Genomic DNA, 136,732 nt, shown 5'->3' with positions numbered 1-136,732 from the left:
TTATTGCAAGAATTTGCGTGCGTAAAAGAGAGACGACTGGGGACGAGTCAACTACAACAGTCCCACAATGCACTGCAATACGAACTCCACCCATGTTCGTTTCTTTATTTTTTCTTTGTTATTGTTTGCTTTTTGTTGTTGTTTTTTTGTTTTGTTTACTTTTTGTTTTGTTTGTCGTTTGTTTTTTTAACTGTTTCTTTATACATGTATCTTGTTTTTTGTCAGTGTTATTGTTGTTTCTAAGCTGCAAGTTTTCTCGTGGTTAACTGCGCCATTTTCGATTTTATTCTTCATATTGATTACCTGGCATTTCGTTGCAAGTATGTTGACAGGCAGCACAGATACATTGATTGGGCTGCCTGTGGTGCTTCAGATTTTCTGACAATGCCTCTATAATTAATTGTTTGAAATTCTCATTCCGTGAATCGGAAATGACCAATATTTTTGATGTTTTACTGGCGGATTTATGAGGCATACCACGTAAAACTTTCAAATGGACATTCGTATTGAAAGCAGGGTAAACTCAAAGAAGATTCATTATATGTGGCTGTGATTTACAGGAAAAGAGAGATCATAGAATGGATTACTTCAACGAAACGCGGGCGGACATTTTGAATCGCAAGGCATTATGGATCGACCAGGGGGTAACACAAAACAAAGACGGCGAATATATAATGTATAATGTAGAGTTTCGTTGTTTGACTTTCTTTCAAAGTGCTGATCGATGTGTCGTCTTTGGGTGTAATGATGACACGCGGTACATCAAGCCCCACATTTCTCCCTGGACGCCCCTCATGCATAATTGCAATCCAAGATGGCCGCCGCCATTATTATCGAACGGTGGTTCGGGATTTTTAAGCGTATCTTAAACTGAATTTTAAACATTAGTGCATTAATTGTTGTTTTTCAACCATTCCCAAGAGAATTAAATAACCGAAAGACACGGCGGCCATGTTGGAGGATATAACAAAAGAATTCATTGACAATTTTTTTGTTAAGTTCCTCCAACATGGCCGCCGTGAAAACCATCAATAGAACTGTTAAATCAAAAATAACAATGGTGAAATGAGTGGATTTTCTTCCACTGTTTCTACTCCCATACGACACCGAGTCTGGGAATCCAACTCGGATCGCATTGGTTAGAAGCATTAGCGCTATTTACTTAGTGTACATACTATATCCGTAAATAAGTTAAGTAACAATACTGTACAAATTAGCGCAAAGTTTTGCTTAAGTAATGAATGAAGCATTATACATTGTGAAATACTAATGCGTACTAATAACACGAGCCCAAACTCTATACCGTTTAATACTGAACTTACTAATATGCCATTAATTCTTACAAAGTTTATCGCTGATAGAGTGCATACTAGTATGGCCGTGAAAAACTTAGTATGAAATTGCACACATTTGCACAAAGTAAGTTCAGTTACCCATAGATCTACAAAACGTCGCACTGATTTTTAATTTTGTAAGTTAACTTTTTGATGGATATATGGTATGCAATCTACCGCTAAGCCACACGTCCTTCCCAAAACCAATACAGCATAATTATTGATGCTCTATCTTTTGCAAAAACTGAATACCGCTAAATCCGAACATCCTTTCCACGATCGCACGACATCTAGTATTTGCGCAACGCGGTGCGTGAAAGATCGATATCACTTTGCAAACGTCCAGTTCCTTGCAAAGTCGACCGCCATATTACATGATGAACAGATGGAAAGATTGGACTAAGTAGATTAACATAGCAGAAGTTAGAATAACAAAGTCGCCTCCATCCAGGCGACAGACTTCAAAATGCAACCAGAGTGAAGGCATTTAACCCGTGAAATAAAAATTATTAGTCAATGTGTAATAGTCAAATAGACACAAAAGAAAACAATGGAATTAGGGTCTACTAAAGTTTATTAGTCTAATATCTATTCGGGTTTAATGACTTCGTACCATTTAGTGAAAAACAAACTAGTACGGCAGTAAAAATCTGGCTGTTCCTGCATGCTCATTTCGAATCAGACCGGTTCCTGACCCGAACCATCAGGGATGCATGTGATGATGGATATCAGAAATCTTCGTATTAGATCATTTTAAAACGCCTAAACTGGACCCGCCCTACATAATTATCATCTGAATAGCGTTCTCCTATTTGACCTCTACACATTAAATTCAAAACTAGAGCGCATTGTTTCGGGGCGGATATGATATCACCAGGGAAGGGCTTGTTGTTCACTAGCGTGTAAGGGTTCAATGCTCGCGGCTATAAAGTTGTACATTATCATATCTCTCTCACGGTTTAATTTAAAAGCAACCGAATCCGGATCCGAAAATCATTATCGTGGTAGGTTGTCAATAGTACGTCCCTGAAGCTATAGACTAGCTTTGAAATTATCGTGAATAAATGTAGGAAGATGGAGAAAATGGCACGACTTTCTTGCATGCTCATACTTGGATGTCTAGTTGTGTTTTCGGAATTTTAGCACCGTTATCCAATAAATTATCTAAGATAAGCGAGTAAACTTCTAGCTTTATCTTTTTCTTTGTTTCGCTAGCAAACTATAAGCAAAACGTGATCCGGTTTTTTTAGTTTTATAGTGACGCTTTTTTTTGCACGTTCATTGCTAAACTCATGAATTTTTTCATCAGCTCACATAGAACTGTTCCTCACCATCTCTTTTCTAGTCATCTTTTGACAAGGGAATTACGTGCAAAAACTGGCTCGTGAAATCCTGGAAGCTATAGGGCATTTTCCTTGTAATAATTCAATACTTATAAAATTCCAATTTTCACCGTTGTCTCGTTTTTAGCAAAATGGGAATAAATCTCGGAATAAACCAGTGTTCACAGAAGTCACTTGCGAGCCATTCTTGATGATAATACACCGAGCACGCGCAAATTGTCATCCACATACAGTTTTGATCTCAAATTTGCCTTCAATTATTTGGTCAGTAAAGCGTTTATCCTTGATAATGCTTAAACAAAGATATGAGGATTTTCGGGTATTAACATAGCTCGGACTAGTTTTTTCTGTTTCCAAATTACTCAAAAGGAAATGGTCTTCATATTTTGACATCTTCGGAAGACATTCTAGCAAACCTTCTCTATGAAAACCACAATTTTTAGATATTTTAAAAGCGCTTAATTTTAAACATTAGTGTTTAAGCCATATCTTGGTGTCATTTGGAAGCTTTTACGATTAATCAAATGAAAGTTAAAAACGATTTTTAGCTTAAAAGTCTGGCATTTTTTACTGATCCAATAATCCGGCTTTCAAAGGTGCCCGGCATGTTGCGGATAGCCGATTGCGAAATGAAAGGCAGTCTGCCTAAAATGTCCACTGAAGATGAAGTTCAAATTAAAAATCCCAAGATAAAAATCAAATAAAATAGAAAAACGACATAAGAATTGTAGTGTCACAATCAGGTTGAGCTACGGATAAATCTATTTTGAGAGCAAGGATAGAAAAACACGTAATTTTTGCGAGTTTTGAAGCAGTTATTTTATGCCCGCGAGGTGATGGCGGTGTACCGAGACTTCTCCAAAGCACACCGCGAAACTTGATGAAAAAATAATGATTTATAAATGCCTTAACCTTAATCTTAATCAGCACTCACTAAACGGTAACGTCTCTTTACGTAATATATATATATATAAAAGAAAAAGAAATATGAATGAGTCTCATTCTTCAAATACGTGACAGCTCGACATTTTCGATTCCCGGAAGCGATTTCAAATCTGTCACGATTTTTTTTTCTGATTTGATGTACTTCCCAATTATCACTTTGCCTCAGTTTATGATAAAGTCTTTTCCTCGCAAATTGTCATATTCAAGTTCCGTAAAATATAAAACGCACGCGTTTTTGCTTTTGAATAATATAATTTTGAGGGATATTTTGAACGTCATATAAAACTCTGAGGAGGTCCAGTTTTACAGCCTCACACCTTCCCACTCTTCTGCACTTGAATAACTACTCTCTCGTCATGAAACAGGTATTTTCCTACACTTCAATTCTGTTATCTTTACCCTTTAAAAAAATGTGTGAAGTTACTTGGTTGGGCTTTATCTTTAGCCATTAAATATTAAAATCACTCGTTTAATTTGAAACAAATTTTTTATCCTTTTAATTTTGAAAAATCAGTCTCTCCTGATCCGATAAAAGTGAACTTAATCTACGAGGATTACAGGTTGTATATTTGATGAGTAATTACTATAAAACGCTAACCATTTACATATTTGAGGTTATTTCTTGGCTTTATAAAAAAATGCATACTTTTCCCAGGGGAAAGTTTTCTTTTCTGAAAAGCTACTGAAGTCGTTAACTGTTGAGCCTTTTTTACGCAAAACAATCAGATACTGAGGCCATAAATATTGCTTCTGTGTGGACTCGAAAGTGGTTGAAGTCTTAAGACGATTTCTAATGAAGATAGGAGGAGTTTTTGGCGTGAAATTTTAAGCTTGAAAAGTAAATATTTGAAAAGAAGAAGGTGAAAATGAGAAAATCGGTCAAGAAAAGCCATTTCAAGGGCCCGTGGGAGGACAATATCTCGCTGTGATTGGCTGAATGTCGTTGATTGACATGTGACGTCGGGGCCATAACATACATCTTTGCTGCTTTCAGGCATTTGATTTATGAAGCGTTGGACAACTACAAAGTATGGAAGGGATTTAGAGGACGTTTTTACTCACTTTAACCGTAATTTAAGCCTCAATTCTTGGCAAGTAAAGAGACGAAGGATGTCGTATACTTTTAGCAAGCTGGTGGTGTGTATAATTTTCGGAGGGACACTTTTATTGGTCTCAAAAGGTAAGCGTTTTTCTCTGCTTGAAAATCTGCCAAAGTTAACCTCAGAATGGTATCAAATGATCGCGTAAAGGATTTCAAGCTTTGCTTCAAATATCTTTGTTAATTTGAAAGGCTTTATAACTTATGTTTAATAGCGTAAGACGTGTTTTGAGTTTGTTAATAATCGGAATCATTAACAACATGGATTGAGGTTGTTTTGGTTAAAACTTGGAGGAAGATTTCGAACGTTTTCAAAGCCTTGAAAGTCAACTTTTACTATAAAGAATGTGGCTTTATTATAACCGCATTATAATTTAGTAAGATTTAAAACTTTTAGCCTTGATTTAGTTAAAGAAAGACACTTCTTAATGCTTTTATTCATTAGCAAAAGGTGACAAAATTGTCGTACGGTCCTTTCTTTGACGGGCTTTGGTTGGATTCATTTCATAAATAACATTGCTTCCCAGACCGAAATTATTTAACTTCTTGTTTTGAAATATCCTATATTCTTGTTTTTCGTTGGGATGAAGTGGTTTTCTTTTATTCCTCGTTTGTATTATTTATTTACTTACTTCTGATGCAATCGGAAGGTGTTTGAACGTGGGGTCCTTTTTGATGTTCATTGACTACAACCAGTGTTTACACTATTCAATGCCAGCGACTCGTGACTCTAACACAATCAGAAAACTAATCCTCAAATGCTTCAACTTTATCTGTTGCTCGATTACGACCTAATCTTCACGGTAGCGGCTTTACCCCGGGCCAATAAGCCGAATATTAATACTACAGACGCTATATTTATTCATATTCGGGGTTTCCAAAATTTAGCGTTTGTTTTTTCGCACGTTCGGGACTCGTGGAACCTACGAACTTCCCATTACTACGAGATATCGAACCTTAATCAGATATTGATTTCACTTGATTTAAGTGCAGAAAGGGTGTCGAAAGAGAGCTTTTTTGAGCCCAAAACTCAGCTGATTTTTTGTACTACTCATCAGCTTCCTCTACGTATATGCGTTGAGAAAATCGACAGCAATTTGTTAGTAAGAAATCATTTGCGTAACTCAATTGTAAGACCATGATTTAAAGGCATTAATCAATACTGTATTCATTTCCAAAATTCCTGTCAATGGTTTAGTAGTAAGCCAGTTTTATATTTCACCGGCGAGGTATACATAACGCCGTATGTAAAGCTACTAATAACCTCGTAATATAACAATAATAATAATGACCACGTCAATATTGAAAAATAAGTCTATGAACCAATATACCAAGAACTTACTAATAATATAACATTGTTTTTTGTTAATTTTTTACTAGCAAAAAAAGTATTACCTTTATTCGTTTTGTTTTTCAAGTTACTACCGTTAATAAACAAGTAATATGCTCGGCTGAATTCTCAGTAGCCCTGAGGCAATTTCCAAGTCTATCTTCCTACATTAACTCAATAGCTTTATTTTTTATCTTTTGCATCGTTATTTTTTCGCCATTAATTATTTCCTAAGTACTGTGTTTTTATGAAAAAAGCTTTTCCCCTAGAGCTGCTTTGATCTTTGTATTATTATTGCTAGAAATCCATCCCGTCGTCTTAACGACGTCCCTCATAATTTATTTATTTTCTAAACATTTGAGACTAAATGCACTAAAATATATGTATCGTATTTTATCCTTTGCTTCATAACTCCGTCCAACCTGTTGAAAGATGAAAAATATATTCCGGAAAAAAGAAATTGTATGTTCCTTTATTACACCACTTACAAAAGAACCCTTTATTATTTCTATTATTAGTACTGTTATAATTTTATTATTTACTACACAGCCAGCATTTAATTATATTTTCATCCATTGTACAAATTTAAACAGCGTATGGTTTATATCTTTTGATTCAATCATGCAAATAGCTGGGTCTCTGCTGGTAGTAAAACTTTAGCTCAAAAGCATCACAAGCTTCCTTCCTGTTTCTAGATTATTTGATTTTTAAACCTTGAAGTATTGTGTTCGTTATTCATAGAGTCGTTCATGCGTGAATCTATTTAGAACTTTCTTTTTCATAATCTGTGAAGCATAACTTAAATTGACTTCAATACTTCATAAGAAATAATTTCCAGGGCTTAAAATAATGGCTGATGGTCATCAGACAATAGCTGCAGTTCCGTTTGGAGTTTACATGGTTGTAACTTTGATTGAAATTCCATAGTGTTTACACTAGTGTTTCACTAAGTTCACTGAGAGTTGTGTTATTCACTACTGTTGATGTAACACCCTAGCTAGCTGTCATATTTCATTAGTTTTTTTAAGACAAACCAAGTAAAGCATGCCAGGCCATCTGGTGTAGTTTATGCTATGGTAAAATGCTTTGAAGTACGTAACCACATTACCAAGATAAAGATAATGCCTACAATGAAAGGTTCACTAAAAATTGAGAGTAAAAACCAGTAACCACACCTAAAATTTAACAACATTGAGTGTAACCGCAGCCAATGTTTGGCCAGGATTGAAGCTTGTCCAGTCACCCTTTGCTGGTCATCAGTAATATTGTGCCAGAAATTAAACGAGGTATGACAGAGCTAAAACTATTGTAGCGAGTCATCATCAGCATCCTTTATATCATATTATCTTTATACCCTTAATTATTTTTTATGTATTAGTCAAGACCCTGTCAGACATTGAATCTCTTACCTGAAACTTGTGTGCAACATGGTTACAGGGCAAGTTTCACACGGGCGTGAGACCAGGGCTCGAAATAGGAAAAAATTGCAGCTTGCCATAGTAAAGGAGCATGCTAAAAGGAGGTCATTCCTGTAAATTTTGCATGCCATTTTATTATTCATTTGGCAGTAGTGTATGGTTATTTCCACCTGCAAATCTTGAAATTTGGCCTGTCATTTGGCCATTTGCAGGCCACTATTTCAAACCCTGGACACAGAACACCTTTGTTTGGAAACTTGCTTGAGACACAAGTTTCAGGTGCTCTAGCAAATAGCAGATCTGGAACCTCCCATATCAAGGTCCTAGTGACAGGCCTGAATTGTTAGATGCCAAAATTTTCTTGCCCCCTTTTTTTTGTGCAATCTTATATTTTTATCTACTTTTAATTGGATTTTACATATACTATACTTCACGTTTTGCAATGGTGGTTGTCATTGTGGCTCTTCAAACCCATATAGAAATAAGGATATCAGTAGGCCATGTTTAATCTCACTTATATCTAATGGTGCCATATCTTTATCTTCCCTTTTATTTCTTTCATGTAACATATCTCACATATACATCTCTAAGACCACTCACTTTTGTTCTAATTTTTCCCCATTTTCATCCTCTAGCTAAAAAACTGTTAGCATCGAAATAAAATTCATAGTTAACTCTAATCCTTTTACTCCTCATGCCTCCTTTCCTTTTTCTTTTTTTCATGTAATGTTTGTTGCATATATATATAAGACCATGAACTGTTGTTTGCAAACTTAAATTTCAAAATTCTGACTTTGTATTGAGAGGATTTATCCAATTAATATAAAATTTACAATGAACTCTAATATATCTCGTTATTGTACATATCTCGCATACATCTATTTAAAAAATTGTTGAAGGGGCAAATGGCAAATGATGATCGGTGATTGGCGATTGCACAAAGGCACAGTGAGCATGCATCTAAACGCAAATAATCCAGGTGTTTTAAATGGTTTCATCGACTAAGTGAACGCTAAATATCTCAACAACCACATCTGTGTTATTGACAAGAAATAGAATAGTGATAAAGAAATACCAGTCAGTCCAGCTATCCTTGCATCTTGGGATGACCTATCTCCTATCACTTATCAGCTATAGCTTATTACCTATCATGGTTCAACCATTCAGCCTTTTTTGAAATAGCTGTATACATCTTTTAGACCACACACTGTTTTTCTAACTTTATTCCTAAATTTTCATCTTTGTATTAAAAAAAAAGCTGATATAATTGGAATATGTTTTTAAATGCTTTTATTTCCATATTTTTATCTCTTGCATATACATCTCTTATACCACACATTATTGTTCTAACTTATTTTTTTATTGCCCTTTTTGTTTACAATAAATATATAGGTTGCTATCAATAGACGTCACTTCTGGTAATAGCTCTTTTTTGATGGCTTGTAGAATCCTGGAGGTTGTTTTGATCTCTTGTTTTCTGGTTTGATGTTGTGAAAATAGTCAAATACAATAGTTTGAGGACTTATTTTGATATGTTTTGACTTACTGTAGCATCTGCTAGTTGCCCCCCAGTCAACCACTTGTTTGCCCCCCAGTCAACTCCAAAAAGTCACATGATTGATAGTAAGCAATTTTCTACAGTTTTTAAGTCAATTCTTATTTTGATATTTTTTAACTCAACGAGGTTATATAAATGTCACAATTAACATTAATACTTTGTTTTGCTAAAATTATGCCTTCATTATTTAAGATGTCTCAAGTTCTTCATAGCGATTTATTATGCTCTGTCGACAAAACATGACCCCAGGGTATAGGGCTTTTTTTTTGATTATTCACAGTTTATTTGGGGAATGTCTTTAGCAAAATAGAAGATAATTTGTAAGTAATTACATTTTTATTCTCATCACCTGCATTCAACTTGACTGAAATTTTCTTCAATAAAATTTAATCATTTATAAATCTTGTTGATAATTTACCAGGCCTAATTATTTTATACTTAAATAACAAATTTATCCTTAATTAATATTTAATGTTGTCAGTAAAATTTTTTATTTGGCCAAATTTTCTCATCCATTTTTCACTGGGTAGAACTTGTTAACCAAGTGTAGTTAAATCAAATTTTGATTTTAAAATTTTATGTTCAAAGATCAATACACTGACATTGCAGTTGATCAAACACATCAGTTTTTACTATATTTTTACAATACAACGCAAAGTATGACCACATTTTATGCATTCGCAAAGTCCTATGCAGAGGCTTTAATATTCAAAATGACACATTTTGATGTGAAGCTGGCTGGTTTTACCAAACAAGGCGCACAAACGTTTGTTTGACAGCAAAAAGCCTCTACATAGAATGTGGATACATTAAATGTGGTCATACTTTTGCGTGTTGCGCTGTAACTTTATTAGATAAATTTTATTGAATTCTGAAAGTCAATGCTACAAGGTCATCTTTTTCACTTTCAAATTATTTCTAAAGAACAATAGCATCCTGTTTTTACCACACCCTAAACATCTGCATTGAAAACTGAAACAAAGTCGAGTCACCAGGGGCTTAAAATAATGGCCAATGAATCAATAGCTATATGTACAGTGTACATTCAACATAGACACTTTTGTTCCAGGGCATGTCAGTGCTGACCAGCATGTGTTACGAAAAATCTATGATGTTGATATCAATTATAAAATTAAATGTCAAAAATATATCATCATACATCCTCTGCCTACAGAGTCAGCCAATTCATGAGTTACACATCTGGACCCCCCAGTCCTCACAGGCGAAATTTAGCTTAGCCATACCTTACTTCTAGATAACTGTTACTGGTTAGAATTGCTGGCAAGGCAAAGATTTGACAGGAGAAGTTGCAGTGCTGGTTGGACATTGTCTGATGTCTGACCATTATTTTAAGCCCTGGTCACTGCTAAGATCTATAACATTAGTTAATTAAGTTTTGTTTTGGATTTAATATTCTTTGACGACAATAGTTTGTTTTTACCTAACTTTCAAAGCTTTATTTATTAATTAAATTGGTAAAATGTTATCTTTGTAGTTTCTAGACTAAATAATGATATAAAAGAGTGGTTTTTATTAAAAGTAAGAAACCTAAATATATACTACTAAATCAGATAATCAAAATATTTTTTAATATCTAGGCCTCTTCCTAGCTTTAAGCTCACAAAAAAATTATTGTTCCACAAAATTCAGAGTTGCACGAAAAAAATTTCCCAAATTCAATGAGGATTGCAGTTTCCCATTTTTAGCTAAATCCCGATCCAAGTCACTGAGTCTCAGTTTTTTGAATAGTTCAAGGAATTTAAGGCTTTGTAAATTAATTAAGATCTTGGGTTGTAAATATTTAAGTTCACTGGCCTCAAAAATTCTGCCGTCCGTCATTATTTTTCATAACCAAAAAGTTATTTTTACATTTTTTTTGTTAATTTTTGTTCTGAAATCTCTATTCTGTAATTATGATAACTTTTGAAAGACTAGAAAGAAAAAATATTGTATTTTCATTTACTATTTCTCAATTCATTTTTCAACATTTCATTGTTCAACACAAGTTTTTCTTTTGCCTTAATCAATTCCATAGCTCCAATTTCCAAAGTTGTCCAAAACTCACAGAGCAGAAGAATGATTACTATAACTGGAAAGAGCATGTTAAGATTAGAAAAACTATGAAAGTTTGAAGGAAGTAAGTTCAAAACTCAAGAAGATATAAATTTTCAAAAATTGAAATTTTGTATCAAAATATCCATCATTAGATAGTAAAGGTTTTATTACAGAATTCAAACTTTGAACTTATTTTATTCAAACTTCATCTTTTTTTTCTAACTTAAACATGCTGTTTCCATGGCTAGCTATTGGCAATTATTTTTCCTTTTTACTGATATGAAAACACCTTGATAAAAACTCATTCCTTACTTACAGAATACAAATATAGTTTGAATGCCACTGGCAGAAATAGACTGACAGTATGACAGGCTCTTTTCCTAAGATAGAACAGTTTTTATTAAACATTTCCAAACTTGTCAGTTTGCTTTAAAATACCTGAATTCCAAGTCAAATTGGCTCCATAATATGACAGTTTTTTTGAAATTATGAGAGAACAAAATGTCAATATCACCTGTTGTCAAGACAATAAGAAGCACATTTTCCTCCCTCGTGACAACCAGTTACACCTCTGACATATTATTAGCTTTTTGAGAGAGTTTGTTTATTCAAAACTTGTGTTATTTTTGCATAGCAACATGTACTTCTTTGTCTTCTTTCTTGAAACAACTTCTGGGCTGATCTAAGTCAGGGCACAGCTAACTCACAGATTGAACCCTGGAACAACCTCTGGGCTGATCTAAGTCAGGGCATGGCTAACTCACAGATCAAACCCTGAAACAACCTCTGGGCTGATCTATAAGTCAGGGTATGGCTAACTCACAGATAGAGCCCTGAAACAACCTCTGGGCTGATCTAAGTCAGGGCACGGCTAACTCACAGATCAAACCCTGAAACAACCTCTGGGCTGGTCTAAGTCAGGGCATGGCTAACTCACAGATCAAACCCTGAAACAACCTCAAGGCTGGTCTAAGTCAGGCATGGCTAACTCACAGATAGAACCCTGAAACAACCTCAAGGCTGTCCTATAAGTCAGGCCACAGCTTACTTACAGATTAAATTGGAATTTAGCTTGTTAGGTTTTGTAGAGAAGGAAAAACTGAAGAACTTGGAAAAGAACCCTAGAATCAAGGGAGAATCCTAATGAACTCTATCATATGTGATGTTTAGTCCAGGAATAGAAGGTTGTGGAGGCCCCACAGTACTACTTAAGACACCTCTGTCATCATTGCATGCTTATTGAAAATTTTTCATTAATGAATTTTGTTGGAATCAGAGCTAGCAGACAAATATTTAAACTTGGAAGTGGAATAAAGTGACTGGTGATGACAGACAACCTATTTTCTTTATTATTTTTGGATATCATTATCCACAGAGCACTTAGTTTTTTAATGAAAGATAAACAAAGAGATACATTCATTGCGTCATGGATATTTTTATCATAAAAAAATGATTTGTGAGGAAAAAAAACGAAAGAAAAGTTGTTAAAAAATAATAAATGAAATAGAAAGAAAGACAAAAGCAAACATGATTTCAGGATATGAGATATTAATTAAAAAACAGAAAATGGGAATTTATTTTTTGAAGATCAGAAATATCAATAAAAAGAAGAAAAAAATAAGAAAGAAAGTTGACTTGGTAAATATTATGAACAGTTTTTGATTTTGAAATGAAAACTTAGACATTCAGAAAAAGAGATATTGAATTATATTAATATTAAAAGAAAAAATAGTCAATTTAAAATCAAAAAGATAAGATAAAGCACTCATATTTTTATCGAAACTTAGGAATAGGATTTATAATATAATAATTTAAGATTTGGGAGAAGAAATTGTTTTTTTTTGTGGAAACACTTTTCGGTGGGTTTCACAGAGTTTCTAAGTATGACAAAGTGGATAATATTTTCTAACTACACAATGATAATATTTTAAAAGATTTTTAATTCAGGTTTTGACTTTTTTTATGTTTGATAAGTTACTTCTCAACTAGTTTTGACAGAAAGTGTGAATATGATGTCATAGACCAGTCTTTCTGACGTCAATTGTTGAATATTTTATTATGTGATGTTGACAGCTCATTTTTTCACTTCATGCTGAATATCTTAATTCATTTCTTCTTTTATTTTGACTTAATGCGATATGTCAATTAGGCCACTTTTTCTGACGTCATTCTTGAATAATTCATCATGATATTGACATCTCATTTTTCACATCAACTCATATGATGTCATAGGCCTGTTTTTCTGACTTCATTCTTGACTATTTCATCATGATATTGCATTGACATCTCATTTTTCACATCATAAAGTACTGTATACCTTAATTGATGTCTTTATTGCTTCGGGTGCAACGTAGTCACAAGAAAAAACCCGGATTTGTTGGGAATTTCCTTGAATTCCCAACGAATTCCCATCGAATTCCCAGAGAGAACGAAATAATTGGGAATGTGGCACTGATTCCCAATGTTAGTTTGTTGGGAATTTTGTTTTTCTATTGGATATTAGAAGGAAATTCCCAACAATAAATCCCAATGTTGGTGTTCGAATTGGGAATTCAAGGAAATTCTCAACGATTCCCAATTTGAGAATCCGTTTTTTTCCTGTGGTAGGATGTCATAGGCCTGTTTTTCTGCCTTCATACTTCGATAAATTTAATATTTCATTATATACATGATATTGATGGGTCAATTTTCATAGCACATTTACTAAAGCTTGAGTGCATTAACCAAAGCCACCTGAACAAATTTTGAATCTAATTTACAAGTCATGTTTTTCATTTTGAATAACAGAATGGTGACGAATTCTGGAGTTTACACTGTTTGTTGTTCACTTCTGATAAAACACAGATCTATACGGAAAAAAGTATGCTTTTCAAGAGGAAAATGTAAAACTTTAAGCTCATTTTGTTGTTTAAATACTTCATTGCTATTGGTTAATTTGTATGAAAATCTGTCTCGGTGGCCTTGTTTGGGGTAGGCACACAGTAATGTACTTTGATCAATTTCTATAATGGTTCATTTTTGTATATCACATCCTAACTTAATTTACTCCTCTACATGTACTTTTGATATACGATGTGGGATGAGACGTAGTATGATGTCATCATCATAAATTCATTAGATAACGACTTAATATTTCATCAGAATATTGATAGCTCATTTTTAAAAGCATATTTCTTGAAGTTGGGGACATGATTGATATAACATGGCCTAGTCCTAAGATTTTTGATATCATTCTTGGAAACAATCATTACAGATAAAAACATATTAATGTTAATAATGTTATTGATAACTTGGGTTTTGCATCATACTTTATCTTATCTTAAATTACTTCTTGACTACGATGTGTGGGCTTGCATGACCACTTAGTTTGATGTCATAGTCATTTTGGACATCATTCTAGCATGTCCTAAGGCGTTCAACAATGCCTTACCAGATTTAAGACCTTTTATATTTCATAAGATTAATGATAGCTCAATAATCCTTTTTATCTTGGGTGTAGGTAGATGTTTTCCCGGGATTTTAGATAAATGATAGCTCAATAGACTTTTTTATCTTGGGTGAAAGTGGATGTTTTCCCATGATTTTAGGCCACATGTCATTCCCTTTCATTTAATATATTTTCTTTGTTTTCCTGGTTGTGCATGAGAAGACATATTGAAATATGTATACAACTCAAACCAAGATCTTATTCTCAAGAGAATGACACATGGTCTGAAATGGGAAAACATTGTTATATACAGTTCTATAATATTATCCTTAACTCATGCTGTTATTTTGCAAAAGGTGCTTCATCTCTTTATGCCCACCCACACTTTTACTTCATCTGTTGCTGTCAGAAAAATCTAATATATATATAGGCTGATTATTTTGAATCCTTATCAAAACAAAAATGTAATATTTTTCAATGGAACATACAGGGAGTAAATTGAAGCAAGACAAACGGTGAGCTTGCAATGATAGAGACATGTGAATAATGTCCAAGGTGTTAAAAAAGGTCTCTATCATTGCAAGCTCAATGTTCGTCTCTCTTCAATGCAAAGGTGCAGGGAACTGTGAAGGGGTCTATATTCCGGTACATGACCATTAGATAATTCCCTGATAAGACCCATTAAAGTAATTATACCTTAAGCAGTAGACAAAAACCATCTCTTAAGGCAATCCCTTTCATCAGATAAGTAACCAGTCATGACGCATTCAGTAATGGTGTCTTATACTTATAATATAGCATGGATCAGCAGAGATAACAGTCACACTATAATATTATACTTAAAATGTTTTATAATTATAATGATGAGAATTTATCTTTATATATAAGGACCATTGTAGAAGCTTTTAGGATTATATTGAGAACTGTCAAGCTTTTGTCCTGGGGGAGGGGACGGTGCTTGTGTGTATTTTAAAGACTGGTAGACACTCCAAATTTCTTCCATTGAGAAAGTTATAATATGGATATTTTCTGAAATTACACAATATACCCTCCTCAGACCCTCCCCAACTTTTGGAAATTCCAATCCCCCTCCATGGGGGAGGTATGAATATTTTCTGGAACTACACAATATATACCCTCCTCAGATCCTCCCCACCCCTTGGAAATTCTGATTCGCCTCCAGGGGGAGGTAAGTACTGTATGGATATGTCTAACAACTACATAATGCACCCTCCTCACACCCTCCCCACCCCTTAGAACTTTCAATCCCCTTCCATAAAGAGGCAAAGATAGTTTCTTGAAATGCATATTGACACTTTAACTGTCATTTCCTTTAGCTTTTATTAGCTTTTTAACTAATTTTTCTACTGGAAATTCAAAAAGCATAAAACAACAACCTTTTAACCTTTCCTAAGTGTGGTTATAACCATTAATGCATTCCACGTATTCATGGTTATAACTTTTCATCAGCTTAATCCGATCCCTTATGCTCAATTGTGTGCTTTTTTATCTGTGTCAAAGGTTAATCCACCTAAATATCCAAATAAACCACTATTTCCTCTCAGCTGGATATATAACAATATACCTTTTTGGAATTGTTCAAATACCATCATAGGGACGTGCCAAATTGCAATTTTTGGCAGGGGAAAACACTTTTAGAATCCATTGACATAGGTTGCTATCAATAGACCTCACTTCTGGTAATAGCTGTGTTTTTAATGGCTTGTAGAATCTTTGAGGTTGTTTGATCTCTTGTTTTCTGGTTTGATGTTGTAGAAATAGTCAAATACAATACTTTTAGGACTTATTTTGACATGTTGCCCCCCAGTCAACTCCAAAAAGTCACATGATTGATAGTAAGCAATTCACTAGAACACATGAGTATTCTACACAAGACTGAGGAATATTACCTTGAGCAACAAAGAAACTGAAAACTGGATGTACATGTAGTTGCTAATATTATAATACATTGTTGCCGCATACATTGTTCTTTCTCCCTACAGTAGTTACTTGCTATGTCAGACAAGCTAAAATGCGTTTTTAATATATAGCATGGAACAGACACCAATTGCTTAAAATTGTAATGTCGGTTCTAGGCTAGGATTAATGTATTCTAAGGCTACATTGAGAAAAATATTACAGTAATCACTACTAAAAAATCTTATAAATTTTGAGTTTGTTGGTGGGTCATTCTGTATTCCATTGGGAAAACTACCCATTGTTTGGGTTGACACTCAAGTGTAGCTGGGATTATTCGATACTGTAGAGTTGGGCGAATAGGCTTTGTGATAAGATATGAAGAAGCTGATAGCTTTGACCTCTTGATCTTTAAATAAAACTCACACATGCTATACTACTTGATCTTATCACTGCTATACAGATTTGATGATTTGTGTTTTTATCCTATCAGTAGAATCAAAATATAGTCATCACACTCTAAATTTAGTTTGTTTCAGGGTTCTATCTGTGGGTTAGCAGTGTCCTGACTTAGATCAGCCCAGAGGTTGTTTCAGGGTTCTATCTGTGAGTTAGCCATTCCCTGACTTAGATCAGCCCAGAGGTTGTTTCAGGGTTCTATCTGTGAGTTAGCCATTCCCTGACTTAGATCAGCCCAGTGGTTGTTTCAGGGTTCAATCTGTGAGTTAGCCATGCCCTGACTTAGATCAGCCCAGAGGTTGTTTCAGGGTTTGATCTGTGAGTAAGCCATGCCTTGACTTAGATCAGCCCAGAGGGTATTTCAGGGTTCTATCTGTGGGTTAGCAGTGTCCTGACTTTAATCAGCCCAGAGGTTGTTTCAGGGTTCTATCTGTGGGTTAGCAGTGTCCTGACTTTAATCAGCCCATTATAGTTGTTTGATCTTATCTCTGCCATACAGATAATTTGATGATTTGTGATTTATCCCATCAGTACAATCAAAATACATTCATCAAATTCTCAATTTATTATATCTCTTTCATGATCATGTAATACAATATACACCTAATTGAAAAAAGGTACTGTAGTCAGGTTCGAGAAGGTCATATCATCGAAGCTAAGACCGAAAAAGATTTTTTTTCATGTACTCCGAAATGTGTGTTATATTTGCATATAGACATGTAAAAATGCATAGTAGAGCAAAGTCAGTCGACCTAGATTAACAACATGCCAAAGCCATGATGCATAAAATGTGCACAGGAAGGGAAAACTACAATACGCATGAAATTAGCATAATTGTTAGTCTTCCTATATGCTCCCCTTTGGTCTTAGCTTTGATATAACCTTTTTTTGAACCAGACAAGGTTTTTGAATTAGGTGTGTATGATGAAAGTTCCCGAAAACATTCTTACCCCGCCCATGGAGGAAATCGGGAATTCCTAGGGGGTGGGGGTCAGTGGAAGAACAATATTACAGAGTTTGTATGGAAGAAATTTGGAAGTTGCAGAGTAGGGGATCCTTTTACAAATTCCCTCCATGGGGGGGGGGGATATATATGGATATTTTCTGGAACTATACAATCTGTATTGGTATTGGTCTATAAAATCTAAAATCTACAAAGCTTTTCGCTGTTGTATCACAGCGTGGGACATTCACAACAGAGCAAGGCTCCAAACTAAGTGAAATCCCAAAGATCGAATTAGAATTTAGAAGTTGATTTTTGAGGAGGGAGGAAAACTGGAGAACCCGGAGAAAAACCCTTGAAGCACAGGAGAGAATCAACAAACAACTCTATTCACATACGACATCGAGATCGGCAGGACTCGAACTCGGGCCCCATTGGTGAGAGGCGGCGCATTAGCAGCGCATGCCACCAGTGCTTCTTGGTATTAGTTCCTCTAAAGCCAATACAGATTAGACACGAATATTATATATTGCTTACCAAATATGCAGGAGTCTAATTTTGTGTTATGTACTACCTACAAATGCATTGTTTTCATTCCACATTTTAATTGGTTCTCTTGTCTAACTGTCTAAGTGTCCCTGGTTACAGTTGTTGGACTGTAATCTAATAATTCCTTATTATTTCCACAGGAGCATCTGGTAATATAGCTCCATATTTCACTCAAGAACCATCAGATATTATAGTAATAAAGAAGAGATCAGCAGTTCTGAACTGTTCTGTTGAAGGAATTCCACGACCCACGATATCGTGGTTTCATGATGGTACAGAGATGTTGTTGGGTGACAAGAGAAGAAGAATCCTTCCAGATGGTTCTTTATACTTTAGTAGTATTACACATACTAAAAGTAGTCGGCCGGACGAAGGCCGATACCAGTGCCGTGCGTCGTCACGCATTAGAAATCAAGATTATATAGTTTTAAGTAGAAGTGCTCATCTAAGAGTTGCTGGTAAGTTTTTGAACTACATAATGTACTGTTATTTTCTGTAAACCATCTGTAAACCATCCCCACTCCATGGAGAGATAAACATTCCCACTTCAACCCTCTCCATTTGGAAGTATGGATATTTTCTGGAGCTGCACAACATAACCTTCTAAGACCCTCCCCACCCCTTGGATATTCCAATCCCCTTCCATGGGGGAGTTATGAATATTTTCTGGAACTACACAATATACCATCCTCAGACCCTCCCCACCGTTTGGATATTCCAATCCCCTTCCATGGGGGAGTTATGAATATTTTCTGGAACTACACAATATACCATCCTCAGACCCTCCCCACCGTTTGGATATTCCAATCCCCTTCCATGGGGGAGATATGAATATTTTCTGAGGCTACACAATATACCATCCTCAGACCCTCCCCACCATTTGGATATTCCAATCCCCTTCCATGGGGGAGGTATGGATATTTTCTGGAACTACACAATATACCCTCCTCAGACCCTCCCCACCCTTTGGAAATTCCAGTCCCCTTCCATGGGGGAGGTATGGATATTTTTGGAACTACACTATAGACCCTCCTAAGATCCTCTCCTCCCCTTGGAAACTCCAACCCCCTTACATGTGGAATTTTGAATATTTGTGGAACTACAGGGGAATAGGATATCTGAAGTTACCATATTTTTGCAACAATATTGTTACGTCTTAATAATATTTGATAAGCATGACACCTATGTACGACATACTCAATGTAATTTAATAATAATGACATTTCTCCTTTTCGATCTTCTTACAGGTATGTCTTCAAAAGTCACATTAGAACCAGCATCACAACAAGTCATTTTCGGTGATGTAGCAAGATTACTTTGTAGGGTTCGGCATTCAATGCCAAAAGCAAAAATTACCTGGAAATTCAAGCAAAAAGATGGAACATACATATCATTAACAACATCAAATAATAAACATACTTTATTAGACAATGGCGTATTACAAATTAGAAATGTACAGTGGTCAGACGCTGGGGAATATGTGTGTACTGCGACGAATAAACTAGCTATGAGGACGTCTTCAAGTAATGCTGCCAATCTAACTGTCGATGCCGGTGAGTAAGACATACATCTGGTTATGGTATGATAATGATAGTGATAGTGATGATGATGATGATGACTATGATGATGGTGATGATGATGATGATGGTGATGATAATGATGGTGATGGTGATAATTATGATAGTGATGATGGTGGTGATGATGATGATGATAGTAGTGATGGTGATGGTAAATGGGTGGCGTAATGGTTTACTGCTCACTTCTCACTGCTGTGGTCCAGATTCGAGCCCCAGCTGAGACTGGATCATATGTGAGTTGAGTTTGTTTAATGTGTTGTTCTCTCCCTTGCCACAAGGGCTTTCTCCGGGACCTCTGGTTTCCTCCCTCTGTAAAAATCAATGTGAGTTGAGTGTTGTATGCTGTAAATATAGAGTGTAGTGGTAGTGCGTGTGGAGGGAACCTTACGGAAGAGGCCCTTATGGGGATTGGTAGTCGTAAAAAAAAAAAATGTATATATATATATATATGATGGTGATGATGATGATGATGATGATAATTATACATAATGATGAAGGTAATGATTCATGATGCTGGAAATTTGGGGGAGGGGTAATGAGATTTAAAGATGATGGTAGTAGTACTGATGTTGATGATGATGATGAGGATACTAACGATTTCCTTATTTGAATAATTATATACTATCTTAAAGTAATTCAACGCCTAAAAACAGAAAACAATACAAATAGTATGGAACATCTCATCACCTTTCACCACCATTTCATTCATAACTACGGCCTACTATATCTCAATCTTAGCAGCTACTCAGCTCGATTAGTCTAGCTATTCTGAGTACCTATTACCTATACCTGTTCTAATACTATCTTGTATATAAACTTTGAAAAATCATGATAATAAAGCTCAATCAATCAATCAACCTTAACGTTTTCTTTCAGATAAAGGAAATACAAGAAGACTAGATTTAGTAGCTTCTCCTACAAATACAAACACCACAAAAGGCAGTAGGGTTGTGCTGGAGTGTGCTCTCCGCGGCAATCCAAAACCATCTATAGAGTGGTATAAGAATGCACAGCTTATAGCATATGACAATAGAGTCAAAATCTTGGGAGAAGGCAATCTTGAAATCACTAGTGCGGTGTCCGATGATGATGGGGAATACAAATGTCAAGGATCGGCAGGCAGTCTAAGCGTGTACAAGTCTGTGACGCTGCAAGTTCACTGTAAGTAAAAACGATCTTTAGGAGATATTCTTGATAGGGTTAACCTCTTTTAAGAAAAATACACAGGTGATTATTGAAAATCTCGCACGCTGATGGGCCGAGAAACTCACACTATCAAACGATAATCACCTCCAGCGATAATCCAAAATGGCGGCCAGCCGCTTCGTTGCTGTTACTGGAAAAAATGTCTTTTATCTCCTTTTTTTTCTTTTTTTTTTGAAAGAATCACCTGTGTATTTATACTAAAACGATTATTCTCAGTGAATATCGGAGAATATTTACCTCGCCGCTAGTGTCTCGGTAAACATTCCTCGATATTCACTTCGCCTTCGGCAAATAATCGTAAAATATCTTTTTGCATATAATGCAAATGAATCCCAGGAGCAGGAGCACATTACCAATTAATTTTTTTTCCCTTCAGATCCTCCGACATTTACTTCCAAACCTTCAAACAAGAAAGCACATGTAGATGACACTGTAAAATTCAAGTGTGCCGTTGACGGCAGGCCAACGCCCAGCGTGAGTTGGTATAAAAATGGTTACAAGCTCCCACCCAGCACAGATTATATGCACTTCGCCCCTGGATCAATGACTGTAGAGATGGTGTTACCGTCCGATACTGGCATTTACCAGTGTGTCGCTAGTAATTATCTTGGGGAAGAGCAAGCATCCGCTGAGCTTTCTGTTTTTGAGAAAGGTTTGTTCGAGCTCAACTTTATTTATTTATTTACAATGTAAAACCAATGATGTAACAAAAGTGGGTTATGAAAATAGTGATGAGATGAAAAATGAATAATGATAAACGCATAAAATTACATGTTTTGAAAATTTTTAAAGAAATTCGATTTAAACTGAAAAATCTTAAGAGCATCGTTTGATATCATTACTTAGTTTGTTCCGTTCTTTCATGGATTAATAAGATGTCTTTTGGTTCCCCCAATTTGTTTTAACACTTGGCAAACGAAAAGTTATTTCACACGCTTAATACAATAACGATCAAAATAACAAAATTATACATTTAACAATAACTTACAAATTTCTCGCGCGCTGATTGGTTAATTTTTATCATCAATGAGAGGACAGACAGATAAAGCTGACGTCAACGAGCGCGCGCTCTTTCCGTTGGTTGTTTTGATCGCTAAAAATGAGATGTTTTTCTCGTTTTTGTTATTTTAAAAAACAAATAGACATCAGTTTTTAATGTGTCTGTCCTCTTATTGACGATAAATTTCGTCATCACATTGTCAAAGTAGGGTGGATCCACGAGGCGTAGCCGAGCAATTTATCGTCAATAAGAGGACAGACACAAAAAACTGATATCTATTTGTTAAATACATAACACACAATAATAGCAACAATCAAAAAATAAATCTCTTGTCGAGTCCAGTGTCCTGTCATTCTAACCCTTTCACTCTTTTGTCTTCTGATTGTTCCTTTTGTTTCCTTGCCTACCTTGTTCTCATTGGTTTCTTTTGTCTTGTTCTCAGTATATAAACACTCCTTTCTACCACCTCTTTCTCTTTTACTCCAACGAAGGACTAGCGTCCGAAACGTCAGTAAGTTTTTTCATCTTTTCACGGTGTATAATTTACCCTTTCACAGTAAACATTTTTCGTTCACACACATTCAATATATTAAATAAAATAAATGAATGAATGAATAAATGAATGAATGAATAAATAAATAAATGAATAAATAAATGAAATACAATAAATGGGATTTAGCAGTGGCATTTCTACAGAGTAGCTATTCATCCACTGTAATTCCAATTGGAATTTAGGAGTTGATTTTTGCGGAGGGAGGAAAGCCGGAGAACCCGGAAATCCCTTGAAGCACAGGAGAGAACCAACAAACAACTCTACTCACATACCACACCGAGCTCAGTGGGACTGGAACCCGGGTCGCATTGTTGACAGCGCGCACTCACCGTTACGCCACCCGTGCTTCCATATATTATGGACACAACACTCAACTCACATGTGGCTAGACATTGACCAGTGACCAGCTGTTATTTAAAGCGCTGCAATTTTCCTCGCAAATTTAATAGACTTCAATTTTTTCCCAATTGAAATTATTTGTTCAATTTGATCCAGGTATCCTCATTCCCACTGTTGCCCCAACAACAACAACACCGCCACCAACAACCACCATCCAACCAACCACTCTGCCAAAAACTATGACTCCACCATCCAGGCTACCTGGTAAGCCACAAAATGTGCGTGCAAAGACGCTTTCTTCTACAGAAATTGAAGTGTCCTGGGATCCACCACTCCAAACCAATGGGAAGATTCTATTTTACCACATCTTCTTTACCTATGCCGAGGGAGGTGGAGGTAGGTTCAAGTGTATTTTTATCAAGGGAAATTTGTTATTTTCAAAATCACTTGTATTTGAACATTGTAGTAGTATGGTTGAAGTATTTTTGTATGTGGACTTCTATTTTCAGAGATATAAACATTTGAAATATCAATATGCAAATGAGATGACGTAAATTCAAGAATGTGTTAAAGTTAAATATAATGTTTTGGTTTTCAAAGCCGGCACTCTTTGCTACTAGAAGATCAGAGCGCAGCAATGATGATAGACCACTCGCTAAATCCTCGAAAAGTCCTTTAATTGAAAACACGTTTTTAAGGGCGCTTGAAAAGCCCTTGAAAAAAGGGGAAAACGCCAAAGCTCCTGGAATACTCCTTGAATTTAATGCAAACTTAATGTTATTTCTAACTTACCTTTGAAAATAAATAACGATTAAAAATGATTGAAGCGTTTCTGGTTGCTTGTTTACTGGTTGGTTGCGTGTCATGATCGTATTTTATCTAGGCTTGTGGCCCCTGCTGAATTAGCTGCACTTTAACAATGAAACAATGTTTAAAACCACGTTCTAATACAAAAAAACGTTGTCCTTGAAACTCGAATTTTTGTGCTTGAAAAGTGCTTAAAACGTCCTTGAATTTTGTAACGAGAAAGTAGCACGAACCCTGTAGATTTGACTAATTATTCCGAATATTTGACGTGATGATGCAAACGATGATGTTTTAAATTAAAGTTAAATGTAATGTTTTGGTTTTCATATACAACTTAAAACCTAGTAGTGGCTCATTCAATCAGAACGCAGCATTGACGATAGACCACAAGCTAGATTCGACTAATTCCTAATATTTGATGTGATTTCCACAGGAAGCCCAATCGCAATTGTATACTGTTTGTCTTTCAGGAGTGGCAAGACTAGAAAACACAACAAAAACAAGCAAGATATTCAGAAATCTAAAACCCAACACAAAATTCAGGTTCCGGGTCTATGCTCAAAATTCTTATGGAACTGGGCCAATATCGTTTGACGCTATTGGACAAACAGCCCCAGCTGGGAAACCACCTGCAATGCCTACATCTTTGGTTGCCGTGCCATTGTCATCCTCACAGATCAAAGTCCAGTGGGCGGAGCAACCGTCAGAGTAAGATAAATCATTTTGTACCCCAATCTCTTCCCTTTTTTATGGTTGTTTGTCATTACTTATATATTGATCCTTGATTAGAAAAGAGATCACAGAGTACTTTGTCGAATATCAAGAGGTTAGTCAAGCCAGTGGAGCAAAAACCAGCACCTTCACTCCTAACAGACAGCTCACACTCAAAGCTCTCAAGACATACACCCAGTACAAAATATGGGTGTATGCTGTAAATAAGGATGATGTCAAGAGCCAGCCTGCTGTTACTACTGCTACCACCTATGGAGGAGGTATGGTATTGTATGGGGAGGAAGGGGAATGGGTGGGGAAGAAGGTTGATGGGTGGGGTGGAAAGGGAATGTTTGGGTAGAAAAGGGAATGTATGGGTAGAAAAGGGAATGTATGGGTAGAAAAGGGAATGTATGGGTAGAAAAGGGAATGTATGGGTAGAAAAGGGAATGTATGGGTAGAAAAGGAAATGTATGGGTGGAAAAGGGAATGTATGGGTGGAAAAGGGAATGTATGGGTAGAAAAGGGAATGTATGGGTGGAAAAGGGAATGTATGGGTAGAAAAGGGAATGTTTGGGTAGAAAAGGGAATGTATGGGTAGAAAAAGAAATGAATGCTGTTAAGAAAAGTATCTTTTGGATGGAAAGGAAATAGAGTGAAATTAATGAAGGGCTATGTATAAAAAGAAGTGTTTAAGCTAAAAAGAGATATGGGGTGCTTACCATTTAACCCAAATCCATCCGGTTGGAAATTCGATTGCTAATGGTAAGAAAAGAGCGGTAAACTTCCGAAAAATGGTACACGCGTCTACCGGAAGTACCAAAAAGAGCGAGAAAAGTGGATTACCTCAATCGGAAGATCGAGCTTTCCGGAACTTTCCCATTTCCAACCGGAATTTCCAGTTTTTGCGGATAAACACGAAAAGCGCCCCTGTAACCCATACTAGGACCTGTAACTTACTCTTGCCTGATTATCTTCCAGTTCCCAAAGGAAAGCCACGAGGCCTCGTTGTCAAGGGTGACGGCACAGGGACAGGACTGCTCGTCACGTGGAAACCAGTCCATCACAGTCTGGTGAACGGGCGAATCACAAAGTATTTACTGGAATACAAAAGGAAGAACAGAAGGAAGATCAAACGGGTAGACTTGCCGGTATGTGTGGAACAAATGACTCTTATCACGTTAGCATGACATTGTAAGATATTCGATTACAGCGATTTTCATGAACATGCTATCTCTGTGTCTCAGTGGTACACGCTGAAATTTGGTTTTTCGCTGCCGCCAGTCAAAAATATGAAAGGTACTGACTGATTAGGTTTGACACAGGCAAACACTGCCCGTCATGTTCTATCAGTCAAAGAGTATTCTATTGCTTGGTATCAATCAGCTGAATGAATCTCATTACCAACCATCCTACAATGACAGGCAAACACTGCCCGTCATGTTCTATCAGTCAAAGAGTATTCTATTGTTTGGTATCAATCAGCTGAATGAATCTCATTACCAGCTATCCTACAATGACAGGCTAACACTGCCCGTCATGTGCTATCAACCTGAGAGTATTCTATTGCTTGGTGTCAATCAGCTGAATGAATCTCATGAATCTCATTACCAGTCTACAATGACATGCAAACACTGCCCGTCATGTGCTATCAACCAGAGAGTATTCTATTGCTTGGTATCAATCAGTTGAATAAATCTCATTACCAGTCTACAATGACATGCAAACACTGCCCGTCATTGACATGCAAACACTGCCCGTCATGTGCTATCAACCAGAGAGTATTCTATTGCTTGGTATCAATCAGTTGAATGAATCTCATTACCAGCCTAAAATGACAGGCTAACACTGCCCGTCATGTGCTATCAACCAGAGAGTATTCTATTGCTTGGTATCAATCAGTTGAATGAATCTCATTACCAGTCTACAATGACATGCAAACACTGCCCGTCATGTGCTATCAACCAGAGAGTATTCTATTGCTTGGTATCAATCAGCTGAATGAATCTCATTACCATCTTACAATGACATGCAAACACTGCCCGTCATGTGCTATCAACCTGAGAGTATTCTATTGCTTGGTATCAATCAGCTGAATGAATCTCATGAATCTCATTACCATCTTACAATGACAGGCAAACACTGCCTATCACCTGATATCAACCAGAGAGTACTCTATTGCTTTCATGACGTCTATTGATAGCAACTTAATAGTTAAAGTCACATAACCTCTTTTTCAGGCTTCTCCGTTGCATTACACTCTGATGAGATTAAACCGTAATACTGTGTATGAAGTGCGCATGACTGCTGGTACAGATTCTGGTCATGGGGATGCCACTCACTGGGTGCAAGCTAACACAAGCGTTACAAAGTGCTCAGGTAACAAGCAATAGCTACCTCACAGTTTGAAACTGGTTTTTAAAATAATTGGTATAGTACGCGCGCTAGGATTGGTCGAAAACCATGTTTGATGAGAGTATCAAAACACGCTATCGTCATTTTTAATCTATCGCGCGCGCTCATTGGTCAGTTTGAATAAGACGGCACGTAGGGAGAATTTACTTAGACTTTGCTTTTTTTCGATCTTTTCGCGCGTTTGTTATTTTATAAAGCAAATCAAAAACAGTTTTCTGTGTTTGATACTCTACGCGTCGTGGTTTCCTACGCTCCTCTCGTGTTCTCCCAACATCCCGCGTGTTTTGATCAGAGTATCAAACACGGAAAACTGTTTTTGATCTGTTAATTATAAAATGAGGAAGGACGGAGTTTTCAATCCGAATGGTTTACATAATACATGATGTGTATGGGAATGCATATGAAATATATATTTGTAATGCTGTTGTAATGTATCGAATAGACCTTTTCGGCTCTGACGTAATGTTTTCCCATTTCAGACCACGTGTCATTCCCTAGAGTATCATTTCTTTGTTTAAGGTTTGCGCTCGGTTGCACATTAGAAAACACATGAATGTGGATACAACTCAAACAAAGAATATTATTCTCAAGGGAATGACACGTGGTCTGAAATGGGACAACATTACGCCGAGCCGAGGAGGTTTATTGAGCTGATCCTCGCAGTATACCAAGCAACTTATGCAGCTGTAAATTGAAAGACTCGGAACAAATTCCGTGGTTTATATAATGTTGATTACTTTTACTATATGTTGGTAATAAGAATAATAATAATGATAAAATAATAATGGTGATAATGATAATGATAGAGTGAAGGCATATAGCCCGTGAAATAAAGAATACTAGTCAACGTGTAATAGTCAAATATAGACACAAAAGAAAACAATGGAATTAAGGTCTACTAAAGTGTATTAGTCTAATATCTATTTCACGGGTTTAGTGACTCCACTCTAGTCAAATAGACACGAAAGAAAACAATGGAATTAGGGTCTACTAAGGTGTATTAGTCTAATATCTATTTCACGGGTTTACTGACTTCACTTTAATAATAATAATAATTAAATAATAATAATGATTACAATTATAAATATTGTAATAATTCGTAAATATATGCAGGAAGGCCTACCAACTACGACTGTCTTGTTTTTAGAATCAAGAAACCCAGGCCGGCCCACTGATCTTCAGCTGTCAATCATCGCCTTGAAATCCCGCAGTATGATCAAGATTGAATGGCAGGCCCCTGTAGACGTCAGTCAATTCTGTGTTACGGGTTACATCGTAGAGTATGGTGAAGGGACTCCGTTTCACCAGAAGAATCCTGTCAACGCTAGTACTACGCAGTATCTTGCTAAGGAAGGAATAAGTAAGTAAAGAAAGGAAGAAAGGGAGGGAGGAAGGTTGGTGGAGAGGGAGGAGGAAGGATGGAAGGAAAGAAGGAAGGAAAGAAGGTAGGGAGGGAGGAAGGAAAGAAGGAAGGAAAGAAGGGAGGAAGGTTGGAAAGAGGGGAGGAAGGTTGGTGGAGAGGGAGGGAGGAGGGAAGGAAGGAAGGAAGGTGAGTGGGTGGGTCGATAGGGAGATAGGAAGGTTGGTAGGAAGGAAGGGAGGAAACAAGGTTTGGAAGGTAGGGAAAAAGGTTAGTAGGAATGAAGGGAGGGAGATAGCAAGGAGAAAGGGAAAGAGGATGGTAGGAAGGTTGGGAAGACGGTGTTGACCTGTGCAAGGTAGCTGCCATTTGCACTTAGAGGTCACGTGACCCTACCCACTTAAACACAGCAGCTGTGTCACGAACACCTGACACGAAAAGAACATTGTAAGTTTTGATGCTTCACTTCAGGTCCTGGGCGAACATACGTTGTCAAGGTGGTGGCTATAAACAGCAACAAAGACAACGGACCAAACATTCAAGAAGAGATCGTGATCCCTCCAAGTCCAGGTATCGTTGCCTAGCAACAGTTGTACAGGGGCGTAACCAGGAATCTTGCAGGGTGGATGCACGGGGAATTGAAATGAAACTAACAGCCGTCTTGAGAAGTAGTATTCCAAACAAAACAAAAACAAAACGAAAAACAAAAAACAAAAAACAAAATACAATAATGTTGAGCGTTAGTTAAAAATGCTACATATGCAGATGGAAAGTGGGTCTAAAAAATATGAATGAGTCAGCGGACCTTCAGCTTTTGCGCGGGGGGTGGGAGGTGCACATGCACTCACTGCACCCCCCTTGGTTACGCCCCTGTTGTAAGAAACGATATCATACTACTCTCTTTTTTCTTTCTTTCTTTTCATACTACTCTTGTCACTATACAAGACACGAGAAAGTTTAGAAACGAAAGTTTTGATGTCTAAAGAACAATGAAAAGTATTTTTAATTCACCACTTCGGCGCCATCTGTCACGTGGTATAAATCGTGTTGGATTGTGTTACGGTCACCAAAAAGGTCGGACATTGTTTTTGGATTCCTGTACAAATGTACTGGCTTTTGGACAAATTATATACTTGGTTGGTTTATCTGTTTCTCTAAATAGCAATAAGGAAAGCTTCAAACAAGTTAGAAAAATGATATTTGGCTTGTATTTAGGAAGCTAACTCAGCAAATCAAGTAAATAATTTGTTTAAAAGTCAGTACATTAATTTGTACCGAAGAACAATGTGCGATCTTTTTGGTGATCGTAACACAATACAATAAAATGTATACCAAGTGATGGCTAGCGCCGAAGTGGTGTATTAAGGTGGCTCGACCCCCTCACGCTTGACCGCTACCCTACACTTTTGGAACGCTGGTGCATAAACGTGTTTTATCCGATTGCAAATCTTTTTTGCACATAAGTCACATAAAGATTGAATTAGTGTTTGATGCAGTTTTTAATGAGATCGGACGTCATAACACGTAATTATGATGAAATATTTGTTTTCGTTTAGAAAATAATTTTAGCCTTTCAGAGCGTTCAACACTAAAATGCTTCGTATCACATAATTATATACTAGATGCCTCCATTTGTAGGGATTTTTTTATTCAAACGTGGGACGTTTGTCACAACTGTGTATTACCATTCTTCGGGAGTAAATCGGAAAGCGGCCAAGCGAGATCAGACCGTGCATGGTGCGAAAGAATTTGATGATATGGGGTGGGGCTCAGGGTGGCGGAGAGCTTGTCTCTCCTTTATTTAGTACATATTCATATACTTATACTTCATTTATAGAGCATTTTTTGCTAATTACGCTGCTTAGGGTCTTTCTTTATAATGCATTTTTGTCATGTTTTGTTGTTTTTCTTGGGAGTTTTCACATAGGGATAACCTCATAACTTCCTTTCAAGTCGCCTATTATTGTGCTTTGTTGTCTTATTTGTATCGCTTTTTGCTAGCCTCTGCTCTTACTTGTATTTTACTATTTATCAATAATTTATTTGCGATTTGAATAAACTATGTATGTATGTATTAACAAACAATAGAATTCCCAGAACATCAAATCGCTGGGAAACGATCAATGTTTTCTGTATCTCCCGTTCGCTTTAGATCGCTTTAAATGAGTTCAATAGTCTTGCAATTTTGTGCAATATTAGTTTAAGTACTAATTTGTATCCTGACGTAGTTTTGAGAGAAATCATCAGCGAATTTTAGAATAATGGAAGATCTAGTAAGATTGCCTAGAAAACTGCAATGAAAAGTGCGCATCGAATGTTTACCCCGTCTTATGCATTATACGTTTTCACAAAATCGCATAAGTCGATTACCTTCAAAATGTTCCTTTTGAAACTAGATACAGAGTAAAACTAAATGAGCAATGACTTTTGTGAATATATAGCTCTGAAATATTAATTTCGGTCGTATCAAATCCATTGTTTAGTTTTGAAGTAGATTATGAACTATATTTAAATAATCTCAAATATCTCATAATTAGGTAGATAGATTTTTTCAAAAATCCCTACAAATGGAGGCATCTAGTATATAATTATGTGGTACGAAGCATTTTAGTGTTGAACGCTCTTCAAGACTAAAATTGCACTCTAAACGAAAACAAATGTTTCATCATAATCACGTGTTATGACGTCCGATCTCATAAAAAACTGCATCAAACATTAATTCAATCTTTATGTGACTTATGTGCAAAAAAGATTTGCAATCGGATAAAACACGTCTATGCACCAGCGTTCCAAAAGTGTAGGGTAGCGGTCAAGCGTGAGGGGGTCCAGCCACCTTAAATCCTATTCTCGACTTTCACACCCCCATAATACTTTGCGTCTTTGGGGGGTAACCAGAGGGTAAAAACCCACTTATTTTGCTGAAGACTGATCAGACAATGTTGACTGTACCTTGTTGGGAATCCAAAAATAAAATGAAGAAGTAAAAAAAAGAAAAAGATAGAAGCTTGAAAACGTTTAAGGTAAATTTTAAACATTTTTTCGTAAGTCAATACATTTTCTGTAAGACCAAAACTCTTCATGATCTGTACACGCAAAAATAACTTGGAATAAACTGATAATCAGTATTGTACAGATAAAAGCAGGTATAGTATAGATTCAATTAAGAAACCTTTCAATTTGGGACAGTTTTTTGATTGGTTGCCCACCAAAGACGCAAGGCATTATGGGGATGTGAAAGTCGAGAATTTGGTTTCATTATCATTTATGTGTTGACAACTCAGACTGAGACTGTATCGACAACATTCCTGTATTTCCTGTTTTCAGATCAAGAGAAACCCGTCAAACAAGTCCGAGTGACGCCATTGACATCCCGTGCTCTCAAGGTGGACTGGGTCGAGACGAGCGATCGTATTTCCGTTGTTTATCACGTGTACCACAGCTTTAAGAAGGCCGTGGTGTATTGTGGGAACACCACCTCCAAGACTATTGATTGTTCTGGGCTGAAGCCTTATACGTTTTACACTGTGTATGTACGAAGGCACGGTGAGAACGTCAATAGTACTGGGATGAACCGAACGAAGGAAGAGAGTAAGTCCTCTCAGATCATTTGTCATTCCTTTGAGTATTATTTCTTTCTTTACTAGGAATACTTTTCAGCTATGGTGCAATGTTTTCCCATTTCAGACCATGTGTCATTCCCTTGAGTATTATTTCTTTCTTTACTAGGAATGATTTTCAGCTATGGTGCAATGTTTTCCCATTTCAGACCATGTGTCATTCCCTTGAGTACCGTATTATTTCTTTCTTTACTAGGAATGTTTTTCAGCTATGGTGCAATGTTTTCCCATTTCAGACCATGTGTCATTCCCTTAAGTATCATTTCTTTCTTTACTAGGAATGCCAGCTTTTCAACTTTTTAAGTATTATTCTTGTGTTTCCCAGTAAAGCTTGAAAATATATTTAATGTAGATATAACTAAGAGAAATTTTAACTTTCTTAACCATTTCGTTGACCTAACAAATAAGATTTGTTTCTTTTTCCTTTTAGAGCCGAGTCCTCCCACGGACATCACAGGAAGTCAAGCAGAAGACAACACCACAGATCTTTTCCTACACTGGCAAATCCCAGAGCAAATCAATGGAAAGATCCTACAGTACCGAATACACTACTCTACTAATCTGAGCCTTTCGTTAGACCAATGGGAGAAAGTGGACAGCAATGGCAGCGCAATGATGACTCGAGTCAAAAATCTGGTCTCTGGGAAGAAGTATTATTTTAAGATTCAAGTGAGGAATGGTGCAGGGTGGAGTGATGCTTCTAAAGCTAAGATGATCATGATTAAAGGTACGTCTGACCCTTGGGCGTAGGTGAGAGCATACATTGAGTCTCCTGGGGGGTAGGTTAAGTCTGTCGGGAATGATGAGATGATGATTAAGGGTGTCAAGATGAATATGATATAAGGTACGTCTGACCCTTGGGGGTAGGTGAGAGTATACATTGAGTCCCCTGGGGGGTAGGTTAAGTCTGTCGGGGATTAAAGATGTTGATGATTAAGGGTGTCAAGAAGATTATGATTTAAGGTACGTCTTACCCTTGGGGGTAGGTGAGAGCAAACAATGAATCCCCTGGGGGGTAGGTCAAGTCTGTCGGGGATTACGAGGTGTTGATGATTAGGGGTGTCAAGATGTTTATCATTAAAGGTGCGTCTAACCCTTGGGGGTAGGTGAGAGTATACTACATTAAGTCCCCGAGGGGGAGGATGACATTACGCTGCATCAGAGTTCACACGGTCATAGTAAAGTCATTGAAAGTCATGGAGTTTTAAAATATCTAGTGAAGGCCTGTAAAAACTTGCGTAGGTTACGGAAAAGTGATGGAATTCCCCCCCCCCCCCCCCCCCCAATACACACACATTTAACTGTGATTGTGCTTTTACTAATAATCTCTAATATATATATATTTTTCAGATAAAGGTTCTACCACTGAAGGTAAGCATTGATTCCAATCTCGTACCCAGAGCCTGCGTTTCTTCTGGCCTGCGGCGAAGAACGAGGGCTCTTGCATAATCCAGTTTTTGAGACCATGATTTCTTGGACTTCCGGTATAACAGCGCATGCGTTCAAAGACTTGCAAAAATTTTTTTTAAAATATGTTCCCGATTTCTAATTTTGATTTGGATTGAGTAAACTTAGAACTATGTTTGAAAGCATGATTTTCATCGATTATATTTCATTAACGGAAAATTGCGCATGCGCCAAAAAATGGATTATACCAGAGCCCTCGCTCTTCGCCGCAGGCCAGAAGAAACGCAGGATCAGGGTACGAGATTGCGTTGGTTCCTGTTACTACTCAGTTAACTGTTAACTTTCCGTTTTCTTTCTGTGCTTTGGTTGTTTTTGCTATATCTTTCAAACAAACCAAGTCACAGGGAAGCGAGGCATGTTGACAAATACAACGTTACTACGCATGAGCAGACTCATTTGTAGCAAAACCGCTTTGCACCGTAATGCGCATGAGCAGAATATTATTTTTAGGCAGTTATCTCGGCCAATCAAAATGACGAAAAATTTATTTAAATGATAATATGATTAATATGTGTCCTGTGAATTTTAATAGCAGGCCCTACTGGGAACATCAATGCACAAGCTGCAGGCAGTGGCGAACTCAAAGACAAGACATTATGGATTGTTATTGCTGCGGTAGCCGGCGTGACCCTCATCGCCATTATCGTCATCAGTGTTGTTTTGTGCAAGAAGCGATCAGGCGAGGACCAAAGGTGAGCCGATGAAGGACGACTCTCAATTCTTCGAACAAAACTTTGTAGAACTTTGTCGCTCTGTCTTCTTGGGAGTATGCCATCATCTTGTTTTTCTACTCCGAGGCTTGCATGCTTGTGTTCTCAAATTGTACAAATTATTGTTACCGGTTTTACCGGCTTTAACATGTTTAGCACGTTGTCTTGGAAACAAGGAAGACAGTTATTATTTGTTTGACAAGTTTATTTGAGAAACAGAGCCCTTGCTACAACGTCCTTGGTTTAAGAACCTGTTTTACAAGTTTATTTGAGAAAAAGACAATTCACTGTAACCTGTTTGTCAGGTAACGACACGTGTATTCGAGGTAATCGAACCTATAACCTGTTTTTCAGGTTATTTAAACCGGTTTTAACAGGTTAAAAACAAGTTATTCGGCTCTGTTTCTTGAAGATATTTTTGCTTTACATGAAAACTTGCATGCTTGTACATATTTATAGCCAGTGAAGTAACTCATTCGAGAAAAGTAGAGCTTGGTGATTAACTGTTTTCTAAGTTCGTTTAGTTTATAGGAACGATATTTAACAATTTATTTGGAACCTGTCTATAAAACTAATTTTAGTTTTTCTAACTTTCTTTTAAAAAGAGAAACATATAAACAAGGTTTTTTTGAAACAATGTGTAGTACGTTATAACGGTTTTTTTCTTTTATTTTATAGTATAAAAATTATATTATTCACTGCTCGCAAGAAAACAAATTGCTTTATTTGATTGGGTGGAGAACCCGGTAGCAATATCTTTAAGAAAACTGTCAAAAGAAATATGAGATGTTGGTTCTTCGGTAACCTTCGGCAGAAAAAAAAATGGATTCATTTACTTACCAAAAGAACACATTCTAAAGCAAATCAAATAAAAAATTCCTGCCGGTGCTTTATTAGTAGTGGTCTACGGTTTCAATTTTCATGAAATAGAAAGCCTTCGGGGAAAAAAAGTTTATTTACCCTTCAAATTTTATAGTTGCTCCTTTTTAAAGTTGAAAGTTGGAAGCCATTCCGAGGTTGAGAAAAAACTGGGTCGAGTTGGCGTTGCAGTGCATTGTGGGGCTAATTTCCAAGATGGCGTCTAATTCGTCCTCTAAAACAGTCCCACATTACACCGCAGTGCCAACTCGACCCAGTTTTTTCTCAACCTTGGAATAGCAAATATAGAACTGTGTTCAGTGAAAGAAAAAAATTCAGTCATCCCGCAATTCATTATTCATGAATTCACTCTACGTCATTAAAAAGTCTAAAATGGCGGGAAAGTGTAGCTGTTATGAATAAGCACTTAAAAGGGAAGTTCTCTTGGATACTTTTTAACTCGTAAAGAAACCTTTTGAGGGAAATTAGATTAACCCAGTTTAATATATATATATATCATTGGTGGATAACCCTTTCGGTTTTCTCCACCTTCAATGAGATCCAACTGCGCGCATAGACGCTTGGGATTGATTCTTTTTTCAAACAAAAATTCGCAATTTGATTGGCTGATCGTTTTACTTCAGATTACCTGGTTGTGGTTTCAAAATCATTATATGATAGATGATTTTGAAGAAAAAATCTTTAAGAGCAAACTATTATGATTATTATTATAAGCATTAACAATAAAAATAAAAACGCCATTAAAATTCACTTAAAAGGATAGCAAAACTTATAGCAAAACTTGTATGAAATCTTAAATCTAACTAAAACATAAATACTTCACATTTTTTTAGGAAACAATATTTTGATTTATAATAGATTTTTTTAATATATATTACGAACTATTTACAGATATTTGCGTCAAGGTGCGGTGAAACGGGTAACGCAAACGCGCCATGCGAAGAGAACGAACTATTTCAAGTATTACCACTCAGCGCGCAACAAATTTTCATGGCTGCGTGAAATAGAAACACAATCTACTCATTGTGACGATGCAATTTTGTTGCGCGCGGAGTCGTAATACGAGCAACATTTGCTCTGCAACTTCGAACGAAACAGTAGTGACCTTTAGATCCGACGACGAGTACGAGAACGAGTACGAGTTTAAAACTGGTCCTTTGCATGTGGTTGACACTGAATCGGAGTGGATTTCCGAATTTTTACAACCTAAAGTTTCAATATACGTACACGATCACGACTACGAAATGAATATCTTTATGACTGAGTTTGGACATTACTAGGTTATTTTTTGCTTTATTATTATTAGTAGTAGTATTAGTTTAATTGTAAAGCGCTTTTGAGCTATAAGTGAAACGCGCTATATTAATTAAATATTATTATTATTATTATTATTATTATTATTATTATCTTTTAAAATTACAAAAACCTCGTTTCGTACTCGTCGTCGGATTGAAAGGTCGCTCAGGTGCAAGACGAGTTGCGCGATTTCGTTGCCCGTATTACCGCTCCTTCAGTGGATAGTTAATTCTAGTTAGGCATTGTATTTGATTTTGTCGTGTTATCGTTCTTTAACCATTGTATCTCGGTAGATTTTGGTTTCTCGAGCTCTTGGTGGACGTCACCGACCAGTGTGAAAAAAAATTGTAATACTTATGTTAAGAAATCAGAAATAAAAGCCTTCAACAAACAAAGGAATTTGAATTTTTTGTGGAAAACGGACTACTTATCGTCCATTTATTCATTCGAGAGCATCCCATTCATTCTTTTATTCATTCGAAAATATTTCATTCATTTATTCATTCGTAATATTACGTATTTTTTTCATGTTATTTAATATTGCGTAACATTGTAATATTAAGTAATATTAAGTAATTTTTCCTATTATTGCGTAATATTGCGTAATTTTAACTATTATTGTGTAATATTGCATAACTTTAACTATTATTGTGTAATTTTACCTATTATTGCGTAATTTTAACTATTACTTCGTAATATTGTGTAATTTTACATTTTTTCGTGATGTACTAAAGATTGGCGCGCAAACCAAGCAGAAGAAGCCTTGTTGCTATGGTAACGTTTTCACTTCTTACTCTTCTTATGCACTTGCTATTGACAAAAATCCTATTTCCTACTCAATGTTCCTTCTCTAGACCACACCATACCTTTAACCTCATTTTCCTCGCTTAAATCTCTCTTCTTCTGTGTCTGTCATGTTCAGTTATAAAATTTTAATTGCATAACCATTGCGGGTTTTTGTGGTAAAATCAAGGTCATGTTGTACTAATTGATCTTGCCGTTAAGGACGCTAGTCGTACCGCTGTCTCTCAAGCTAGACGCGCTGACTTCCCGCGTCGAGACCACGCGCATAAAGAACTTTTTATTTGATTACCCTTCCAAATAAAACAGTATTGTGTTGTTCTTGCAGCCCTAGGAAGGCACGAAAACCGCCTCCTTCGTACAAGTCGGCTGTCATAGCGAATGGGTCGGTGAAGAAAAAGAAAGAAGAAAAACCGCCTGACTTGTGGATCAATCACACGGAGAATATGGAAATGAAACCGCTCAACTCTGCTAACCCACCACCGGACGTGACAAACATACCAAGGTACGTTCGGCAAAGAAAGATCATTGTTGGGGACGCATATGACGTCATATTATGTTTAATTATTGTTCGGGTAGATGCTTCCTCTGTAGGCATCTACTCTCGCGTTCCATTTGCAAAGGAAGCCCGCTAGAGAGTTATGCGCGCTAAAGAACGGAGTTAGGAGTTGCCTGCAGAGCTGAGGCTAGGTGCGTGTGACGTTATAGACGCCATGTTGGTTGAATTGAACTGAAAGATTTCTTGTTTTCTTTCGTTATGTCATGCAGCATGGCAGCCCGGCTTTTGTTCCCTTTTTGTTGGCTTTTGAATACACATAGCTTTCCATTCCTTTTGCGGGAGAGTCAAATTATTGTCGCCATGTTGTTTGAATTTAAAGATTTTGTCTAGTCTTGTGCTCGTGGTCAGTATGGCTAACCAAATGTGGTTGTAGTGGCGGTCGTGGTTGAAATATTTTTGAACTATATTGAACTATTTTGCCCATAGTTATTGACATGAATACCACGAAAACGCTGGTATCTGGATTGTAGATTATTTCCAGCTGTTATCGAGGTCAAAATTTCTTGATTTTCCAGATGTTAATATTTATGTTAAGGATTTTTTCGAGAGCCTTGTCCAGCTTGTTAAATAGTTAGTGTGGCCCCCTAGATGAGCAGGGGCGTAGCCAGGAATTTTCCGAAGGGGGGAGGGGATGGGGATGAAATTCAAAAATCCGCCATTCTGTTTGGGCCCCCGAAACAAAAAAAAAAAAAAAAAACGCCCGCAATGTGTTGCTTTACGTTTTGATTTTGTAACACTTTGTAACACTTAGAAAAGCAAATGAAAACTACCGTATAAATTCCAAAAAGTCGCCATTTTGTTGCCACAAAGGGGGGATCATTTATCATTGCGCTTGATGATGAACTTCTCAGCTCTTGTGGCAAACTAAAGATCATATCATGAGTCTAAATGAAAACAATAAAAAAATCAAAGTACTATTTATTTATTCATTTTCAGGAGCTCCAGAGAAATGAGACCACTAGACGACCACCCAATAGATCAGATCAAACTAGACCACGAAAGATGCTCTTTCCGCAAAGACAGTCAGGAAATGGAACCCGATGAATTACCCCCTCCACCTCTGCACCTATTGGACGAGGATGATGATGATGTGCCCTCCCCTATAGCTATACCCAACCGTGCCCCGTACCGTCCGGTAGTCAATTACCCTAGACCTTCGACTCCTGATAATGGTAAGTCCTTTTGTTATTGGTTGTTTACTATTATCATTGTGCGCAGTCATCGCTTTTGGCCCCGTCCACACGTATCCGGAAATTTTTGTATTCGCAAAAAAATTTTTGCGGATACGAAAATGTTTGCGTCCACACGCAGCGTATTCGAATCGTTTTCACCGTCCACACGTGTCCGTTTTCGTAGAATTTGCGGATACGGCCACAAAAATTTCCGGACACGTGTGGACGCAACCCGTATCCGCAAAAAAAAAAAAAAAATTGCGGATACAAAAATTTGCGGGTACGTATTGACGGGGCCTTTGTTTCCCTGTACCTTCCTACGATTTCAAAGTAACTCTCCGTACTCTCACAATTTATTTAATTAAAAATGAATGGATGAATGGATGGGTGGATGAATGAAAAATATAAATAAATGAATGAATAAATAAATAAAAAATAAATGAATGAATGAATGAAAAATATAAGTGAATGAATGAATGAAAGAAAAATACCCAAAAGTTTGGTTAAAGTAGCCTGGGAATAAGTGTGCCGGTGCAAAAAAAGCTAAACGATGAAACAAAATTCACTGCTCAACTGGATGGTTATTCATAAAGTTATTTCTGCTTTTCAGGACCCAGGTACCCAGCGTACCCATTAACGAGCACCCCACGGCATCTCAACACAGTACCTCGCAGCGAGTCATTTGATAACTCAAGAGAACCTGATGTAAACACTCCATTATTGAGGTCCCACTCAGATGACTTCGACCGTGCCCCCAAAGATAAGCCTGCACCCATTTATGCAGTACCCAAACCAAAGCCGAAACCAAAGCCTTTGAATGAGCCAACCCAGAAGGTACCGCCACCGACCAAGCCTAAACCGACCGGACCAAATGATGATATACAGCTACCATCTGTTGGATACAGCACACCTACAGGGGTATATCGAGTTCCTAATGGTACACAGAATGCGCCGCCAAAGTATGATGAGAATTATATTCCCCAGAGAAAAGACACAGTAAGTTGATAATGCTGCAGCAATTTCAATTTTGGGCTCATTTGATAATAAAAATTTAATAACTTATTACTTATATGGCGCAAATTTGTGCAAATTTGATTAGCTTATCTCTCATATTTTGATATTTTGGAAATTATTTTCAAAATTAGGAAATTCAATGATACCAACAAAACACGACGTTTTGGAGCCATCATGGCCCCTTTATCAAACTTTTTTTCAAAATTCTTTTCAAAATAAGTTGTTTATTTAGGAAATTATTTTCTTTGGCAGAGCTTTCCACCCAAACACTGATTACCTTTTCTACCCATGTGCTACCCTTCCTATACATGCATAATCCTTTTCTATACATGTACCTGTACCTACACTTCCCTTGCACTTCAAGCTTACAATACCTTTCTACCTGTGCATTTAACGTTGCTACCCATATATTGCTACCCAAATGTTACAAATTCTACCCATACACTGCCCTTGCTACCCATACACTGCTCTTGCTACCCATACATTACCCTTGCTATTCATACATTACCCTTGCTATTCATACATTACCCTTGCTACCCATACATTACCCTTGCTACCCATGCATTGCTGTTTACCATATACTTCGTACTCGTACACCCATTCATATATTCTTACTTCGTTCTCTTTAGAGGGCTGTTGCAGCCGAATTGGACCACGAGTTAGCAGGCCTTGAAGGGCTAATGAAAGACTTGAATGCAATAACAAGCAATGATTATCTAACATAACATCAACCATAAAATTATTATCACTGAGGTGAGGTGCGCACCTGACCAAATTAGTGTGCAAGTACTTCCATTGCATGCTAGTATGATAACCTATTGTATTGTATGACCTAACATGGCTATAACTCATGAGAGCGGCATGCTTTTTATCCTGTTTAAAACGACCTGTGCTCGCTATCGAATCTGTTTGCAATGACTGCCTCTATCTATAGTCCCTTTCACAGTTCCCTGTGCCATCTTGTAAGGTAGCTGTGCCGTTGCATTGAAACGAGATGGTAAGCTTGCAATGATAGATACCTTTTTTAACATCTTGGACAATTATTCATGTCTCTATCATGGCTAGATTACTGTCCGTCTCGCTTTGATACAAAGGCACAGCTACCTTTCAAGATGGCGCAGTTGTGCTCTCTATTGTACCTGTTTACAATGGCCGTCCTATCTATCGAGCACCTACTGTATAGGTCCTAGACGTTGTACTCTCTATTGAACCCCTTCACAATGACTACCTCTATCTATCGAACACCTACTGAACTAGAGGTCCTAGACATTGGTCTCTCTATCGAACCTGTTTACAACGACCACCTCTATCTATTGACCACCTACTGAACTAGAGGTTCTAGACATTGTGGTCTCTATTGAGCCTGTTCACAACGACCGCCTCTATCTATCGACCACCTACTGAACTAGATTTCCTAGACATTGTGGTCTCTATCGAACCTGTTTACAACGACCAGACCATTTTATAGTAGGCATTTTCTGGGTTCTATAAACATGAGGCATTCAAGTTTTGCTTGGGGGAAAATGAGGCAAATATGTTTGTACCTGAGCTAGACCACGATGCACTTTGTCATAAACATTTGATCTGGTCTTTTATTTGTTTCAAGGGTTTCTCTACAGTTTTACTCCCTTTTCAAAAACCATCACCCTCTTAGCCGTGTGGTGACTTAGATCAGCCCAGTGGTTGTTCCAGGGTTCTATCTGTGAGTTAGCCATACCCTGACTTAGATCAGCCCAGAAGGTTGTTTCAGGGTTCAATCTGTGAGTGAGCCGTGCCCTGACTTAGATCTGGTTGTCTCAGGTTTCAGTTGTATTAATATTTTATCTTTATTTTTTCCCCAGGATATCAATCACCCTGAGGGTATATCTTGGGAAGAACGTACAGGGCCAAACAATGAGGTGGTACAGCACACAAAAATGTGAATAATTTAGCAACGGTGAGCTATCAAAACCCCCTTCAAGATCATATGCGGATGGAGAAAAATCTCAAATAGTTTTATAATCCCACATAATTTCTTAGCAAATAAGTAAAAAGCCTATGTAGCGGTGCAGAATGAGGGTTCGAGCGGGGAAAGGGGAGGGGGACTGGGGATAGGTGAGGGGTGGCTATTGATTCTCGTCCCCAGTCCCTGCGCCTTTCTTTTTCTTCCACTCTCCCCTCGAGCAGCTCCATAGGCTAACGAAAAAGATATATTAGTTTTATAGCCAGGTTTACATGTAGCATTATCCAAGACCGGAAGAAAAGTATCACTTCCGGGTGCTATTTAAAAGTTTTTATGGCCAGATTAATTTACCAAATTTTTATCCACTCAGTATTAACACTTGGTTCTTAATTACAAACCTAAACCGAAATTAAAATAGTAAAATATTGACGCCATTTCTGGTTTTTTACGAAGAAAATTCCGGATGTGACGCAAGCTAAGTTCCCTGCGCCATCTTTAAAGGTAGCCGTGCCTATGCGTCGAAGCGAAGCGAACGGTGAGCTTGCAATGATACAGACCTTTCTTAACACTTTGGACAATTATTCAAGTGTCTCAATCATTGCAAGCTCATCGTTCGTCTCACTGCGATGCAAAAGAACCTAAATTGCGCAGGGAACTGTGCAAGGGACTATTTGACTTTTTGTGCGTTAAATCTTTTAAGGCACATTTTGCCTTTAGATTTTTTGGCTCAGAATGACTAACGCTCTCAAAATCGTGGCAGTGCTCGCAAACTAATTGCCAGGCGCCCTTAAAGAGTTAATTCTTCAATATAAAATTCATAATATTCTAATATTTTTAAATATTTCCATAATCATCAAAAGATATATATATTTGTAGTCACGTGGGTTTATGATGGTTTTGATATTTCTATTTCCCTGTTTTGGCCTTGTACATTTTTTTAAAAGATTTTACGGAGATTTTAGTCCGACAAAATTAGGACTTCTAGCTTACAAAGTCATGTGCGATAAAAGTAGACAAAAATTACAGGCAAATGTTAGACTCCCAAAGGGACTAGTTACAACATTCAGTTAATTCAACTGGGCCTGGTTGTACGAAGCTTGGATAGCGCTATAAAGTCGATACTGCTTTCCAATAAGTTTATCCACTGGATAAGATTTATCCGTCGAGTAGCGCTATCCACCCTTCGTACAACCGGGCCTGGTGGCGTCATCACCGCCCTATCTTCTCTTGTTATAGATACACCAACATGGCGACTGTTATTTTGTCATTTAAATAATTCAGTTTGTTTCCAGTGACGTCATCACCGCCATGTTGATGTACGTTAACAAAAGATTTTTTCGTTAGCTTCTCTTGTTATGTACACCAACATGGCCGTCATGTCTTTGTCATTTGAATCTGGTTCTGTTTGTTTCAATGTGACGTCATGACCGCCATGTTGGCGTACGTTAACGAAAGATTTCTCGTTAGCTTCTCTTGTTATGTACACCAACATGGCCGCCATGTCTTTGTCATTTGAATCATTCACTTTCTTACGTTAACGCCGCCATCTTGTTTACGCATACCAAAATGGCTGCTTTGGTTTGTCTTTAGTTCTTCGCTTATTGTAGTCATCATCGCCGCCACATTGGATTGTTTTTATACGCCAACATGGCTGCTTCGCATTGATTTTGTAGTTCAAGGCCTCTTAATAATATAAAGTAAATCCTTAATATATAATTGCTTTAGAAGAGCTGGATGAAACTTTATTATTGGATCCTAAAATATCTAGGGATTAATATTTTAGATAAAAAATAATATAAGCAATAAAAAAAAGAAAGAAGAAGAAGAAGAAAATAATCTATTTTTAGATATTTAAGCATAGGGTGCCTCTACGCATGCCCAAGCTTCATACCCTTAGTCACAGGCCAGAAGAAAGGCAGGCTCTGGGTACGAGATTGATTTAACATCCAATAGTACAGCGGAAAAGGCACGTCCTATTACTCTATCATTTAGCTTTTCCTATAAGTTGTACAAAGTCTGGGATAACATGGGGATTCTTACCTTTGGTAAATTGGTAAAGTTTGGTATTGAAGTCTTAAATGACATTGTGAAATTATTGAATAAATCCTTGTTAACAAAAAGTATTTACTTTTAATTTACTTTTATTTTTTTATTTTTTTATCAAGTATGAACTCGATTTCCAAGTGATTTTCGTAGCGAAATACGAAGTTCATAGCATACTACGAACAAGGGGTGTGTTCAAAATGACGATCCAAAACAGGAGCCAGGAGCATACGGCTCACGTATGAGATATGAATAACAATGAAACAGCCGCTATCGTGGTTGATCTAACAAGAGAAGCTAATGAGGAATGCTTTGTTACCGTCAACCAAGATGGCGGCAAAAATAAAATAAAAAACAAGCAACTCCTGGATTCGAGGCTAAGCCCGCATACAGTTCTAGATTTAGGTGGTGGGTAATGGCAAATACCCCCTCGCGACTCAGATCTGTTGAAAATGTTCGGTATAGACCCCTTGCAGCATCTTGGAATGCAGCTCAATCTGGGGGACCAAAGAGTAGGATCCCAATAGTCCCCTTCACAGTTCCCTGTTCACGTCAAGCTTGCAATGGTAGAGCCCTTTTTTAACACCTTGGACAATTATTCACGCGTCTCTATCATTGCAAGCTCACCGTTTGTCTCCCTTCGATGCAAAGGCACGACTTCCTTTCAAGATGGCGCCGGGAAATGTGAAAGGGACTATTCTCAGCAGATTGGAATTATTTTGTTTTGTCCTCTAAGTGAGCTGCTTTGACGTCACATGCAAGAGGTCTATTGGGTGTCTGTAATGACTATTAGTTCCGTAAACAGTTCCGTTAGTTCCGTTGTTTAGCTACATGCAAACAGACAACACTTTAATTTTTGCGATTTGATTTTAGTTTTGAACATTGGAGATCAAACTTCAGAAATTCAGGCTCGTTTCTTGGACTCGATATCACATTTGAGGCGTCTCCTTTGATTCGAGGGTTTTTCTCCCGCAAAATCCAATAGTTACATTCCAGTATGATATGTGATTTATAACGAGAAATCTATACAGGTACGGCCAAGGTCACAGTCATCTATACCGGGAATTTCAACGCTGGACCGGAAGTCAGCATTGCTTGGTTTTGAGGACTGGAAACGGAAAATCAGTTAAAATAACTATATAAAACATTTTAATAAGAACAATATGATAGTAAAACTCACTGAAAAGCCGAAATTAAGTCCACACGCACATATAGACCAAGAGAAGTATCAAGACACTTTAGAGGTTTTGTTGTTATTTCTTGAAGATATTTTGAGAAGTTCGAAAATTAGAAATCCGCCTGTACATTTACAGAGCTTGGGCTACCTGTGGTCTATGCACTCTAGCATTGCATTGCTGTGATTGATGACGACTGATCGGTGGTCACGTCATGTTGGAGCACATTCCTTAAACGATCTCATCCAGACTTAAGTCTGGATATTATCTATGGTTGATAGATCATACTTCATTACGACACATTCCAACGCCATCATGCAAATCCACAAACAGTGAAAACATGCACTAAATCCTTGAAACAGTACTATGTGAAACACTTTCAATTTTATATCCGTTTGTTCTTCTTTTTTCTCTTTTCTTTCTTCTTTTCATTCCTTTCCTTTCTTTTCTTTGCTTTGATTTGCATCGTTTCCTTTTCATTTCCTTTCGTTTCGTTTTTCGTTTCGTTTTTTGCTTTGCTTTACTCTCCTTTTTTCTTTCCTTTTCTTTTTTTCTCGTTTTTCTATCGTTTTTTCCCCGCTTTCATCTAGAAACTGGTAAAAAAAACCCACAAGATTTTTCGAAAAAGATTGAAAGCAGAAAGCATCTTGAGAGGAAACTAAGTGAATAGTTGAACACAAAATGTAGATTACCGTTTGATTTAAATTAATTGATATCAACAAATGATGTATAAATAATGATGATGTCACTTGCATAAATAGGTATCAAACTGTGCCTTTAACACTTTCTGCGGGGGAGGGGATGATGGGATATGCAATAAGGGGTCGGTGAAATTTGCATAATAAATTAGTCACCTCTTACATCATCTATTACATCATCTGTTATATCATCGACTATTTCTGAATTTTATAAAAAGAATAAATAAATTGATCAATTGAATCCAATATAAAATTAAATTTAAAACGATAAAACATAAAAATACCATCGTTTTTAGTTAGATATTAGAAACTTGTAGGCCAGGTTATTTGGAGTTCCTCACGGCTTTATCTTTGGGCCTCTAGATCTTCCAAGTCCATCAGATAATAAGACAATTCATAGTAGAATAATCTATTCAATATAAAATAGTTAGCCAATATTATATTTTAAACATACAAAAATTAATTATTAATATTAGATTAAAAACTTAGAAGTAGTTTGGAGTGCCTCAGTTCTACCTTGGGACCACTAAGAAACTTCTATATTTAATATGAGAACGTGTGCAATTCCCTTTTTGTTTAGTTATAATTATATAATATTTTAGAGATGAAACAAAATAATAATTAGTTAATTAAAATATATGTTAAACATCCCGGTCCATAAGAATAAAAGCGTAAAAGTTGTTTGGAGTGCCTCAGTTTTGTTTTGGGAGCACTAGAACTTCCAAATTATTGGTTGTAAATTGGTTCAGTATCAAAGTTTTGAATGAAACTATTCGTGTGTGATTTCACACTCTTGACGAGTTTGAAAGTTTATCCAAACTGACAAGCCTGACAAGGTCAATCTTGACATGAACCACGCTTGACTACTATCATTCAAAAATCGCAATTTTTATCGGTGTATAGTATGGCTTTCATTTCTGGTATCTAAGCAGTAGATGGAGGCGGCAGGGCACTAGGAAACAAAGTGTGAAACAAAACCACAAACGTATAGCACAGAATAAAAAAACAAACATGAGATTAACACGGTAATGATTTATTCTATGACGAAATATTTAGCACAAGAACGAGAAAGTGAAGTGAGAGTGAAAGAATTTGTTAATTGAGAAGCTAATGAGAAAGAAATACTATAAGGAGTCGAGAAAGATCTCAAAATTGTTATAATGAAGAGCACTTAGGCACAAATTGGATTTGGTATAAAAAGAGTTGAAATTTTCAAAAGTTTTGGATCGTTTTATGTAAATAATATTTCTGAAAGACGACAAAATCTATCAAATTCAAACGAAATTTTGTGCTAAAAGTGGACAAAGAATACGAAGATTTTTTCGTGCCTAGCTCAAGAATAGTTTATTATTGGAAGATGATGAAAGAAAATTTTAGTAATTTGATTTGGGAGTCCAAGGATGCGTTTGCGTTTATTTAATATGTCATGTAAAAGGTTTTTATGACTTCAAGACCTAGACAACCTGTTTTATTTATGAAGTCCAAATTTATCCCCAAATTTTAACGGAAAAAATCCTAGCGTCTTTGATTTAAATCTGTCAGTTAATACTCTCATAAAGAAACTATTCAAAAGCAATCATAAATACAAAAGAATTGATTCATAAAGGTATAGAAATTTCGTGATTCATGTATACGATTTGCATGACCAAACTTCAGGCATTTTTGCCAAAGCTACAGTTGATTGAAAATTTGTCAAAAAAGTTTAGGATTTTAGCTGTAAGGAATAAACCTAGAGGTTCTGCAAGAATAAGGGAGCTCAGAAAATCAGACCCTTATTATTTTTAGCGCATTTTTACGAATTAAACACAGTAAGAAAGATTTTATCAAGAAAGCCATTTCCCTGCTATGTTGTTTGTCGATTGCATTGTCGATCAATTCGACGTGCTGTGATTGGTTAATATATCGGTCCTAAATAAATTGATTGACAGGTAAGCCATTTCTGAACTGACGCCGTTTAGAACTTGGAGAAAGATGGCCGCAGTCCAACCATATCAAAGAGTTCTGCTAGAAAATCGCGATATTTTACTCAATGATTTAAACACAGACGATATCATCCCTCTGCTTTTCCTAGCCAAGGTTCTCAGTAATAAAGAGATCGATGATATTGAGATAGGACGAACGAGGAGAGAAAAGACTGAGAGTCTCTTGGATGTTCTGCATTACAAGGGAGAAAGAGGTTTTGATGAGTTCTGCAAAGCTTTGGAAGAAACGTTTCCACATTTAGCCTCAAGGATGAGTAGAAGAGAATCCCAGACAGAGCGCTCAGGTAAATTTTTAATTGCAAATTCACTCTATCATTAGTTTTGTTTGTCCTAGATTTAAAATTCTGTAAAGTTCTGTCTGTAAAAATCGACCACCTACTGAACTAGAGGTCCTAGACATTGTGTTCTCTATTGAACCTGTTTACAATGACTAGACCATTTTATAGTAGGCATTTTCTGGGTTCTATAAACATGAGGCATTCTGGTTTTGCTTGGGGGAAAATGAGACAAATATGTTTGTACCTGAGCTCGACCACAATGCACTTTGTCATAAGCATTTGATCTGGTCTTTTATTTGTTTCAAGGGTTTCTCTGCAGTTTTACTCCCTTTTCAAAAACCATCACCCTCTTAGCCGTGTGGTGACTTAGATCAGCCCAGTGGTTGTTCCAGGGTTCTATCTGTGAGTTAGCCATACCCTGACTTAGATCAGCCCAGAGGTTGTTTCGGGGTTCAATCTGTGAGTGAGCCATGCCCTGACTTAGATCTGGTTGTCTCAGGTTTCAGTTGTATTAATATTTTATCTTCATTTTTTCCCCAGGATATCAATCACCCTGAGGGTATATCTTGGGAAGAACGTACAGGGCCAAACAATGAGGTGGTACAGCACACAAAAATGTGAATGATTTAGCAACGGTGAGCTATCAAAACCCCCTTCAAGATCATATGCGGATGGAGAAAAATCTCAAATAGTTTTATAATCCCACATAATTTCTTAGCAAATAAGTAAAAAGCCTATGTAGCGGTGCAGAATGAGGGTTCGAGCGGGGAAAGGGGAGGGGGACTGGGGATAGGTGAGGGGTGGCTCTTGATTCTCGTCCCCAGTCCCTGTGCCTTTCTTTTTCTTCCACTCTCCCCTCGAGCAGCTCCATAGGCTAACGAAAAAGATATATTAGTTTTATAGCCAATTTAAAATATTTTTATTCATTTCCGGTTTACATGTAGCATTATCCAAGACCGGAAGAAAAGTATCACTTCCGGGTGCTATTTAAAAGTTTTTATGGCCAGATTAATTTACCAAATTTTTATCCACTCAGTATTAACACTTGGTTCTTAATTACAAACCTAAACCGAAATTAAAATAGTAAAATATTGACGCCATTTCTGGTTTTTTACGAAGAAAATTCCGGATGTGACGCAAGCTAAGTTCCCTGCGCCATCTTGAAAGGTAGCCGTGCCTTTGCGTCGAAGCGAGACAAACGGTGAGCTTGCAATGATACAGACCTTTCTTAACACTTTGGACAATTATTCAAGTGTCTCAATCATTGCAAGCTCATCGTTCGTCTCACTGCGATGCAAAAGAACCTAAATTGCGCAGGGAACTGTGCAAGGGACTATTTGACTTTTTGTGCGTTAAATCTTTTAAGGCACATTTTGCCTTTAGATTTTTTGGCTCAGAATGCCTAACGCTCTCAAAATCGTGGCAGTGCTCGCAAACTAATTGCCAGGCGCCCTTAAAGAGTTAATTCTTCAATATAAAATTCATAATATTCTAATATTTTTAAATATTTCCATAATCATCAAAAGATATATATATTTGTAGTCACGTGGGTTTATGATGGTTTTGATATTTCTATTTCCCTGTTTTGGCCTTGTACATTTTTTTAAAAGATTTTACGGAGATTTTAGTCCGACAAAATTAGGACTTCTAGCTTACAAAGTCATGTGCGATAAAAGTAGACAAAAATTACAGGCAAATGTTAGACTCCCAAAGGGACTAGTTACAACATTCAGTTAATTTAACTGGGCCCGGTTGTACGTAGCCTGGATAGTGCCACAAAGTGGATAAGTCGATGCTGCTTTCCAATAAGTTTATCCACTGGATAAGATTTATCAGTTGAATAGCGCTATCCAGGCTTCGTACAACCGGGCCCTGGTGGCGTCATCACCGCCCTATCTTCTCTTGTTATAGATACACCAACATGGCGACTGTTATTTTGTCATTTGAATAATTCAGTTTGTTTCCAAGTGACGTCATCACCGCCATGTTGATGTACGTTAGCAAAAGATTTCTCGTTAGCTTCTCTTGTTATGTGCACCAACATGGCCGCCATGTCTTTTTCATTTGAATCTGGTTCTGTTTGTTTCAATGTGACGTCATGACCGCCATATTGGTGTACGTTAACGAAAGATTTCTCGTTAGCTTCTCTTGTTATGTACACCAACATGGCCGCCATGTCTTTGTCATTTGAATCTGGTTCTGTTTGTTTCAATGTGACGTCATCACCGCCATGTTGGTGTACGTTAACAAAAGATTTTTTCGTTAGCTTCTCTTGTTATGTACACCAACATGGCCGCCATGTCTTTGTCATTTGAATCATTCACTTTCTTACGTTAACGCCGCCATCTTGTTTACGCATACCAAAATGGCTGCTTTGGTTTTTCTTTAGTTCTTCGCCTATTGTAGTCATCATCGCCGCCATATTGGATTGTTTTTATACGCCAACATGGCTGCTTTGCATAGATTTTGTAGTTCAAGGCCTCTTAATAATATAAAGTAAATCCTTAAAGTGTACATGACACGAAAAAAAATTAATGTTAAGAATGTGTAGTTTATTGGCATTAATAAGAATATCACGGTTAAATTTGTTCCAAAAACGTATTTCTCTAGAAATTCAAAACATTTTAGCACGAGTTGTGACGTCATTTTGTTTACAAGTCTCCAGATTTAGTTGCAAATACATGAAATATGTTTGAATGTAGAATCTTAATTTCAGGTAGTACACTTTTCAATTTCCCAACATTGGAAGAGTACTACGTAAGCTATCAAATGAAGCTGACTGAAATATGTTTTTTGTTGTTAATTTATATGAATTACAATTTATATTTAGTACATTACTACTGAATCTAGAGTACGTGTCAACAAAATGACGTCACAAATTGGGATTAACTTTCGCAAATATCTCAAGAAATAAGCTTTTGAAACAAATTTTGTTACGATATATTTATTATTACTAACAAACTATACATTTTAAATGATGGAATGTTTTCGTGTCATATACACTTTAATATATGATTGCTTTAGAAGAGCTGGATGAAACTTTATTATTGGATCCTAAAATATCTAGGGATTAATATTTTAGATAAAAAATAATATAAGCAATAAAAAATAAAAATAAAAGAAGAAGAAGAAGAAAATAATCTATTTTTAGATATTTAAGCATAGGGTGCCTCTACGCATGCCCAAGCTTCATACCCTTAGTCACAGGCCAGAAGAAAGGCAGGCTCTGGGTACGAGATTGATTTAACATCCAATCAGTACAGCGGAAAAGGCACGTCCTATTACTCTATCATTTAGCTTTTCCTATAAGTTGTACAGAGTCTGGGATAACATGGGGATTCTTACCTTTTGTAAATTGGTAAAGTTTGGTATTGAAGTCTGAAATGACATTGTAAAATTATTGAATAAATCCTTGTTAGCAAAAAGTATTTACTTTTAATTTAATTTAATTGATTAATTCATTTTTTATTAAATATAAACTTGATTTCTAAGTGATTTTCGTAGCGGAAATACGAAGTTCATAGCATACTGCGAACAAGGGTTGTGTTCAAAATGACGATCCAAAACAGGAGCATACGGCTCACGTATGAGATATGAATAACAATGAAACAGCCGCCATCTTGGTTGATCTAGCAATAGAAACTTATGGAGAATGCTTTGTTACCGTCAACCAAGATGGCTGCAAAAAAAAAAAAAAAAAAAAGCAACTCCTGATTCGAGCCTAAGCCATACAGTTATAGATTTAGGTGGTGGGTATTGGCAAATACCCCATCGCGACTCAGATCTGTTCGGTATAGACCCCTTGTACCACTTTGGAACGCAGCTCAATCTGGGGGACCAAAGAGTAGGATCCCAATATTCCCCTTCACAGTTCCTTGCGCCATTTTGAAACGTAGCCGTGCCTTTGCATCGAAGCGAGACGAACGGTGAGCTTACAATGATAGAGACATGTGAATGATTGTCCAAGGTGTTAAAAAAGGTCTATCATTTCAAGATGGCGCCGGGAACTGTGAAAGGGACTATACTCAGGAGATTGAAATTCTTTTGTTTTGTCCTCCGAGTGAGCTGCTTTGACGTCACATGCAAGAGGTCTATTGGGTGTCTGTAATGACTATTAGTTCTGTAAACAAATACGTTGTTTACCTACATGCAAACAGACAACACTTTAATTTTTGAGATTTGATTTTAATTTTGAACATTGGAGATCAAACTTCAGGATTTCAGGCTCGCTTCTTGGACTCGATATCACATTTGAGGCGTCTCCTTTGATTTGAGGGTTAATTTCTCCCTCCGCAAAATCCAACAACTAAATTCCAGTATGATATGTGATTTAGAACAAGAAAAACATACAGGAACGGCCAAGGTCACAGTCATCTATACCGGGAATTTCAACGCTGGACCGGAAGTCAGCATTGCTTAGTTTTGAGGACTGGAAACTGAAAATCAGTTAAAATAACTATATAAAACATTTTAATAAGAACAATATAATAGTGAAACTCACTGAAAAGCCGAAATTAAGTCCACACGCACATATAGGCCAAGAGAAGTATCAAGACACTTTAGAGGTTTTGTTGTTATTTCTTGAAGATATTTTGAGAAGTTCGAAAATTAGAAATCCGCCTGTACATTTACAGAGCTTGGGCTACCTGTGGTCTATGCACTCTAGCATTGCATTGCTGTGATTGATGACGACTGATCGGTGGTCACGTCATGTTGGAGCACATTCCTTAAACGATCTCATCCAGACTTAAGTTTGGATATTATCTATGGTTGATAGATTATACTTCATTACGACACATTCCAACGCCATCATGCAAATCCACAAACAGTGAAAACAGTGCACTAAATCCTTGAAACAGTACTATGTGAAGCACTTTCAATTGAATATCCGTTTTTTCTCTCTTTTCTTTCTTCTTTTCATTCCGTTATTTTCTTTGCTTTGCTTTGCATTCTTTCCTTTTCATTTCCTTTCGTTTCGTTTTGTCGTTTCGTTTTTTGCTTTGCTTTCCTCTCCTTCTTTCTTTTCTTTTAGTTTTTTCTCGTTTTTCTATCATTCTTACTTTCTTTCTTTTTTCTTTTCTTTTCTTTTTTTTTTCGTTTGCTTTTCGAGTTAGTCTTTACGATTTCTTTTTCCCAACTTTTTCTAAGAAAAAAATTAAATTATTTAATAGTTAAAAACATAAGAATAAGAAAAATTTAAATTTAATCATTTACGAACCAGTTTAAAAAAAAAAAGAAAGAAAGAAAGAAAGAAAAAAACACAAGACTCTTCGAAAAAGAATGAAAGCAGAAAGCATCTTGAGAGGAAACTAATTGAATTGTTGAACACAAAATGTAGATTACCATTAGATGTAAATTTATTCATATCAACAAATGATGTATAAGTAATGATGATGTCACTTGCATAAATAGGTATCAAACTGTGCCTTTAACACTTTCTGCGGGGGAGGGGATGATGGGATATGCAATTAGGGGTCGGTGAAATTTGCATAATAAATTAGTCACCTCTTACATCATCTATTACATCATCTGTTATATCATCGACTATTTCTGAATTTTATAAAAAAAAAATTGATCAATTGAATCCAATATAAAATTAAATTTAAACGATAAAACATAAGAATAGCATCGTTTTTAGTTAGATATTAGAAACTTGCATGCCAGATTATTTGGAGTTCCTCACCGGCTTTATCTTTGGGCCTCTAGATCTTCCAAGTCCATCAGATAATAAGACAATTCATAGTAGAATAATCTATTCAATATAAAATAGTTAGCCAATATTATATTTTAAACATACAAAAGTTAATTATTAATATTAGATTAAAAACTTAGAAGTAGTTTGGAGTGCCTCAGTTCTATCTTGGGACCACTAAGGAACTTCTACATTTAATATGAGTACGTGTGCAATTCCCTTTTTGTTTAGTTATAATTATATAATATTTTAGAGATGAAACAAAATAATAATTAGTTAATTAAAATATATGTTAAACATCCCGGTCCATAAGAATAAAAGCGTAAAAGTTGTTTGGAGTGCCTCAGTTTTGTTTTGGGACCACTAGAACTTCCAAATTATTGGTTGTAAATTGGTTCAGTATCAAAGTTTTGAATGAAACTATTCGTGTGTGATTTCACACTCTCTTGACGAGTTTGAAAGTCATCCAGACTGACAAGCCTGACAAGGTCAATCTTGACATGAACCACGCTTGACTACTATCATTCAAAAATCGCAATTTTTATCGGTGTATAGTATGGCTTTCATTTCTGGTATCTAAGCTGTAAATGGAGGCGGCAGGGCACTAGGAAACAAAGTGTGAAACAAAACCACAAACTTATAGCACAGAATAAAAACAAACATGAGATTAACACGGTAATGATTTATTCTATGACGAAATATTTAGCACAAGAACGAGAAAGTGAAGTAAGAGTGAAAGAATTTGTTAATTGAGAAGCTAATGAGAAAGAAATACTATAAAGAGTCGAGAAAGATCTCAAAATTGTTATAATGAAGAGCACTTAGGCACAAATTGGATTTGATATAAAAAGAGTTGAAATTTTCAAAAGTTTTGGATCGTTTTATGTAAATAATATTTCTGAAAGACGACAAAATCTATCAAATTCAAACGAAATTTTGTGCTAAAAGTGGACAAAGAATACGAAGATCTTTTCGTGCCCAGCTCAAGAATAGTTTATTATTGGAAGATGATGAAAAAAAATTTTAGTAATTTGATTTGGGAATCCAAGGATGCGTTTATTTAATATGTCATGTTAAAGGTTTTTATGACTTCAAGACCTAGACAACCTGTTTTATTTATGAAGTCCAAATTTATTCCCAAATTTTAACGGAAAAAATCCTAGCGTCTTTGATTTAAATCTGTCAGTTAATACTCTCATAAAGAAACTATTCAAAAGCAATCATAAATACAAAAGAATTGATTCATAAAGGTATAGAAATTTCGTGATTCATGTATACGATTTGCATGACTAAACTTCAGGCATTTTTGCCAAAGCTACAGTTGATTGAAAATTTGTCAAAAAAGTTTAGGATTTTAGCTGTAAGGAATAAACCTAGAGGTTCTGCAAGAATAAGGGAGCTCAGAAAGTCAGTCCTTTATTATTTTTGGCGCATTTTTACGAATAAAACACAGTAAGAAAGATTTTATCAAGAAAGCCATTTCCCTGCTATGTTGTTTGTCGATTGCATTGTCGATCAATTCGACGTGCTGTGATTGGTTAATATATCGGTCCTAAATAAATTGATTGACAGGTAAGCCATTTCTGAACTGACGCCGTTTAGAACTTGGAGAAAGATGGCCGCAGTCCAACCATATCAAAGAGTTCTGCTAGAAAATCGCGATATTTTACTCAATGATTTAAACACAGACGATATCATCCCTCTGCTTTTCCTAGCCAAGGTTCTCAGTAATAAGGAGATCGATGATATTGAGATAGGACGAACGAGGAGAGAAAAGACTGAGAGTCTCTTGGATGTTCTGCATTACAAGGGAGAAAGAGGTTTTGATGAGTTCTGCAAAGCTTTGGAAGAAACGTTTCCACATTTAGCCTCAAGGATGAGTAGAAGAGAATCCCAGACAGAGCGCTCAGGTAAATTTTTAATTGCAAATTCACTCTAGTCATTAGTTTTGTTTGTGATAGATTTAAAATTCTGTTTCAATGACAAAGTTTTCAAAGTGAAAGTTCTCAATCGTGACGATCGATTTGTGGCGTTTGGAATGAGGCAAATTTTTACGGATCCAAAATCGGAATCTTATTCTATGTCCTAGTGTTTATTCAATTCAATAAGCCCTTAGAAAATTACCATTGTTTTCGTATGCAGAACTGGTGGAGAATATATTAGTAATCGTAAACTAAATTCGTTTTTTTATTGGTTTAAAAGTGACGTTTGTAAAGGAGTTTGCAAATGAGTCGCTAAGCAAAGCAAAGCTGACGCTACGCCCACCCCTACTCTCTTCGAAACCACAATATTAAACCCGTCTCGTACTCCACAGAAAAATACCACAACGAGCAAAACTTGAGCTCAAGGTATTCCACTTCGTACTCGGAACACGAGAGAAGCCATCGAGAAATAAACGGAGACGATTTTCATCGTATATCTGAGCATTCTTCAGAGAGAGTTATCGGTTCAGAAAGACCTACCGATATGAGAGGCGATCCGGAACCTCAGTACGCACAGGTTACTAAAAGACCTAAAGATTCCTCACTAATGGATAGCAGTAGAAGAGGAGAAGATAACAGGTCTGTAAGCTCCTACCACAGCCAGAGACATGACCGAGATAGAGATACACGGTCTCTTGATGGAGACCGAAGAAGAACTCCTCGAAGAACTATGGACGAAGTGAACGTAAGTCGTACTACAATCTACTTTAATGACATATAATACACAACCACCAGTGCTTTTAAGACCCTTTATTCGCATTATTCATCACCCTAACAAACTATTTCATCCATGGTATTTAGAGTTGAGGTCCGTGGGGTTAGAAAGTTTGTTTTTTATGTGTTTTCCGTTTGTAATTTGAGCGCGAATTTATTTCTTGCTGCGCGTAACAAAATCGCTTATTTTTTTGCATGGAATGTTAGCTATGTAGTGAGTATAAAAACAGATAAAATCATCGCTTGAATTAACTCTCTTACCCTAACCCAACACGTAGCAGTCTAGTAATTATTCCTTAAACTATAAAACTACATACCTTCGAAATTACTCACTATGATTTGTTAAAAAGTTTGGAAATTTTCTTTCGCAAATTCAAGTTGGAAGGCTCGATCAATTTTTCCTTTTCGATTTAAATTGGCTCGCGCTTCTGATTTTCGCATAATTAACAATGCTTTTCCTTCTTTTTCCCCTTAGAAAAACCTAAATAAACTATGGATTATACTTAAAGTTCATTTACGGGTAAAATTTAACTCAAAAGCATAATAAAAAAGAATTCGTGACTCACTATTACGATTTTATATCAGTAACGATTTTCTTCTAAATATTGAAGATTATATTGTGCGTTCGTTTGTGAATAAAATACTCTTCAACTATAATTTTTAGACATTCTTCATTTTCCTATTACCTTTCAACCTTTTCCCGCTCAATTTTGTTCATCAGTTGAATTCTTTATATATTTTTGGCCTCAAGAATGAAAGCTGTCGTAATTTTATCTCTTATCGTTGGTCCTTTAGCGCGCTTGTTAACGTCTTGTCTTTCAGCTGTTTTTTCCCAAAAATTCTTATTTTTTCATGGAACTTATTTTATTTTCTTTTTTTTTCTGACAAAAAATTTATTGAGCTTTTGGAAGCAAAAAATAATAATTTAAGTTAAAAAATTCAACAATTTATGTCGATGTCATTTAAACATTTTGGGCATTTTTAAAAATTTGTTTCAAAATGATGCAAAAATAATGTTTATGAAAAGGTTTTTTTGCTCAGTATTAAGCCGTATTTCACATCTGTAAATGCAAAATACTTTCTCATGATAAAAATCCATAATAATCTTCAAATTATAGCTAAATTTTACTAAATCGTTTTGTTTTTTTGTGACAACGTTTCCTACTAATTTTGCCATTTCTTATGGAAAACGGAAAAGAATTACTGCGAAAGGTGTGAAAATGTATTCACTCTTTTCCTTAATTTCATGAAAAATTAAGTTAAGTTTTGTTACAGTCTTGCATGCAATATTTTTATTATTTTAAAATAGACTTTATTTACTCTCTACTCAATGATGTTACAAATTCTATATTTGTTCAAAATATAAGATTTTCTGTATTCCTATAAATGTATCTATCTTCATAGTGAAAAATGCTTTTTCAATCCGTTCACTTTCATCACATAATAAAATCTAAAACTTGACAAAAAATGAAAATTATGTATTGAAATCCTTTTAAAAAGTATTGTAGAATTTCATCTAGCTGATCCGCTATTTGTAAGCAGTGTTTTGGAGGAGAAAAGCTTAATAATGCTGTACTGACTTGAAAATGCTTTTTAGTGGCAAGAGAAAATATTGGCAAAGTTTCCAAAGTGGACAATGTTTCCTTTAAAACCAAGCAAAGTTACCAGAATTATTGTTCAAAATTGATATTTTTTAGTACTAATTCCTTTAGTTCATGTGTTAGTGTGATTTTAATGCAAGTTCATTTTGTTAAAAACTTTATTCAAAGTTGTTTAACTTCAATTCGTAGTATGTGTTTGTGTTCTCTTATCTTAACCGACTTTAGATCTCCCGTCAGGGTACAATCCATTTCTTAATGTCCTTAACAAGTCTTTTCATGTTTGATACCTTGACCCTAAACGAAAGCACTATTTTACAATCAACTCAATAACACAAAACTTCAGTACATAGATTACATTTTTATTCAGATATTTTGAATCAACTAAAAACAAAGACGTCCTGCAAAGAGGAGTTAGCTGTAACCGGTGGATCTCTGGTATTTATTATGGTTATAGAAGAAATATAATTTATTCCATCAAGGGTAGTTCATTGACTACTCATGCAGTAAGAAAAATTTCAAGCATTTTAAAGGTTGACCTTTAGAAACTTGTGACTGATATTGGACTTCGGTGTATCATTAGTGCTTGTGCTTATTGTAGTTCTATAGTTAACATCCATGTCTAGCACTATTATTGATTTCCATCCAGACAGATAGTGCGCTTCTGTGTTTATCATGGCGTATATATATATATACATGTATATATATACACCTACTTGCAAGAACGTTGTCATAACATTAGCGATTTAGTGGGATAGGAATTATATTAAAAAACAAGAAAAGATCACTGAAAGCTGAACTTTTTTTTTGTCTTTTAATGTGTTCCTTTCTCACTAAATTACTAATGTTCCCTTCTTGTATGACAACCTTCTTGCAAGTATGTGTACTTATTTTATAATCAATTTATTAAGCAAAAAGCTACAAAGCTGAGCTTGATAAGAAACCTTTTTTATGTGCAACCATAATTAAAGTCTATACTGGTCATAAAAATGTAAAGTGCAAAAAGATGTATAAATGTGCTATATAAGAACCTTTTATTCAATATTATCATTATTGATCCTAGAAACTAAGCATTTCTAAGAAGTAACTCGAACCTCGTTCGCATTGGTGAGATGCTTAATAGCACTAGCAGCGCACACCAGTCATATTTTTAATATTTGACGATTTCGTTGCATCTCAGATTGGATAGGAACTCTTATGCATTATATTTGTGCAATTTAATTCTTTATACTGTGTTACAATTGTACATATTGTCACTTTAACCCCTATGATTATAAATATATAAAAATGAATAAACTCTGTATTTACTGAGGGTAGCACTAAATACAGCAATATGCTAACAAACCTGTGGCCCTCTAAATTCCTATGTCACACTTATCTAGAGTGGACTACACCTCTGATGTGTTTCAACTTGTTTTCCAAAATATCCTCTACCTCAGATTACGACCTATAGTATATGCTATGTGACCTTTTATATCATATGTGTTACTCCCCTAGAATGTCTGCTATGCCAGACTGCACGTTTAACAGTCTTGTCTGGATTGCTCCATTATTTTCATGTCTAACAAATGTTTCCTATTTAAATTAATTTAAGTGTCTTTGCAGCAATGTTGAAACCTGTCAAAGATATAGATTTCATTTATTTGGCTTAAGAAAAGTAGCCCATTGATTAGCAAGTAAATTTGTTTATTTTTACATTTAGATTTGATTTGATTTTATATATGCATTGGACCCACAGCTCTGCACAGATTTTCCTTGAGGGAAGAAATGCTATAGAACCCAGGAAAAATAACCGTTTAAATTTTAGCCCACTTTCCTGCAGACTCACTCCCACTACACTGTTTATTTACAACACACGACAATCAAGTAGATTCACATGTTGATTTTTATGGAGGAAAACTGGAGAACCTGCAGAAAAACCCTCGTGGCACAGGAGAAAACAACACATTGAACAAATTGAACAAATTTAAGTCATTTGTGTTGTTCAGTTGAGATTAAAGCACTATAACCCAAGGCTATAACTACTTACAGCTGTACAAGTATGCAGCAGAGTGGGTGGCATAGACAGGGAGGCAGCAAGAGAGCACAATAGCAGCTATTGAGCATAGCGCTAATGCTACAAATAATATATACTTATGCAAATTATAATAGTTTTGAATATTTAAAGTAAAGATCAGTTAAGTAGAGAGGTTGGATCTTCAGGGAGTTAAGCTAAATTAAGAATTTCATTTGTCATGCAAAACTTAAATAGAAATTTAAATACTTATAGAATTTTCCCTATTTATTCACAACATAACTTGTCTTAAAACTGAAAAAAAGTTGACCAAAAATTTTGTTTTGAAGCAGATTAATTTTTTGGTCTTACAAAAAAAAAACTATAAGAAAATAATTGTTCTGGTGTTGAAATATGAAGAATAGAGTTGTTTTTATGTTTATGGTAATTTTTCAATTGCTTTTAATTTGTTTTTAACTCATTATTCTAGTCCAATAGTGTTTATAAGTTCATTTCTAAATAGTCCTCTAATTGATTTTTAAGACTTAGAAAAACATTTTTCTAAGAGTAGAGTTTGTTTAGTGATAAATATACAAGCAATGCTCAAAAGTTCAATGTCCCCTGCTAGCAGAGTCTCCTTCGTTGGCAATTTTTGGCAGAGAAAATTTCTCATCTTCTTTGCCAAGAATCACCAACGAGGGAGACTCGGCTAGCAGGGAAAGTTCAATGTTCATTGTCCTTACCTCTACAATAAATAAATCAAAATGTGGCAGATCTAAGATTATGTTACTGTGTGCATAGAATATTGAATGTACTGGTAGTGTTAGTAATAAGTGAATGTAGGCTTAATTGGAAAATAATATTCATGCTGAATTTGATCTTATCCACTAAAAGAAAAGAGTAAATACTAAAAATTAATTTTATCTATTTCATTTTTATTCAGGAATGAAAACACTAGAGATATAACTTTATAAACATTTATCTATTCAAAAAGTATCAAGTTCCTCAAAAAAAAGGAGAAACGGCTGAATTTTTTTAGAGCTTCATAGTTGCTTAGCAGCAGTTTCCCTGCTGGTCTCATAACATTGTTTTTATTGTTTAAGGACGAATAAAATAATAATAATAATTATGGTTTGAAGCACCATTGTTCAAATAATCCCGAAAAGACCTTTCTCGAATTCACTTGAGTATTCATGTATTCATACATTTACAGTATTTTATCAAGTCCATCCTTAGCTTCATGTCCAGTTCAAAAAGGTGTATTGTAAGTCCCAGCTGTTAATTTTGAGTCAGGAATGGATTTAAGGTTGAGACAAAATGGTCAAAACACAATGTTAAATTCTCAAATTTTCAGTTTTAATTTTTTTAAACATGGTGCCTGTGACTCTAAAAGTCTTCATTATTGAAAAATAGGATCCATCATTGAAATATCTCTTTATTTGTTAGCATTGCAGTATAAGACTATTATTAGTTTAACATATCATATATTAATAATTATGCATTTATAGACAGTGTTTCAGTAGCTAAAATTTAATTTGGAAGTTATCATTTTTGGCCAATTTCAAACCATGTCATTCTCTTGAGCAGCACTCCTTTCTTTGCTTAAAAATTGAACTGAAGTAGCTGAAAAATATATGGATAGAATGCATGCAATTTACCAGCCAACCATAGGCTAGAAATCAATACCCCACCCCCCTCAATTAAGCCCCCTCTCTCCAATAATCCCCCTCTCTCCAATAATCCCCCTCTCTCCAATAAGCCCTCTCTCTCAATCGATCGTGCCTGAAATAAATAAGCCCTAAATAGAGGATTTACGGTAATCAACATTACTAGGGGGAGGGAGACATCATTTCTAGGTTTGAAGCAAGAAACATGATACCAAAACAAAAGACTTTTACAGTATAGTAGAAGAAGTATAGTTTAACGACAGCCTTTACATTTACAACAGTGTTGTTGCATTATTTATGATAATATTTAAGGTTCAAAGGTCTAAGTACGACAGAGTAGCTTTTAGTTTTCATAAATACTAGTAATGTCAGCATCTTTAACATTCACTTGATATCCATTCAGTGAAGACAAGAAAAAACATGTCTTTTGGAAAGTTCATATCAACAAAGAAAACCATGCCAATCTGCATGATGATGAGTAAAGCTTTAAAGGAATATTAGATAATTGTTTATCATACCCCGATTTTATTATATTTAGTGCTTGTGTGTGCCTAAATAAATCGTAAGTACTAATAATGACACATTAAGTGAGTTTAACCTCTCTTTTTGTCAATTAATTATAGCAAGAAAAATTAAAACATTGTGAAGATAAGTGAAAATTGTTAACAAAAATGTATATAAATTTGAGACCTTCAACATTTATCTCAGCCAACCCTTTTCATGTTCTATACTCCAATTAATATTTTATCGTGTATTTGCATAACAAGTAAATGACTGATACATGTATCTTCAAACCAATCCATTATCAGATCTATTTTAGCAGTGTAGAGTTACACGATACCCTGTAGACTGGATGACCCCATACAGCTGCATAAGTCTGTCGTTTTCTTTGATATTGATTCAAGGAAGAACTAATTAATGGGTCCAGTGCAAAAACCAGACATTCTGGCAACTTTTAATAATATATATCGATTCATCTTCTGAACAGGACGACATATTTACAACTTCCTTTGAGTTATAATCATCGTCTGCGATAGGATTTTGGGTTTTATGTCTTCACACAGCTAATTTCTGTTCATCGAAAGTCAAACTTCTCAATGCTATAAACTATATTTTTAGTACCTAATACAACAGTTGATTGCCTTAGATTAATTTTCTTCAATGGTGATTCTTGGTGTTGCATCAATAGTAAGTTACAAATCATTGGCAATTCGTTAATTCTATAACTTCAATTACATTAGATTACGTATTACGTTAGATAAGGAATATTAAAGCTATTATTCTGGTTTAATTTCAAATTTTTGTACAATTGTTTGACTTATATATTATAGTTTCCTCAATTGTAGTAAGTTAAAGAGTTATTTCATTCTACTGTACGTATATGAACTGAAATTATGTTAGATTGCATGGCCTACCATTTAGTTAATTCCTGTTCAATGTTAACTTCTTAATGCATGGAGCATGATTTTTTTGCAGTTACAAAAAATGAGACATGGTTAAGAAATGAAAAACCAAGCTATGTAAAAATTAATTTCCAGTTTCAAGCAATTCTTTTCTAGGAAATATAGACTTCATGATATTTTCTGCTAATAAATGAAGTCCTGTCTATTCAATTTTTCCTAATGATCATTGATAATTAGGCGACAATTTTAACAAATTATTTTTTATCTAATTTAAGCGCTGCAATTTCGGTGTTCTTTAATTCTTGGAATCTATTTTGTACTATATTCTATTAAATTAAGAATTGTTAGTTATCGTTTTGCTTGTTTGTCCTACAGCCTTCAGAAAGCTACATCTATGAGAAAAACACAGTCGTTGTTGAAAAGGTAAGAAAAACGTTCTAGTCTGTGTTTGCTTTTTTTTCTTTATAGAGAGGTTTGTGCTGAGGTCACCTATTGGTATTAATATGCCAAGAGATCTTTTGTTTTAATGGTTGGAAAATTTGAATGAGAAAAAGTTCCTGAGTTCAATGTTTATAAACAACGAATATTGCTATTAGATGGAAATTTACACCGTTGGACCTTAAGGATGCAAATGAGCAAAAACCATGTACAATGTATCAATAACCTGTATTGTCAAATTATAAATTGTGTGCCTGTGACCAAAATATTGTTTTCATTCTTTGTTGCTTACTCTGCATTTCTTCAGTTGTACCTTATGTGCAATACATGTACATACAGTAGAACCAATATTTCAATTACATCAATGCAGATGTATACGATGTTTATAGGAGCAGGCGTAGCTCAGTTAGTGCGTGACCTTCAGAGCTTGAGGTCCACGGTTTGATCCTTAGGATCTCCACGTCTGTTTCGACTTCCTCTATAATTGTGTAGCTTTAGCTTTAAATACTCTTATAACAGAGCATTGATAGAGAGAGGGGGTAAATTGCGCACAGTTGGCCTCCATTGATAGCAGTTGAATTTCAACTGAAGGAACTATCAAAGTTAAATATAGGTACTTTACCTTTATGTGCGAAGGTTTTGCTCAGTTGCATCCCTAAGGTTCAATGATGTACATTTCAGTCTCTTACTGTGCGCTGTTGTGTGGAATAACTCCATTGATTCATGTATATTGTAGGCCAACACCAGTCAAGGGTTTGGTATTGCTGTATCTGGTGGCCGTGACAACCCTCATTACAAAACAGGAGACACCTCTATAGTCGTATCTGATATTGTCAAGGGAAGCCCAGCTGATGGACTGCTAAGGTACTTTTATGATGACGTTTTACCAACAGAATGCTTATACAGAAAATAGCTTGTAACATTATCATTTTTGCCTTTTCTCTTTCCAGAGTCAATGATGTAATAGTCCAGGTAAATGATGTCAATGTAGAAAATGTCTATCACAGAGATGCTGTACAGGCCTTGAAGGACAGTGGAGTCAGTGCAAGACTGGTAAGACTTTAATAATAATAATGATAATAATAATAATGGGAGGTTCTTATATAGTGCATTTATATGACTTCTCGATGTGCTTTACATTTATGACCAGTGGAGGACTTTATGGGCTGCATATCAAGGCGCTATAAGCAGCCATGCAGCTTACAATCATGAGTAATGGTAAATTTACAATCACCACTGAATAAGAACCAACAAAAAACTGGGAAATTTCAAAAATGCATAGATATTTTTCACCGGTCTACCGCCATTGTCATTAATACGCAGCCACCCCAGACACAAATCGCGTCATGTCGTTTGCAATAGACTGCCATCAATCACACACCTCATTCTACTTGAATGTACTTAAACTCTTTGCAATCGCTTTCGGAACTTTCCTTCATGAAATCTGACTGAGAAAGTTTGATAGAAAAGCCAACTCACTGATCCAAACATGTATAAATGGCATCAACATGAATGATTGAAAGTAGTCTATTGCAAACTACATGACTCGATTTGTGTCTGGGGTGGCCGCATATTAATGACAACGATAAATCCAGTAGTGGAGCCTTCGTTAAGCAACGCTCCATCCTAATAAACCTCAAATATATCTTAAGTAACATCACAAAATAATATCTTCAACAGATAATCAAGAGACGAAAGGCAATGCCAGCTCTTCCCAAGAAAAACGGTTCACTTCCAACCACAGTCCATCTTAGTCGTGAACCGGGCAGGGGCTTTGGTTTCTCTCTCGCGATGCGTCTTTACATCAAGGATATTGATCCTAAAGGCTTGGCCTTCCATGAAGGAGAGTTGGACCCAGGTGATGTCATTCTCAAGGTAAGACAGAGTTTCCAATGAAGGAATTTGAAAAATATATGTGGGCAGCAAGAATTGTAAATTACACCTACATAGGAATAAAAATCTTCATCTCTCATTTGTAGAAAGTTTGCATGCTGCTAGAGTTGCTAGAGTGCAAACATATATCCGTGAAATAGTACTAACTCTTAGTACGAAATAGCACCAATGAAACAATATTGTTACACCTACTTGCAAGAAGGTTGAATACAAGAATAGAACATTTCTTAATTGAGAAAGGAATTCATTAAAAGACAAAAGAAAAAATTCAGCTTCAGTGATCTTCTTTTGTTTTTTAATATAATTCCTATCCCACTAAATCACTGTTCTATTTTCGTATGACAATGTTCTTGCAAATAGGTGTATATGGTTTGCAGTATATTGAAAATTAGGTCTTACAGTCTAGCTACTTTGCACCAAGATACTTGGGATTGTCAACCTTAGTTGCAAGATTGTAGTTTAGTAGATCTAAATAGAATACCTAGAAAAAATGTGTAAAGACTTCAAGTCTAACTTGAACCTGGAGCAGTTGTTTTGTGGTCACGCAAGCGAATTTGAAAAAGGTATATTTCTAGGCACTACTGAACCCTGAATTATTATTTAATACCTGCGTATTAATACATATGCTATGTGTACATATCTACAGATAAATGACAGGAAAGCAGAAGAGCTAAAGCTTAGAGAAGCAATTGAACTTGTGCGCAAATCAGACCACCTTGAGCTTGTTGTTGCCAAACACAAAATGGACAACTTAAACCTGAGCACTCGTTCGCTGCCGTCAGCATTGCACAAGAAAGGTTTCAATTCCAAACCAGTTGAGAATGGAGTTGATGACTCGCGCAAGTAAGTGGACAATATATTTCTATAAAGGCTTAGCACCATCACATGATGGCAGCCATGACAGGAGGCATAACAATAGTCTTTTTCCCCTGGGAAACTGAATTCTTTCTCATGTAAATCAGATTAGACCAGATTCAAATGTTCCTGCCTCCTGTCATGGCTGCCATCACATGATGGTGAAAGCCTCTATTATTTTAAGAGCAGGTTAGTTTATTCTCTGAAGAAGTGAGCAAGAAAGCAATTCATTATCAATCTATATTCAGTGCCTTCATTAATTCATTATTTCACTCATTCACTCACTTATGAGGAGCAATCGTCCATGCCACCTCAGCTCTCCTTTTTGTGAGAGATCCTCTTCTTGAAGGCTGTTGTGTCTGGTAAACTATTTTGCCAGGACTGTCTTGGCTCCACTTTTGAAAATTCCTAGATCGACCTCTGCTCGACAGCCTGTGCTCCACCAACATTAATTGAGTCTAACCTTCTGCAGTTTAATAATAATAAACCTTTTTAACTTAGGCCGCAACCTGTGCAATGCTTTATTTCAGACCATGTGTCATTCCCTTGAGAATAAAATTCTTTGCTTGAGTTGTATTCATATTCATGAATGCGTCTTTCTCATGTACAACTGTTGAATAAAGAAATGATACTCAAGGGAATGATGACGTGGTCTGAAATGAGAAAGAAATATGCCCATGAAGCTGTAGCGTAATTCTGGCATTGCATTTGAGAATAATATAGCTAATTATAATGCTGACTAAGAGACTTTTGCCCTTTCATTCTTGATAAAATTTATCTGTAAAAATCATTAATCTGCAAAATGTGTACATCTCCTAGTTTAGTGCAGTTCTTTAATCAGTATTTATAAAGCATAAAATTTTTAATTATTAATGAAGATTCTAGTTTACCATAACAACTGTTATTGACCAGGAGTAAAATATTAGTGATAGTTTAAGTTCTTGAGGCTCAAAAATAAGATAATTGTAAAGTGGTAATTGCAGCTTTGATTTCTTATGCATCTTTAATCTACATGTAGAATTCGTAAGATATCTTTATGTGAAAAAGCATAATATACTACTTTATTATATAATTACCAATGAAATATCTATTTTCCTCTATTTCGAAAAATTGATATCTTCACACGTGAAAATAACATGTTATTTTCACGTGTGAAAATAACACCATTGCGATGGCTATTCAAAAATACACGGAAAGAATTGTTTGAAAAAGCCAAAACATACTTCATTGATAATTATATAATAAACAGAATATTACATGGGCGCTTGGAGATACGAAATTTATCTTCTCGTGTTGAAAATCTCTCACTCGTTCGCTGTGCTCACTTGTGAGAGATCTTTTCAACACTCGAAGATAAATTTCGTATCTCCGCGCGCCCATGTAATATCCTCTATTTAATCTTTAAGCTTAAATAAGCCGTTAAGTGATGTATTGTTCCAAAAATGTTTTATCTGGAACTACAAAAGAAGCTGTTAAGTTTTGTGTTGTTCCAAAAATTTATAAATCTGGGACTACAATAGTTAAGCGTTAAAATATATTAAGCTGATGGATAAAATTAAGTTAATCTTTTTTTTTTTTTGAATTATTCTCTTAATTAATCCTTGATTTTAAATAAGCTGTTAAGTAATGTGTTGTTCCAAAAATTTATTATCTGGGACTGCAGTACTTTAGCATTAAAAAATATAACGTGATGGATGAAATACGTTAACCAATTTTTTTACGAACTAGCATGCAATTTTCCTTTAAAAGCATTCCTATCTAGTTAAAAATGAAATAATACTCAAGGGAATGAGTCATAGCCTGAATAGGCCATTTCACGGATCCCATTACTCAACCTCAGCATCATCAGCGTGTAATAATTATTATTCTTTAGAATTTGACTACAGTCCGCAGTAATGAAAGGAATTTAAACATCAACGAACAATATTGAAACACTTAAAAATTTCACAGGTTGTTGGCAACTTCTAAAGAATATATTACACGCTGACGAGGCTGAGGTTGAGCAACAGGATGTGAAATGGTCTATTGAGAAACTAGTGATTTAAGTCCATTTAACTCCCTTTGGGTGCAGAGCCACTAACAGTCACTATAATCAATTGCCAATAACATAACTATTAACTCTGCTGTTTCCATTAAGTGACAAAGATGATGTAGTCGTTGAAAGACGGCGTGCCAAGTCCATGGACAGGGCATATATAAAGAATCAAAGACGTTTGAGAACCCCAAGGTATACATGTGTGAGGACCAATACTGGTCTACTGTTAGTATCGCTATTAATTACTAATAGCAAGTGTCTGTTATTGCATGTTGCTGCTATGTACTGCTTTTGATAGAGTAATCTAAGTAAACTACTAACCATCATATACTGCTATTACGAAAAAAGGTTGGCATAGGTTTTGTTGCATTGCATACCAAGCCCAGTTGTACCTATGCGCGAGGTGAATCCAATAAGTGAAAGGTCGCAAGGAGAGAATTTTTTAAGGTAGCATGGGTGGCGTTCACTGCTAACGCGTTGTCTTTCATGCTGTGAGTCCAACGGGTCGGGTCGCTGGTTCGAGCCCTGCGGTCACCACATGTGAATTTAGTTTGTTTGATGTGTTGTTCTCTCCTATGCTACGAGGGTTTTCTCTGGGTTCTCCAGTTTCCTCCCTCCGTAAAAATCAACATGTGAGTTGAGCCGTTGTGTGCATAGAATATTGAATGTATAGTGGTAGTGCGTGTGTCCCCAATTAGTGCGAAAGCGCTAGAACAACTAGACACTTCACTGACCTTTTTTCGAAATAGCTGTATTTAAAGATGGTCATTGTTAAGTTAAGAGAATAATATGATAAGTACTATGATTTAGATTACATATGCATGTTGTTAATGCCGAATAAGAAGTGGGTGAGTGTATTTACAGTTTGTCCTACATGTATTTTGTATTAAGGTGTTTTTACTTGCTATAAGCAACTAGAAATTTCATGTTTGTTGCATTTAGAGGATAAAAAATGCAATAGCGGCTTTGCACCATCATGCCATGACAGTAGGCATAACAATAGAGTCGTTCTATCCTGGGAAGAGGGGAATTTCTCATGTTAATCAGGCTATTGTTCCTGCCTCCTGTCATGGCTGGCATCATGTGATGGTGCAAAGCCTCTATAGACACCTTGCAGCACATCAGAATGCAGCTCAATTTTGGGGACATAAAAATAGGTTTCCAATTCTCAGGAGATTGAAACTCTTTTGTTTTGTCCTTCAAATTGAGCTGCTTTGCGTTCAAATGCAAGGGGTCTATTGCTAGATTTCAACCAGCTGATAAACGACTTTGAATCTCATTATCTGCTCCAAATGGTGGTCAAACATTGACCACCATGTGCTGTCAGCCAAAAAGTGTTTTGTTAAAACTTGTGATTCAGCTGATGAACATTCCCACCCAGCGATTTTATCATTAGTTTGCATGCTTTCTCATTACATTTTATTTATTTTACAACACAATTCCTAGGACTCTAACAATTTGATGTTTGCACTCAAAATACTAATGTTTAGATTGTATCTAACACTAATGATTTTTTCTCAAGTGACAATGAAGATGTAGGCAGAGGACGCTCTAGGTCTGTGGACAGAAATGGACATGAAGTCCAAAGGTATTAACATCTAAGCAACATTGCTCTTTAGACCCTCTCTTACCTATCTCCTATTATGTTCTTCCATCAAACCTTCCTTCCACCTATTTGTTATTCAGCCCCTTTCCTTTCCTTCTTACAAGCAAACCCCTTGCTTGCTTGCTTGCTTGCTTGCTTGCTTGCTTGCTTGCTTGCTTGCTTGCTTGCTTGCTTGCTTGCTTGCTTGCTTGCTTGCTTGCTTGCTTGCTTGCTTGCTTGCTTGCTTGCTTGCTTGCTTGCTTGCTTTTTTCATTCTCCATTTCTCTCACCTTCCTTCTCTCCTTTCTTTCATCCACATCTTCTGACTTTCCTCTTTTCTTTCCTTTCCGGTTTTTTTATTCATATGATTCACAGCTAGACTAAATCAATCACAAAATAACCCTGAAATAACAAGCAAACAATGCTAAAAACTAAAGCTCTTTGTATCTTGTATGCTACCATTAATTATGCTAACTTCAACAAGCAAACAAAAAAATTAAAGTAGTTATGCAGTCAATGACCATAGTATATTTAATGAAGGCCAAAGACCTCATGGTCTATTGACTCATATACTATGAGGGCGAGAGGTCTAATCTAATTTTAGTATAAACCAACTAATCAGTCAAATAAATAGATACAAAAAATTTTGAAATGAAGTTAAAAATGCAAGTTAGCCACCATTGTTTTGATATTCAAAACTGGCTTTCTTCACTACCAGTGGTATATCGCCAATAGACCACTAGTAGCTCATCCAATCAGTGACCAGGATTTGAGATAGACCATTAGAGTTTTAGACTAAAAGATAATAATGTCTGGAAGTTTATTTCACCTTCTGTAGCCTTTTTCGAAAGACTAATGGAAGTAAATAGAAATGATAAATAATCCAATATGCATAAAACAGGGCTGTCAACCCCCGAGATATTCAAATCTGGAGAATTGATAGGGAAGGGACATGACATCACAGCGCGTCAAAAAGCGGCAAAAAGACTTCTTTCGCTTTGTAACATTTGATGTGATTGGTTTATTTCTGACCAATCAGATTATCGCTTATATTACAATGGCCTGCTTGCAAGAACAGTTTATGAGGAATGTTTTGATTTTGTTAGCGATTTAAAATAACACAAACAACACAAAATAATTGGAATTTTATGGTTGTGAAAGTCGAGTCTCACAAGAAATGGTCAGCTTCGGCGATTATCCGGGAGATTTGAAACTCTAATCTGGAGAGCTGGAGATACGGTCCAAAATCTGGAGACTCCTGGTTTATCCGGGAGAGTTGACAGCCCTGTAAAATTTAAAAATATTTTTTTCACGAAAGTCTATTTTAGCATTTATGATTTTTAACTTAAAGAAATACATATATAGGAAATTTAAATCTGTTGCTTCATATTAATTTTCATTGAAATAGTTTTTGTAGGATTAACTCATAGAAGAGTAATTATATTATATAAATATGATCTTATAATGTATGAATTTCATATGAATTTGGTATATAACACTTATTACAATAAAGTTAGTCACCTGAAAAGCTATAAAGCTGAGGCCGACAAGGATTATGGGTAGATTCATTTTACGCGTTCAACCTCTTGATAACTGTTCATGGACTTGCGAATCATTTACCGGTTACAGTCTCACCTCTTCTGAGCATCATCGAGCTGCAGTTTGTATTAAAAAAGCTTTGTATGTATATGCTTTTTTGATATGAAAAGTTTCCCATGATGCTCAGTGATCTCAGCTTTCTAGGTTTTTGGTGTCTAACTTTATTGAAATAAGTGTATTAAGTTTAGGGTTTTAAGACCACAATTAAAGTTCTGACCATGTAATAGTAACATCAATGTAATTACTAGTTTAATCAAAATAAGTTTCGTTGCTATTTTTATTATACTTAAATAGATCTATAAAAATCTAAAGTCAAAGTCTAAGCTTATTCATGCAGGCAATTTATTTTGGAAGTTTTAAGGACATAAAATATGCACAATCTAAATTTTAAAAAGTAATTTTAGTACCATAATTTTCGAAAACATTTAAGTTCTTTAAATATGAATTAAGATTAAAATCGTTAATTTTGAATCATGATAAAAAAGTTTTGACATTTTTACTAGGATTTTTTTTTTTTTTCATCTTCACTCCTATTTTTGATTTTCCATCATGATTCCTTTTTATATTTTTATTATTTGAATGTAAAAAGCAGTTTTGAAATACCCAAGGAAGCAGATAAAAAACTCAACGAATTTCCTGTCAAGGAGCCTGAAGGGATCCAGAGGTATTACTAATACTATTTAATATTATTAATATATTACTAATACAATATTGATATACTGATGATTAATACCACTTATGGACCCTGATGGCTCAAAAAAATACTAATATATTTTTATAGATTTTGATAATATATTCATATCATTAATAATCTATTATTAATCTGTTAATGACTAATATATTAATGGGACCCAAAAATGTCATCAATTAGTATTTCATCTTCATAACAGATGGCATATTACATGTTATGTTAGATTTCATTTTTTGGGATGCAGAAAATATACCTTTTCTCAGAAAAAAACAAGGTGCATTCTGGTATAGCTTGGGTACAAACAACACAGCTAGCAATTTCGAATTACAAAAATAATGAAAACTTTGAATGGGGAGAGGGAAATTGGTGAGATTGACATGAGCTGATAGCGCTATCTCTTGCAGCTGTGTAGTTCATGCCTGGCAAGGCAGGTTCAATTACGACTGAGCCCTGTGTGTGAGTTGAATTTGTTTGTTGTGTTGTTCTCTCCCTTGCCTAGAGGTTCTCCAGTCTTCCTCCCTTCGTAAAAATCAACATGTGAGTTGAGGGCTGTATGTCGTAAACAGTGAATGTGGAGTGAACCTCATGGAAGACCGCAGTACGGGGAGTGATGGTCGTGAAATATATGTTTATAAGTATAAGATTATGAGCATTCCAAGGAGAGAGACATTTCCTTGGTGAGGTTGTGTGTTATAGATTTTACATATTTTTGCTCATTTTTTTCAAGTGAGAAACCAGTCATTGAGCAGGCTGTCGTCAAACAAGAAGTTAAAACAGAGGAATCTGTGCCAGATTTGCCACCCAGGTAAACAGTGTGGCCATGGCAACAAAAAATGATTGACAGTTTAAATTATTCACTCATCATTCTTTGCATGTTCTATGAGATTTCTCTGTAGAAGTTTGTCCTTCCTTAACTGTAGAAGGTTATGTGTGTAGTTAACTGGGGTTGCATGAGATTATCTCTTTTTAAGCACAGTTAAATATTGATTTCATAATGCGATAATATTATTGTAGTTTACGAATCATCATAATCATTAAATCATATATGTAACAGTAATGTTTGGGTAAATAACTAAGTTTAAAAAAATTTATACTATTCTTGAGAGTGCAAATAATATAACCGTGAAACTTTAGTAATACTAAATAGCACAATTTTATGCAAATTCCATTGTTTTCTATTGTTTAATTAGCACTATTTTGTACTATTTAGTAATTAGTGTTTCACGGATTAATTGTTTGCACTTTAATATACATCTCTAATAACTAGTGTTAAACTTACCTGCAAAACTTTTTTTGCTCTTTCTTGGTGTTGCAAGGCAACTGATACACAAAGACAATACAACAACAGCCAAGGATAGTGAATTTGGAGTTTAACAGTACCCTGTAACTTGCTCTTACGACACCAAGAAAGACACATTGTATTTATTTTTGCTAGAAAAAGTTTCTTGTCTCGTAAAAATTTTTCCTTAGGATTAATTAAATTTCTTGGAGCACCTTAGTTATGTGGCTATCCATCTTGCATGACTCTTGCATGACTCTTGCACGAATCTTTTGCATGAATCTTTTGCATGATGTTATTAGACTACGAAGTTATCATTATTATTATGAAAATTTATATTTCAAATGTTTCATCCCAATGGCATCCCAATGAGGTAACCATGACTCTGGTATCTGTGGCTGTTGTTGCCAGTGGTAACCAAACAATTCAAGTTGCTAATAGCGACAGAATTGCTGTCACATGACCTAAATTCACTGTTGATAGCTACTTCATGTAACACTAAAAGCGTTTTCCTCGGTTGAAGTCACAATTGGCCATCATGGAATTGAAATGCCGACAAGCCAAGCCCAGCGCATATGCAAACATGCTGCAACAATGTTTTGTATTCTTGTTGTATCCAATTCATAAAAGAAACTATGGTTTTTCGACTGATATTCTTCTTTTTTACCATGTAATCGAAGCCTTTATTTGCAATATTTCATTTCATTTTTATTTATTAAACTTCCAACAATTAAACTGTTGCGGAGAACTAGACAGGTGACATTTCACCTATAGGATAGTCTCCAACAATGTCCGCATTTCAATCCCACAAGGCTAAACCCAGGATATGATGCTCTATGAAGTAGTTACCTTAATTTCAAAGGGTAAACTCCAAAAATCTTACTTCAGTTTTCGATATTTCTGCGAACTCCGACATTTAAACAGCTTGCTCCAAAATTTTTTCTTCTTTCACTACCGCCAGTCAAGAACATAAGAGGTACCTGACTGATTATTTCTGATTGACATTAGCGAAGAATCAAAATTCAGGGTGCAGCTTACAACAACCGAGTTAACAGAATATCGAAAACCATAGTACAGATTTTTCTTTAAAATCTTTGAAAATTGTTTTTCAGACGTTACAGTGATGCAGAAGCGCCAAAACGACCTCTGCCACCAGATGAAGAAGACCGAGGAGGTGCTCCATTTTCTTCATCTTCATGGAAACGACTGGATAATGAACGTCCTAAGGAGGAAGAACACAGAGCAAGAGAGCCTGAGAGACGAGATTATGTCCCACAGCCAGCTGATGGTAATATCTTAATTCCTACATTTTGTCTCATGCTCTGATTGGACGAGAGGGTATCACGTGATCATAAAAGAGTTTCGACGTTTCCCCGGTAACGGCTCTCAACAATATGTTGTTGACCGGTAATAACGATACAGGAAGTAATTTCACCGGAAAACATCGCCTTCTCGGGCCCACAAAACACACTGTTGTTTTCTCGGTCTCAGTCAATAAATGTTTATTTTTAATCTTACAGTGACTCGAACCGAGGCAACAATGGACCTCAGCATGAAGACATGGGATTCTCTTTCACCCGGCAGGACTCCCGCTCGTGAGTCTCCCGGCAGCACACCACAAAGTCAAAGAAGAGAAAAACCACGAGATTACTTAGCGTATGTATTAGTATATGTAATAGGACTCCATGCTGTCCAATTAAGAAATAATTGGACGAAGAAAATTCCGAGGACTGACAAAATTGGATGTGGCCGTAGGCCGAGTCCAATTTGGCAGTCAGAGGAATTTTTCGAGTATAATTATTTCTTGATTGGGGAGCATGAAATCCCATTACCTATTAATTATATAGCTGCCTAATCAATCCCGTATCAACAAGACCTGTCCAATTAAGAAAATAATTGGACAGTTACCTATATGGGATTAATGAGAAGCTGTATAATTAGATAAAATAACAGTGCGCTATTCCTATCAATTTGTCATGATTGATAATAAGAAAAACAAGAAAAAGCACCAAATCCTTATCTTTTTTTGTTTTCATATATTGTTCAGTGAGAAAGACACAAAGGTAATTTCATTCCGTAAAGAAGGCAGCCTGGGAATTCAAATCCAGGGAGGTAACAAGACCGGGATCTTTGTTGCTGCAGTACGTGAAAGTAACCCAGCACATCGACAGGGATTGAGGCGAGGCGATCAGGTTCTAATGGTGAGTAATGACAAGCATGGGGTATATATATATCTTCTCGTAGAGGATACGATAGAGGCACAGTGTACTTAATTCAATACCTACTGTATTCTTTGTTAGATTCGTTCTATTGTATAACTTGGAATCTTTTGTTGTGGCTATTGAATTACATAGACTGTGTCCTCTACACGAAGTAAGAATCAAATTCTTACCTCTGGAGTCTCGGGATTGACTCTTGAACATGGCATTACTTGAGACTAGAGTTTGTCAGGTCTGCCCCTTGATTTGAGGGATTCGTATGGTTTCTCTGGTTTGTTAGTATTCTTTTCATTGTTATTGTTATTGTGTCGTTTATTTGTTTGTAAGTTTGTTTTTCTGCCAGTTTTGTTTGTTGTATTTTTGCCTTTTTTTGAGTCATTAAATATGCAGTAAAACTAAAAACTGAAAAAAGACCTTTTCCTATCAGGCAAATGACATTGACTTCAAAGACATTACACGCGAAGAAGCAGTTCTGTTGCTTCTGTCTCTTGGAGATGATGTCCGCCTTCTTGCGCAGCCAAAGATTTCAAGTAAGTGAACACATGGTCTCACCTTTTTCATCCCCCATTTTAGGGGCAACCTATTTAAACAAGCCGTCACCAGACAATTTTTCAATAACAGACCGTTTTCTCAAGGTTGCGTGCATATCCAACTTGACGGGCCACAAAACTGAAAAACGCAAAGTCGATAAAATCGAGAAGATAGTTTTATATTTAAGGAGGAGAATAATCGATTTTATGAAATCTTATAGACCAAATTCAAAACTCGCACCGATGTGAGGCTTAAGTTGTGAACAAAGGGATCTGGCGTGACTCAAAGTAATCTGGCGTGATTCAAAAGTCACGAATCACGCCAGATTACTTTGAGTCACGCCAGATTCTTTTGTTCACAACTTAAGCCTCACATCGGTGCGAGTTTTGAATTTGGTCTATCAAAAAAAATAAATTTAGAGCAATGCATGATAATACTCGTGTCCCTGTATCGTGGCCCGTCGAGTTCCTTAAATTTGGATGCGCACACAACCTTCACCTTCGTTTATTTATTTTCGATTGAATTTCTTTTTTGTAGCTTTTGAAAGAATTAAAAACAGCCCAGGAGACTCCTTTTACATCAAGTAAGCTAAACTTTTTTTCTGTGTTGTTTTATATATAATTATCAGGTGTAACTCTTTGGAATAGAAAGCACACTTTTGCTTGGGCATAACGTTTTCTTAATTCAGAGAATGTGTCATTTTATTGAGAATATGATTCTTTGTTTGAGTCATATCCATGTTCATGTCTCTTCTCGTGCACAACTTTTAAACGAAGGAATGATGCTCTAAGGAATGACACACGGTTTGAAATAATACTCAAGGAAATGTGAAAACATTGCGCCATAGCTGAAAAGCATCCCTAGTAGAGAAAGAAATAATACTCAAGGGAATGACACATGGTATGAAATGGGAAAACGTTGCACTAAAGTTGAAAAGCATCCCTAGTAGAGAAAGTAATAATACTCAAGGGAATGACACATGGTATGAAATGGGAAAACGTTGCACTAAAGTTGAAAAGCATCCCTAGTAGAGAAAGTAATAATACTCAAGGGAATGACACATGGTATGAAATGGGAAAACGTTGCACTAAAGTTGAAAAGCATCCCTAGTAGAGAAAGTAATAATACTCAAGGGAATGACATATGGTCTGAAACGGGAAAACATGCCTAGGCTGGAAATATCTATGAGTGATCACCTAGAACTCAAGAATACTGGCAGTGAAAGACACACTCCCCAAGGGATAACTTTGTTGTTGGAAAGCTTTAGATGTAGTTCTAACATACATTTGTTTGTTTTTTAGGGCTCATTTCGACTATGCCAAGATGAAAGAAGATGAGCTTGATATCAACAGGGAGGATGTTTTTCACGTGTGGGATACGATGTATGGTGGTATGATTGGTTCTTGGCATGCGCAGAGAGTAACATTGAACAATGAAGAAACCGAGACAGGTATCATCCCTAACAAGTGCAGGTAATGAACCTTTTTCTAGTTCCTAAATTACCGCTGTGTTCCTTCACTGCAGGCTGTTTTACTCAGGGCTAGCCTCATTTCAGTGTCAAAATATTTCACAAATACCAACTGTTAACTACAGAAAGTACAACTTTACACATTGCAAACACCTTGAAATTCCACGGACCTTCACTGGAACACATGAATATTATACACAAAATTAAGGCCAACACTGAGAGAATTTTAAACTAGAGTATTCCTTTGACCTTCACTTTCTTTAATGGCTCCAGCGCAAATAACACCATGATTTTTCTCTTTCACACTCATACAATTTCTTTCCTTCAGAGCTGAACAGCTCGGACAAGTCCGTCAAGTTGAAGAAGATAAAACGTCTTCCAAGAAAGCAAGCCGTACCAACTCACTCAAGAGAAAAGATTCTCGCGGAGGGACATTGAAAAAAAACTACTTGTTCGTGTCTACTGACAGACTAGATAAAGAGTCATTCAGTAAGTACTTCTGCGATACATATTTTTGGCTCCTGACGAAAATTTGTATGATCCCGAAGGACAATTTAACGAAATTTAACCAGTATATCTTAATAAAACGTTATCGGCCGGAGATCTGAAATCTTAGGCTGAGTAGCCGAACAACGTACCTGTAGTTTCTTTTAAGATTACAATGCAAAGTGTGACCTTTGAGTCAGAAATATGATTTTTCATATTTTAGCCACACAAAATAATAAAAGCACAAAAAATCTGTTAACTCTCCAATCGACCACTTCAGATCTCGGACGGGTGACGTTTTTTGAAATAAATGTAGTATGTGTTACAGTAATGATAAAAAGGTAAAATATCGAAAAGATGAAAAAACTTACTGACGTTTCGGACGCCAGTCCTTCGTCGGAGTAAAAGAGGAGTATGTGTTAAACAAGTGGAAGTAACAAGAAAAAAAGAAAGACACTGACATTTCAGAACTTAAACCTTTTGTCCAAGTAAAAGCAAAGAGTTTAAACTTTCCAATGTTTGCTTTCTCGGCACCCCATAATCTCTTACTGAAAACAATAGAATTCAAGATGGCCACCGTATCAGTTAAAAGGTATATTAAGTTTTCAAAAAAAAACACATGGTCAAGTTAACTTGGATATCTTTTTCACAGTAAACACTGCAAGAGAGTTCAAACTACCAGCCTATGAACGTGTCTCGCTAAGACATCCTGGGTTCGTTAGACCTGTGGTTCTTCTGGGTCCTATTGCTGACATCACTAGAGACAAGCTCCTACAGGACCTGCCTCAGTACTTTGCCATTCCAAGTAAGTAACGCAATTTTAACGTAACGCAATTTTAACGTAACAGAATCTAAATGTAACGCAGTCAATAAATGTCATATAAAAAGGCACCAATACACGACTTTTATAACTGGCTGCTGCTAATTTGCATAAACATTAAAAATCAATGTTTTTGGAGTGAAAACCCTTTTAAATCATTGATCTTGTTGATTTAGATAAGGCGTGTGAGTTTCTACTTAAATTAATAAATCCTTTACAAGATGTGAGCATTTGAAGTTTTGAAAATGCACCAAAACGAGGCCACCAAGGCTTCCAGCGATAAATACATACAAAACTCTCTATTTTCGTTCTTTCATAACTTCTTTGGTATGCAGTCAAATTCTACAAAATTTTCTGGAAATAGTTTTCGTGAAGTATTTTCTCAGATAGCATTAATAGTTTCTGGTAAAAAGGCTTCATTTTCTCTATCTGAAAAAACTGAGTTATGAAAGTTACGAAACTAAATGTAACACAATACGAATGTAACGCAATTGAGAAGTGGGGAGCATGGGTGGTGTATGCTGCTATTGGGCTGCCTCTCACCGATGTGACCCGGGTTTGTAATGCAGGTTTAATCTAACACAGTCTAAAGAGATATGCAAGCTTTAGAAAATATTCTGATAAGGCGGAACAGAAAATTACAGTGGGCCCAATACTGAGCCTGAGGTACTCCATAAGTAAAAACATTACTAACTCTAATAAATATTGTTTCAGCTGCATATGGAGGAATTACTCCAGCTGGTCACGACAGTCCTACCAAGTCTTCTCGAAGAACCCTCAGTTATTCTACCATCAAGACTGTCATTGATAGCGTAAGAACATAATTCTAGTACCTTGACATCTATTTCTTGCATGCCTATGGTACTACCCTTCCCAGTAGACCGAGGTAATTCAGTCAAGTTTTAATCACGTGGTGCAAGTACATTTCAAATCGACCACGTGGTGCCAATGTTGTACCACGAGGACAAGTTTTTTACACCACGTGATTAAAACTTGACTGAATAACAGACGCTACGAAGGCGATTGAAAAATCACAACTACCTCGGTCTACTGGGAAGAGTAGTAATGGCGAGCGAGAGTGGACTAGGGTCACTCACTTAACATCACCACAACAACCCCAATTCTAGTTTTCAAGTATTTTTTTCAGGTTTTTTTAGTAACTGTTTTGTATGGTCTTTCCTCTTAGAGCAAGCATTGTCTGCTGGATATAGCACCAGATGAGGTGGAAAGACTCAACTATTCTCAGCTTTATCCCATTGTACTCTTCCTCAAGCCAACAAACAAGAATGTAGTCAAGTAAGTGACGTCACACCACAGGAAGCCCGCGCTTTTATAATCGATTAACTTTGACTCCCCTCAAATTTTAAAATGCAGCTTGTATCACATTAAATGTGGTCATACTTTTGCACGTTGCGCTGTAACTTTCTAAATCTTGTCCTTCTTGCCCGTCTTTCCATTTTTCTGACCGGTCGAACACTCAAGGGTCTTGAAATAACTGATGAGAAAGTGCTGCCTTCGCAATGACATCTACAAATGGTTAGATTTCCGACTTCAAACTATCTATCTCTCATGATCGTAATTTGACTAAAAGAGCGATCTGATATTCACAACTCAGTGTAAAGCGCCTTTGATTACATCTATATAGCAAGGGCCCTATTGATGGTTTTCACGGCGGCCATTTTGGAGGAACTTGACAAAAGAATTGTCAGTGAATTCTCCTGTTATATCATCCAACATGCCCGCCGTGTCTTTTGTTATTTAATTCTCTTGGGAATGGTTGAAAACCATTAATATAAATCATTCATTCATCTGTTTTTTCAGGGAGATGAGAGCTCAACACGGGTCAGGAAAAGAATCGGCCAAACACATCAACAAACTGTATGATAATTCAGTCAAACTTGAGCAGTTCTACTTCAACATGATCTCAGGTAAACACTGTTTGTAATGTTTAGAGGCTCTGCACCATCACGTGTCGGCGCACATAATATTTCTTGGGCCTCCTGTAGTTAAATGGCATAATAGTAAATTCCCTTTGCTCTTGGGAATATTCAATCCTTTCTCACTGTAAAACGGTTGTATTGTTCCTGGCATCTAACATGGCCGCCATCATGTGATCGAAAACTCCAGTTTCGAGTTCTCTTTTGCTCAGCCTTAGTCTCAGTTGTGCGTTAAAATATTCTGCTTTTCAACCAAAACCCGTGGAATCTTAATGAACTTGTCTTGTTCCATAGTACGTACATTCCTTATTTTACAATAACTTACAAATTTCTCGCGCGCTGATTGATTGGTTATTTTTTATCATCAATAAGAAGACAGACAGATAAAGCTGACGTCAACGAGCGCGCGCTCTTTCCGTTGGTTGTTTTGATCGCTAAAAATGAGAAGTTTTTATCGTTTTTGTTATTGTAAAAAACAAATAGGCATCTCGTAGATCCACACTACTTTGGCAATGTGACGACGCAATTTATCGTCAATAAGAGGACAGGCACGTAAAAAACTGATGTCTATTTGTTAACTATACAATGGACCTTAATAAAAGATAATAACACATTTGTACACAATCGAGGCTAAGACTGAGCAGAACTGGGCAAACTCAAACTGGGAGTATTATGGCAGGTTTGCCATCTCTGCTGATGTTGCCATAGTAACCTTTGTGTTGTCATGGTAACTGAATACATTGTTATTTTATTCCTGTAGCTACAATTCCCGCGGGACCTAGTGATGATTGGTATGGCCGCGTCAAGGATGAGATCAAGAAACAACAAGACAGACGAGTTTGGATGTCGGAAGATAAGGTTAGTCTGACCACAGGAATGGACCCCCTTGCTTGTACTGCACAGCTGGCAGGATGTCTTTTTATATAACTTTGCACTTTTCAATAAGAAGCACATCTAAAAAGCAATTTAATTTGCTGGTAGTTGGAACAATATGGGAAACGCCAAGACTTGATTTTTTTTTTTGAAAATGTAACTCTGTGCTTTATAAATTTTCTACGTGTTTGCATTTATAGTTTGAACACGACGAACACGACGTTGAATTCCGCGTCCACAACCGCTACTCGACGGGATACGAGTATGATTCCCATGCCGACTCGCCTACAGCCCGATCAAGTGTGTCCCACCCACCAGAAGAAGAAATCCGTCCAAGTGCAGAACTAGGAGTAGAAAGTACCCCAAGACACTACAATGGACCGGAAGTGGAATACCGGGATGATCGTGGTCGCTATGACGACGATCGTGACCGTAGTCGCTATGACGACGACCGTGATCGTGACCGTAGTCGCTATGACGACGACCGTGATCGTGACCGCAGTCGCTATGACGACGAGCGTGGTCGCTATGACGACAGGCCTGATCGCTATGACGACGACCGAGATCGTAGGCCATACGATGATGACCAGCGGTATGACAGCGACATCGACCGTCCAAGTAAACCTGGCTACAAGCCACATGGGAATATAGTCAAGTGAGTATTTGACAAACACGCTACTACCTTTTGAGTCTTAAATGTGTCGTGGATGCAAGGCTAACTTGAAAACACAAAAGAAATAACACTGTTCTCGATGGATTTTGTAGCATTTCTTTTGTATTTCCATGTTAGCCCTGTATCCAAGATAATTCTAAGAAGGGCCTATCGAAATGGAGAAAATAAATCGGTTCTAGTTTCTTTATTTCTCTGTAAATAAATTCATGTTAATGGTTATTTTGTCAGAGTTCTTCCATCTTCACAAGAACCTGTAGAACTGCGCGCGTCACTCAGAAAAACCCGTCCTCTCTCAGACGATTTCACCAACAACCCACCAGACAGTCAAGATGGCGAGGAGCTGAGACCACGTGACAGCCTGAGAAGGGCTGAGCCCGAGTCGCGCCCTCAAGACGCTGTGAACCCCACAGAACTGGAGCTTAGGTACAAAGCTGAATCCCTGCGTAAGGTGGAGCCGGAGTCTGACCTTTTGAAGAAGTAAGTGACTTAAGCCCTGGCTGTAGAACCAACTGATCTGAGAGACAAGGTTGGCCAATCAGAATCGAGAAAATTCGTAAAACTGAGATTATGTGATTGGCGTGACCTTTGCGTGACGGTGTTCAGGCCGTGTTACGGGTATTTGATTGGATGGAGAGTAAATTCTCGCGCAATCTGTGATTGCACGATAATTGCACGGATTAAGAAAACATCACGGCCACTCAACTAATCAGAAACAAGTATTTTATGTAGATGTGGTATTATAAGCGTAACATCTTCTTTTTCTGTCACAGGTATGACGAGAGAGTCGGAGTAAAAGTATCTGATCTGTGGGCCATCGACAACGAGGTGCAGCGTGAGCGTATCCAACCTCAAGAGGTCAGCAAAGTCGAAAGCAAACCCGATGACCTCGAACGAAAGCTAGAGGAACTCGAACGTGCCATTCCTCCTCCCCAGCCAAAAGAAGAACCAAAAAAAGTCATCCCAGCTCCTTACAGATTTGAGCCCAAGCCTCGTAATGTGGTCGTCGACTACCGCTCGAAGGACCGCCCGGAATCTGTCGTACGTACTTCGTACTACCCGGCGCGCTCATACGCTACAGTCACTCATGTCGAGAGTAAATCCGAGCCTGAGGTGCGCGCGCACGTCATTGACCGTGTCGAGAGTGCGCCTGTTGTGGAGAACGGTTATCGCAGTCTACCACGTGACTACGGAAGAGGCGCCGCTGAACCGGAACGAAAAGAAATCTACCGCGCCGAAGTTACAATCCCAAGGAAGGAAACCAAACCTGAAAGACCAAAATCAGCCTATGGGTACTCCTCACAGGCATATGCCCCCAGGCCCTACGGTAGTGATCGTTCTTCAGAACCTCCACCGCGACCTGCGCAGCCGACGAATTATGATTTCAAGCTCTCCTCTAGACCTCAGCCTGAAATACGACGTGAACCCGAACCACGTCCGGGGACTTATCGATCAGAGTATCGACCAAAGGTTGCGGATTTTGAAGCGCACAGAGATGATTCGCAGGTCATAACAAGGTGAGTATTAGATGGCTTCAATAGAGGGCGTATCTCTTTCCTGAGCTACCTGTATGTGAAGGCTATCAAATTTGCTAATGATGCCTCCTAGTGAACGTGATGGTAGTGGTATTGGTAATGGTGGTGGTAGTGGTAGTGGTAGTGATAGTAATGGTGGGTAGAGGAATGATGTACTGATGGTGAATAGTGGTACTGGTGGTGGGTAGTGGTAGTGGTAGTGGGTTGGTAGTGGTAGTGATGGTTGGTATTGGTAGTAGTAATGCTACTAGTTAATGGTGACGGTGAAGAGGGTGATGGTTTACTGTATATTTTATGTATTTTTCTTCCAGTGACTTCGAGTCCTTGGATGACGACACCCAAGTGGTGGCCACAGCACGAGGTACCTTCACCTCTAAGGGCGGCATCCTCTCTTCACCAGAATCAGGAGTCAGCATCCACATCCCTGAAGGAGCAATCCCTTATGGTATTGAACAAGAAATCTACTTCAAAGTCTGTAAGGATAACAATATTATGCCTCCACTGGACACAGATAAAGGTAAGACTAGGTCATGTGCATTATATTTATTTAGTGGTACATCTATAGAGACTTGAAAACTTGGACTAGAAAACTTGGACTGGAGTTTGAGGATCTATTAGAGGTTTTGCGCCATCCCGTGCCACGCCCATAATACAGCTTGGGCTGCGCGTGATTAAATGGGAGAACAATAAAATCTCTTTGCTCTTGGAAATAGCCCACTTCCGAAACAGGCTTCGCTTGTCACGCACAAAGGATTCAACGTGAGGCTTCGTGCTAAACGCTCAGTGACTCGTTACAGGAGAAAAGAATTAATTTAATTAGCACATAGCCTCGTACTGAAGCCTTTGTACGGGACAAGCGAAGCATATCTCTTTTTCATGTAAAACGTTTGTATTGTTCCTTCCATCTAATATCGCTGTCGTCACGTTATGGTGCTATAGACCTCTTTAGCTTAAAAAAAAAACAGAGCCTTTACAAGGTGCTTTCAAAATAGTAATTAATAATCAATAATAATATCGTGTTTTAGGCGAAACCCTTCTGAGTCCATTGGTCATGTGTGGGCCCCACGGAACGCAATTCCTCAAACCTGTTGAGCTCAGACTACCACACTGTGCGTCTATGACCCCAGATGGTTGGTCATTCGCCCTCAAATCAAGTGAGACACCGACAGGTAGGTGAAACACTTATTTTTTGGGCAGTAGTAGCCTGTGTGATAGATGTATTATTATGGGAAGCATGGGTGGCGTAGCGGTGAGAGCGCTCGCCTCTCACCAATGCAACCCAGGTTTGAGTCCCCACGAGCTCGGTGTCGTATGTGAGTTGAATTGTTTGTTGGTTCTCTCCTGTGCTTCGAGGGTTTTTCTCCGGGTTCTCCTGTTTTTCTCCCTCCGCAAAAATCAACTTCTATATTCCAATTGGAATCCAGTGGAAGAAGAGCCACTCTGTGGAATCCACTATTAACCCCATCATTATTTATTATTATTATGCTCTCTCTTCCTCGCTGGACTCAGTACACAAAGATCAGATTCAGCGACAGAATGTTTTGACCAATAAGGACGTGAGGTGACGGAGGCAGGGGTTTGGAAGTATTTTCAAAAATAATTGGTGTGAGAGGGAGGGGGGAGGGGGGTAGATCTTCTCTCTTTCTTGCTCGCCCCATTACACAAAGATCAGATTTCTTTCGCCTTTGGATTTCAAATTTTCTTTTCTCGAACTTTCTTTACCACGCCTTTTATTCTTGTTATGAAATTGATTATATTATATTATATTATAAAAATGATACCTTTTCCATCTCCACAGGAATGCCAACGCAATGGCAGAACGTCTCTATCCCTGGCCAAGAAAAGAAAGGCGACCCCAACAGCGTATCCGTATTGGTTGATCACTTCTAAATTCTCATTACATACCGCTAATTATCTAACCAAGCAATCTCTACACAGTCACAGGAACCACTCGGACATTTTCGACAGAGTGTGTTACATATGACCTGGTAACTAGTTTCTACAAGACTGTCATGTAGAACATGTCAATCAATCAATCAATCATAGTGTATATTTTTATAATCTCGACGTTCCTAAGACATAGCAACCCCAAGCCAGTGTTTTCTTTATTTTGGCCATTTGTCACGTGACATCCATGGTAAAGTTTACTTGCGAGCAAATTGTGTATCATCTACACTGGTTTGGCTACCTGGGTTGCGTGAACAATAGATTTTTAGACATTTTCAATTTTCCGATCAGATTTTATATAAGTTGAACTAAAACGGAGTGGATGATCCCGTGACCTCGGTTGAGTCCCTAAGAAAAGACATCAGTAACGCTACATGGGTCACGCAATCTTGGTGACTATACTTGCGCTTTCGTTCATAAGGCTTTCCTTAAATCCGACAAAATCGTACGAAGCAAACGAGTACCCCAAAAAAACGTTAAATATTCACACAAAAATTCAGTTAAGGATATAAGTAATGTAATTCTTCGATTGTACGTTACGTCATCGCGGCCATGTTGGTGCCATTTAACAAAAGATTTCTCATTAGCACCCATTGTTAACGGTACCACAATGGCCGCCATGCTTTTGTCTTTTGACTCTCTTGGGAATGCTTGCAATCCATCAATACTTTTGTTCAAGAATAATTTTGTTTTGGAAGCTAGGTACGCCTTTTGCGGCTCTAAGATTTTTTTTTTTTTTTTTTTTTTTTGAATTTTTGCATTTAAACGACACCAATATTTTCATTAGAAAATAAGAAATTTCTTTCTCGATATTTTAGTTTGCAAATTTTCTTTTGATGATCAAGTGAATAATATTTAGGGATACAATATAAAAAAAAGGGCATTGAAGAAAATAGTAAAGGCTTTTTAGTTTAAATTTTTCGCATCAAATTATCAAGTTATGTAGACACAAAGCAGGCACTTTATCCAAAGCACTTATCTTAAAGGAAAATCATATCCATTAACAATGGATTGAATATACACTATAAAGAATGCCTCGTAATCTTATAACACTTAAAAATGCTTGATTTTAATCGTAATCATTAAAAACTAACAATTGTATAAAAGTGATGTGGTGAGTTTTGGCGCCATTTTGTTGGAGCCTCGCTTTGAAGCGCGCGCGCGCGTCTCTGATGACCACGTGACTTGCAAACAAAAGTAGCGGGACTACAGTCTTTTAGCAAACTCTCTGTAATTGCCCTATTTCATAATGACGTCATGGTTTGTTTACATCGGCTAAAGTGATAGAAATTTAGGCTAAATTTAAGCTTAATTCTCTTCTTTGGAGATATTTAGCGTATTATTTAGTTGTTCTTGCCTTCACCAGCTCATAAACCAAATTTCATTGTGATTTAAGATGTGTTGTTGTCATTCCATCCCCCTCCAGCGACCAAGCATTAACGTAATAGTTTGTTTTGATGTGACGTCATTATGAAATGGGACAATTCATTCTTTGTCTTGATTCACCATTTTTCATAAATTGGTTCACTAGTCAAACACAAAGCGCTCAAGCGAGGCGCCAAGGTACTTTCAAAGGATTATTCAAATTTGACCATTGCAACCTCGACTGAATGCTTTGTGTTTGACCAGTGAACCGATGAATGGAAAATGGTGAATACTTGTGCTTATTTTTGCCATTGTCGCTATACTAGGAAATGGTGAAATATTAGGAAGGTCGATTCTAGCGCAAGACAAATCTATATATCAAAATGTCGATGTTAAAGCTGCCGATAGACGATGCAATTTTTTCTCGCGCTGGCAATGGCAAGTTGATTTCGTCTAAATCTTCGTAAACGTTAATATCGCGAGTCTCCGTGTTTTCGGCTCAGAACCTCGCGATAGGAAATATCCAATACGGGATATATTTTCTCTCAACTAGCAGCTAATATGAAACCCCCTATTGGCGGTTCAAAATTGCAATTACTTATAAAAGTCTTCCTTACGTAAAACAACTTTTTTGTACCTTCTAAAGAGGTACCTTGGATAGAGTGCATAACATGTATCTGTGAAAACCTTGTAACAAATTGAGCAAATTTGCACAAATTAGTAAGTTTAGTAGACCTCAGTAGACCGTAGACCTACAAAACTTTCCACTAATTTGTACATGGTTATCTAATATTGTGACGGACATAGGTATGCACTCGACCTAGAAAAACGTACCAAACTACTACCAAAAAATCAAATTCAACTGTAACAATCTTGTTTTGCAATCGAAGTTATTCCCTATATCTACCTAGTCTGAAAATGCCATAGTTCTCATGGAACACAGCTTTGTTCTTATGTGGACGATGTCTGGAATACCTAGGCTACCAAGGACTACAAAAAATATACACTCGATGATCAAGGTCAATGTTTTCATGGAACACAGCTTTGTTCCTGTATGGGCGATGTCTTGATTACCTAGGCTACCAAGGACTACAAAAAATATACACTCGATGATCAAGGTCAATGTTTTCATGGAACACAGCTTTGTTCCTGTATGGACGATGTCTGGAATACCTAGGCTACCAAGGACTACAAAAAATATACACTCGATGATCAAGGTCAATGTTTTCATGGAACACAGCTTTGTTCCTGTATGGGCGATGTCTTGATTACCTAGGCTACCAAGGACTACAAAAAATATACACTCAATGATCAAGGTCAATGTTTTCATGGAACACAACTTTGTTCCTGTATGGACGATGTCTGAAATACCTAGGCTACCAAGGACTACAAAAAATATACTCTCAATGATCGAAGTCGATGTTTTCATGGACAATGTCTGGAATACCTAGGCTATTTTAGCGGGCCCAACTTCTTTCTTTCATATAACATGTTTGCAATACGAGTTAGGTTTTAGTTTCAATAGTGTTAGAAGGCGCAACTCTTCTCTTTCGTACCATGGATGAGGCGAAGGGGTTCGACAACCGCGATTGCCTGGCTGGGCGTCTGCGTTCAGAAAAGACGAAGAAAAACAAGTAGATCCAAGGATTTATCGCTGCGTTGCTGTACGCCATAAATAAGGATACAAAATGAAACGCAGCATATGAACAGGTATCAGTAGGAAATCTAAACACATGAAAAGTGTACAACCAAACGGTGACACCAAGCGGACCCCAGCAAACTGCAAAGACAAAAATCATAAGGACTACCATTATTTGGTTTCGCTTTTGCTTCTGGCTAAGGCTGCGACGCCATTGTGGAAACGATGAGGCAGAGGTCTTCAGTTGTTTACGAACCTTGTACGCCACGAAGGTGTTAAGAATAGTTATCAAGACACAAGGAAAAGCAAAGAAGATACTAAACGTAGCTATAAGATAGGAACGGTGGGTTTCTTGCTTCTCAAAGAAGGGACCATCGCAGTAATACTTATCTCTAATCCGATAAAGTTTATACGTGTGGAAGATGTGAGCGTTGAAGGCGATCACTACGAGCCAGATAAATCCAATAACAACACAAGTGACGATCCTTTCCCCGTGTTGGGTGTGTTTCATCGCGTTATGCTTCGTAATAGAAAAGGTTACCAATATATACTGATACACAGTGATGCAGCACAAACTCAGAATGGAAATCATTGGTGAAATCTCTGTCATGAAGGAACAAATCTTGCATAAGACATCACCAGTGGTCCCTTGAACTTGCCATGCATATGATTGCAGGACCAAGCCATTCAGCTCACGGACCCCGGCAAAAAAAGGGATGAGAAGATCAGACACAGCGATGCTGATGATAAAAGGATCTAGTGTTTTCTGCTGTCTCCCTCTCGCGAAAAGAGCGACAATAGTGGTATTGCCAGCCAATGACAGCGTTATAATAACAACGTAGCCAATAATTTTAAAGACTTCTGCAGCATCGGTATAAATAGAGCAATTTTGGTCGCCTTGTGGGGTTGTCGAGTTGAGAGTTGTCATATTTACCATCGTTGCATTACTTGTCATGTTTTCAAATTCTCCCTTCATTTTAGTGCAAGAAATCTAGACGTTCACAGGCAAAAGAACTCTAACTCCTCGTTTCTCTGCGGCATGTAAACGATACAGCACAATACAGCACAAAAAGTTTTTCTTTGTTTTTTATACAGCACATTTTTTTTTTGTTTTGTTTAAAGGTTATTTCATTCAAGAGTGAAAGACAGTTTGCCAGAGTCACAGATAACCTACTGAGCACCAACTTGAGAGTCGAGTAATCCATGTACTTTTGTTTTGTCGTGACTTGTTTTACCCCCCGCTGATAAGTGCTCTCAGGAAGCAAAGTTTAACGTAAAGCAAAAACGACCCTCGGGGCATTGTACACTGTTTCCCCCCACGGGACACTGTTATACCTAAATGGAACAGTTTACCCTGACTCTCTAAGAACCAAAGGCACAGTGTAAACAAACTGCAAAGTTTCTTAAGACAGTGATAGCTAGTTTTTAATGTAGACGGTGGAATCCGTTTGGAGTAAAACGTTTATGGCATATAGATGTTTTGCGCCATCACGTGACGGCAGCCATGTTAGATGGCAGGAACAATGCTATCGTTTTACATGAGAAAGAATTCAATTCAATTCCCAAGAGCAAAGAGACTAGTTTTATTGTTCTGTCATTTAACCACAGGCAGTCCAAACTGTATTATTGACGCGGCACGATGGTGCAAACTACAGTCCAAGTTTTCGCATTTCGTATTGTGTCGTGGGTGGCCGGCGTGCGCTGCTAACGCGTCGTCTTTCACCACTGTGGTTATAAAGGTTCGGGTCACTGGTTCGATCCCCACGGAAACCATATATGAATTGAGTTTGTCTGATTTGTTTTTCTCTCCCATGCTAATCGAGGACTTTTCCGGGTTCTCCGGTTTCCTCCCTCCGTAAAAATCATCATGTGAGTCTAGTATTGTGTGCATAGGACATTGAATGTAGCGGTAGTGTGTGTGCAAGTGAAAAATGTCTCAAATTAGTGCGAAATCTCTAGAACGACTAGTTACTTAGATATTACTTAAATCTTTATTTCTTTATTTCATGAATAATACGTATAATACGCTGGGAGGCTTAAAGCACGAGAGAAGCAAGCTCCTACACGAAGCCTAGCCGAGCTTTTCGAGTGCTCTACGGATCTCAGAGTTTTAATATCACAACACAGGGACATAAGCAGCCTTAATTTATTACTGGTAAAAAAATCTTTTGGCCATTTTGCGCGAACGAATCTCTAGCTGTCCTACCTCTGATGTAAACACGGTACCACAGTATGCGTAGTAATTGTTTAGTCTCAGTACTGTCTAGGAGCATAATTTCATGTCGTAGTAAATTTTTGAGGTTGGAATGCGGAGTTTGGCTATCTTAAAATTTAATCCAAATGATATGAGGACGATTCTGTATCCAATTTACAGCCTGATTTCTATTGTGTTTTAAACAGGATTGACCTTTCAAATCTTAAATAATCTAAGACAGTTTGCAAATGTGTTTTTAAAACAACTGATAAGACTAGAAGTCTTAGTAGTTTATAATAACAAGCTACCAGACATAAATCGATAACGTTCATAAACAAGTTATTTTCTTAAAAAAATCCAAGATCAAGAGACGATAGCAAGTTGGGAGATTTTTTCTCCCGCTACGGTCTGTTTTTTACTAGGAATGCTTTTCAGCTATGGCGCAATGTTTTCCCATTTCAGACCATGGGTCATTCCCTTGAGTATTGTTTCTTTCTTTACTAGGAATACTTTTCAGCTATGGTGTAATGTTTTCCCATTTCAGACCGTGTGTCATTCCCTTGAGTATCATTTCTTTCTTTACTAGGAATGCTTTTCAGCTATGGTGCAATGCTTTCCCATCCAGTTCGAGTTTTTTTGACGCTATTTCTTTAAATAAAGTCATGATTTTTTATATGATAATAACATAATTGCTTGTTCTGTAAGAATATAATGATAACGATTTATGATTTATATAGCGCCCTTTCTATATGGATATACTCAAAGGCGCTTTACATTGAGTTGTGTGTAAATGACAGATCGGTTTTATGCAATTTACAAGCATGAGAGATGGTTAGTATGAAGTGTAGGCACTGAGGGTGGTCACTGCCAAGGTTTCTTTACGTCCTCAGTGGTTCTTTTACGTCCCTCCTTTGTTGGTTAGTAATGATGAGTGTGGAGAGACGGGACCGCCATTTAAAGTGGTCATCCGAGCCACTTGAAAGTCTAACCATTTGCAGATGTAATTACAAAGGCAGCACTTTCCCCTCAGTTATTTTCAGACGTACTTCAACATGGCGCCTAGAGATAAGACAGCGGAAGCGGAAGCATTTCATTTATCCCTGATACGATGTTTACGTTAAATTGAAGTCATTTTGGAAGAGCTATTGTTTCAGTCGGCCACGTTTCATTTATCTTTCCAATTCTTGCTCAACAACGGAAAACCTACTTGGAAAATTATCAACTATTATCTGAAACACAAGAAGTTATAAAAGCATCAAGTTAACATATCGCTCTCCATTTTCTGTCCTCTTATTGATCACAGATGTCTTCTCAAAACTCAAGTGGAACCATGAGCGCAGCAAGTGGTTTCACTGTAACGTTTTGGACATTTTAAGACGTCATCTATGTGAATAAAAGGAAAGACAATGGAAATCTATGAACGATTTTTTTATTTTTTATTTTTTATTTTTATTTTTTACAATAAAATGAATTCAGAAAAACACAAGGAAAAAGTTTGAAGGAAAAACGGTTTCAAGCACGCTGCCCTGTGCGCTTGAAATGCTATTTTCTACGTAATGCAATAAAATTTGATGTGTATTTGATGTACAAAAATACATCCCAAACATGGATCCCAAACTAAAGATAAAGGGGGGAAGGGTGGGGGGACATTTCTATATATCTAGCTTCGCTTTTCCATTCTTTTGAGTCCAATAGGCCCTTGGCAACGGTCACGTGTCTGTACTGGACTGCAAAATTTTTTTATATTATTCTAAATTGGTGATTCTTTTTAGCTACTTGTAAAGAACTGAATGAAACGATGTGTAACCAGTGTGTTACGAAATGCAGTTTCATTACGATCTCTCGAAACAGGTTGTAGAAAGTTTGTTTGCTCACCAGTATATTTCACCCATGGGAATCAAGATGTTCATTCATTTGCTCTCAGTGAATTAATCAGCACGTGATTCAACTGCAAAGGGCCTATTCTTTTAAAAAACGACTGTCTTTGTATGTAATTCTTTTGGCTTTTCCGAACAACTTGACTTGCTTTTTAACTTTTATTAAGATCAAAACAAATACGTCTATCTTACTGGAAAAATGTAATTCAGCCGGTTTTATTGTGACAATTTGAGAAACAAATAGTAATTGAAAAGTTTAAATTTTGTCTTTCTTTCTCTTGAAAATAAAGCCTCAATTGCCCACAAAATAAGCTTTTTATCGCTTTGTATAAAGAAAATCATGACTTCATTCCAAACTTAATTTTCTACAATACTTCACGTAATTTGTCTCGAATATAATCCTCCAGACACTTCGATATCGTTAGGAAATGTTCATATATTTAATGATTTGTCAAAAATTTTAAATTTAGTCAATTTAGCTGTCGTGTTTTGAGCATTATTTGTCATTGTTGTTGTTATTTCTGCTACCTGTAAGATTACAATGCAATTGCAGGTAAAGTTCATTTATATTAGCATTAAATGCGTAAAAGTTTAGGCGAATTTTTTATCGAATTTTTTCCTTGTTTATCGTCGAATCGCAAATTTTCATGAAGTTATATTAATAATAGGTTTAAACTTAATTTTTAGCTCTTTATTGCCAAGTGGTTTCAGCTCTTTAGATAGTTAAAAATTAAACATGATGATGAATCTACTCGCTGGTCGCCAAAAAGCGGCTTGTGAAAGAACAACAGAGATAATAATTTATTGCGGTTTAGTTCGTTTTTTTCTCATAAAACTTTTATTAGTACTTAATGAATGAAAGTCAAATTAATCTTCCACATACTACAAAATCTTCGTTTGTCTTTATTACGCTTTTTACTTCGGTAAGCGATGAAAAGCATGAGGATTTCTCTCATCTTTGCTACGTTATTCACTCTTGGAGTTTTCAATTCAGGTAAGAAGTAAAACTTGATAAAATAATTATATAATTATTTTGCTTTTAGATACAGATATTTCTCACTTAAAATAACAACTTAAAAGTCACTTTATATTCTTACACTTTTATAACAATAAAAAAGGCAAACATGGCTACCAAAAAGGATGTTTCTTTTTAGTTGTACAAATTTATTTTTCTGTGTCTTTTTGGCCTAGAAAGACGAAGAATTAAAAAGAAACTTAAACAGAATTGAATGCAAAAATCTTTCGCTACGAAAGCTTTGGCGTGGTTGACAACTGAAGACTAAAGCTTTATTTTATTCATCTTTCTTTAAAGTATACAAATTTAGACCTTTGAATGCTGGTTTTCATTTGTGACATTTTTTTAAATGAGAGAATCTGGTAAAAATATACCATGTTTTTGCAACTGAAAAATCATTATCCCCAGTGTTTAGATTCCATCTCAAAATATAAAACATTTCGCAAATCGTTTAAAAATTTGTATCAATATTTTTTATGTAAAATCTTACATAAATGACAAGGAATATATCATCTACAGTTTTTTTTTCGTGACAAGAAAGAAAAAATGTTTTTAAAGAATATTTTTTTATCTGATTCTGGTATGTGTGATTTTAAAGTCCTTGTTTTTAAAACAGGAAAAAAAAAAAAACTACCAACGTATAATCAATTTTTCCCCAGTTTTTCATATATTTTACTACAATATAAAGGCACTTATTTATAAGGGTGTTGAAAGACAATATTTTATTTAAGTTTGTAGGATTATTCTTTAAATTAAAGAGTAATAGAGATGGAACGAAGTGGAATTTAGACGAGGAAATTATCAGGAAACCTGAATGTCCTAGTGGAATAATTGCTATCTTTCCTTTTTTCAATCAGTAAATCTTTAGGGCCGAACGTAATATGATTTTAATCTTAATCTTAGCTTGAGCGATTAATATTTTTTTATAATTTTTTTTTAAATCCGAGTTTTTTTTAATTTAATTTTTTATTTTTAAGTTTAAATTCCTAAGCCCACGAGAAGGTACGTCTCAAAAATTTGAATGAGTTATGCTTGCGGTCAGTTGATCGTATTATTTATCTTTTCCTAGGAATAAAATATGATTAAATGTACTTATCTTTATCAATTATTGTTAATAATTAATGACTTCTGGTTTCCTTACGTAAGCTTTGAATTCTTCCAAGTGAGACTTGTCACATTTCCTTTCGGCCAAGTATGTCCGCCATTTTGAACCGCCAAGATGGCTGCGTTATGTAAAAAATATAATTAGGAAAGAAATCATATTGAAAATAGGATGAAAGGGAATAGAATGGGAAAAATATCTAACTTTTTATCATAAAATAATAATTACAATGAATAAATAGCTGATTTACACATGAATATTGTTGCGCCGTGTGAACAGAACGGCCATTTTTACTGATCGTTAAACTTAAATACGTAATATAGCAAAGGGCTAATGTCTGTTTTCATGTCTGTCTCAGTGTCTGTCTCAGTGTCTGTCTCAGTGTCTGTCTCAGTGTCTGTCTCAGTGTCTGTCTCAGTGTCTGTCTCAGTGTCTGTCTCAGTGTCTGTCTCAGTGTCTGTCTCAGTGTCTATCTCAGTGTCTATCTCAGTGTCTGTCTCAGTGTCTGTCTCAGTGTCTATCTCAGTGTCTGTCTCAGCGTCTGTCTCAGTATCTGTCTCAGTATCTATCTCAGTGTCTGTCAGTCTGTCTGTCTGTCTTATAGACCTACTTTTATTGTATTTTCGTTAAAAGTATTAGCCTTGAAGTGCTACCAGTGGACTGAGGATGAAGACCCAACCAAGGGCAAGGCAAGGACGTGTAAGCCTGAGGCTAGTGAATACCAAAGCTGTGTTCTCATTGGTCTAGCAGGATTTAACCGAATAACAAGGCAAAAACTAACACTGACTCAAGGAATGTGTGACAATGGCGTTTGTAACGCAACACGACTCTGTAATATAGCCTTGAAAACTATTAGAAATTTCGATACGACAAAATGTAACGCAAAGTGCTGTGACAGTGACATGTGTAACGCAATACCCTTCTCAACAACTCCTACGGAAGGAATGCAGACTATTCCTATCCCGAGAGTCGCCCGAAGCACGAGGAGAGTCTACCGAACAATCGGCGATCCTATGACAACCGATGACGAAGTTGAGGAGTACGACTTTACGCCGGCGACGGGTATCAACTGTTTCTACTGCCAAGAGGGAAGTGATCTCGATAGTTGTCACCTTCTACCGTCAGTTGCACGATGTGGGATGGAATACGACTCTTGTGTGACCATCACAGGTACTCTTGCGGACAACAAAAGCATTGAAGTGGCGTATCGAGGCTGCGGATTGGCTGAAATTAACTGCAACATCAAACAACACTGTATAGACGTCGAAAATAAGCTCTTCGTGAACGAAGGAAAACAAATGGCAACTTGCAATGGGTATTGCTGTAGAAGTAACTTCTGTAACAACTTTAATCCAACTCGTCCTGTAGAAGTCAGCAGTCGGTTAAAAACTACAAAGACTCGAAGGACTGCACCTGCAAAGAAGACGACTCCGTCAGAGTCAACCCCGATAAAGTGCTATGAGTGTAGACCGGAAGTGTTTGGTGCTATGTGCAGGAAGAACGCAACCGCGAGGACCTGTGAGACTGGGTACGATGAATATGACAGTTGCTTGACCATGACGGCATCTATTACCAATGCTACGACCAACAAGGTATTTAAAAGGTTTCTTTTTAAACAAATGTTACATACCTTTCTTTATAGCCCATTGGAAAAAAAATCCCGTAAATGTAAGAACAAAGTTAGTCAACTACTTTTTTTTTTCTTTTTTCTTCCAAAACTGTCAATTTAACAAAAAATGGATTTCCAGGCAATCAAATAAAACAAAATAATCGATTTTGGGCCATTTTCTCACCTTTTGGGAAGATATGCATTATTTATGAGGGATGCAAAATAGGTTATTCTTGGACAAAAAGCATGGACTATAGCCCATGGTTTTGATCGATTTTGGACCATTTTCACACCTTTTGTAAAAATATGCATTATTTATGAGGGATGAAAAGTAGGTCATTTTTGGTCATTTTTTGGCAAAAAGCATGGACTATAGCCCATGGTTTTGATCGATTTTGGACCATTTTTACACCTTTTATAAAAATATGCATTATTTATGAGGGATGAAAAGTAGGTCATTTTTGGTCATTTTTTGGCAAAAAGCATGGACTATAGCCCATGGTTTTGATCGATTTTGGCCCATTTTCACACCTTTTGTAAAAATATGCATTATTTATGAGGGATGAAAAGTAGTTCATTTTTGTTCATTCTTGGGCAAAAAGCATGGACTATAGCCCATGGTTTTGATCGATTTTGGCCCATTTTCACACCTTTTTTAAAGATATGCATTATTTATGAGGGATGCAAAATAGTTCATTTTTGGTCATTTTTGAGCAAAAAGCATGGACTATAGCCCATGGTTTTGATCGATTTTGGCCCATTTTCACACCTTTTTTAAAGATATGCATTATTTATGAGGGATGCAAAATAGTTCATTTTTGGTCATTTTTGAGCAAAAAGCATGGACTATAGCCCATGGTTTTGATCGATTTTGGCCCATTTTCACACCTTTTCTAAAAATATGCATTAATTATGAGGGATGCTAAATTGGTCATTTTTGGTCATTTTTGGGCAAAAAGCATGGACTATAGCCCATGGTTTTGATCGATTTTGGACCATTTTCACACCTTTTGGGAAGATATGCATTATTTATGAGATATGCAAAATAGGTCATTTTTGGGCAAAAAGCATGGACTATAGCCCATGGTTTTGATCGATTTTGGCCCATTTTTACACCTTTTTTAAAGATATGCATTATTTATGAGGCTTGAAAAGTAGGTCATTTTTGGTTATTTTTGGGCAAAAAGCATGGACTATAATCCATGGTTTTGATCGATTTTGGCCCATTTTCACACCTTTTTTAAAGATATGCATTATTTATGAGGGATGCAAAATAGGTCATTTTTGGTCATTTTTGAGCAAAAAGCATGGACTATAGCCCATGGTTTTGATCGATTTTGGACCATTTTCACAACTTTTGTAAAAATATGCATTATTTATGAGGGATGAAAAGTAGGTCATTTTCGTGCAAAAAGCATGGACTATAGCCCATGGTTTTCATCGATTTTGGCCCATTTTCACACCTTTTTTAAAGATATGCATTATTTATGAGGGATGCAAAATAGGTCATTTTTGGTCATTTTTGAGAAAAAGCATGGACTATAGCCCATGGTTTTGATCGATTTTGGTCCATTTTCACACCTTTTTTAAAGATATGCATTATTTATGAGGGATGCAAAATAGGTCATTTTTGGTCGTTCTTGGGCAAAAAGCATGGACTATAGCCCATGGCTTTGATTGATTTTGGGCCATTTTCTCACGTTTTGTAAAGATATGCATTATTTATGAGATATGCAAAATAGGTCATTTTTGAGCAAAAAGCATGGACTATAGGCCATGGTTTTGATCGATTTTTGCCCATTTTCACACCTTTTTTAAAGATATGCATTGTTTATGACACATGAAAAGTAGGTCATTTTTGGTCATTTTTGGGCAAAAAGCATGGACTATAATCCATGGTTTTGATCGATTTTGGCCCATTTTCACACCTTTTGTAAACATATGCATTATTTATGAGGGATGCAAAATAGGTCATTTTTGGTCATTTTTGGCCAAAATGCATGGACTATAGCCCATGGTTTTGATCGATTTTGGACCATTTTCACACCTTTTGTAAACATATGCATTATTTATGAGGGATGCAAAATAGGTCATTTTTGGTCATTTTTGGGCAAAAAGCATGGACTATAGCCCATGGTTTTGATTGATTTTGGGCCATTTTCTAACCTTTTGGGAAGATATGCGTTATTTATGAGATATGCAAAATAGGTCATTTTTGGGCAAAAAGGATGGACTATAGCCCATGGTTTTGATCGATTTTGGCCCATTTTCACACCTTTTGTAAAGATATGCATTATTTATGAGGGATGCAAAATAGGTCATTTTTGGTCGTTTTTGGGCAAAAAGCATGGACTATAGCCCATGGGTTTGATTGATTTTGGCCCATTTTCACACCTTTTGTAAACGTATGCATTATTTATGAGGGATGCAAAATAGGTCATTTTTGGGCAAAAAGCATGGACTATAGCCCATGGTTTTGATCGATTTTGGCCCATTTTCACACCTTTTTTAAAGATATGCATTATTTATGAGGCTTGAAAAGTAGGTCATTTTTGGTTATTTTAGGACAAAAAGCATGGACTATAATCCATGGTTTTGATCGATTTTTGCCCATTTTCACACCTTTTTTAAAGATATGCATTATTTATGAGGGATGCTAAATAGGTCATTTTTGGTCATTTTTGAGCAAAAAGCATGGACTATAGCCCATGGTTTTGATCGATTTTGGCCCATTTTCACACCTTTTTTAAAGATATGCATTATTTATGAGGGATGCAAAATAGTTCATTTTTGGTCATTTTTGGGCAAAAAGCATGGACTATAGCCCATGGTTTTGATCGATTTTGGCCCATTTTCACACCTTTTTTAAAAATATGCATTAATTATGAGGGATGCAAAATTGGTCATTTTTGGGCAAAAAGCATGGACTATAGCCCATGGTTTTGATGGATTTTGGCCCATTTTCACACCTTTTTTAAAGATATGCATTATTTATGAGGGATGCAAAATAGGTCATTTTTGGTCATTTTTTGGCAAAAAGCATGGACTATAGCCCATGGTTTTGATCGATTTTGGCCCATTTTCACACCTTTTGTAAAAATATGCATTATTTATGAGGGATGAAAAGTAGTTCATTTTTGTTCATTTTTGGGCAAAAAGCATGGACTATAGCCCATGGTTTTGATCGATTTTGGCCCATTTTCACACCTTTTTTAAAGATATGCATTATTTATGAGGGATGCAAAATAGTTCATTTTTGGTCATTTTTGGGCAAAAAGCATGGACTATAGCCCATGGTTTTGATCGATTTTGGCCCATTTTCACACCTTTTTTAAAGATATGCATTATTTATGAGGGATGCAAAATAGGTCATTTTTGTGCAAAAAGCATGGACTATAGCCCATGGGTTTGATCGATTTTGGCCCATTTTCACACCTTTTGTAAACATATGCATTAATTATGAGGGATGCAAAATTGGTCATTTTTGGTCATTTTTGGGCAAAAAGCATGGACTATAGCCCATGGTTTTGATCGATTTTGGACCATTTTCACACCTTTTGGGAAGATATGCATTATTTATGAGATATGCAAAATAGGTCATTTTTGGGCAAAAAGCATGGACTATAGCCCATGGTTTTGATTGATTTTGGGCCATTTTCTCACCTTTTTTAAAGATATGCATTATTTATGAGGCTTGAAAAGTAGGTCATTTTTGGTTATTTTTGGGCAAAAAGCATGGACTATAATCCATGGTTTTGATCGATTTTGGCCCATTTTCACACCTTTTTTAAAGATATGCATTATTTATGAGGGATGCAAAATAGGTCATTTTTGGTCATTCTTGCGCAAAAAGCATGGACTATAGCCCATGGTTTTGATCGATTTTGGACCATTTTCACAACTTTTGTAAAAATATGCATTATTTATGAGGGATGAAAAGTAGGTCATTTTCGTGCAAAAAGCATGGACTATAGCCCATGGTTTTGATCGATTTTGGCCCATTTTCACACCTTTTTTAAAGATATGCATTATTTATGAGGGATGCAAAAGAGGTCATTTTTGGTCATTTTTGAGAAAAAGCATGGACTATAGCCTATGGTTTTGATCGATTTTGGTCCATTTTCACACCTTTTTTAAAGATATGCATTATTTATGAGGGATGCAAAATAGGTCATTTTTGGTCGTTCTTGGGCAAAAAGCATGGACTATAGCCCATGGCTTTGATTGATTTTGGGCCATTTTCTCACGTTTTGTAAAGATATGCATTATTTATGAGATATGCAAAATAGGTCATTTTTGAGCAAAAAGCATGGACTATAGGCCATGGTTTTGATCGATTTTTGCCCATTTTCACACCTTTTTTAAAGATATGCATTTTTTATGACTCATGAAAAGTAGGTCATTTTTGGTCATTTTTGGGCAAAAAGCATGGACTATAATCCATGGTTTTGATCGATTTTGGCCCATTTTCACACCTTTTGTAAACATATGCATTATTTATGAGGGATGCAAAATAGGTCATTTTTGGTCATTTTTGGCCAAAATGCATGGACTATAGCCCATGGTTTTGATCGATTTTGGACCATTTTCACACCTTTTGTAAACATATGCATTATTTATGAGGGATGCAAAATAGGTCATTTTTGGTCATTTTTGGGCAAAAAGCATGGACTATAGCCCATGGTTTTGATTGATTTTGGGCCATTTTCTAACCTTTTGGGAAGATATGCGTTATTTATGAGATATGCAAAATAGGTCATTCTTGGGCAAAAAGAATGGACTATAGCCCATGGTTTTGATCGATTTTGGCCCATTTTCACACCTTTTGTAAACATATGCATTATTTATGAGGGATGCAAAATAGGTCATTTTTGGTCGTTTTTGGGCAAAAAGCATGGACTATAGCCCATGGGTTTGATCGATTTTGGCCCATTTTCACACCTTTTGTAAACGTATGCATTATTTATGAGGGATGCAAAATAGGTCATTTTTGGGCAAAAAGCATGGACTATAGCCCATGGTTTTGATCGATTTTGGCCCATTTTCACACCTTTTTTAAAGATATGCATTATTTATGAGGCTTGAAAAGTAGGTCATTTTTGGTTATTTTTGAGCAAAAAGCATGGACTATAATCCATGGTTTTGATGGATTTTGGCCCATTTTCACACCTTTTTTAAAGATATGCATTATTTATGAGGGATGCAAAATAGGTCATTTTTGGTCATTTTTGGGCAAAAAGCATGGACTATAATCCATGGTTTTGATCGATTTTGGCCCATTTTCACACCTTTTGTAAACATATGCATTATTTATGAGGGATGCAAAATAGGTCATTTTTGGTCATTTTTGGCCAAAATGCATGGACTATAGCCCATGGTTTTGATCGATTTTGGACCATTTTCACACCTTTTGTAAACATATGCATTATTTATGAGGGATGCAAAATAGGTCATTTTTGGTCATTTTTGGGCAAAAAGCATGGACTATAGCCCATGGTTTTGATCGATTTTGGCCCATTTTCTAACCTTTTGGGAAGATATGCATTATTTATGAGATATGCAAAATAGGTCATTTTTGGGCAAAAAGCATGGACTATAGCCCATGGTTTTGATCGATTTTGGCCCATTTTCACACCTTTTGTAAACATATGCATTATTTATGAGGGATGCAAAATAGGTCATTTTTGGTCGTTTTTGGGCAAAAAGCATGGACTATAGCCCATGGGTTTGATCGATTTTGGCCCATTTTCACACCTTTTGTAAACGTATGCATTATTTATGAGGGATGCAAAATAGGTCATTTTTGGGCAAAAAGCATGGACTATAGCCCATGGTTTTGATCGATTTTGGCCCATTTTCACACCTTTTTTAAAGATATGCATTATTTATGAGGCTTGAAAAGTAGGTCATTTTTGGTTATTTTTGAGCAAAAAGCATGGACTATAATCCATGGTTTTGATTGATTTTGGCCCATTTTCACACCTTTTTTAAAGATATGCATTATTTATGAGGGATGCTAAATAGGTCATTTTTGGTCATTTTTGAGCAAAAAGCATGGACTATAGCCCATGGTTTTGATCGATTTTGGCCCATTTTCACACCTTTTTTAAAGATATGCATTATTTATGAGGGATGCAAAATAGTTCATTTTTGGTCATTTTTGGGCAAAAAGCATGGACTATAGCCCATGGTTTTGATCGATTTTGGCCCATTTTCACACCTTTTCTAAAAATATGCATTAATTATGAGGGATGCAAAATTGGTCATTTTTGGGCAAAAAGCATGGACTATAGCCCATGGTTTTGATTGATTTTGGCCCATTTTCACACCTTTTTTAAAGATATGCATTATTTATGAGGGATGCAAAATAGGTCATTTTTGTTCATTTTTGGGCAAAAAGCATGGACTATAGCCCATGGTTTTGATCGATTTTGGCCCATTTTCACACCTTTTTTAAAGATATGCATTATTCATGAACGATGAAAAATAAGTCATTTTGGTCAAAAAGCATGAACTATAGCCCATGGTTTTGGTCGATTTTGGTCCATTTTCACACCTTTTGGGAAGATATGCATTATTCATGAAGGATGCAAAATAGGTCATTTTGGGCAAAAAGCAGACTATAGCCCATGGTTTTGTTCGATTTTGGTCCATTTTCACACCTTTTAGGAAGATATGCATTTTTCATGAAGGATGCAAAATAGGTCATTTTGGGCAAAAAGCATAGACTATAGCCCATGGTTTTGATCGATTTTGGCCCATTTTCACACCTTTTTTAAAGACATGCATTATTTATGAGGGATGCAAAATAGATCATTTTTGGTTATTTTTGGGCAAAAAGCATGGACTATAGCCCATGGCTTTGATCGATTTTGGACTATTTTCACACCTTTTTTAAAAACATGCATTATTTATGAGGGATGCAAAATAGGTCATTTTTGGTCGTTTTTGGGAAAAAGCATGGACTATAATCCATGGTTTGATCGATTTTGGCCCATTTTCACACCTTTTCTAAAGATATGCATTATTTATGAGGGATGCAAAATAGGTTATTCTTGGACAAAAAGCATGGACTATAGCCCATGGTTTTGATTGACTTTGTGCCATTTTCACACTTTTTGGGAAGATATGCATTATTTATGAGATATGCAAAATAGGTCATTTTTGGGCAAAAAGCATGGACTATAGCCCATGGTTTTGATCGATTTTGGACCATTTTCACCCCTTTTGTAAAAATATGCATTATTTATGAGGCATGAAAAATAGGTCATTTTTGGTAATTTTTGGGCAAAAAGCATGGACTATAGGCCATGGGTTTGAGCGATTTTGGGCCATTTTCACACCTTTTTTAAAGAAATGCATTATTTATGAGGGATGCAAAATAGATCATTTTTGGTTATTTTTGGGCAAAAAGCATGGACTATAGCCCATGGCTTTGATCGATTTTGGACAATTTTCACACCTTTTTTAAAAATATGCATTATTTATGAGGGATGCAAAATAGGTCATTTTTGGTCGTTTTTGGGAAAAAGCATGGACTATAATCCATGGTTTGATCGATTTTGGCCCATTTTCACACCTTTTTTAAAGATGTGCATTATTTATGAGGGATGCAAAATAGGTCATTTTGGGGCTAAAAGCATGGACTAAAGCCCATGGTTTTGATCGATTTTGGCCCATTTTCACAACTTTTTTAAAGATATGCATTATTTATGAGGGATGCAAAATAGGTCATTTTTGGTCATTCTTGCGCAAAAAGCATGGACTATAGCCCATGGTTTTGATCGATTTTGGACCATTTTCACAACTTTTGTAAAAATATGCATTATTTATGAGGGATGAAAAGCAGGTCATTTTCGTGCAAAAAGCATGGACTATAGCCCATGGTTTTCATCGATTTTGGCCCATTTTCACACCTTTTTTAAAGATATGCATTATTTATGAGGGATGCAAAATAGGTCATTTTTGGTCATTTTTGAGAAAAAGCATGGACTATAGCCTATGGTTTTGATCGATTTTGGTCCATTTTCACACCTTTTTTAAAGATATGCATTATTTATGAGGGATGCAAAATAGGTCATTTTTGGTCGTTCTTGGGCAAAAAGCATGGACTATAGCACATGGCTTTGATTGATTTTGGGCCATTTTCTCACGTTTTGTAAAGATATGCATTATTTATGAGATATGCAAAATAGGTCATTTTTGAGCAAAAAGCATGGACTATAGGCCATGGTTTTGATCGATTTTTTGCCCATTTTCACACCTTTTTTAAAGATATGCATTGTTTATGACACATGAAAAGTAGGTCATTTTTGGTCATTTTTGGGCAAAAAGCATGGACTATAATCCATGGTTTTGATCGATTTTGGCCCATTTTCACACCTTTTGTAAACATATGCATTATTTATGAGGGATGCAAAATAGGTCATTTTTGGTCATTTTTGGCCAAAATGCATGGACTATAGCCCATGGTTTTGATCGATTTTGGACCATTTTTACACCTTTTGTAAACATATGCATTATTTATGAGGGATGCAAAATAGGTCATTTTTGGTCATTTTTGGGCAAAAAGCATGGACTATAGCCCATGGTTTTGATTGATTTTGGGCCATTTTCTAACCTTTTGGGAAGATATGCGTTATTTATGAGATATGCAAAATAGGTCATTCTTGGGCAAAAAGAATGGACTATAGCCCATGGTTTTGATCGATTTTGGCCCATTTTCACACCTTTTTTAAAGATATGCATTATTTATGAGGGATGCAAAATAGTTCATTTTTGGTCATTTTTGGGCAAAAAGCATGGACTATAGCCCTTGGTTTTGATCGATTTTGGCCCATTTTCACACCTTTTCTAAAAATATGCATTAATTATGAGGGATGCAAAATTGGTCATTTTTGGGCAAAAAGCATGGACTATAGCCCATGGTTTTGATTGATTTTGGCCCATTTTCACACCTTTTTTAAAGATATGCATTATTTATGAGGGATGCAAAATAGGTCATTTTTGGTCATTTTTGGCCAAAAAGCATGGACTATAGCCCATGGTTTTGATCGATTTTGGCCCATTTTCACACCTTTTTTAAAGATATGCATTATTTATGAGGGATGCAAAATAGTTCATTTTTGTTCATTTTTGGGCAAAAAGCATGGACTATAGCCCATGGTTTTGATCGATTTTGGCCCATTTTCACACCTTTTTTAAAGATATGCATTATTCATGAAGGATGAAAAATAAGTCATTTTGGTCAAAAAGCATGAACTATAGCCCATGGTTTTGGTCGATTTTGGTCCATTTTCACACCTTTTGGGAAGATATGCATTATTAATGAAGGATGCAAAATAGGTCATTTTGGGCAAAAAGCAGACTATAGCCCATGGTTTTGGTCGATTTTGGTCCATTTTCACACCTTTTGGGAAGATATGCATTATTCATGAAGGATGCAAAATACGTCATTTTTGGCAAAAAGCATGGACTATAGCCCATGGTTTTGATCGATTTTGGCCCATTTTCACACCTTTTTTAAAGACATGCATTATTTATGAGGGATGCAAAATAGATCATTTTTGGTTATTTTTGGGCAAAAAGCATGGACTATAGCCCATGGCTTTGATCGATTTTGGACTATTTTCACACCTTTTTTAAATATATGCATTATTTATGAGGGATGCAAAATAGGTCATTTTTGGTCGTTTTTGGGAAAAAGCATGGACTATAATCCATGGTTTGATCGATTTTGGCCCATTTTCACACCTTTTCTAAAGATATGCATTATTTATGAGGGATGCAAAATAGGTTATTCTTGGACAAAAAGCATGGACTATAGCCCATGGTTTTGATTGACTTTGTGCCATTTTCACACTTTTTGGGAAGATATGCATTATTTATGAGATATGCAAAATAGGTCATTTTTGGGCAAAAAGCATGGACTATAGCCCATGGTTTTGATCGATTTTGGACCATTTTCACCCCTTTTGTAAAAATATGCATTATTTATGAGGCATGAAAAGTAGGTCATTTTTGGTTATTTTTGGGCAAAAAGCATGGACTATAATCCATGGTTTTGATCGATTTTGGGCCATTTTCACACCTTTTTTAAAGACATGCATTATTTATGAGGGATGCAAAATAGATCATTTTTGGTTATTTTTGGGCAAAAAGCATGGACTATAGCCCATGGCTTTGATCGATTTTGGACTATTTTCACACCTTTTTTAAAAATATGCATTATTTATGAGGGATGCAAAATAGGTCATTTTTGGTCATTTTTGGGCAAAAAGCATGGACTATAGCCCATGGTTTTGATCGATTTTGGCCCATTTTCACACCTTTTTTAAAAATATGCATTAATTATGAGGGATGCAAAATTGGTCATTTTTGGGCAAAAAGCATGGACTATAGCCCATGGTTTTGATGGATTTTGGCCCATTTTCACACCTTTTTTAAAGATATGCATTATTTATGAGGGATGCAAAATAGGTCATTTTTGGTCATTTTTGGCCAAAAAGCATGGGCTATAGCCCATGGTTTTGATCGATTTTGGCCCATTTTCACACCTTTTTTAAAGATATGCATTATTTATGAGGGATGCAAAATAGTTCATTTTTGTTCATTTTTGGGCAAAAAGCATGGACTATAGCCCATGGTTTTGATCGATTTTGGCCCATTTTCACACCTTTTTTAAAGATATGCATTATTCATTAAGGATGAAAAATATGTAATTTTGGTCAAAAAGCATGAACTATAGCCCATGGTTTTGGTCGATTTTGGTCCATTTTCACACCTTTTGTGAAGATATGCATTATTCATGAAGGATGCAAAATAGGTCATTTTGGGCAAAAAGCAGACTATAGCCCATGGTTTTGGTCGATTTTGGTCCATTTTCACACCTTTTAGGAAGATATGCATTTTTCATGAAGGATGCAAAATAGGTCATTTTGGGCAAAAAGCATAGACTATAGCCCATGGTTTTGATCGATTTTGGCCCATTTTCACACCTTTTTTAAAGACATGCATTATTTATGAGGGATGCAAAATAGATCATTTTTGGTTATTTTTGGGCAAAAAGCATGGACTATAGCCCATGGCTTTGATCGATTTTGGACTATTTTCACACCTTTTTTAAAAACATGCATTATTTATGAGGGATGCAAAATAGGTCATTTTTGGTCGTTTTTGGGAAAAAGCATGGACTATAATCCATGGTTTGATCGATTTTGGCCCATTTTCACACCTTTTCTAAAGATATGCATTATTTATGAGGGATGCAAAATAGGTTATTCTTGGACAAAAAGCATGGACTATAGCCCATGGTTTTGATTGACTTTGTGCCATTTTCACACTTTTTGGGAAGATATGCATTATTTATGAGATATGCAAAATAGGTCATTTTTGGGCAAAAAGCATGGACTATAGCCCATGGTTTTGATCGATTTTGGACCATTTTCACAACTTTTGTAAAAATATGCATTATTTATGAGGGATGAAAAGTAGGTCATTTTTGGTTATTTTTGGGCAAAAAGCATGGACTATAATCCATGGTTTTGATCGATTTTGGGCCATTTTCACACCTTTTTTAAAGACATGCATTATTTATGAGGGATGCAAAATAGATCATTTTTGGTTATTTTTGGGCAAAAAGCATGGACTATAGCCCATGGCTTTGATCGATTTTGGACTATTTTCACACCTTTTTTAAAAATATGCATTATTTATGAGGGATGCAAAATAGGTCATTTTTGGTCGTTTTTGGGAAAAAGCATGGACTATAATCCATGGTTTGATCGATTTTGGCCCATTTTCACACCTTTTTTAAAGATGTGCATTATTTATGAGGGATGCAAAATAGGTCATTTTGGGGCTAAAAGCATGGACTAAAGCCCATGGTTTTGATCGATTTTGGCCCATTTTCACAACTTTTTTAAAGATATGCATTATTTATGAGGGATGCAAAATAGGTCATTTTTGGTCATTATTGCGCAAAAAGCATGGACTATAGCCCATGGTTTTGATCGATTTTGGACCATTTTCACAACTTTTGTAAAAATATGCATTATTTATGAGGGATGAAAAGTAGGTCATTTTCGTGCAAAAAGCATGGACTATAGCCCATGGTTTTCATCGATTTTGGCCCATTTTCACACCTTTTTTAAAGATATGCATTATTTATGAGGGATGCAAAATAGGTCATTTTTGGTCATTTTTGAGAAAAAGCATGGACTATAGCCTATGGTTTTGATCGATTTTGGTCCATTTTCACACCTTTTTTAAAGATATGCATTATTTATGAGGGATGCAAAATAGGTCATTTTTGGTCGTTCTTGGGCAAAAAGCATGGACTATAGCCCATGGCTTTGATTGATTTTGGGCCATTTTCTCACGTTTTGTAAAGATATGCATTATTTATGAGATATGCAAAATAGGTCATTTTTGAGCAAAAAGCATGGACTATAGGCCATGGTTTTGATCGATTTTTGCCCATTTTCACACCTTTTTTAAAGATATGCATTCTTTATGACACATGAAAAATAGGTCATTTTTGGTCATTTTTGGGCAAAAAGCATGGACTATAATCCATGGTTTTGATCGATTTTGGCCCATTTTCACACCTTTTGTAAACATATGCATTATTTATGAGGGATGCAAAATAGGTCATTTTTGGTCATTTTTGGCCAAAATGCATGGACTATAGCCCATGGTTTTGATCGATTTTGGACCATTTTCACACCTTTTGTAAACATATGCATTATTTATGAGGGATGCAAAATAGGTCATTTTTGGTCATTTTTGGGCAAAAAGCATGGACTATAGCCCATGGTTTTGATTGATTTTGGGCCATTTTCTCACCTTTTGGGAAGATATGCATTATTTATGAGATATGCAAAATAGGTCATTCTTGGGCAAAAAGAATGGACTATAGCCCATGGTTTTGATCGATTTTGGCCCATTTTCACACCTTTTGTAAACATATGCATTATTTATGAGGGATGCAAAATAGGTCATTTTTGGTCGTTTTTGGGCAAAAAGCATGGACTATAGCCCATGGGTTTAATCGATTTTGGCCCATTTTCACACCTTTTGTAAACGTATGCATTATTTATGAGGGATGCAAAATAGGTCATTTTTGGGCAAAAAGCATGGACTATAGCCCATGGTTTTGATCGATTTTGGCCCATTTTCACACCTTTTTTAAAGATATGCATTATTTATGAGGCTTGAAAAGTAGGTCATTTTTGGTTATTTTTGAGCAAAAAGCATGGACTATAATCCATGGTTTTGATTGATTTTGGCCCATTTTCACACCTTTTTTAAAGATATGCATTATTTATGAGGGATGCTAAATAGGTCATTTTTGGTCATTTTTGAGCAAAAAGCATGGACTATAGCCCATGGTTTTGATCGATTTTGGCCCATTTTCACACCTTTTTTAAAGATATGCATTATTTATGAGGGATGCAAAATAGTTCATTTTTGGTCATTTTTGGGCAAAAAGCATGGACTATAGCCCATGGTTTTGATCGATTTTGGCCCATTTTCACACCTTTTCTAAAAATATGCATTATTTATGAGGGATGAAAAGTAGTTCATTTTTGTTCATTCTTGGGCAAAAAGCATGGACTATAGCCCATGGTTTTGATCGATTTTGGACCATTTTCACACCTTTTTTAAAGATATGCATTATTTATGAGGGATGCAAAATAGTTCATTTTTGGTCATTTTTGAGCAAAAAGCATGGACTATAGCCCATGGTTTTGATCGATTTTGGCCCATTTTCACACCTTTTCTAAAAATATGCATTAATTATGAGGGATGCAAAATTGGTCATTTTTGGTCATTTTTGGGCAAAAAGCATGGACTATAGCCCATGGTTTTGATCGATTTTGGACCATTTTCACACCTTTTGTGAAGATATGCATTATTTATGAGATATGCAAAATAGGTCATTTTTGGGCAAAAAGCATGGACTATAGCCCATGGTTTTGATTGATTTTGGGCCATTTTCTCACCTTTTTTAAAGATATGCATTATTTATGAGGCTTGAAAAGTAGGTCATTTTTGGTTATTTTTGGGCAAAAAGCATGGACTATAATCCATGGTTTTGATCGATTTTGGCCCATTTTCACACCTTTTTTAAAGATATGCATTATTTATGAGGGATGCAAAATAGGTCATTTTTGGTCATTCTTGCGCAAAAAGCATGGACTATAGCCCATGGTTTTGATCGATTTTGGACCATTTTCATACCTTTTGTAAAAATATGCATTATTTATGAGGGATGAAAAGTAGGTCATTTTCGTGCAAAAAGCATGGACTATAGCCCATGGTTTTCATCGATTTTGGCCCATTTTCACACCTTTTTTAAAGATATGCATTATTTATGAGGGATGCAAAATAGGTCATTTTTGGTCATTTTTGAGAAAAAGCATGGACTATAGCCTATGGTTTTGATCGATTTTGGTCCATTTTCACACCTTTTTTAAAGATATGCATTATTTATGAGGGATGCAAAATAGGTCATTTTTGTGCAAAAAGCATGGACTATAGGCCATGGTTTTGATCGATTTTTGCCCATTTTCACACCTTTTTTAAAGATATGCATTGTTTATGACACATGAAAAGTAGGTCATTTTTGGTCATTTTTGGGCAAAAAGCATGGACTATAATCCATGGTTTTGATCGATTTTGGCCCATTTTCACACCTTTTGTAAACATATGCATTATTTATGAGGGATGCAAAATAGGTCATTTTTGGTCATTTTTGGCCAAAATGCATGGACTATAGCCCATGGTTTTGATCGATTTTGGACCATTTTCACACCTTTTGTAAACATATGCATTATTTATGAGGGATGCAAAATAGGTCATTTTTGGTCATTTTTGGGCAAAAAGCATGGACTATAGCCCATGGTTTTGATTGATTTTGGGCCATTTTCTCACCTTTTGGGAAGATATGCATTATTTATGAGATATGCAAAATAGGTCATTCTTGGGCAAAAAGAATGGACTATAGCCCATGGTTTTGATCGATTTTGGCCCATTTTCACACCTTTTGTAAACATATGCATTATTTATGAGGGATGCAAAATAGGTCATTTTTGGTCGTTTTTGGGCAAAAAGCATGGACTATAGCCCATGGGTTTGATCGATTTTGGCCCATTTTCACACCTTTTGTAAACGTATGCATTATTTATGAGGGATGCAAAATAGGTCATTTTTGGGCAAAAAGCATGGACTATAGCCCATGGTTTTGATCGATTTTGGCCCATTTTCACACCTTTTTTAAAGATATGCATTATTTATGAGGCTTGAAAAGTAGGTCATTTTTGGTTATTTTTGAGCAAAAAGCATGGACTATAATCCATGGTTTTGATTGATTTTGGCCCATTTTCACACCTTTTTTAAAGATATGCATTATTTATGAGGGATGCTAAATAGGTCATTTTTGGTCATTTTTGGGCAAAAAGCATGGACTATAGCCCATGGTTTTGATCGATTTTGGCCCATTTTCTAACCTTTTGGTAAGATATGCATTATTTATGAGATATGCAAAATAGATCATTCTTGGGCAAAAAGAATGGACTATAGCCCATGGTTTTGATCGATTTTGGCCCATTTTCACACCTTTTGTAAACATATGCATTATTTATGAGGGATGCAAAATAGGTCATTTTTGGTCGTTTTTGGGCAAAAAGCATGGACTATAGCCCATGGGTTTGATCGATTTTGGCCCATTTTCACACCTTTTGTAAACGTATGCATTATTTATGAGGGATGCAAAATAGGTCATTTTTGGGCAAAAAGCATGGACTATAGCCCATGGTTTTGATCGATTTTGGCCCATTTTCACACCTTTTTTAAAGATATGCATTATTTATGAGGCTTGAAAAGTAGGTCATTTTTGGTTATTTTTGAGCAAAAAGCATGGACTATAATCCATGGTTTTGATTGATTTTGGCCCATTTTCACACCTTTTTTAAAGATATGCATTATTTATGAGGGATGCAAAATAGGTCATTTTTGGTCATTTTTGGGCAAAAAGCATGGACTATAGCCCATGGTTTTGATCGATTTTGGCCCATTTTCACACCTTTTTTAAAGATATGCATTATTTATGAGGGATGCAAAATAGGTCATTTTTGGTCATTTTTGGGCAAAAAGCATGGACTATAGCCCATGGTTTTGATCGATTTTGGCCCATTTTCACACCTTTTCTAAAAATATGCATTAATTATGAGGGATGCAAAATTGGTCATTTTTGGGCAAAAAGCATGGACTATAGCTCATGGTTTTGATGGATTTTGGCCCATTTTCACACTTTTTTTAAAGATATGCATTATTTATGAGGGATGCAAAATAGGTCATTTTTGGTCATTTTTGGCCAAAAAGCATGGACTATAGCCCATGGTTTTGATCGATTTTGGCCCATTTTCACACCTTTTTTAAAGATATGCATTATTTATGAGGGATGCAAAATAGTTCATTTTTGTTCATTTTTGGGCAAAAAGCATGGACTATAGCCCATGGTTTTGATCGATTTTGGCCCATTTTCACACCTTTTTTAAAGATATGCATTATTCATGAAGGATGAAAAATAAGTCATTTTGGTCAAAAAGCATGAACTATAGCCCATGGTTTTGATGGATTTTGGCCCATTTTCACACCTTTTTTAAAGATATGCATTATTTATGAGGGATGCAAAATAGTTCATTTTTGTTCATTTTTGGGCAAAAAGCATGGACTATAGCCCATGGTTTTGATCGATTTTGGACCATTTTCACACCTTTTGTAAACATATGCATTATTTATGAGGGATGCAAAATAGGTCATTTTTGGTCATTTTTGGGCAAAAAGCATGGACTATAGCCCATGGTTTTGATCGATTTTGGCCCATTTTCTAACCTTTTGGGAAGATATGCATTATTTATGAGATATGCAAAATAGATCATTCTTGGGCAAAAAGAATGGACTATAGCCCATGGTTTTGATCGATTTTGGCCCATTTTCACACCTTTTTTAAACATATGCATTATTTATGAGGGATGCAAAATAGGTCATTTTTGTGCAAAAAGCATGGACTATAGCCCATGGGTTTGATCGATTTTGGCCCATTTTCACACCTTTTGTAAACGTATGCATTATTTATGAGGGATGCAAAATAGGTCATTTTTGGGCAAAAAGCATGGACTATAGCCCATGGTTTTGATCGATTTTGGCCCATTTTCACACCTTTTTTAAAGATATGCATTATTTATGAGGCTTGAAAAGTAGGTCATTTTTGGTTATTTTTGGGCAAAAAGCATGGACTATAATCCATGGTTTTGATTGATTTTGGCCCATTTTCACACCTTTTTTAAAGATATGCATTATTTATGAGGGATGCTAAATAGGTCATTTTTGGTCATTTTTGAGCAAAAAGCATGGACTATAGCCCATGGTTTTGATCGATTTTGGCCCATTTTCACACCTTTTTTAAAGATATGCATTATTTATGAGGGATGCAAAATAGTTCATTTTTGGTCATTTTTGGGCAAAAAGCATGGACTATAGCCCATGGTTTTGATCGATTTTGGCCCATTTTCACACCTTTTCTAAAAATATGCATTAATTATGAGGGATGCAAAATTGGTCATTTTTGGGCAAAAAGCATGGACTATAGCTCATGGTTTTGATGGATTTTGGCCCATTTTCACACATTTTTTAAAGATATGCATTATTTATGAGGGATGCAAAATAGGTCATTTTTGGTCATTTTTGGCCAAAAAGCATGGGCTATAGCCCATGGTTTTGATCGATTTTGGCCCATTTTCACACCTTTTTTAAAGATATGCATTATTTATGAGGGATGCAAAATAGTTCATTTTTGTTCATTTTTGGGCAAAAAGCATGGACTATAGCCCATGGTTTTGATCGATTTTGGCCCATTTTCACACCTTTTTTAAAGATATGCATTATTCATGAAGGATGAAAAATAAGTCATTTTGGTCAAAAAGCATGAACTATAGCCCATGGTTTTGATGGATTTTGGCCCATTTTCACACCTTTTTTAAAGATATGCATTATTTATGAGGGATGCAAAATAGTTCATTTTTGTTCATTTTTGGGCAAAAAGCATGGACTATAGCCCATGGTTTTGATCGATTTTGGCCCATTTTCACACCTTTTTTAAAGATATGCATTATTCATGAAGGATGAAAAATAAGTCATTTTGGTCAAAAAGCATGAACTATAGCCCATGGTTTTGGTCGATTTTGGTCCATTTTCACACCTTTTGGGAAGATATGCATTATTCATGAAGGATGCAAAATAGGTCATTTTGGGCAAAAAGCATGGACTATAGCCCATGGTTTTGGTCGATTTTGGTCCATTTTCACACCTTTTGGGAAGATATGCATTTTTCATGAAGGATGAAAAATAAGTCATTTTGGGCAAAAAGCATAGACTATAGCCCATGGTTTTGATCGATTTTGGCCCATTTTCACACCTTTTTTAAAGATATGCATTATTTATGAGGCTTGAAAAGTAGGTCATTTTTGGTTATTTTTGGACAAAAAGCATGGACTATAGCCCATGGTTTTGATCGATTTTGGCCCATTTTCACACCTTTTGTAAACGTATGCATTATTTATGAGGGATGCAAAATAGGTCATTTTTGGGCAAAAAGCATGGACTATAGCCCATGGTTTTGATCAATTTTGGCCCATTTTCACACCTTTTTTAAAGACATGCATTATTTATGAGGGATGCAAAATAGATCATTTTTGGTTATTTTTGGGCAAAAAGCATGGACTATAGCCCATGGCTTTGATCGATTTTGGACTATTTTCACACCTTTTTTAAAAACATGCATTATTTATGAGGGATGCAAAATAGGTCATTTTTGGTATTTTTTGGGAAAAAGCATGGACTATAATCCATGGTTTGATCGATTTTGGCCCATTTTCACACCTTTTCTAAAGATATGCATTATTTATGAGGGATGCAAAATAGGTTATTCTTGGACAAAAAGCATGGACTATAGCCCATGGTTTTGATTGACTTTGTGCCATTTTCACACTTTTTGGGAAGATATGCATTATTTATGAGATATGCAAAATAGGTCATTTTTGGGCAAAAAGCATGGACTATAGCCCATGGTTTTGATCGATTTTGGACCATTTTCACCCCTTTTGTAAAAATATGCATTATTTATGAGGCATGAAAAGTAGGTCATTTTTGGTTATTTTTGGGCAAAAAGCATGGACTATAATCCATGGTTTTGATCGATTTTGGGCCATTTTCACACCTTTTTTAAAGACATGCATTATTTATGAGGGATGCAAAATAGATCATTTTTGGTTATTTTTGGGCAAAAAGCATGGACTATAGCCCATGGCTTTGATCGATTTTGGACTATTTTCACACCTTTTTTAAAAATATGCATTATTTATGAGGGATGCAAAATAGGTCATTTTTGGTCGTTTTTGGGAAAAAGCATGGACTATAATCCATGGTTTTATCGATTTTGGCCCATTTTCACACCTTTTTTAAAGATGTGCATTATTTATGAGGGATGCAAAATAGGTCATTTTGGGGCTAAAAGCATGGACTAAAGCCCATGGTTTTAATCGATTTTGGCCCATTTTCACAACTTTTTTAAAGATATGCATTATTTATGAGGGATGCAAAATAGGTCATTTTTGGTCATTTTTGGGCAAAAAGCATGGACTATAATCCATGGTTTGATCGATTTTGGCCCATTGTCACACCTTTTTTAAAGATATGCATAATTTATGAGGAATGAAAAGTAGGTCATTTTTGGTCATTTTTGGGCAAAAAGCATGGACTATAGTCCGTGGTTTTGATCGATTTTGGCTGATGATTTGATTTCACTAATAATAATAACTTCAGTGAGAGGGGTAATTGTATCTGAAAGAAAGTATGAATATAAATTATTAATAACATAGATAAATAAATTATGAATAATTATTCGAAGGAAAAAAATCGATTGTATTTTTACAGGAGATAGATACTGGTGAATGGATGGATTGTGCTGTGCGTGACATGGACTGTAACGCCACCTCGTCACGCTGTGATAAACTATCCGATATCCTGAAGAGTAAAGGTCTGGGACTCAAGAACTGCCTCGTTAATTGTTGCCAAGGAGATCTGTGTAATAACTTTGCACCAACTGCAAGCCCTAAAATCTCAGCGCAAGCGATATCGCAGGCTCAGGTTCCTTTAGTTGGAAATATGTCAATATTGATGGCGCTTTTTTCAATCAAGTTCTTTGCATGGAAATTGATGAGCTGAATTCTTTTAAACGGATTTTATGTCTATGGAGATTCACAAGGTTTCGTTTATTATGAGATGTTTTGGGGGACACTAGAGTAAAACGTTTGCGCATGCGTGCACTTCAGCACGTTTTCTAAGAATTTTGAAGAGTTTGAGTGAGAAAATAAATGCTTGTTTTCTCCAAGTATACAAAAAAGTTCGAGAGTATACTTTTGTCAGACCAAGATACTGTATTAACAAACACAATATGAAAGAATTAGACTTAAGTTTCAAGCATGGACACTAAGTTTTGGCATTTTGTGAAGTCCAATTTATCAGGCATGTTTGAAAGTCATGTTTTGACTAATTTGCATACGGATTCAGAACTGCGCAGACGTTTTTCAGTCGTATCGTTTTGGGGTTCATTGATAAGTGTGACGTCAGCATGCACGTGACTACAACTTTATCATTAATGAATTGACGACTCAACAACAAGAACAAGAAAGAGATTTGCGGGTTTTTTTTGGGAAAAGAATGAATGAAAAAATGAAAATATACTGTCAGAACTCGGAAGACTTCCGGAAGACTTTCGTTGTCTTTACGTCAACAATTCAAAGTTATAAGACAAGAAATGAGTTCAATATTGTCAGTGTAATTTTCAAGCAAACTACAAAGAGCTAATTTAAGATACGAGAGATCAATTGTCACGTGATCTGTAACAGTGCTATAAAACGTGACAATTCCGAAGGCGTGACTTTGAAAGTCAACACGTCTTGTGTTAATCATATTTGACTGAAAATTATTTTAAAGGTAAACCATAATTGCTTTTATCACGTGCTGATCACGTGCTATACTCGTGATTGAGACGTTAAAAATATTTAAGATAAAAATAAATGTTAAACAAGTTAGCATTAAATATTATTAAAATGTTATTAATATATTATTAATATTAATATTTATTTTATCAAAACAATACGTCCCTTTGAATTTTACTATTTTTATGACGTACTATCCATAAAAAAGGTTTGCAGAGTAAAACAACAATATGTTGGTTGATACAACAAAAGAATTATTTGACAATGCTTTTGTTAAATTCATCCAAGATGGCGGCTATGACGTCATGCACAAACGAAAATTCCACCTGGAACATAGTCACGTGGCTATGAGGAGACCAAAATTTAGCGTGAACAAACTTTGTACGCTAAATAGAGGAAATCTTGAAGGATTTACTCAAGGTATTTTCTTAACTCTAGACTTCTTATATAACCCATTTTCGTACACCGTGCACGCCATGTTGGAATAAAGACCAGCCAATCAGAAAACGTTTGAGTAACTAATATGTAAGATTACTATGAAGTTATTTTAAGTCACGTTTATTTACATTAGCTTCCTTCACCGACGTATCTCTTTGCTTTGGGTTTCTCGCTTGCTGCATTACCGGGCTACCTGTGGTGTGTAGATATCCGACCGAAAGAGTCAGCGAACGACGGAGCAAGTCTCTATTATACAGGGATCCCAATGCAAGAGAAACGCCAGCGAAAAAGGCCAACTTCAACTTTTTTTAAACAAAATCATAAATTTAGAAAACATTCATTGCTCGTCCCAGTCTTTTGGACTCCTCGGTTAAATATCCCACAGGAAGTCCACACCATGAAAAAAAGTTTCTATCTTAAGAGATCACCAGGGAATGAATTCCAAGAATTATCCCGAGCATCGAAGAAGCAATAACTACTCTTCCTACCCCTCCTCGTGCACCTTTGGCAGGGCCTCCCACGTCATTTTCGTTGGACGGTGGCCGCAGTGTGGTGATGTTTGGACTAAAAGGACATAGGTTGTCTTGGCAACAGGATATGACGCATTTCCGGTAGTTTTGGATTCCCATATTAATACCAAAGTGACGGGCACACTTATTCTCTTGGCATTCGATTTGTCTGGCGCAGTCGAGTTGGTAGCCGACGATCGCTTCGTTCATGAATGCAGCGTAGAGTTCTACTGTCGTGTTGCTGCAGCGATCGAAGCCTTCGTCGCAGGTAACTGAGGCCATTCGTTCGTTACAGTCTTGGGTGGACTTGTAGGAGAAGCACTTAAGGCACTTAAGGGCTGACGCTGTTTGAAAGGACAATAGTAAAATATATGGATATATATAATGGACGTATGGATGGATGGACGGATCGAAGAGTGGATGGATGGAAGAGTTGATGGATGGATGGATGGATGGATGGATGGATGGATGGATGGATGGATGGATGGATGGATGGATGGATGGATGGATGGAAGAGTTGATGGATGGATGGATGGATGGATGGATGGAAGGATGGAGGGATGGATGGAAGGATGGAGGGATGGAGGGATGGATGGATGGAGGGATGGATGGAGGGAGGGAGGGAGGGAGGAGTGAGGGATGGAAGGAGGGAGGGAGGGAGGGAGGGAGGCAGGGAGGGATGGATGGATGGAGGGATGGATGGAAGAGTGAATGAAATAGATGGGATGGGAGGATAGATGAGATGAATGGATCAAACAATGCAATAAAACACTAGAACATGTTCTTCATACTACGTGAGGTGGCTATAAATACACCACGGAACTCAAATCACCAATCACCAATAAACTCCCCGTCTGACTTCTAACCTTAAGTGCACTTCAAGTACTACTCAATGCATCACCAAGGTTTAATAAGATACAAAGGTTACACTTCATATAGGACTGAAATCACAAAAATCCGCCTCTCTTATCAACACCAATCAAAAACAGTATTGAAAAATATCGTGCGCACCTTCTTGGAGTTAAAATTTGATTACCAATAGGCTAAATCTGGTAAGGTTTTACCAGATCTGTAGCTTGATATTTATAGTAAGACGAAAGAACAACCAATGTTTAAAATGTTTTCAAAAGTATTAAGAAAAAAGCGTTAATAAATAGCAGAAAATTCAAATGATTTTTTTTTATGTTGAAAAAGGCGATTTATTTGGTTAAAAATTAACTTGGAACTATTATAAGGCCATTCGAATAGTCAAAGCTGTAAAAACGTTTTCCCCTCAGTATTTATCGCTTGGTTTCCTTTTACAGTTTTAAAATACTCAAGGGATTATTAACTAACCTCATCGATAATAAAATGAGTTCTATATTTGTTATATTGCAATTTTCAGAGTCACAGATTATGAAATATTAATTGTGTTCAAGTCCAAAACATTGTTTACTTAATACTGAAATCCTCGCGAAACCACTCTCGTAATTTTAGCAAATAAATCTACTACACAGAACTTTGTGTTTGTAGACGAATAATAAAGTCATTTATTCTGTTTCTGTAATTGTTTAATAACTTAAGAAACATATTTTCCACGCAGGAAGCCATTGTTATGTGAAACATATTTACAAATAGTTTATGGACATAGGTTTTTTCACTTACCTCGGTAAAGAAAAGCTAGAAAGAAACCTAAGGTCAAAGCAGACTGCAAGAATCTCTTCATTGTCGTGGTTGGTAGTGCAGGATCTTTAACCGTCTTTAATCAGGAGCTTCCTTATATTTCTTTACGCTTGAGGGAAATACTTCGTCGATAAGTGCACTTCCAAGCTACTGTATATTCTCGGTGCTAACCAATTCGTCCCTACAACAGCAATCTGAAAATTTTTGAACGTATTTACTAGGATTCTAAACGTATATTGTAGTTTTATCAGGCGTTTCGAGTGAGATATTTTCTGTCTTTCAAGACGAGAGATAATCTGACTCGTGTTTTCTGCAATAACAGACAAAATCCACGCGTCGAATCACAATTAATGGAACGATTGCTTAGCAACCGTAAGGACGTATTGCACTCTACTGGTTTTTTGAATAGAATACCAAAAATTGTCTATTCATGAACCATATGCTAAGAGTTCGGGTTTTTGGAAGCAGAAATGGAATTAAGACGGTGTATAATCTTCTGTAACAGTAACAGATTTGATAGTAGATTGAATTGTATCATGTTACTTACCGCCCAATGATAAAATAGTTTGTAATATCGTGTCATTCGATACATTCTACATCACTTCTCAGATAAAGTGCCTTAATCCTTGACACAGGAAGCCCAAACCACATACTTCGAATATATGACTTTTAGTGATGTCATTGAAAAAACAGCTGGAGAATTGGAGCATTTGCGCTTTCTTCGTTTCTTTCTTATTTTCTTTTTTTCTTTCTTTCTTTCTTTCTTTCTTTCTTTCTTTCTGTCTTTCTTTCTTTCTTTTTTTCTTCCTTCCTTCCTTCTTTCTTTCTTCGTTTCTTCTTCTTTCTTCTTTCTTTATTTCTTTCTTCTTTCTTCTTTCTTACTTCTTCTGTATTTATTTCTTTCTTCTTTCTTTCTTTTTCTTTTGTCTTTTATTTGTTTTTTATTTTCTTTCTTTTTTTGAACTTTTTGGTTCTTTTTCTTCTTCTTTTCCTTTTTGTATTTCGCTTTTTTTTCGTTTGTTTCGTTTAGTTCTTAAGGTTCGTTTTAGTTTACTAATTCCTTAACTTTATTTTTATTTTATTTTTTTTCTTTAGTCTTGTAGTCTGTCTTTAGTTTCTTTCTTTCCTTTATTTTTGGTTTACTCATTATATTACTTTATTTCTTAGTCTTTCTTGTCTTTCTTTGTTTTTTTTCTTCGTTATCATTTTTGTTATTAAATTTTTTTTCTTTTTTTTTCTTTTTTTTTTTGTTATGTTAATTTAATTTCCTTTTTTTTTTCGTTTCGTTTTGTTTAGTTTTTCGTTAAGTTTAGTTAGTAATTTCAATTAATTAACAATTTCTTTTTATTTTCTTTTCTTTTCTTTGTCTTGTATATGTCTTTTCTTTCTTTCTTTCTTTCTTTCTTTCTTTCTTTCTTCCTTCCTTCCTTCCTTTCTTTCTTCGTTTCTTTCTTTCTTTCTTTCTTTCTTTTTTTTTCTTTAACTTTTTTTTTTCTTTTCTTTCTTTCTTTCTTTTTTCTTTTTCCTTTCCTTTCCTTTCCTTTCCTTTCCTTTCCTTTCCTTTCCTTTCCTTTTCTTTTCTGTTCGTTTCGTTTTATTTCGTTTCTTTCGTTACGTTTCGTTCCTTTCATTTCCTTCCCTTTCCTTTCTTTTTTCTTTTCTTTGTCTTGTACATGTCTTTTCGTTTCTTTCTTTCTTTTGATTAGCTCTCACATTTTTCATTTCATTTCTTTTCCTTTCTTTTCTTTCTTATAATTTTAATATTAACATTGATTGGCCTGAAATCACGGAACGTTTACATGTAGAGACGAAACATATTCGGGAAATGTAGTTAACTCGCATAGTTTATTTTATCTAAAAATATACATAAAAAATGCTGACTTTACGTATGAAGCATTAGCAAAATTCTTACTGGATTTGCAGAGCTCAACTGACTAGAAAATGCACTGCGCATGATCGAAGGAAAAAAAAAAAAAACGGCGGGAAACTCTAGGAGACGAGGTTATCTGTTGCACGTGATTTTCTGCTCATGCGCACTGCATTTTAATCCTGGCAATTCATCGTAATGACTTTGAAAAATCAAGCGATCGTTTAGCTATGACAAATTACCTTATTCTTGCTAATTTTTGCGTGTACTTAATTTCGAGAAAATTTGGGAGCCGAATCTCGCAAGTATTAATTTTCGAGATTGCAAGAAAAAATTTGAGTATAAAACGTGCAATAATCAGCGGAATTATTTTCGCGAAATCTTTTTTTTCGCGCGCGTTAAATTTCGCTGTTTTTTTTTATCGCGAAAGTTGGTAAGAATAAGGTAGATATTATTATCAATTATCAATATGAATACAATGGGCAATGAATACAATGGTATAAACAAGCACTTAGCAAAAATATAGAAATCAAACGTACGACATGAAACTAACGGATTTCTGGCTCGAATCCAAAATTATTAAATTAAATATGACATTTCAAAAAATAATCTACTTCCTTTTGAATGACATGCATTTATTCCGGACGTAGACAAAATGTACGGTGGGTGAAGGGAGAAAACCGTAATATTCTCCCCCCCAAAAAACATTCCTTTCTCGAGACTACCCTCTCCCTTCTTTGAAAGCATATGGATCAATTAAAAGAGAGGCACCCAAAGACAATCTGTCTACGCCCGTGGTATAGACCAAATTCAAAACTCGCACCGATGTGAGGCTTAAGTTGTGAACAAAGGGATCTGGCGTGACTCAAAGTAATCTGGCGTGATTTAAAAGTCACGAATCACGCCAGATTCCTTTGTTCACAACTTAAAGCCTCACATCGGTCAGGTTTTGAATTTGGTTTATAGCAGAGCTGATAGTCGTACGACTGTGAAAAGAGTTCCAGTCAGACGCGGTATGTGTGCACAACCATAACTATGTGTCATGTGCAGCCATGACTACGTGCCCTGTGTAGCCATGACTACGTGTCATGCGTAGCCATGACTACATGTCAAGTGTAGCCATGATTACTGTTTGATACAACGTTATGTATGTTACCATGAAGATTTCTTATGTTGAGCTATACTATTTGTAACTATTGTCATGGGCAACAATATGACGATGTGTCTTCACAAGATCAGAGGCTGAGCAGTATTATAATTAGTTAGCGCTGATGACGTCATTGCTGGGATGGCCATCTCCATGACTACGCAGCATAGTTTTCTCTCACGTAATTTTTCACAATCAAACGACACCTCTTAAGAATAAGCCCAACGATACTGAGTCCTAAAAATGTGAAATTAATTTGGCTGGCATTTATAATACTTTGAACGTTATAGAACATTATTTAACTTACGATTTTGTAACGGGTATCTCGCAGGTCGTCCCGCTCCTTAGAAGGGCCTAGTAACTAAGTAGGATTCCTTATAACTAATTCAATTTCATAACATTACTTGCACTTCTGGGTCCCTTAAGTCCTCACACAGACATCCAGATAAGTGCCCCAGTCATGAAAAGGAACCATATAGAAGCTGATAGGCGAGTACCACGACCACCCCGGGCTCCTTTGCCAACGGTGTTGTTTGATGTCAGGATGCTGTTTGAGCCCTCGATGCCAGGGTAGTGCGGTGTTTCGTGACATTTACTGTTTTCAATGTCATCGTCACAACACGTGATTTTACATTCTTGGACTTCTCCGTCATGTCGGAATGTATGGCGACAAACCTGAGGTGCTAGATAAAAAAAGAAACGTAACAAAGAATTAAATAATTACTCGATGAAAATGTCCGCTGTATGTCTGGACTGCAGGCTCATCAATAAAACTCAGCCCAGTTTTAAGGTCTCTGTTTCTCAGGCTAGCATCGATTTCGAAATGAAATAATACTCAAGGGAATAACACATGCTGGGTCCATTTTATAATCAGAGAATGAAATAATACTCAAGGGAATGACACATGCTGGGTCCATTTTATAATCAGAGAATATAATAATACTCAAGGGAATGACCCATGCTGGGTCCATTTTATAATCAGAGAATATAATAATACTCAAGGGAATGACCCATGCTGGGTCCATTTTATAATCGGAGAATATAATAATACTCAATGGAATGACCCATGCTGGGTCCATTTTATAATCAGAGAATATAATAATACTCAAGGGAATGACACGTGAACTTTGCGCTAAATAAAGGTTTTCATTACTAGAATTCGTAATTTTTGCTTTTCCCACAATACTTTCCTCTTAAAATAAGCTAAGATACATTAATTACAACATATTTTGATCAGTTTTCAGCATAATATCTTCTGATTACCACCCTCCCCCCCCTCCCCCACATACACACACACACAAAAACCGCAATGCAATATGGGAAAGTTAAATTAGTGAATGACAAAACACGTGACTTACTTGAACGGCAGTCCTCTTTATGCCCACAATACCTTGCGAACCCCGGGTTAACGACGTACTTAGCTTTGCCATTGATGGATTCCAGGATTCGAATCTTCATCTCGTACTTCAGACACGTGTCGTATTGTCCATGACAGGTTATCTTCTTCAGACTGTACTGACTCTCGCATTCCTCGTCCGATTCGTAAGAGAAACAAGAATAGCAATCCGAAGATGAAACTGTATGTGAAAAAAGTTAAACTGGGTTACCTGTGGTATTTTTGTCAGGTCACTGTTTCTCGAGCATGCGCAGACGCTTCTGACTGCGTCGGCAAGGGTTCACCAAGTCCCTTTCACAGTTCCCTGCGTCATCTCGAAAAGTAGTCGTGCCTTTACATCGAAGCGAAACGAACGGTGAGCTTGCAATGGTAGAGACCTTTTTTAACACCTTGGACAATTATTCATATGTCTCTATCACTGTAAGCTCACCGTTCGTCTCGCTTCGATGCAAAGGCACAGCTACCTTTAAAGATGGTACATGGAACTGTGAACTGAATTATTTATAGTTTCGCTCTCCCGTAGTTACCGTTGCTATGATCCATATTAATGTTTGTGGTCTAAAAAAATAACAAACTACACAAATATTTCATTCTCTTATCATCCTTTCCGCCGACGACAAAATAGAGCTCAGCATTTTGAGCAAATCTGACAGTTTGTATGGACAATAGTTTGATAAGAATGAATGGATCTAAAAAACTTTGGCCTGCGTGTCCCCCACCCGGGGCAGGTGTTATTTTTTACTATAGTGCATTAGGTTTAATCCTTTGATAAGCACTCAGAGACCACTCTCCCTATTAGGATACGGTTCAGCTCTTTTTCCCACAGTTATCGAGTACAATCTAAATAAAGTTGTTTTGACGTTAAGAGAGACACTTCAAAATATCTAGTTCTAAAGCCACTTAACTGCGTCAAAAAAAGCAAAAAGAAAACGGCTTTGCACAATTTAGAAAGATAACGGAAAACTTTTCTTTATTAACTTTATATAACAAAGCTGCACAATAAAAGCCATGAAGGGTAAATGAAGGCAATGCTAACATATAAATATCATCATTCGATCTTCTCAAAAAACTTTTTTTAAACTTTTTCATTGAGTCGAGAGATAGAGACTCTGTGAAGTTGGTTTTTTCTATTATCAGAGTTTTGGGAAATTAAAAAGGCCTGGATTCCTATAGACATCGTTCCAGACGTTGAGCAAGCAAATAATATCTACAGTTATTGTTTACTAATAGTTGTGAAGGCATGATTTGAATTCCACGATGCGTTTTAATCTTTCGGCTTCAAACCATAATTTCCAGTTAACCATTTAAAAGAATTTAATAAATTTTTCATTATAAGAAAAGTTCTAAGACTTTCTAAAAGGCGCGTTTTCTACGCATAATCATCAGTCGTGTTGTTTATATAACACCAAACATTCAGCTCGAGAAGTCAAAATATACTATAATTAAACTTTGATGTGGACGCCATTTTGATTTCCTGAGAAACTTTGTCTATATTTCTACTCATATCGTGTTAAATGTTTTTCAGAAGTGATTACAACTTGCATTCAAAACATCCTTAAAGAAGTATTGAATGATAATTTTGCGATAATTTTACTACAATGCATGATTTTATCGGTCAAGAGGTCGATATGTACCTACGGGCTGATATACTTAATGAAGAAGGAAACCAATCAAATGTTAAAAGACTCTTAATAATGAAACCCAGAAAAGTGAAGAAACTTCTTTGAAATAAAAACTTAAAATCAGCATCAACTAACTCGCACAAAAAAACTTTTGTCTATTGTATTCTTCTTTGTAGTCAAAAGGATAAAGTATTTTAGATTCTACCAAATTCAATGTTAAATCTTTTTAAAAACGAACTCTCGTCGGCTTCAGTTTAATAAAAAATCGAATGAAAAAAATTGAAAATTTAAACTATACTCTCATTAGATTCAAGTAAGCATTTAACTTCAATATGGCTTGCCAAAGTAAAACAAAACTACTACGATTTGAAACGGTTAAGAATTTACATAATTGTACAAATTTGTACTCACTCATTTTTGTACTAACTTGCTATTTCAAATATTTGACAAATAGAAATTGTCCTAAATTGACGCTCATGCACTGACTTATATCGCGCTGTAGAGAAATTCTAACGTTAGATATTTTGGAAACTCGAGATGAATAATTTCTTTACAAGCTGAAAGAGCCATTCCTTGGAGCTGGAGTGCAAATTTTAGCTCTATTATACCCACAAGGTTTCTAGAATAACTTTTATATGTGGTAAAAATTGATAAACTAATAAAGTGTATTGCAAGGGAACGCTTAAAGTTAGGTCGATCGATTTTTAGAAACTTACCCATTGGTAAACAGACCCCTAACAGAGCAACGATTACAGTAACGAAACAAACGTAAGCCATTTTGAAGTCCAAGTTTTGCATCCAAGTTACTCTCCTTGATTAAATTTCAAGATTTTGGCAGGTATCCTCGATCGGACAGGTAAATTTGGCCAGAAAAATCTGATTACCATGCAGTCGCTAAACCAATATTAGCACATTGATAGCTCGTGACGTCATTCACCTCATTATAAAGCCTGAAGTGAAAACTTTGAATTATATTTATCCAATATTTCTGAACTAAATAGGGATTTCAGAGATATAAAATTTTGCATTTTTCATACGCGTATATTCGAAAATATTTTAGCCTTTTCAGAGGTCTTGTAGAAAAAATGTTTGATATATTTTAGCTGAAACTGTTCGTAGAACAATAGTTTTGAATAAACTGATCTGACACGGTTCAGGGATTTCCTATAGACCCTTCCTTTGTTTATTTGTCGAAACGAATAATCTAGTCTATACTGGATTTAGCGTCAAAACAAACTTAACTAGTCCTCGAAATCAAGAAAATGAAACTAGGTTATTCCAGGCCTCATTCGCCAGATTTCAAACATTTTTGCAGCATTTTCTCGTTTGTTTTCTTAACATTTTCTTTAGTTTTTCAGCGATAGAGAGCGGTGAATAATAAAATATTTCTGAATGCAAAACAAAACTTATAGGTGGACCCCCAAAGGCTTGCTTTTATGTAGAAATATCATTGAGGGGAAACAGTCACGGAATTCGAAACTTTGTCACGCAAAAAGCGAGTACAATTTTTGGCGGTAAAATAAATGTTCAAAAAAAGTAAAGACGAAGTGATTTTGTTGTCACTGGTTACTGAATGACTTCCATTCGCATCATGACTGTCAAAAAGCTTCGTATCCAGTTTCGACCAGTTATTGTTGGTATTCATATTTAATATTTATCTATATATCTTTTTATAAAATCTAGGATAACTTGTAAATATAAACAATATGATTTGTTATATTCATTTTTATTTAAAGTGTGTGAATAAATTGGATTGAATTGAATTGACCAATCACGATCTACGAAAGTTAAAAACTTGTCATGCAAAAAGCGAGCACTATTTTTGGCGGTAAAATAAATGTTCAAAAAGAGTAAAGACGGGGTGATTTTGTTGTCACCGGTTAATGAATGGCTTCCATTCGTATCGTGACAGCCAAAAGGCTTCCTATTCAGTTTCGACCAAACTTGATGTACGAAAGTTGAAAGCAGTTACGCGGGATGTTTCGAGAACATTCCACATCGCTAGTCACTTTCCTCCCGATATGAGTTACTTCCGGTATAAACACGAATCATTTCCAGTTTCGAAAAGGAGATATTCAATGCAATGAAATGTAACCCAAATGCAAGAAATATTCGAAGGTAATAGAGCGTAACTCTGATATCTGGTAATTGCTCTATTCAACAAAATTTGCTCCTAGCGAAACAGTTTAATCTAAAATTGCCTAGTTTTCAGATATAACAAGTGTTAATATGTACTAAAAATATTCTGAGAGTTTGCTGGCTATTTTACTTCTCTTCATGGATTGATACGAGTTTTAGAACAATGTTAGGTGAATTTGCGTTGATTTGACCCCCTAAAACGACCATGATCCTTTGCGTTTAAACAATAGATTGTTTTGATGTGACGTCATAGTGAAATAGGGCAATTGCTCAGTTCTATTCGAACTACAGGTCACGTGACCCTACCTCCCTTGAAACGAGCCGTGGTGTGAAAACAACCTTTTTTATACAGTTAGAAACTGATGTACTATGATAAAGTGCCTGTTTGAAGCAGTATTTTCAATTGTACAAATATGTTTTGTTGCATTTGTGTTAGAATGTTGCCTTGTCAGGCTTTTTTTGCTTTGGGTTAACACTTTGATTCCACTTTCATCGGTCATCTCCACTTCCAAACAAGTTAAACTTTCTGAATAACAAGATTTTAGCCTTGTACAACAGCCTTTCTTCACGAAAATATTTTTTGGCGCTCACTGCTTGAATACGAAAAGAATTCTCTCTTAATATGTTAGCGTTAGACGGTAGCCATGTTGTTGGACAAAAAATTTTTGTAATCTAGGAAATGAAATGTCCTTTTAATAAACAATATAAAAATGTTGCATATTTTGATTCTTCACATTGTTCGATGAGATAAAGAAATATTTACAATCCGAATTAAATAGATGTGTCTTTAGCATACGTTAATCTTATAATACACTCAACAAAATTACTCGATTCTGATTGGACAATAGGAGTACAATTAAATCCCAAATTGTACTCTATAGAGTTCCAATTAAATCCCTCAATATTGTTGAGTGTATTAAACAAAAAATCGCACAAAGTTCTCGTACAATTCGGATTTAGATACTCGTGATGTTTTGAAAGATCTCAAATTGGACTCGGCTAAAGCTAGGCTCGTCCAATTTTGAAAACTTTCAAAACATCACTCGTACCAATAAATTTCGAATTGTACTCGAGATCGTGCGATTTCCTATACTAATCTATCTGTGTGCCTTCCTATTTATGGTCCAAAGACCTATTTACTGCGTTGGTATTGTTAGCCTTAGAGCGGTTTTCCAATGCTTGGGAAACTTGAGGTACTGACATAAGGCGCATTTATACGGAGCAATTTTCTCTACAGCGTTGCGAGACAAGTTGCAATAGTGTTTGCACAGTGCATTGGAGACGCAATCGTTGCCAAAAGTATAAACAAATTATTATTATTTTTTCAAAAGTTGCTGCAACTTGTCTCCCAATGTTCAAATTGTGCTGTAGGAAACGTAGTATACGACACGACATGCCGTAACATTGAAATGGCTTCCATTGGTCTATAAGTATTGCAACCAATCACATCGCGTAGTTACGGTTAAGGCAAGGTACGGTAAGACTACGAAATTTGCCGTACCGTTTCCTACCCGTACGCAAACCGCTCTATATTACTTTTCTTAAGTGCAGTGATCAAACGTTAAACGTCGAACTACACGCGAGCCCGAAACTAATTGAAACAATGGATAACCAGACAGTCTTCCCTGATGTCATTAGGTTCGGCTCATGTGAAGTTTGACTTTAACTTTAGTCTAAGTTATCCTTAGCAACTGATATGCGGAATATTAGAATCACATTTTACTCGTGCTAATCACGTGACAAAAGAAATATTTCGGTTAACATTCACACTAGGTTTAGAGGGGAGGGGTGGAGTATTCTTCGACGAAGGATCACGTGATTTATCAACTCTCCGATTGATTAAAATCTTTTCGTCCCCAGGTCCTCGCGGCTTTGAGCCACGCACAATCGGTTTTGTCAGTTCACTATTCCTAGCAAAGGCGCGTGCCTTGACGTCATCCAGAGTAGACTTTGCTGACGTCATTCCTGATGACGTCACCGGTTTACTAAGAGAATTCTTCTTAGGACTTACGTGGATTACAGTCGGCAGATCAGAGTACTGTTCAGAATCAAGTGACGTAATTGACATAGCAGGTGAGCCTGCGAACATTCGTTGTACAGACGGCGGTCTATTCGAAGGAGCATGCTCAGATACTCTTGTAGTACCTCCTGAATCTCTTTCAGGTAATGCCATAACGTCTTTTGTTTTGTCCTTTCTTACGGGTGAACTCACTCTTAGAAAGTCTTGGGTTTCCTGTGGTTTATCACTCGGAGAAGGCTTGGGTGAATCACTGGCACCTTCGGGGACGTATTCCCCAGGACGACAGTGTACATTCTTAGGCACTAATATATAGGTGCTCTGGGGACTTTCGCGGTAGGGAACCTTGTGTACCGGAAGTATTCGGTTAAACGGTTGTTTATTGGATTTTGATTGGCTATCACCTTGGGTAATAAATTACGGAGAAAAAAGAAAATAAACGTCAAAAAGGGTCAGGAAAGTATAGCGAGTTGAACGAGCTAGGTACATTCTGGTCTAGTTTGGATGCAAACATCTTTGCTGTGGCTCAAACGGTGTTTGCATCCAAACTAGCCCAAAATTCATTATGTCCAAGAAAATTTCAAACAGGGCGCATTCTGGTGAAGATTAGTTACAAAAACAAGCAAGCAAAACGATATAGAAAAATAGGTCTATACCCAAGCTAGTCCAGAATGCACCTTGTTCCTATAATCCAAAACAGGGCTATGATACTACGCATTAAAGTTTTCTTACTAATGGGGCTCCTCCTTTTGGTATAGAGGTTTTGAATCATCACGTGACGGCAGCCATGTTAGATGGCAGGAACAATACAATCGTCTTACATAAGAAAAAATTCAATTCCCAAAAGTGAAGGGATTTATTGTCCTGCCATCTAACCACAGGAAGCCCAAGCTGGATTATGGCGCTGTCACGTGAAAAAAACTTCCATTCCATTCACCCTTCATATCCATAATATTTGCAAGAGGAGAAACCCCTCCCTCTCCTTCTCTAACCCTTCCCTCTCCTTCCTTTACCCTCCCCTCTCCTTACCTAACCCTCCCCTCTCCTTCCCTAATTCTTCCCTCTCCTTCCCTAACCATCCCCTCTCCTTCCCTAACCCTTCCCTCTCCTTCCCTTACCCTTCCCTCTCCTTCCCTAACCCTTTCCTCTCCTTCCTTTGCCCTTCCCTCTCCTTCCCTCTTCTTTCCTAACCCTTCCCTCCCCTTCCCTCTTCTTTCCTAACCCTTCCCTCCTTCCCTAACCCTTCCCTCTCCTTCCCTAACCCTCCCCTTTCCTTCTCTAACCTTTCCCTCTCCTTTCCTAATCCTCCCCTCTCCTTCCGTAAGATATAACTCTTTCTATACCTTTAGAAGGTGGTTCAGGGCTAGCAGCTTCTAATGCCTTGGTCATTCTTTCCATCTTTGATTCAACACTCAATGGAGGCTTGTCAGATTCTGCGCATGATTTGTCTTCCTCGAGTAACTGCTTCAGGCATTGTAGATAATATCGGCGAAGCTTCTTGGCGGTGGAATGACGCTCCTTTAACACTTCCGCCCTGCAAGGGAAATAGTGTCAATGTAATAATAATAATAGTAATAATAATGATAATAATAATAATAATGTAAAATTTATTGTTTTCCAAATTCGATCGTCAATCTCGCTATATATATAGGCAATTTACGATTAGCAACTTGAATCTTTTACACAAAAGGACATGAAAGAGACACTGTTGAAAAACGCACTGCGCATGCGTTGGGAGAAAAAACAAAATGGCGGACAATAACAATTGATCACATCTAAAGGTAGGTTTTATTTTAACAGACAGGGCTATTTTTTAAATATTCGTTTTGGAATTTTACAGATATTTTTGAATTTCTTTACATAGAATCCGACTATGTGATTATCTGCAAATTAGCCATGCTGGATGTCGACGTCGGGCCGCGAGTGGCGGCATTTTCAAAGATTATTTTTGCTTTGTATAAACAAAAGTTTTTTTGTATAAATCAGCAGTGTATTACAATCGAAATTATCTTGCTATTGCGAAAAGGACAACCTTAAGTTTTCAGCATTTTTCTTAAGTTTTGCGATTTTGTAAAACGATCAAAACACCGGCATCAAAAACATAAGTTGCCCTTAGTTACGCTACGCCATCTCCGAGCGTGCGCAGTGCGTTTTTCACCAGTGTCCATGAAAGATACTAAAAATATTAATTATACATTTTCCTCGCACATTTAGTTGTAACGAAAAGTTAAAACTTCATCAAGTCAGGGTCATCCCAGACTTTGTTTCTACAGCAAAATATATAATAGGTTGTTTGAATAGCAATGTTCATAATTTTCCTTATTACATATTTACATTGATAATAATAATAATAATAATGATAATGATAATAATAATATAGATGTTCATATTGATGTTTACAATGATAATACATGATGATGATGATGATAATGACGATGATGATGATAACAATAATGATGATGATGCCCTGACTTATATCAACCCTATTCGTTACCTTATTTTCTTTGCAGCGTTGGACTTTGTCTGGTTCACGTGATCAAGCACGTCATCGCGTATCTTAGCAACGGTCTCCAGATAATGCTCACGGAGCTCGTTCATGGTCTTGGCTGCTGTAATCTGGTCAATGCTACCAAAACTAGTATCACAAAGGCTCTCACTGGCTTGGTTTGGCGGAGTCTACAAACATAATCAGGTATAAAAATAGCATTATTTTAGAAATGACCTTGATAGTTTCCCTAAAGACGCGATTACACGGAGCAATTTTCTGGCACAAGTTGCATGGAGAATTGCAGCGTGTAACCTACAGCGGAATTTGAAAATAATGTTGCGAGACAAGTTGCAGCAATCGTTGCGAAAAATAAAAATTTTGGTAACGATTGCGTCACCGTTGCACAGTATAACTTGTTGCGAGACAAGTTGCAGAGAAAATTGCTCAGTGTAATCGCGCCTAAAATCTTTTCCCTATAAGTAGGACAGACCTTTTCCGAGATAGCAAACATGGTGCTTTGTGGCCTATTAACAGTACATACATCTTTTGTTCATCATGCCTCATATGGTGTTGTTTGTACGCAAGCTAGACCACAATGCATCCTGTTAGTCGAACTCAGAAAAGGTCCTATTAGGGTTGGCGCAGTTAGTTAAGCGTCGGTCTTCTGTGTGGAAGGTCTTGGTTCGAGACCCGGCAGGATCAACACTCAGGGTCGTAAAATAACTTAGTAGAAAGTGCTGCCTTTGTAATTACAACTATTCCTATGCAAAATAAAGCAAAAAATATGTCGTACTTGTGTTCCAGATTCCTTTCTCTTATTTATTTCATTCCGTATTTTCTTTACTTCCTCTAAGTGATCGTTATGCAGCTTTTTAAGAGCGGTCACGTGCTCTTCCTTCAATGACGTCAGTTCACTTTTGGATTTCTCGAGTGCTGATTGGTAGGATTTTCTCTCGGCATCCCATAATTGTTGCTGCCTTTTCTCTGCCATTTCAGTGGCTGCTGCGATGGCTTTTTCTTGGTCTTTGAGGAACTGTTCTCGTGCGGTTTCCAACACTGATTTGAGTTTCTGTTTGTGTTGGTCTTCGACTTGTATTCTGGAATGGGAGAAAATAAATTATGACGATGGTGGAAAAGAAAGGAAGAGAAACGAAGGAAGAGAGAGAAAGAGAAAGGAAAATAGAAATGAAGGGAGGGAGGAAGGAAAAATGAAAAAAGAAAATAAACAAACAATGAAAAAAGAAATAAAAAAGGATGTAAGGAAGGAAGGAAGGAAGGAAGAAAAAGAAGGAAGGAAGGAAGGAAGGAAGGAAGGAAGGGAGGAAGGGAGGGAGGAAGGAAGGAAGAAAAGAAGGAAGAAAGGGAGGAAATAAGGAAGAAAAGAAGGAAGGAAGGAAGGAAGGAAGGAAGGAAGGAAGGAAGGAAGGAAGGAAGGAAGGAAGGAAGGAAGGAAGAAAAGAAGGAAGGAAGGAGGGGAGGAAGTAAGGAAGAAAAGAAGGAATGGAGGAAGGAAGGAAGAGAAGAAGGAAGGAAGGAGGGGAGGAAGTAAGGAAGAGTGAGGAAAGGACGGGAGGGAAAAAGGTGGAAAACAATAGCCAAAAAATGAATTAAAAGGGAGAGAGAAAAAAGAAAAATTAAAAGAAAAAAGAAGAAAAAACAAAAGAAATAGAAAAACAAAAGTAGAAAAAAATCTAAAGCCCATACCTTTCCTCTTCCTGCTCTTCTTCCCACACTTGTTTAGCTTCATGTAGCACAGCCACAAGTTTTTGATCGAATTCTTCTTCGACTAATTCTCGTACAATTCTCGTGTTGTCTTCGTGTTCTTCTCGTAGTCGGTCGAGCTCTTGCCGATGTTCGTCTCGTAGCTTTGACATTTCGTTTTCGTAATGATTGCGCAAAGCCTGGGGCGATCCCGCGACCTGGAAAGCAAAGCAGTATGAGATGAAAAAATAGTTAGTAAAGAAAAGCGCAAAGCTACGTAAAACTCGTTCTGGATGTCGTCGAAGAGCAAGGAGTAATTACTCAGTCCAGTCCCCAAGGTCAGAGGCTCCGGTTTTTCCAATTTTTTTTCAGTTTTTTGATGCTAGACAGAATCCCATAGCTCATCGTAAATGCGCGCGCACTGATTGGCTAGAGATGACGTAAACAAGAGGGGATTTAACGCGGAAATCAGGCAATCTACTTAATATTATCTACCTTTAAGCGGTTGAGCTCCTCTCTTAATCGTCTCTCCTCAGCTTCAAATTTTCTTTTGCGGTCTTCTATAGCTTCTTCGACTTCTATCCTCTTTTTATTTTCCATTTCATTTCGTATATCTTCGCGTGCTCGGTCAACCTCGTCGTTCACTCGGTCGTCCAATTCGTCTTCGTATTCAGCGGCCCAGGCTTCTCGTGCTGTTGCGAGAGCGCGGTCAAGTTCGGAGCGAGAGGAATGGTCTAGGGTTTTGACCCATTCTTCACGAGCTGAAGCGATCCTTTTCTGAAATGACAACAAAAAATTGTAAAATAAACGTTTCTTGAACTAAAAGTAATTTATTTCCGAGCTTTTGGGTAGAAGCGCCAGAAACTAACTTAGAAACAACACTTAACAAGGAAGCAAGGAAGCAAGGAAGCAAGGAAGCAAGGAAGCAAGGAAGCAAGGAAGCAAGGAAGCAAGGAAGCAAGGAAGCAAGCAAGCAAGCAAGCAAGCAAGCAAGCAAGCAAGCAAGCAAGCAAGCAAGCAAGCAAGCAAGCAAAGAAGGAAGGAAGCAAGAAGCAAGAAAGCAAGGCTGGAAGAAGGTGGGAGGAAGGTAAAAATCAAAAAGCAAGCAAAGCAAAGAAGAAAACGAAATAATAAATATAACCTTTAAACATTCTTCTCGTTCTAACTCCTGCTCTTTCTGCCACTCCGCGCGAGCCTCAGCAAGAGCATTCCTCAACTCCTTATGCTTGAACTCCTCCAACTCCTTGGAATATTTAGACTCGAGGAACACTATCGCTTTTTTCATTTCTTGTTGTCTTTGTTCTTCTTTCTCGTCCAGTATCTTATTCGTCTCCTCTTCTACAATTCTCTGAAGCTCTTCTTGCTTCGTTTCTTCAAACTCTGACCACAGTTTGTTTCGAATTTCTTCGATATTCGCAGGGTTGTTGTTGTGGTCGTAGTTTCTTTGCCATAATGTCTAATAAAAAATAAAGATACAGGTATAGTTATGGGGTCTAAATACTAATATGTAGTAATAGTTATAATAGTTATAGAGTGGTTTTTATCTTATTCCAGAACAATATTCCAAGAGGCACGATGTTGTCGATGATTGTCATTGCTGCTGTTGATGATGATCCTTGTGATGATGATGGCGATGATGATGGTGATGATGATGACGGTGATGATGATACATGATGATGATGATAACACATGATGTTGATGATGGTGATGATGATGATACATGATGATGGTTATATCAGATGATGAAACATGGTGGTGATGGTGGTGGTGTTGATGATGATGATAATGATGTTAGTGATGATGTAATGCTGCTGCTGATGGTCTTCGTGATGATGATGATGATGCTGTTATGATTCTTATGATGATGATATTGGCAATGAAGACTATGATGGTGGTGATGATGTTGGTGGTGATGATGACGATGACGTTGGTGATGATGATTCTGTGGTGATAATGATTTTTGTGATGATGACGATGATGGTGGTTACTTCT

General features: G+C 36.4%; 7 protein-coding genes across 15 annotated transcripts in view; 4 read left to right on the top strand and 3 right to left on the bottom strand.

Annotated features, from left to right (window-relative positions):
* Nucleotides 1-3,972: 3,972 nt before the first annotated feature.
* LOC116308902 (neogenin) lies at nucleotides 3,973-43,922 on the top strand. Of its 4 annotated transcripts, none has more exons than XM_089028040.1 (23): nucleotides 3,973-3,987; nucleotides 4,617-4,802; nucleotides 18,518-18,835; nucleotides 19,625-19,930; nucleotides 20,831-21,115; nucleotides 21,537-21,812; nucleotides 22,603-22,671; nucleotides 23,209-23,448; nucleotides 24,330-24,567; nucleotides 24,649-24,851; nucleotides 25,552-25,721; nucleotides 26,811-26,949; nucleotides 28,133-28,345; nucleotides 28,817-28,915; nucleotides 31,670-31,933; nucleotides 32,393-32,689; nucleotides 33,313-33,333; nucleotides 33,962-34,121; nucleotides 37,444-37,620; nucleotides 38,611-38,846; nucleotides 39,457-39,842; nucleotides 40,490-40,613; nucleotides 41,702-43,922. In XM_089028040.1, the coding sequence occupies exons 2-22, from the start codon at nucleotides 4,628-4,630 to the stop codon at nucleotides 40,583-40,585; spliced, it is 4,368 nt and encodes a 1,455-aa protein (XP_088884166.1). In that variant the 5' UTR covers nucleotides 3,973-3,987; nucleotides 4,617-4,627; the 3' UTR covers nucleotides 40,586-40,613; nucleotides 41,702-43,922. The 4 variants fall into 4 exon arrangements, with proteins under 4 accessions (XP_088884166.1, XP_088884169.1, XP_088884176.1 ...); XM_089028043.1 differs by having other exon boundaries at nucleotides 40,490-40,618; XM_089028050.1 differs by lacking the exon at nucleotides 22,603-22,671.
* A 3,751-nt stretch (nucleotides 43,923-47,673) lies between these two features.
* LOC148913368 (uncharacterized) lies at nucleotides 47,674-51,403 on the top strand. Its single transcript, XM_089028035.1, has 2 exons — nucleotides 47,674-47,984; nucleotides 48,519-51,403. Exons 1-2 carry the CDS (start codon nucleotides 47,690-47,692, stop codon nucleotides 48,533-48,535), a joined length of 312 nt encoding a protein of 103 aa, XP_088884161.1. The 5' UTR covers nucleotides 47,674-47,689; the 3' UTR covers nucleotides 48,536-51,403.
* A 3,866-nt stretch (nucleotides 51,404-55,269) lies between these two features.
* LOC116307187 (tight junction protein ZO-1) lies at nucleotides 55,270-86,994 on the top strand. Of its 6 annotated transcripts, none has more exons than XM_031717447.2 (29): nucleotides 55,270-55,580; nucleotides 55,985-56,337; nucleotides 63,403-63,450; nucleotides 64,202-64,329; nucleotides 64,416-64,518; nucleotides 65,146-65,340; nucleotides 66,005-66,201; nucleotides 68,351-68,440; nucleotides 69,771-69,836; nucleotides 72,025-72,096; nucleotides 72,851-72,928; nucleotides 74,515-74,690; nucleotides 74,923-75,058; nucleotides 75,450-75,603; nucleotides 76,049-76,151; nucleotides 76,690-76,735; nucleotides 77,454-77,624; nucleotides 77,949-78,109; nucleotides 78,759-78,911; nucleotides 79,641-79,738; nucleotides 80,113-80,222; nucleotides 80,748-80,854; nucleotides 81,624-81,721; nucleotides 81,937-82,391; nucleotides 82,638-82,886; nucleotides 83,180-83,923; nucleotides 84,253-84,458; nucleotides 84,967-85,110; nucleotides 85,740-86,994. In XM_031717447.2, the coding sequence occupies exons 1-29, from the start codon at nucleotides 55,286-55,288 to the stop codon at nucleotides 85,829-85,831; spliced, it is 5,028 nt and encodes a 1,675-aa protein (XP_031573307.2). In that variant the 5' UTR covers nucleotides 55,270-55,285; the 3' UTR covers nucleotides 85,832-86,994. The 6 variants fall into 6 exon arrangements, with proteins under 6 accessions (XP_031573307.2, XP_031573231.2, XP_031573383.2 ...); XM_031717371.2 differs by having other exon boundaries at nucleotides 72,022-72,096; XM_031717523.2 differs by lacking the exon at nucleotides 72,025-72,096.
* Nucleotides 86,995-93,862: 6,868 nt separating this feature from the next.
* On the top strand, nucleotides 93,863-117,765 carry LOC116307716 (uncharacterized). The gene is made up of 3 exons (XM_031718049.2): nucleotides 93,863-93,957; nucleotides 95,714-96,672; nucleotides 116,688-117,765. The coding sequence occupies exons 1-3, from the start codon at nucleotides 93,894-93,896 to the stop codon at nucleotides 116,976-116,978; spliced, it is 1,314 nt and encodes a 437-aa protein (XP_031573909.1). The 5' UTR covers nucleotides 93,863-93,893; the 3' UTR covers nucleotides 116,979-117,765.
* LOC116308720 (uncharacterized) lies at nucleotides 117,572-121,130 on the bottom strand. Its single transcript, XM_031719202.2, has 2 exons — nucleotides 120,346-121,130; nucleotides 117,572-119,045 (listed from the first exon to the last, which is right to left on the bottom strand). Exons 1-2 carry the CDS (start codon nucleotides 120,404-120,406, stop codon nucleotides 118,609-118,611), a joined length of 498 nt encoding a protein of 165 aa, XP_031575062.1. The 5' UTR covers nucleotides 120,407-121,130; the 3' UTR covers nucleotides 117,572-118,608.
* A 1,059-nt stretch (nucleotides 121,131-122,189) lies between these two features.
* Nucleotides 122,190-127,320, bottom strand: LOC116308965 (uncharacterized). Its single transcript, XM_031719486.2, has 3 exons — nucleotides 127,112-127,320; nucleotides 124,736-124,954; nucleotides 122,190-124,060 (listed from the first exon to the last, which is right to left on the bottom strand). The coding sequence occupies exons 1-3, from the start codon at nucleotides 127,191-127,193 to the stop codon at nucleotides 123,807-123,809; spliced, it is 555 nt and encodes a 184-aa protein (XP_031575346.2). The 5' UTR covers nucleotides 127,194-127,320; the 3' UTR covers nucleotides 122,190-123,806.
* A 1,890-nt stretch (nucleotides 127,321-129,210) lies between these two features.
* LOC116308887 (uncharacterized) overlaps nucleotides 129,211-136,732 on the bottom strand; it is a 26,283-nt gene continuing 18,761 nt past the window's right edge. The window contains exons 22-28 of the mRNA XM_089028002.1: nucleotides 135,882-136,196; nucleotides 135,236-135,517; nucleotides 134,744-134,958; nucleotides 133,833-134,136; nucleotides 133,046-133,227; nucleotides 131,895-132,085; nucleotides 129,211-130,955 (exon numbers count right to left, since the gene is read on the bottom strand). Of these exons, the coding sequence (XP_088884128.1) occupies nucleotides 130,267-130,955; nucleotides 131,895-132,085; nucleotides 133,046-133,227; nucleotides 133,833-134,136; nucleotides 134,744-134,958; nucleotides 135,236-135,517; nucleotides 135,882-136,196 (2,178 nt within the window). The 3' untranslated portion in view covers nucleotides 129,211-130,266. The remainder of the gene's footprint in view (nucleotides 130,956-131,894; nucleotides 132,086-133,045; nucleotides 133,228-133,832; nucleotides 134,137-134,743; nucleotides 134,959-135,235; nucleotides 135,518-135,881; nucleotides 136,197-136,732) is intronic.

This window comes from Actinia tenebrosa, unplaced genomic scaffold, assembly GCF_029948245.1.
Source record: "Actinia tenebrosa isolate PJP-AT-01 unplaced genomic scaffold, QUT_ActTen_1.0 PGA_scaffold0__85_contigs__length_37466705, whole genome shotgun sequence".
Lineage (NCBI taxonomy): Eukaryota > Metazoa > Cnidaria > Anthozoa > Actiniaria > Actiniidae > Actinia > Actinia tenebrosa.
Note: the sequence above shows the minus strand (reverse complement) of the source record. Positions and strands in the feature narration are given on the sequence as shown.

Excerpts from the sequence above, each read along its gene's own strand:
- LOC116307716 (XM_031718049.2), top strand. The coding sequence starts at position 93,894 with ATGAAAAGCATGAGGATTTCTCTCATCTTTGCTACGTTATTCACTCTT. Across the intron at positions 93,958-95,713 it reads TCTTGGAGTTTTCAATTCAG|TATTAGCCTTGAAGTGCTAC; the intron begins GTAAGAAGTAAA and ends TTTCGTTAAAAG. Across the intron at positions 96,673-116,687 it reads CCAATGCTACGACCAACAAG|GAGATAGATACTGGTGAATG; the intron begins GTATTTAAAAGG and ends GTATTTTTACAG.
- LOC116308720 (XM_031719202.2), bottom strand. The coding sequence starts at position 120,406 with ATGAAGAGATTCTTGCAGTCTGCTTTGACCTTAGGTTTCTTTCTAGCT. Across the intron at positions 119,046-120,345 it reads TCTAGCTTTTCTTTACCGAG|CGTCAGCCCTTAAGTGCCTT; the intron begins GTAAGTGAAAAA and ends CCTTTCAAACAG.
- LOC116308902 (XM_089028040.1), top strand. The coding sequence starts at position 4,628 with ATGAAGCGTTGGACAACTACAAAGTATGGAAGGGATTTAGAGGACGTT. Across the intron at positions 23,449-24,329 it reads CTATGCCGAGGGAGGTGGAG|GAGTGGCAAGACTAGAAAAC; the intron begins GTAGGTTCAAGT and ends TTTGTCTTTCAG. Across the intron at positions 24,568-24,648 it reads TGGGCGGAGCAACCGTCAGA|AAAAGAGATCACAGAGTACT; the intron begins GTAAGATAAATC and ends ATCCTTGATTAG.
- LOC116308965 (XM_031719486.2), bottom strand. The coding sequence starts at position 127,193 with ATGCAAAACTTGGACTTCAAAATGGCTTACGTTTGTTTCGTTACTGTA. Across the intron at positions 124,955-127,111 it reads AGGGGTCTGTTTACCAATGG|TTTCATCTTCGGATTGCTAT; the intron begins GTAAGTTTCTAA and ends TTTCACATACAG. Across the intron at positions 124,061-124,735 it reads TAAAGAGGACTGCCGTTCAA|CACCTCAGGTTTGTCGCCAT; the intron begins GTAAGTCACGTG and ends TTTTTTATCTAG.
- LOC148913368 (XM_089028035.1), top strand. The coding sequence starts at position 47,690 with ATGGCCGCAGTCCAACCATATCAAAGAGTTCTGCTAGAAAATCGCGAT.
- LOC116307187 (XM_031717371.2), top strand. The coding sequence starts at position 55,286 with ATGGCCGCAGTCCAACCATATCAAAGAGTTCTGCTAGAAAATCGCGAT. Across the intron at positions 55,581-55,984 it reads ATCCCAGACAGAGCGCTCAG|AAAAATACCACAACGAGCAA; the intron begins GTAAATTTTTAA and ends CGTACTCCACAG. Across the intron at positions 75,604-76,048 it reads GAGGCGATCAGGTTCTAATG|GCAAATGACATTGACTTCAA; the intron begins GTGAGTAATGAC and ends TTTTCCTATCAG.